The sequence below is a fragment of the Schistocerca piceifrons genome, chromosome 2 (assembly GCF_021461385.2).
Source record: "Schistocerca piceifrons isolate TAMUIC-IGC-003096 chromosome 2, iqSchPice1.1, whole genome shotgun sequence".
Lineage (NCBI taxonomy): Eukaryota > Metazoa > Arthropoda > Insecta > Orthoptera > Acrididae > Schistocerca > Schistocerca piceifrons.
In genome coordinates, this window is record NC_060139.1 from 769,644,669 (window position 1) to 769,788,847 (window position 144,179).

Here is a 144,179-nt window from a genome sequence, read left to right on the forward strand (position 1 = left end):
AGTACCCAAACTACTCACTCTTGTGTATAATTCCCTAGAGAATTGTATCCTCATATTCTTAAATTGACTTTGTGTCTTGTTCCCCATACTTCTAAACTCTTCCTTTGGTCCATAGTGCACTCTGTCCAATTTTCCTTTAATTTTCCCATCCCTCCTTTAATTTCCTTAATATTATCCTCTTTTGCTTTTAACATTTGTTCTAATAAAATTTTCAGACTGTCAATTGTGCCCCTGCTACATAGAAACTTCAATCCCCTGCTTACACTCTGGTGTTTTTATGTCGTGTCCCTAATCATTTTCTGTTTGTCATTTTTATTTTTTTCCTCCAAAAAGTCTTCAAACCTGCAGTACATTCCCTATCTGATAGATTCCTTTCTTCAGTATTTTCAGTATGTAACAACTGCTGCACTGATCCACATACACAAATCTTAATGATACCTCACTATGTCTGTTCTGCCCTATTACTGCTTCCCTTCCACTGCCCTTTGCTTTCCTACTGTCTGCCTTACCAGATACCTTATGTTCTTGACTATTCTCCATTTTCATCAATTTGGACAGTCGCTACAATTTTAAACAAATACTTCAAAATTATACATCTTGTCTGAAAATTTAATTCAGGTCAAAGACATTTAAACAGTTTTTAATTTCAGCACAACAACAGCACAGTGACATATTAAAACACCCTGTTAAGTAACCATGTAGACAGGAGACTGGTGTGCAAAAAGTGGCAAAACGTGTTTGAGATAGCTGTTTGTTCAATCTAGTGTTTCTCGTCTTTGCTGAGGCAGTGAATTACAAAATGGTTGATATGTGTCAGTGTGTTAAGCAGTTCATTGCTGAATTTACTGAAATATATAGTAGTTCCACATGTTTTTTTGGAAAGATCAGGCTAAGGATTCCAGTGAGCTAGATAAGAAGGCAGCTGCTTATAATTCTTTAATAGAAAAAACAAGAACAGTTGACCTAATGGCAAACTGGGAAACTTTAATTCCAAAATAATCTTTCCAGACAACCAAACTAATTAGTTCTTCTTTTTTTCCATTTAGAAATACATGTTCTTTTGACCTAAATAAGGGGTTGCTAGCATACTTCCTCTCAGTACTATCCTATGCCATAATCTTTTGTGACTATGTAGTAAAAAATAAAATTATTTATTGTACAGTATAGTAATGTCAGCACATCATACTAAACTAACAAAAGAACATCTTGCAGCAGTGTCTTCAGAAACATAGGGATATTTATGTTTCCATACGTTTACGCTCTAGGGAACATGTAGTCAATAAAAAGAATGAACTTTTGGTAAACTGTGCAGTTCACCACCACACTACCAAAAGAAAACTTTCCATAGAGACTATGAATCTTTATCTAGAGTTCAGAATGAAGTTTTATGTTCTGGCGCTTACTGATATGACATCAGACAGGGAACAGAAAATTCCCGTATTTTCATAAACAAAGTGAAGAATATCTCATTTTCCACTCCCATGATTTTATTATAATATGTGGAGTTCAAAACACATCTGAATTACATACCATGACTGAGATACTTACACTACTGGCCATTAAAATTGCTACAGCACGAAGATGACGTGCTACAGACGCGAAATTTAACCTACAGGAAGAAGGTGCCATGATATGCAAATGATTAGCTTTTCAGACCATTCACACAAGGTTGGCGCCAGTGGCGACACCTACAACGTACTGACATGAGGAAAGTTTCCAACCGATTTCTCATACACAAACAGCAGTTGACCGGCATTGCCTGGTGAAACGTTGTTGTGATGCCTCATGTAAGGAGGAGAAATGCGTACCAACACGTTTCCGACTTTGATAAAGGTCGGATTGTAGCCTATCACGATTGCGGTTTATCGTATCACGCCATTGCTGCTCGCATTGGTAGAGATCCAATGACTGTTAGCAGAATATGGAATCGGTGGGTTCAGGAGGGTAATACGGAACGCCGTGCTGGATCCCAATGGCCTCGTATCACTAGCAGTCGAGATGATAGGCATCTCATCCGCATGGCTGCAACAGATCGTGCAGCCACGTCTCGATGGTTGAGTCAACAGATGGGGACGTTTGCAAGACAAAACCATCTGCACGAACAGTTCGACGACGTTTGCAGAAGCATGGAGTATCAGCTCAGAGACCATGGCTGCGGTTACCCTTGACGCTGCATCACAGACAGGAGCGCCTGCGATGGTCTACTCAACGACGAACCTGGGTGCGCGAATGGCAAAACGTCAATTTTTCAGATGAATCCAGGTTCTGTTTACAGCATCATGATGGTCGCATCCGTGTTTGGCGACATCGCGGTGAACGCACATTGGAAGAGTGTATTCGTCATCGCCATACTGGCGTATCACCCGGCGTGATGGTATGGGGTGCCATCGGTTACACGTCTCGGTCACCTCTTGTTCGCATTGATGGCACTTTGAACAGCGGACGTTACATTTCAGATGTGTTACGACCGGTGGCTCTACCCTTCATTTGATCCCTGCGAAACCCTATGTTTCAGCAGGATAATGCACGACCGCTTGTTTCAGGTCCTGTATGGGCCTTTCTGGATACAGAAAATGTTCGACTGCTGCCCTGGCCAGCACATTCTCCATATCTGTCACCAATTGAAAACGGCTGGTCGATGGTGGCCTATCAACTAGCTCGTCACAATACGCCAGTCACTACTGTTGATGAACTGTGGTATCGTATTACGGTCAGAGTTGGTTGTTCTGGGTACTGATTTCGCAGGATCTGTACACTCAAATTGCGTGAAAATGTAATCACATGTCAGTTCTAGTATAATATATTTGCCCAATGGATAGCCGTTTATCATCTGCAGTTCTTCTTGGTGTAGCAATTTTAATGGCCAGTAGTGTAACTTGTCTTCAAGGAATCCCTCTTCAGAGCAATTATTTAGCCTTGAATGTCTCAGTTATTGTTTAGACACTGCTATAGAAATTTTAAATTTTTGTAACTTATTTCTGTTGTCAGAAATCGCAATTTCGCTACCAGCCGTTCATATGGTAAAATTAGTCTCATCATAAAAGCATTTTACCATGTTATATGAGGAGTTACAAGGACCAAGAGGTATTTTTTTCCTTTATTGTTAGTTTATCCCCATCACCCCATATGCATGTGGGGGCAGATGGGCTGTCAATGGTACAATATTTGGCTTTCCAGCCAAGTGAATATAAAATAATACAAAGTGAGAAACAAAATTTGTGGTCGTTTTACTTTAATTTAAAAATCAAAACCGGACTGCTAAAAAACAACTAATTTCGGGATCCAGTTGAACACAGGCGAGAACAGTAAGAGTACGAGCGTCATTTACATTGTATTCGCGATGACAAGGTGGACGGTGCATGAATCCTTTTCGAGCTCATTGAGTGCAATTTCGAATAATACTTTCGCTTGGATGTTGTGTGTTTGGGAAACGATCCACTACAATTGTGCAGCTGCACCGTAATTGTTATGACATTCACCTAAAATTAACATCATATCAACAATCTCTGTAAGAGGCTAGTGAGCCATGTTTGGCTAAGGAATAATTTACTTTCGTCAGTTGACGTTTACAGTTCACAATATGAAAGTGAAGAGACATCTGACCACACTGCACCAACCTTTATACTGACCCATAGTTCGCAGTTTGGCCACGGGGAGTAATGCAATTGTGAAGAGTTCCCCAACAAGATTTTAATACCATTCCACCTTCTGCCATCAAAAACTGTGGTGGATAGGATACATTTTGTAAAAAAAAATAGCTTAATTTGGCTTAATGAAAGAATTGGTGCACATTTTTTTCGATTTGATGCATCTTTCTCGGATAGTTCTAAATTAATCAGAGTTTTTCCCCAATTTTACTTTTTTCTCGATTTCAGCACCATCTGTCAATGGCTTAAAAAAATGTTTCAGACAAAACTTGATTACTTTTTTATAGAGAACCGGAATCTGCAATAAAAAATTGGTGTTTCCATTTAAGATTTAAAAGCTTCCCCCTACCCCACCCAAGGGGGTGGGGGCTCGAGAGCATGTGTAGTATCATTTGATGTCCATCTTTGAGCTTACGAACTTGTCTTACCTACTATTTTTAACTGATGTATAGTTTTCGAGATAATCTCATCCGAACCTTCATATGTATATACCTTTTTAAAAGCTGTATACATAGCTTTTTAAAAAACACTGCAGAAATGTGAAATTTTTATGAAAAGATAAACACTGAAGTGCTACACTCTCACTTAAAATCTGAAGGAGTTGCAGTCGGTGAGAAGTGCTGTTGGAGAAAAGACTATGTTCCACATGGTTGAGGAGTGTGGGTAGAGAGATAGGAACTGTCAGGTAGGGAAACGATGGAGATAATAGGAGGAGGAGAGGTTGATAGTGGAAACACAGACAGTAACGTATGAGGAGGGTAATAGTTACATGAGGAAAGGAATAGGTATGGATGGAGAGGGAAAAGGAGAGGGGGGCTTGATGGTTAGTGGGATAGGTGTGGAAGAGCTAAAGTTGGTAGGAGGGATAAATATTGAGGTAGATCACATTGTCAAGGACAGGGAGGTGCTTGAAGTTGCATTGAGATAGAATAAGGAGTGTGTGTAGGAGTAGGGATAGAGGGACATTTTTGTGAAGGAGTAACAGTATATGAGGGTTAGTGATCAGAGGACAGACAATGGGGTTCTTGGAATATAGTTTGGAAATAGTACAGGAGATACGGTGTTGTTCAGTGTGGGTCGGAGGGGTGGGTATTTGAAAGTGTGGCAGAGGATCCAAGTGGGGAAAGGTAAACGGATGTGAAAGTCAGATGGAGTGCATGGCGTTCAAGAATCTGGACAGACTTATAGAACTTGGGTGAGGTACAGATCCATGCAACATTCACACAGCAGAGAATGGGTTATATCAGGATATGGAGAATAGTGTAGGGGTGTAATCCTCAAGTTTGGCCTATTAGTAGTTTTAGTATATTTTGGGCTTTCTGTTGGATGGTTAGTAGATGAGGCCTCCACATCTGTTGCCAGCTGAGACTTAGTCCAAAATATTTTAGTGCATGCCAGTAGGTATTTATGTGTCTCCATGTCCACTCACAAACAATTTCACCAGTCGTCAGGTTCACCATGTAACTCTCGAAGTACAGTGATATTTGAAATCAGCTGATGCCTTAACAACCACTATCTTGACTATTTAGATAGTTCTTGCTACCTCTGTCACTTTATTAACACTTTTAAGGGTGAGGAGCACAGGCCACAGCATAATTTCCTGCACTGTCAATATAGCGTCATGAACTTAGTCTTCATGAGAGAGTAGCTGCTTGCCATTGAATGTTCTTTCCTAAGCCAACAGAAGGTGCGCCTGCAGTAGACAGTCTGTATTGAAATTGTGTCGTATAAGCACACGAGATTTGCGACTTTTTACTACATAGACAGACATTTGGGCAGATTATTGGGTGCTGAGCAGCCTTTACTTAAAACAAAGCAATTACATTAAGGCATATACATACTAGACCAAAGAAGGCCAACGAACGACAGCAAACCATTTCGTTAGCCTAGATTTGCTTAGTGTATATGTGCAGCAAATCAGAGCCAATGAGCGTTTGGCCTTGGTTGTGCTTCGGTCTACTGAAGGTAACTTTAAAGCGTGGTGGTCGGTTGGCGCTGGGACCTCTCTCCTAGTGAGAACAACACATCGAATGTCCTTTGGTTCAGTAACGATTAGTGTTGCCAACTTAGTGGATTTTCCACTAAAACTGGTGGTTTCTATTCTTCTTTTAATGGCGAAATATTCCTTCTAGTGGCTGGTGGGTTTTATTGTGGTGTAGCAGAATTCAGTTTCAGTTACAGAAAATGCAATCTCTCAACCATTGAGCTATTTATATGTTTCGAAATATGTTACTTCTACTTCATTTGGTTTCAGGAACTTTTGCTGCAAAGACAACACTGATGCATTACAATGTGACATCAAACGATCCTTCACACTCAATACACTACATGCAGGGATTCCCTATAGAATGAACAGTATTTAGTAGCACCTAGTTACAGTTCATTTCACGAGCAAACGTGGCTTGCACAGGTGCAGGGAGTGCAGCAACCAGTTTCAAACAATGTGTGCTCACGTATTTCACTGTCGCTTTGAATACCCACTGAGTACTTGTTGGCTCACGCAGGGTGCGTCGCTTCAGATGTGTATAAAAGGTAACTCGACTGTCGTCGTTCGGTGTGTGCACTATACAACTGTGACTCTCGGTGTATGGTATTATTTCACGACTATGCCGAAACCACAATATACACAGTAGTTTCGAGATTCTTGGCTTCAAGACCAGTATTTCAAAGATTGGCTTCCAGTTATTAAAAGTACTATGTGTCAGACAGTGAAGTGCAAATTTTGTGGTATAGTTTTAAGGAGTCACTATGGAAATTTGAAGTCTCATGGGATGTCAAAGAAACATATACAAAATAAAAAGCAAGCAACCCTTTTTATTAAATTGGTTAGTCATTCATTGATCGGTTTTATATCATTGACCAGTCTTTGACTAAGTAAATTGTTGCAGGTTGTAACGATGCAGCCTAAAATTGCTTTTAAGTCAGAACCCATGGGCAACAAAAAAAGGAAGAAGCAAGACTTGCATTGAAACTCCCTGGCAGATTAAAACTCTGTGTCGGACCGAGACTGGAACTCGTGACCTTTGCCTTTCGCAGGCAAGTGCTCTACCATCTGAGCTACCCAAGCACGACTCACGCCCCGTCCTCACAGATTTACTTCTGCCACTACCTCGTCTCCTACCTTCCAAACTTTACAGAAGCTCTCCTGCGAACCCTGCAGAACTAGCATTCCTGAGAGAAAGGATATTGCGGAGACATGGCTTAGCCACAGTCTGGAAAATGTTTCCAGAACGAGATTTTCACTCTCCAGCGGAGTGTGCGCTGATATGAAACTTCCTGGCAGATTAAAACTGTGTGCCGGACCGAGACTCGAACTCGGGACATATAGTCGACCGTTTTCTCCCAAATGGTCACAGTCATGAATAAGATATCGAAAAAGTTCAGCTGCACAGAACTAAGTCCACCTCAGGTATGAAAAACGTGTTAGCAACGCATTTCACTGGTGTTCTAAAAGAAGATTACAAAGATCAACCTAGCTTATTAACTGATGAATCTACTGATACTGCTGTACACAAATATTTGTGATTGGCTATAGTTTATTACAGTAAATTACACCATAAAATAGTATCTACATACCTTGACTTTGCTGAACTGCATGAGTCTAATGCTGAAGTTATTGTCTCTGCTATTAAGAAGACACTTCAATGATTCGATTTGTGACCTGAAAATTTAATCAGCATTGGTACAGATAATGCCTCTGTTATTGTTGGAGTAAATAACAGAGTATTTACGAAATTGAAAGAAGAGGTACCACACCTGATTTGAGTATGTTGCTTGTACCATTCCTTGCAACTGGCTGTTTCAGTTGCTCCAAAAACAATTATACTGAGAAATTTGGAATTTTTAACTATAGAGACAGACAATCTCTTTATAAGGAACTATACAAAACCATCAACGATGGACAGAAACCGTTGAAAATAGTTCAAGCATGCCAGGCAAGATGGTTGTCAATAGAATCCACTGTATCAAGAATATACATGCAATGTTCAGAGCTAAAAACACATTTTTCTGTAGCTTAAGCGCGCAAAAGGTGGCACATGACAGAGTTGTTGGACACTATGTTTGTGAATGGGATTAATAGGCATATGTTTCATTTTTACATCCAATATTAATTGAAATACACAGAGTCAATAAAATGTTCGAGTCGAAAGATATAGATCACACCAAACTCTTTGAGTTGACCAACCTCATAGACATGCTTATCAGCAAAGTTACGTAACCTACAAATAAAGTTAGCATTTTTACTCAAAATATTCATGATTCCTTCCATCGAAGATGTTATCTGGAATTCCACTTTGAAAAGCAGCTGCTTGAAATGAGAGAAAAAGGATTACCACTGGAAGATGAGGAAATGTGTAATTGGTGCATAATATTTACAGTAAGTCTGATTGAAGAAATAAAAAACAGGTTACCAGAAAATTTAATGTTTATGAAAAACATTCCAGAATAAGTATTGAACAAGCACTTAACCACAAAAAAGAAAATCTAATTGATATAATAGCTCCGTTCAATCAAAGTGTACAATTTATAGCAAGAGTGGATGATCAATGGCGACAAATTCTTTTGCTGAACTAGAACGAGACCAAAGATACATAAAAATTTGGAATGAAGTATTGCATTTCAAAGATGCTCAAGGGGAATCCAGATTTTAGGAATTAGCGACTTCTACGATTACTCTCATAATACTGCCTCATTCCAATGCCGATGTTGAGTGACTATGAGTAGTATGAATGTAATAAAAAACAAGCAGAGGAATAGAATGAAGTTAAATCTTTTAACTGCTGGTTTCAGGTTTGAAGGAATATGCTGCAACGAAAATGAAATTCCAATAAACGTTGTAAAACAAATCAGTACCAAAGAATAGTATCAATCTGAAAATGACAATGATGATGATGCAGACAAAAATGATTCATCTGAAGAAGATGAATTCGTTAAATAATTAGCTTTTGTTATAGAACTTTTTGTACGTTCCTAACCTTGACTTACTAATTTATTTTCTGTAAGTTCATTTAATGATTGTGGATATTTTATTATGGTATTTAATAATAAAGGAAACTAATTACTAATACACTTATTGTTTTCTTTCATAATAATTTTAAAAAATTGTTAGTGGAAATTTTATCGATTATGAAAGTAGGGGTATTTTTGTTAGTAGCTTTCTGGTGGTTTTTCCACTTGAAACTGGTGGGGAGCTCACTTTAACTGTTGGCAACAATATAGCTATTTGTTGTGTCTCTAGAATGGGCCTGTATTTAAGAGCGAAACTCTGGAATTTACAGTTTAAATTACAGCAGTTGGCTGTGAAATTAAAGAGCGAAACCAGTCAATAAAACATACTAAATGCGATTTGTGGCTCTACTCATAAAATTAATTTAAACAGTCACTGTTTCCACCTACACGCAATGCCAGCTCTCGCTTAGGGTGTGTATTTTATTGTGTTTAAAAAATACTGGAGTACAGAGTGAAATATGGAGACAGCACTAAAGCTGATAGAGTTTATTGTGAATGGAAATGTTTATGGGCTCCTATGAACTGTGATTATAAAAACAGACTGAAGAGATTAGACGCTTGGAGGAAAATAACTCAGCTATTAGAAAGTAGTGAATGCACAACGTGATAAAGAATACGGTGTCGTTATTGACATCTTTTCCCGTGAATGACAAAGAGAAACAAAACTGGAAGTGACTATTAGTTTTCTGCTGCACTTCTAAAAAACGTGCTATCGTTGGAAATTTTAGTAGTAGTAGTAGTAGTGTTAGTACTAGGCTCTACACAATTCAATAACAATTCGTAATCTGTAGGTTTCATGAAGTAAAAATTATGAAATAGCCGATATTCCAATTCAGCTTTAAGGTAGACATAAATTTAGTCACATCACGCTACTCATTAGTTTTAAGAGAGGTCGTTCACCAGCGTCTTTCCTCCTCCTTCTTTTTATGATGATCATCTTCTTGCAGCAAAACAAACGCTGCTCATGCGACGACTGCTAAAGCCTCTTCTTCCCTCACAATATCGGCCGATAAAATTAGAATTAACACACTATTTTACAACAACAAACACAGGAGCGACAATGGCTAGTTGCAAGAGTCAACTATGATTCCAAATGGTCCAGTACCTTGGCTTCACTCCTTTTGTCAGGTGTGGATGAGAGGCCGAATGTCAGTGCATTGGCGACCAACTTACGGCTGAATACAGGCTCTGTCGTTCGTTGGCCTTCGTTGCCCTAGTGTGTACGCAGCTTTACACACTCCATTATCAGTTATCTACAAGTTAAGATTTCTGTAACATAAACACTGGAGTTTTGTGGAAATTACACCTCATTTCAAATAAATCGTAGAACGAGTGAATAAAGAGATATTGTTTTACTTCGTTTTTGAATACCTAGTTTGTTATTTGTCACTGTGTAACGGAATTACATACGCAAGCATGGTATCACGAAAGAAGAAATCTGTTGTACATACAGATGGCGAATATATTGCACATTGTGCAAGTTTTCAATGCATGTGCACCTCTTTTATCGAGTGCTTTGAACGTGTTAATCAGTGAAAAATAATTAATCGTTGTTTGTTTATGTCTTTTGAGTGTGGTACACCTTGCAATTTTGTCGGGTTGTTGTAGCAGTAGTATCGTGCATGCCCTGATCCTTCCAGAATTATAATTTTGGTTTCCTTGTTTCTGTTACACAGGGATATTTAAAATCACCTTCATCAGCACTGATGTTATATTACATGTCGTGTGTAAGTATTATGTAATGTACACTTGTGTTGTGTGGTTTATTTCTCATTACAGATCAGTAAACGCCCAGTTAATGATTTTCATACAATACTTTTGTAGCGAGAAAAGTGAAACTGATCGTAACATGAGACCCCTAGAAAATGACGATGTTGAAGACCACGTAGAAAAAATGTTAAAGAAGACAGGATGCCTAGCGTTACATTACAAGGTTCAGGTATGCTGATTCTATTACCTTTTTATGATGCTTTTATTTCTACTGGTGTACATTAATACTAGTAGAACTTGCGGCCGAAGAGTAACAGAAACTCTTCTGACTATATTATTGAAGACTATTAAGAGAATTTGATACGGCTGTGGGATTTCGAAATTAGCCCAAACAGTCAACTTTATACGTTATCTGTCTCTGCTAAACTGTCTCTCTTATTTATTTTTTTATAGCATTTAATAACTACAGTATTATAACAGCTTGTCTTGACAGTATTGCATTATATTTATTCGCAACCTGCTGCTTGCTGACGAAACTCTTGTTTTGTCCATATGATTTTCAGTAAGGCATATTACTGAAGTATATCCAGTGTTACTCTCCAATAATTCACTTTTGAGTTGTGTGTTAACGTCATGCATATTTGTGTCCAGCTTCACTGGTAGCTCTTTTCACTGAAATAGCACAGTCTTTAATACTCTTTTTTTTATGAGAGCTTATGTGAACATCCCTTATCAGTATATAATACATAGCCAGGCACTCATTTGGCTGGTGGTTGTCATTTGAATTATAATCGTACTCTTAGTCACCATTTCACCTTCACTAGTCTTCGTTTGTATCTGACTGCATCTACACATATGTAACTGTCGTAAAAGATTTCTTTAGCTGTAGAAAATAATCATGTTGCATAGTAAATAATAACAATAATAATAATGAAACTAATAATACTTTTCCTATGTTCTAGGAATGTATTGCCGAAACACAAGACTGGAGAAAGTGTCAAGATGTTGTGAATGAATTTCGTAATTGTATGGAAGTGTACAGGAAGAAACAGATTAGTGCTGAAGGAAATTGAAAAAGCTAAAAGTTAATGACATGGACGTCTACACGGCCTTCTTTGCAGGGGCAGGAATAGCCTTTACTTGTCAGCTTCTTTTGAGCAGGGGCATCCTTAAAAAAAGCAGTATTTGGAAGGTTGCAATAGAAGCAGCACAGACAGGACATAATGTGAAAATGGTGTTAATTGTCAGACCTGATTTACAAATGGGCAAAGGGAAAGTGGCTTCTCAGTGTGCCCATGCAGCTTTGTCTTGTTACAAAAGGTGCCAGGCGAGAGCTCCAGATATTTTAAATTTATGGGAGTGTGTAGGCCAGCCTAAAATAATTGTCAAAGGAGATAAGGATGGAGAAGAGTGTTTATTAGAACTCAAGAGAAAAGCAGAAGAGCTAAATCTTGTTTCATGTCTCATACGAGATGCAGGAAGAACTCAATTAGAACCTGGATGTGCAACTGTTCTAGGAATAGGCCCAGGACCTAGTCCGTTAGTAGATAAAGTGACGAAACACCTTAAATTGTTGTAATCATTTTATGTAGAGCATAAAGTCACAGTTTCATGTACAAATATATGTTAAACATGAATTCAAATTCTCCATTTCTGTACTTCTAAATTGTGACAAACAAAGCTGCTAAAAGTACAGAAGACCAAATTGTCACCGAGCAAGGTGGCGTAGTGGTTAGACACTGGACTCGCATTCGGGAGGACGACGGTTCAATCCTGCGTCCGGCCATCCTGATTTAGGTTTTCCGTGATTTCCCTAAATCGCTCCAGATACATGCCGAGATGGTTCCTTTGAAAGGGCACGGCCGACTTCCTTCCCCATCCTTCCCTAATCCGATGAGACCGATGGCCTCGCTGTCTGGTCTCCTTCCCCAAGCAACCCAACCAAATTGTCTTTTCATGTTTTTGCTGACATTTGAATGGGGGAGATTGTCAGAGAAAAGTCTGTATTTACAACGATTAATATTAATATGCTTCAGTTGATAACTGAGCACATTTTATAGGTTTTTAAGAAGCAGTGTGATGCTAAATTAAACACTTAAAATAAACTATGGAAACTCCAGATTCGAATAATAACACTATAAGGAATAGGGCAGATTGCTACTCACTGAAAAGACGACCCACTAAGTTGCAGACAAGAACAACAAAAAGACTATTACACGTGCATCTATCACCCAAACCTTTCCTCAGCAAAGTAAACATACGTACAAGCAAGAACACCTCGTGCACACTCAGCCACAATCACTGGCAACTCTGACTGGAATCTGGTCAGAGCTGCTGGTGGTGGTGGCGGCCGAGTGTGCGTGAGGTGTTCTTGGTTGTGTGCTGTCAGTGATGGTGGCTAAGTCTGCATGAAGTGTTCATGGTTGTGTGAATGTGTGTGTTTATTTTCTAAGGAAGGCTTTGGCCAACAGCTGCATCTGTATCAGGTTTTTCGTTGTGGCTGTCTGCAACTTAGTGGGTCATCTTTTATGGTGAGTTGCAATCTATCTTATACCTGATATCCTATAAAAAAGTGATTTTGCTCTGTAGGTTTCACATTAGGAGTCCAAAGGTTTGGTTTTTGGTTCTTTTCTTTCATACTTAAATGTGCATTTTTGCTATTTGTGAGCCTTTTAGAAGATCCAAGACAAATTCCATCTTGCTCCGATTCTCTGTTGTATTCCCTGGGGAAGACAAGGCCTTGTTACTGCCAGTAAGACCATTGTGATTGGAGTCCTATTAAACAGGTTTTACTTTCTATTAAACAGGTTTTACTTTTTTTCTCAAGTTCCAAGGGACCACTTGTATTGTAACTACTCAGTTATGAAATAAGTCACAAACTGCAGAAGGTAATTGTGGTCTTCACCATTATTGTAGCGAACAGTTCTTATATTCTGAAATTGTTTAGGAAAGAAGACTACTGTGGGGCAGCAATGAGAACTCAATATTGCAGGTAACAGGGAGTTTATGAACATACGAAGTATGGAACTCCACAACTGCACTGCTACTGAAGACATACTGCACTTGCACATAATGGGTCGACAGAAGCGTCCGATCCAACGCGTCGGCTTTGACCCATGACGTAAGGGTGTTGTCGTGTGTGACGTCATGACGGCGCGGAGTTTGGTTTGAGTGTGGCTGTCTCCAGTTCCGTTTTATCTTATTTTATTTACTTTTCTGATCTGTTCGTTCTATCTCATGAGATTTTTTTTTAAATTTAAAAACACTTATTACTTATTTTAATTATGTTTCCTCGAATTTCTGTTTTAGTTTATTATATTTATCTTTCTGATCTGTTCGTTCTATCGCGTGAGATTTTTTTTTTAAAAAAGACAAAAAACACTAATCAGCTACTGAAGCATCTTTATCTTCTATGGGTTGCAGGGGTTACGACCCCTGGGGAGGTGGGTGGGTATTCATGCATGGCTGTCTTCACTTACACGTTGTAGCTATGCAAGGCGTCTAAATTTGTTTATATTTAGTTTGCCCCCCACCCAAAACACCCCATTTCCCGCACTTGTCCCGTTAGTGTCATTAGGCTTATTGTGGAAAGTGTGTGTGTTTGTTTTTGTTTCCGCCATATTCGTGACGTCATGGGTCAAAGCAGACGGGTGGGATCGGACGCTTCCGTATTTCCCACATAACTGCTCCAAAACCCCTCCCTTCCCTGCCCAACTGTCAATCACTTCATTATTCTGATTCAATATACATACATTTTCTACAATAATGAATTATTTACAGGCTGCTTATTAAATAATGGATGTGAGGTTAATGGCAGTTCTTACATTTAAGTAACAGTTACAACAAAAGGCTGTCAACTAGACTGAGGAACTGTTGTATGGAATAGGGAGAGTGTTCCAAAAGGGAGCCTTGCAATTTCAGCTTAAAAATTTGGATTTTCCATAGTTTTAGTGCAACCTGGTGAATATGTAACACTTGTCAATGGACTAGTTAAGACTGTGTTATCAAAGTACAAATATTTTTTCTCTCTCATATTCACTGAGTAAATGCTGTAGTTGGTTTTCAATGAGTCCATTTAATTACCTCCTAATCTTGTTGGGTGATAAAAAATAGTCAGAGTTCTGATACACATTAATAACAATTTGCATGAACTTAAGAAACTGGCACTGTAGATTTACCATGAGACACAAAAGAGGGAAGTAAACAAAGTGACAGTAGAAATTAATCTCTTGGTGAAGACAGCAGTGCTTGATTTCTGCACAAGATCCTAAACATGAGACTTTGAAGAAATCTTTTATCTATCTTTAGTCCTAATAAATTAAAACACTTGATATCACTGACCTTTCAACTAGCTGGTTTTGATAACTTGACACTTTTAGGAGAGTTCTGCCTCTGAAAGTATAAGCTTACTTGTTCCTAGAAAGATATGTTTACTTTAAGCCACCTAGTGATACCACCTACTTGTTAATAGTTTACTAAGTGTCACTTGTCACCTGCAGAAATAAGTTTGCTGTTAATTATGATGCGTTCAGTGGCAAATCAGTGAGGTAACTGAAGAAATGCAGTTGATTAAAAACAAAATCTCATAGCTCTTTGTGCTGTATCATGTTTCAATGAGAACTATGTTGGTTCATTGTTATTTTGCACATAAATAACTTCTAGATAACAAGGGTAACCATCAGTAATAATTTATCTTCCACGTTAAGAAAAAGTATTGCACATTAAAATGTTTGTCAGTTCAAAACATCTCTTGTTCATCACACAGAGAGAAATAGCATTTCTCTTTTTCGTTCCACTCCAGACCTTTTGAAAGTGATATCAAAATATGCGAACAGATGTGTGTTGCTACTCAGAAAAACAGTTTGTTGAAGAACCTTGGTAGTTAGCAAATCAAACTGACTGAGTTATACCTGTTCCATTTTTAAAATGTGCCAGTGAGAATTTTAATCGGTCTGGAAAATCAGAGCTCCCGAGAAACATATTACTCAAGAGACTGTACAGTTGTTATGTATGATGTGTTCTCCAATGTCTACTTGATGTTTTATCATACCTATACAAAACTATAGATCACTTATTAATGAAGAGTAATTTCTTCCTTTCATGTTTCCTGTAGCACCGTATCAGAAACAACTGTTCTCGAACGTCAGCTCATACTTGTAGTTATGAAACCTTTTGGATGACAAATAGACCATATGGCAAATACCCCGATGTTAATGTGAGATGAGTTAAAACAAGTGTTCCAGTAGTAGTCCATAAAGATTATATACTGGGACAGAATTAGAAGACTAGCAGACTTACTACTGAATTTGAAGAAAGCAACTCAGAACTGCTGAAATCACTGCATCGTGTCAGGAAAGATAGATGGATGAAAACTGTAGATCAAGAATCTGACACATTACAGCAGAAAAGCCTGGTGTGTCATTCATAAGCTGGATCACTCAAATACCTTCAGAAGGTATGCAACACTTTATAGAAACCACCTTGCCCCAACTTCCAGCACAACAGCAGATAAGAAATTCAGTGGAAAGTAAAAAGCGAACTGCCTCGGCAACATGAGCTACGCTCCAACCATTTACACCTTCAGAAGTGCAGTAAGGCTTAAACAACCTCCAGAAAGGCTTGAACGTCGTACATCTGGAACCACTTAAAAATACTGTAGGCCACACACTAAAAGCTGACTTGGTGCTTTTTTAAGCTGCACATTGGAATCAAGTGAGTAAGACTTCCACCACTCTTCAAGGAGACTAAGCTGGGAAGAGATAATAAGCTACAGCATTGCTCACTGTCTTAATATGCTGACTATGACAAGGCCACTGGTGGCCACATCGAGGTGTGACACCGTCGGCCTGCTGTCAGCCACAGCAGAGCCTGAGCCTTAGCTAGATGCCATGGCATGGCCTGGCAGTGAAATGTCTGTCACCAATTGTGTGGCAGTCAATGTGTTAAACAAGTTGATTGAACAATTTATTCCAAACAGAATAACAGTGTCTGTTGGAAGTGATAATACTCTTCTTAAGCACTCATTTGAGAAGAAAGTGTTGGTCTTCCTAGGTGCAGCGGCAGCAAATGAAGTTTGTGGACAGAGGACTTAATAATGAAATTTATCAAGGCAGTTGCCTGCATAAAAATCATCTCCTTACTGAATAATATGCTAAATAACTGCGTATTGCAAGTCCATTGCGACCACATGCAGAGTAAATTCCGCAAACTGAACAATGGCATGTTGCATAGTTCACTTCTGTGCCCTGTGTTCAGCATAAATGCACACAACCTGCCAGAAAAATGATGACTCATACCAAAACCCCCTTATGTATCGCTCACATAGGGATCTGAGGACAAGATTAGAATAATCACAGCATGCAAGAGGTATTCAAACAATCATTTTCCGCACACTCCATAAGGAAGTGGAAAGTGAAGAAACCCTCATGGGACAATGGGACGTACCCTTTGCCATGCACTTCACAGTGGTTTTCAGAGTATAAATGTGGAAGAGGACTTTCACAAAAATCATCATAAATGTTAATGGATTTACCCCACTGTGAGACAATGTGGTCTTTGCCTTCAAGAAAGAATGTTTGCAGTTGCCTAAGGAATCATGATTATACCTAGGCATGCCCACATGTTGCCAAGTTTGTTCTGACTACACTGCAGAAGTTTTGCTGGGAAGCCCTTACACATCCTCCATATAGTCCCAATCCCTCTCCATGTGATTATCATGTTTTTGGAGCCCTGAAGAAAGACATTCGCGGCTGTCAGTTTGCTTTGGATGAAGAGGTGCGTGCCTGGGTACAATCAGGGTTTCTTAGGCCTTGTTTTATAGTGAGATAAATGTATTAACAGTAAAGGCAATTATTTGTGAGATAATAAACGGGTCACTTACATTTTTTCATTTCATTTGACTGCCCCTTTGTATATGACAGTTCAATATTACTCCTAATCATATTTTTTTCGGGGGGGGGGGGGGGGGGGAGGGGGAGGTAGATTATCTTTGGTAAGTCACGTACCTACTGACATCAAATTCAGGAAACAGCTGCAAAAGTGAAAAGTAATCATTTATTGCAGATGTCAACTGCTACTTCGTGGGCACCGACAAAAACACTGACAGCAGCAGCATTGGACTTAGTTTACACATTAGCTGAGTATTGGGTACCCAAATGGCACAATAGTTCCCACATTTCCCTACTAGACTGCATGGAGAAACCATGCACATTGTATGTGATGCACTTCTGCCTACAACTGTTCACTGGACCCACACTGCTAAACAATGTTAGTCCACCTCATATAAGAAGACAGCAAGTTCTCTCAGTTATAGGTAAGAATGCATAACAACCAGTCTCTTGCCTTAAATAGTACAATCCAGGATAGTTCTACAATCCAGCTCAGATGTTATCAACCAGTCTGGAGAACTGCCGTTAGCCTTTGCTTTCAAACCCCCTCCCCCAACAGCTGCCTGGAAATCTGAGTGTTTGTGTCCACCTCAGACAGGTTTCTTTCTTCTCAAACTGATGGGTTTCAAAGATCCGCATTCCACCTTGCACAAACTGAATCCAATCAGACAAGGAGCAGCAAGAATTACTGTTGCTATGCACAGGAATGATTGCAAGACTCCCGAAGCTGTGATACACACAGTACAGGACTATCCGTAGTTTGCTTTCATTGGATCCTAGGAAGAATCCCATCAGACAGGCTGACTCCAAAGCAATCAAGTGGTTATAAAATCAGTCTCTGAACTTGTACATCGTAACAGCTAGCAACTGGTTCATATCTTAACAGGACTGAAAATGTTCATAATGGATGGTCTGCTGATGTGTACCTTGACTAACAGCTTAAAATTTGTTCATTATTATTGATAAAGGCCATCTCACACTTTAGAGAAATGGGTTGGATACAACCACACTCCTCATCCTCAGGGAATACCATCTGTAAGACCTTTGCAAACATTGTCCCCTTTTTTTTTAAAAAAAAAAAAAAAAAAAAAAAAAAAAAAAAAAAAAAAAAAAAAAAAAAAAGCCGTTTACAGTGGTTGAAGAGAAACCAATCATATTCTATGGACTGAAAATGTGGTAACTTGTCGGATGAACACATTTATGGCTGAATGTAAATGATGCAAACTGATACATTTATCTAAGCCATGTCTCCGCAATATCCTTTCTTCCAGAAGTACTAGTTCTGCAAGGTTCGCAGGAGAGCTTCTGTGAAGTTTGGAAGGTAGGAGACGAGGTACTGGCGGAATCAAAGCTGTGAGGATGGGACGTGAGTCGTGCTTGGGTAGCTCAGTTGGTAGAGCACTTGCCCGCGAAAGGCAAAGGTCCCGAGTTCAAGTCTCGGTCTGGCACACCATTTTAATCTGCCAGAAAGTTTCATATCAGCGCACACTCCACTGTAGAGTGAAAATTTCATTCTACATTTATCTAAGGCTTCAGGGTGCCTGCTAGGAGTACTGCGTGTAAGCTGACGTTCTGCATTTGGGATGAGCCAGAAGTTTGCTCTGTCTCATCCCAAGAACATCAGCTAAAACTGAAAATTTGTGTATCCATATAGAACAATGTGCCAGATGTCTGAGATAGCATGAATTCACTGTGGCCAACCTTTTCATGTCACTGCAAACTGCTGCTGCAGCAGGTTCCTGAAGGTACATGACTTTTTTGTCCTATAATCTTAATGCTGCCAAGAGTACACACTTATTTAAATGACTTCGACAAAGGGTAGATCGTATTGCTGATTACTGGGAAAGGAGATAATGGAAATTACAAAGCTTATTTGATGTTAATGTGATGCCATGATTATATTTCAAAAGTGGAAGAATGACTGACACATTTTGTAGACAAGATGTTTGTTGTCTTTCCAATAATGTAGATGTTAAAGGCCTGTCCGTTATGAAAACTAGAATTTGTGGCAGTGTGTTGTTCAACTGGTACGTTGGTGGGAGAAAGTGTTTCAGGGAATACACAGTTCACTGGTTGTTGCAAATAAGGTTCCACATCACACAGCCTTGCATGCACGGTGGTGTAGATCTCTTACTATTGTTGGAGTCACGGATGATGGTGGTCAAGTTTAGGCTTGTTCTGCACATCTATGTCACACATTTCTTACAACCAGGAAGCATTCAGTAGTGTTCTCAGCACTCTGCTGCGAATGTCGTAGCCAATGCAAGCTTAAACGTGGTCATAGCAAGTTATTTAGTGAATTTTTATTCTTTTTGTCATGAGTTATCAAGACTGATGGTGGCGGTAAGTGACAAATTCTACACAAGCAAACAAGACATAATTTTCAGTATAAATGCTTTCTTCAAGTGCAGAACATGTGTGTGCACTTCCTGCACCTGTGGTTTGGACCAGGCAACAAGGCAATTCCTGTCCGTATCTTGAGCTGTGCAAACTGCCATCGTTCATGGATCAGACTACAGAATCCATTAAAACCCCAATGGGCCCAGGAACATGGTGATTTACTGTTTCCTTTATTGAAAAGTCAAACATTTCAGTAGAAAAATCATATACTGGATGGTGTGGGGGAGGGGATGGTACTTGTGGTTTTTACAGAAAGCACACAATAAAATGGACTTCAGTTACCTTAGTGGTCCATGTCTTCTCCTCCAGACCTTTTTTTTATCATGACAAATATCCATGTGTAAAAAACAGCAATGTACTATCATGGTTTGATGAGTACAAGCAAGGACAATTCACAGACCAGCATCTCAGTTGGAGCAGTGGTCGTCAAACTGCGGCCCGGAGTCCGAATGTGGCCTGTGGTTCTCAGCCATATGTTACAATGACATTGATTCAGGCTGCATTCAGCCGAAGGCCTCTAGATCACTGATCTGGAGGAATACCATGATGATGTGCATTATCTGATACCAGCAGCCTTCAACAAAATGCTTGGCAGAGCATGTGACAGCAAAAACTACATCTATGTTGTAAGCTGAAAGTGCAACAACACTTATTTGGGTGGTCATAACGTTCAGCTATTGTAATTTAAAAAATGCTGCATTTTAACCATATTACAAGTGTTCCAGCATTTTCGTGTATAGTGGTTGGGGAGAGAGATAATGTGAACTGTCCAGAGCTCAAGTAATTATCGTTTAGCCGCACCAAAAATTATCTACCCAGAAAGACAGGTATAGATAGGTGTGTGTGTGTGTGTGTGTGTGTGTGTGTGTGTGTGTGTGTGTGTGTGTGAAGAACGTTGTGGCAGTTCTGATGCATTTATTCAGTGTTAATTCCTTTTAGTCTTTGTATACGGCGTGGTACTTACCTTTCTCCCCAATGATATAGAACAATGCTTGCGTGGCTGCGGCGGCTATCCTCTCTTCACGTTGACTTCGTCTACAAAAAGGTTCATTTGAAAATGCAAGTCCCTGTCACATTGGGAGAAAGATGTAGCTCGGTAACAGAATGAAAACTGAACACAATTACATACATTCTTATTATACCAGCTCAAAAGACTCATAGACACCAAGATCGGTGAGAAAAGAAAACAAATGAGACATATATTTAAAAAAAATAAGTTATTTTTTTCACTTTTCTGTCAGCGTAGATATAACCATACCCCCTACAATATCTTTGCTACATGGGGATGGCACAAATATTTATCTATATATGTAGATCATGTAAAGAACCTACACAAGGACCCCCCCCCCCCCCCACACACACACACACACACACACACACACACACACACACTGGCGTGATCCATATCACTCAACGTCAGTATACAGTGGTGGTGCATCACACTATATGTCCCTTTTCTGAACTTTAAACTCTTGGCCTGTCAGGCTGGGTACTGAGACCTTTATTTGTAGCCAAGCTTACATTGTTTACTCCCGGAACATGTCATTACGTATTATGTATATCTAATTTTGTTTAATGTACACTTTACAAATTATTACTACTATTTAAAAAAAAAAAAAAAAAATAAAGATTGTGTCGACAGGCACATTTGAATTCAGAGTCTGTAATTTGATTATTGTAATCCAACCACTGCTATTGTAACATTGTCCAGCATGTGCACCTCACGTGACATATGCTGTGCACAAACTTGAGTTTGTTAACGCTGTAGTCAAGCAGAGCTGTCTATGAACCTGCTACAATTTCACTTGTTTACCCTAAGCCTATAAAAGTGTTCATCTCATTGCTGCAACGTGGTGTGCTGAGGCTTGTGCATAGTGGAACTGTCAATGCTGTGGCGAAGAGGTTCATCGTTTACGGCCCAGGCATTTGTTCCTGTCGTAATCCACATGCAGTGGTTGAACCAGGCTCATTCTATTAGCATCCTAAATATAGCTGAATGGGTTCAAGGTAGGTCTCCAATGCCTTTATTCTTTTCCATACACTCTCTGTGGTAAAATGCCAGGCAAGTTTTTTTATGGGAACACACATGGAATTATGGGTTTCAAACCTTCACCAAATGTTTGTAGCAAATTCACAGTTATTAGTTCACATAAGCAGTCCTGGAAAACATATTCAACTTCACATTGCGTCATGTTTTTTTTACATTTTATCATTGTTACGATAACATAAGCATATACATTTTGAAATATATTGACACACGAGTGTGCATATTTCTTACTCCATACAGATACATTTCAACATGACATTTACATTCTTTACATCAATATCGTTCAAAAATTTACATAAACACACACGACAGTTAATATTACATACATTTATTGTGATTTTATGTCACATAACATCCTTCACTTTTTATATCACTTTTGCTCTCAGGCATTCCCTTTTTGAATGTTCATTTGTCAACATTCTGTATTAGTAGTCTCATCTTACTTTAACATGCACAAGTTGTCATTTTTTCAGTCTCATTTCCCACCATTGACAAAATATTTGTGTACAACATTATCACATAATATGTCTAAGTTCTGTGTTCATACAGTGCAAATAACACAAGTATCCATCATTACAGATGCCAAGGAAAGAAAACCTCATAACATGAATTCGCGATAAGCCTACATAACTACGCTTAGCTACACATGTGACAAGTTTACTTAGTGTGTCCTGCTCTCCAGGAAACGTTATGGACATGAACAAGAATTCTTTTTACTCTACCACTGCAGTCCATTGAGTACATCATTTCATAGTTATCTGCTTGTCTTAATCCACTTACTTTGTGTTTACTGTGTACTGACACATTCTGGCAGTACAGTATTGTTTTATACAACTGTCATAACTGACAATTTTTACTGTCATGGTTGCCAGATGTAGTGCTTGGGGAGAGAGATAATGTGAATTGTCCGAAGTTGAAGTAATTATTGTTTAGCCACAGAAAAGCACGCAGGTACAGATGCATGCGTGTAAAGAAAGTTGTGACAGTTCTGGAATATTTATTCAACGTTAATTCTATTTAGTTTTGGTGTGTGGCTTGGTATTTACCTTTTCTCCCCAATACGTACAACAATGCCAGTGTGACTGCAGTGGTTATTATCCCTTCGTGTTGACTTCAACTCTGAAAAAGTCCATTTAAAAAATGCAAGTCCTTGTCGCATCACGAGAAGGAAATTAGGACGTAACTCAGTAGTAGAATGAAAACTTGCGACTTCCGCATATTGTAACTTAACACAATAGTGAGAGAGCGCAATTATATATGTCTTTATCACACCAGCTCCAAAGACTGACAGACACCGAGATTGGTGAAAAAAGACAAATGCGGTAAAAAAAATGATAGTTTTATTTTTTAATTTTCTGTCAGCATAGATATAATCATACCTCCCAATAATATCTGTTGCACAGGGATCACGCAAATGTTTGTTTATATGCGTAGGTCATGTAAGGACCCTACACACATGCAACACGAAAACACGATTCGCATGAGCTGAGAAAGAGAGAGAGAAAATATACTCACAAGCAACTGGTAGCTGCTAACTTGGAGGGAACTTTTCTGTCACAAAGTGCAGCTTGTCATATGACTATGAGCTCATCAGAGGTAGTACTGGCTGCTATTATGACAGTCTTATGCAGGATGGGTATGATGGATGACAACAGTGCATTTGTTCACAGCCAATGTTCAGTACCTTGTGCACAAGGCACTCCATCTTCATTGTCATTCAGATACTGGGCTTTTCACATGCTGTCTCATGAGTGTGCTGCAAGTGCTTTAATTTAAATATAACAGCCACTGCCAGTCATGCCACTGTGGGAAACAACGGTGACATAGGTCTAGTCAACAGTTTCACATTAAAATTGAACAGACTACAGCCACAAGACAACAGTTCACTCATTAAACCTTTTGCTGCTGTAGGTGTGTATACACATTCTGCTATGCCATTCCCCAGGTGCTGTAGACAGGTATAAGTGCACTGCTTGATTTTCCTGCAGTGCTAAGACTGCATCCAGGGCCGCCGACATCTCACTGCTATGGACAAGTTACATCCTTACCTCAGTGAATAAAAAAGTTTCGAGTATTGACGTACAACATACATGCCCCATTGCATGCTATCATTTGCAAAACATCTCGTTTTGTTATCTTGCATCATTTATGAGATACAAAGATTTTTGAGACCACATGGTTCACGATGTGCAAAGAATGAATGGGCGTGTCACAAGAGACTGCCCTTCAGATATGAAACACAATAACTCGAGAATGAAGTGAGATATTGTTCTGCTCTCAATTTCAAATAAAATTTGATGGCTACATTTGAGTCACTGCAATGTCTCAGCTAAAATCAACCATACGCAAAGTTTACACCATGTGTTTTTACGTCCGCACTCTTTAAAATTTCCTGCAGTGTTTCACTTAATTTGATGCAGTGCATTAAGTATAATGGATAATGAAAAGAAATTCAGTTCTTTATCAAGTTAAGTTACCAGACTGTACCGTGTGCAAAAATAAAAATTGGATGACAAGTATTTCTTACAGGCCAGAACACTGTCTCTCAGCACATGCACCAGCATTTTGTGAGCCATACAGCAATAACTAAAGCCATATCAGTATGTAATGCAAAGAACATGTCTGTAGCAGCAAAAGTATTAATTCAACGCTACACCCCACCCAAAGGTGAACAGACATACCATCCGCAACATCTCGTCACTGTGGGGTACAGAAGCTATCATCACACACACACATGTACCTCTGCTCGCTGAACAGACATGAGACACAACCACTGCGTAATGAAACCATAGAAGCTCACCTCAACTGTTGAGTCAGTACACACTAATACATGCCAGTGGCAGGGTACAAGCATAAAACATTCTTAGACTTCTTACCACATCAGTTCAGGATAAAACCTCAAGCTTTCAAAGATTACCTTCATCAGAAAGACAATGAATCCATCTCTGCCCTTAATAAAGGATTTAATTTCATGGCTACACCAGGCACTTTACGTATCATGGAGTTCATTCGCGAAGTGGAACAAGCGTGCAGTATCTCTCATACTTAACCACCAGTTGCATTTTAGCCTCGACCAAGCTGCCCAAATCTAACATCAGCACATCAAAGAGAGAGGAACTCCGTGCATTGCGGAAAATGAAGATCTTGTTGTACTTCTGGCTGACAAGGGAAATTCCATGGTTGTTCTTATTACCACTGAATATCACAGCAAAACGGCATCCTTGTTGGAAGGTAGCTCGTATACATGCCTAAAACAGAACCCAACTGTCATGCAGCAGAAAAGTGGTGGAGCTCCTGAAGAATTCTGGACTATCAGAGGATGTCATCAAAAATCTTGGAGCACAAGCTCTTAGACCTCACAGGCTGTATGGATTACCTCAAGTCCACAAGGAAGGTATTCCATTGAGGCCAACTGTTAATGCTGTTGGTTTTCTTACCTACAGGTTGGCCAAATATTTAACTAAGTTGATGATTCCAATAGCTGGCTGCTGTGAACATCACATCAAGGACACTCTGAAGTTCATTGGGAAAATTAAACAGATCAGAGTCGGCCCAAACAATATTTTAGTCAGCCTGGATGTGGTCTCACTATTCACCAAAGTTCCTGTGGAGGACACACTGAAACTGTTTGCAGAACAGTTGCTCTGATAAGTTACGACAACCACCTATTTCTTGTATGGCTGTAAATTTTATGAAATGACAGACAGAATGGCCATGGCCATCTTTTTAGTGAAGTATTTTGAAAAACATGCATCAAACTTAGCTCCCCTTCATCCATCTTTATTTTATCATTATGTTGATGGCATGTTTATGGTTTGGCCACACGGCATAGCGGCTCTTGAGCACTTGCATGAACATATGAGCAACATGCACCCAAACATACAGTTCACGATTGAGACAGAGAAAGAGAGAAGGCTGCCATTTTTAGATGTTTTTGTAAAATGAAAGTTGGATGGATGCCACTCAGTGTGCTGCAAGCCAACACACACAGTTTTCTCCATCCAGTCCGGAAGAGAGCAGCATTAAATATACTGGTACACAGAGGAAAACTGTTTCAGATGAGGACCACTTAGATTCTGAAATTGATCATCTTAAGTATGTGCCCAAAAGAAGAGCTATGGGTCATATGACATGAAATCAGCTTTCTCCAAGAAAAGGAAACGTTAAAATGTTGAACATTCATGTGACGAATCATTGACTGCATTCCTTCCTTTCTGTGGCACTACAGCCCACAAAATAGAGGCCTGGGGAGATGACGTATAAGATCTATTTTCTGACCTAAGAAGATAAAGGAGATGGTATGCCCTGTTTAGAAGGGTCTCAGTCTCCCTGGTATTTATAACATCCCCTGTGTGTGTGTGTGTGTGTGTGTGTGTGTGTGTGTGTGAGACACAATTACATCAGGCAAATCCATCTGCACAGTTTTCGGCTGCTGTGCAGGTCAAGAACTGGAGAAATCTGCAGTTGCAGCCTCACAAACAAACACAAAATACTGATGAAACAAAAGTTTTGTCCTAGGCTCCTACATATTGGCATTCTGTAATTAAAAAGGCTGTAGAAATAAGAATGCATATTCAACCATGACAGCAGAGATAATCGTAGCATTACATGAAAGCAAGCTCTCATTGCAGAGAAGAGCCACAGATATTTAACACAGTGTTTGTGCTACAGTGGGAGTAGTGACGCCACCAGTGCAGCCGTTGACACCATCTGCGACAGCTTTACATAATTACTGACCAATCAAAAGCCTCTATGGGCTATATAAGACTACCACAGCAGTAGTTCTAACAGCCAGTTGCTCCTAACAAAGACAATGGACGTAGCTTGAGGTTTTAGCCTAACTGACATGGCAAGAAGACTAATAATGTTTTATACAACAGTGCCATCATGAAAGACTTCACTCTCAGTGTATAAGTAAATTGAAAAAGGCACTATGTCTCATTTGCCAAAGGGAAATTGTTCAGCCAAGTGACAATGATATTCTGATGTGGGAGACATCTACACAGGATGAAACAGTCCTCAGTATGTCTGCCATCACCACACATTGGTGAATTTCACAGGAAACTTGTCCAGTTGCATTTGTCCTGCAGGTGGCTTGTGCCGTCTGAAGAACATTCACGGACGTAAGGCATTTTTTTGGTACCATAATGAGCAATTCTAAAACATCAAACAAGATGTTCATACCTTTGATCCACATCTGACTAACTTTAATAAGTAATTTTTTTATCGGTCACAATGGCTCTACTTATAATAAGTTCATTGCCTTGCGAAGTCCGTGTCACACCATGGTTTTGCACGAGGGCTCTTGGTATCTCTTAATTCGATTTACTCATAAGAATACTGGGTGCTGCCAAATGAATATCGCAGTTTTAAGGCTTTCCAGCATTTATTATATTCAGCTTACAATTAGTTATAATACATCAAATGGAAGAGAACTTCAGTTTTGTTTGTATACTTATGCACATGCACTACTGACTACAGTTTACGCGCCAACTTTACAAACAATATGTTGCTGCATGGCAATGAAGATTTTCTGGATCGTGTCATCTTCACTGATAAATCGACATTTCACCTAAGTGGAAATCTGAACACACACAATGCTCCCATCCCACGGCCAGAAAATCCACATGAAATGGTATAGTTACAACCAGAATTCCCTACATAGAATGTCTTTCGAGCCATAGCCCAGTAGAAAGTTTATGGGCCTATATTATTTGGTGAAGTAACTGTAACTGGTGTTTCTTATCTTGATGCACTAGAACCGTGACTCTTTCCTCAATTGGAAGAAGCTGAATCACGGAACTTTATTTGCAGCAAGATAGTGCATGAACTCACTGGCATAACTCAATTCATGACTGAACAAAATCAAACAATGGAAACTCCAGGTAGGAATGTCAGTACGTGATTGGTTAAATGATTGGCCGCAAGGTGTGTGTGTGTGTGTGTGTGTGTGTGTGTGTGTGTGTGTGTGTGTGTGTGTGTGTGTGTGTGTGTGTGGTTTGAGGTTTTCGGGCGCTAAACAGCGTGGTCATCAGCGCCCAAACGCATAGAAACAGGAACACATGCGGAGAAGGGACGAAGACGGACAGCGAACAAGGAGAACGGTTAAAAGGTACTGGCCTGACGCAGTTACAAATCCTCACATACAGAGGCAAGACAAGAGGAGAAGAAACGCACTAAAAAAGGAAAGGAAACACAAGGAAAAGAGAACAGAAATCGAAGTGAAACAAGTAGGTAATCGTGACTGGCGGACCTCTTACCTAAAGCCTGGGTGAACCAGTCACCCAGCAGCACATTAAAATCCTCTCCCTAAAATCCGAGGCAACAAATTGGACAGGACACAAAACCGTAAGACCTTAACCACAGTCGTTGCGTCGTCTTGCAAAATAGAGGGCAAATCCGGTGGCAAGGAAACCACCGCCCTCTGGTCAGAGAATAAAGGACAGTCAAGTAAAATGTGGCGGACAGTTATCTGGACGCCACAAGCACTACAGATTGGGGGGTCCTCCCGCCGGAGTAAAAAACCGTGCGTTAAGGGACTGTGCCCGATGCGGAGGCGGGTGAGGAGAACCTCATCCCGCCTGCATGACTGGTAGGATGTACGCCATGGCCGCGTGGTGGCCTTGACCAGACGCAGCTTATTTTCACCGACTGCCAGCCACTCCTCTTCCCACTGACGCATAACACGAAAACGCAAAAGGGAGGTAACAGCATGGAGGGGGACGGCACATTCAACAACGTGAGGGAGGGAACATGCATCTTTGGCAGCCACATCCGCCAGTTCGTTTCCCCTAATACCCACGTGCCCCGGCACCCAGCAGAAAGAAACCTCCTTCCCCTGCCGTTGCAGGTGGAGTAGGGCATCATGGATGTTCTGGACGACCGTATCCGCTGGGTACAAGTGTTGCATGGTCTGAAGGGCACTCAGGGAGTCAGAACAGATGAGAAACTTAAGACTGGGAACACATCTCATCTGCTCCAATGCCCGCAAGATCGCAAACAATTCAGCATCAAAGATGGTAAAAGCCTCAGGAAGCCGTAATTTGATGACTCGATCAGGGAAAACCACAGCACAACCTACAGAGTCCCCCTGTTTAGAGCCATCCGTACATACTGGTACATGGTCAGGACGCTGGTTTAAAATATCGTAAAATAAGGAGGTAAAAACAAACGCAGGCATGCACCTCCTCCGGTACTCTGACAAGTCTAAAAGGACGCTGGGCCTCTGGAGCAACCAGGGAGGCAGGCGGGTAAAACCCTGGAGTTGGGGTGCCACACGCTCCACACCAAGGGACTCAAGCAAATGCTTGGCACGAATCCCAAATGGTCTCGTAGCCCTTGGACGACTGGAAAAGAGACGTTCCATAGGCGGTCGGGCAACAGTAGGGTATGCAGGGGAGGTAGGACAGGCAAGGAATTGACACACTCGTCGCACCATGAGGAGTTTCCGCCGGGATGGCGAGCGGCGGTTCCCCTGCCTCAGTACACAGGCTGGGGATGGGACTGGTACGGAAGGCACCAGTAGCCAGCCTGATACCCTCATGGTGTACTGCGTCAAGAATCTTCAGATACGAAGGCCTCGCTGACCCATACACAGTGCATCCATAGTCAAGACGCGACCGGACGAAAGCCCTATAAAACTGCAGCAGACGCGCCCGATCTGCTCCCCAGGACCGATGGCTCAGACACTTCAAAATATTCAGCGCCTTCAGGGCCCGCACCTTGAGGTCTTTAAGGTGCGGCAACCACGACAACTTGGAATCAAAAGTGAGGCCCAGGAACCTCACAGTGTCTCTAAAAGGAAGAATGGTGCCCCTCAGACGCAATTCAGGGGAGGTAAAAGCACGTCGAGAACGATTAAAATGAACATACACACATTTGTCTGCAGAAAAGGTAAAACCCGTCTTCGCAGTCCATGCCTCTAATCGCTTTATCGTAAACTGCAGCTGCCGACTAGCAGTGACAAGACTGGAGGAAGAACAGAAAACAGCAAAATCGTCCACAAACAAGGAGCACTGGGCAGGACTCCGGATAGTGGACGTGATACTGTTAATGGCGACGGCAAAGAGGGTGACACTTAAAACGCTTCCCTGAGGAACACCATTCTCCTGCACGTACAAATCAGATAGCACATTACCAACCCGATATCGAAAGACGCGGCGGGAAAGAAAGGACCGAATGAAGATGGGGAGATGGCCACGAAAGCCCCACTGATGGAGTTGATTGAGGATAAGGCGGCGCCAAGTAGTGTCATACGCCTTATTAATGTCAAAGAATACACCTAGACAATGCTGGTTACGTAAGAAGGCCTGCTGGATGACCGCCTCAAGCAGGGTCAAGTTGTCTATAGTTGAACGACATCTCCGAAAGCCACACTGAGAGTGGCTAAGGAGCTGCCTGGTCTCGAGCAGCCAAACCAGGCGACGGTTGACCATGCGTTCCAATGTCTTCCCGACACAGCTCGTCAAAGCAATACTCCGATAACTACTGGGATGCATTCGGTCCTTTCCCGGTTTGAGGAGGGGAACCAAAATCGCCTCCCTCCACGAGTCAGGGAACGTGCCGGATGACCATATCATATTAAAACAATTCAGGAGTACTTCCTTGGATGGCAGCAACAAGTGCTGCAGCATGCTGTACAGGATTTGATCATCACCTGGCGCAGTATCATGAGCCACAGACAGCGCCGAATCCAGTTCCCACATTGTGAAGGGGCAGTTGTAGGGTTCAGAATTCGGAGACCGGAAGTCCAAGTGATCCCTCTCGATGGCAGTGCGGTAGTGGCAGAAATCTGGATCACAGTTAATAGTGGCAGTAGATTCGGCAAAATACATGGCCAGTGTCTGGGCAATGTCTCTCGGCGCCGTGAGTAGACTACCCTGATGCAGCAATGCCGTGACAGGTAGTTGGCTGCGTTTCCCGGAGATCCTCCTGATGGCTTCCCACACTTTTGTAGAACTAGTGGAGCGGGAGATGGAGTTCAAGAACGATTGCCATGACCGTCGTTTGCTCTCTTTAATCACTCGCCGCGCCTTGGCCCTTGCCACCCGAAAGGCCGCAAGATTGTCAGGTGAGGGACGGCACTTGAAGCGGCGCAGAGCTGCACGGCGGGCTCGGATGGCTGAGCGGCACTCAATGGTCCACCAAGGGACAAGGCGCCTCTTGGGATGACTTGAGGACCGTGGGATCGACAATTTAGCAGCATGGGAGATCATGGCTGTAACATGGTCGACCCATTCGTGGACGCTGGCACGGTGTTCCAAAACAGCTAAATCGCTGAAAAGTGTCCAGTCAGCTCTGCAGAGGTTCCACCTGGGCGGCACTGGTAATGCCACAGTCTCATCCAGGAGGCGAATCCAAAGGGGGAAGTGGTCACTAGAATGGAGGTCAGCGGCAACCTCCCACAGAGCAGAATCCGCGAGTGCTGGAGAGCAAAAGGAAAGGTCAATAGCTGACGACGACCCAGAAGCAGTACAGAAATGAGTGGGAGCACCAGAGTTGAGGATGCACAGTTCTTCGGATGCCATGAGGCTTTCCAGAATGCGACCCCTGGGGCAAGTAGTCGTAGAGCCCCATAAGACATTATGAGCATTGAAGTCCCCCAGAAGGAGAAATGGGCGGGGGAGTTGGGTAATAAGGTCTGTGAGAGCCTCAGAGTCTATGGCGTCCTGAGGCGGTAAGTAAACGGAACAGATTGTGAGCCTCTGCCCCACAAGAAGGTCAACTGCAACCGCTTGCAAGTCCGTAACGAGAGGGAGCTCAGATGAGTGGTGCATGTCATGGACAAAAACCGCAACACCACCCTTTGCCCTTTCCCCCATCAGATCATCTTTTCAATACACGGTATAGCCCCGTAAAGAAGGAGCATCAGTGGCCCGGAAATGTGTCTCTTGGAGACATAAGCACAAGGGGCGCTCTCGTACAAGGAGTTGTAATTCGGCCACATGCGTCCTGAACCCATTCAGGTTCCACTGCAATATGGGAGCCAGTGATCAGGGTGGCTGAATTTTCACCCTGCCCCTGTGCTTTGGAGGAGAGCCCGTACTGGCCGGAGATTTATTCCTGGGGCGAGAAGATCGCCCCCGGTCGACATCAATGTCCATCAGCTCCGATGGCGACCCAAGGGAGATGTCAGATAGTACGATGGCATCATCATCGGACTGACCGTGACTATGGGGGTGCAGGAAGTACCCCAATGTCAGCAACCACGGCCTTGTCCGATGTTGTGGGGAGAGCTGCAGGTTGCAAAACAACCGCAGCAGCACAAGTGCACTGGCAAATGCAGGTATTAGTGCTGACACTAGCAACCTCCGTTTGTGTAGCAACAGTGGCCAACTGTACCGGTTTCTGCAGAGTGGAAGCGAAAGATGTTGTAAACACAGGAGGCTGCATGGCCTTAAAGAGCTTCTTGGCCTCACCATAGGGGATGCGCTTAGATGTTTTGATCTCCTGTATCTTCCGTTCCTCGAGATAGATGGGGCAGACCCGGCTCCAGACAGGGTGACTCCCAGAGCAATTTACGCACTTCACAGGCGATGAACAATCGGCTCCTTCATGGGCAGGCTGACCACATTTACCACAAGTGGCTATCCCATTGCACCCCAACGTAATATGCCCAAAGCGCTGACATTTAAAACAGCGCATTGGATTGGGGAAATATGGCCGTACTGGCAAACGTAAGAAACCCGCTTTAACATGCTCTGGGAGTCTCGGGCGATTGAACGTGAGAATAAACGAGTCAGATTTGACTAGGTCCCCATCGACTCGTTTCATAATATGCTGCACGTCGACAATACCTTCGTCAGCCCACTCAGATTTCAACTCGTCCTTGGGGATATCCACCAAGTCCCTACATGTCACAACACCCTTACTATAGTTCAAAGTGGAGTGGAGCTCGGTCTCGATAGCGTACTCTCCGAGACAGGTTGCTTTCCTAAGAGAAGTGACTTGACGGGAACTAGAAGTTTCAACTAACAGAGTCCCATTGCGCAGACGCTTCACAGATTTCAGTGTTCCTGCAATTCCCTCAAGACCCTTGTGGATGTAAAAGGGAGAAACTCTCTCAAAGCTACCTTCCTTCCGTTTGACAATCAAAAACACATTCTGGATATCAGAATGTGCTCTGTTACGACAGTCTGATAAATCTCTAGTAACACCAGGCGCTGGAGGACTCGCAGCACGAAGTCGCTTTTTCGATTGGGTGTGTTTTCCTACCAGTGGCCCACCCAATTCACTGGTAGGGGGAAACGTAGAGGTCGAAGGGTCCATTGTGGTCCCACGAGCAGCTAGGGAACTAAAGGTCCGCTCAGACAGAGCCCCGCGTGCCTGAGTAAGCCTTATACAACTGGGGTGCGGCAGGTGCCCCAGAGGTTGCCCGCTTGCGACTGTTCCACCCCAACAGCCATGCATCTTATAGGCGTGCAGCACACCATAAGATTGAGGGGTTTTTATAGAGGTTTACCTTCCTCGCAATCCAGGCGGTCAAGCCAAGATTACCATTCCCCGCAACATACAACATTCCACCGCTGCGCCATGCGGTGGTCGCTGAAGCATGTCCGGGGTTTACGGTGACAGGAGACTGGCGGCGCTGACCAGTCCCCAGCTCAGGACCCCGGGGTCGCCAAGCCCGTACTCAGCAAATGAATGCTGAGCCCCTGGGGGATTGGCCGCAAGGGACTAGATGACAAGAGCTCATTTTGCATAGCCTCCACATTCATGCATCTGACGCCATGTGATTTTTTACTTTTGGGGTTCATAAAGGATCACACGTAAGTGCCTCCGCTACCAGCTGATATACCCAACTTAAGAAACAGAACTGAAGCAGTTGTTGTAACAGTTACTTCAGACACACTGTTCAAGGTTTGGGAGGAATTCGCCTATCGATTCAATGTGTGCTGTGTGACAAACACTTGTAAGAAAAACTGAGTTGCTCTTTCATTTGATGTACAATTTATAATTGTAAGCTGACAGTAATAATTGTTACATAGCCTTAAAAACCTGACACTCGTTTTGAAACACGCCTTATATGATCGGTCAACTGCAATAGAAGCTAATTTTGCTGTTCTTGTCTTTGCAACAACCTTCCTTTGAGACTACAGTTTATAATGAAATACTAGATTACAATTGCAGTGATGCTTCAGTTGGACTACAAAATAGTATTAAGAGAAAGATTGATCTGACAACAGGATTTGCCTCCTCTCTGTAACAGACCAAAGTATCTTTTTTTATGGACTTCTTTTTGTGATCATACTAAATTTATCCTTTCTTTACATTGATCTGAATTCAGTTTAGCCATTGAGAACTTTCTTTTTATTTTTAACATGTTCTAATCAAAATTACAAACTGTTTTACTGATATAGGTATGTGCCTAAAAATTAATACTATTGCCATTCTAATCTTGTGTATTGATTGTTTACATCAATTTTTATCTTCACTTCCTGTTTCGCTTATGAAGTGAATAGTGTGTGGTAGGCCCTACTACTATTTTTAATGATAATGATCATAACAATAACAATAATCTTCATTTGTGAGCCTACTGCCAATTCTTCCTTCCTAGCACTCCTTCCATAATGTCATCTTTTAAGCCACCCAGATAGCATTGGATATGCAACAATTTTTTAATCCTTCTATTACATAGGGTGGTCAGAAACAGTCTGGAAAGCTTGTATGGGTGTTGCAGGGTAGGTTGTGCTGAGAAACACTTGTTAAGAAAAAAATCTGATACACTGCACCATTTCCATGTTAAGTAGCATTGAAGTTAGCCCATCAGGCAGTTACATGTGCAACTTCAAGCGGTCTGCCACAGATGGCACTGCGAAACGTAACATATTCTTTGTTCGATTTTAGAAAACTGGACAAGAGAGCGATACAAAAATTTGACATAGGATGGTAGCAAGTACCAAACCCAAGCCAAAGGCTGAGCAGTCTCATGAACTATCATCTACGCTATGAGAACAACTGACACTAATTGTATCTGGTGGGACACTTGAATCTGCGCATCAAATAGCCTGATTGGCTACCTTCAATGCTAATTAACTCAGAAACAGCACAACATATCAGTTTTTTTTCCTTTGTAATTATTTCTCAGCACAACCTACCCTGCAAAACCTTTACAAGCTTTTCAGGCTGTTTGACAACCCTGTATAATCAGGTGAGATTCTGCTCCAGACAGTAAGAATCCACTGGCCTAGAATAGATACTGAGGGTTTCCACATGTCCCTTTAAAGTATCCAGTACCAACCTTTTCCTTCTGTTAAAGAGCTTGGCATGCTCTGAATGACCATTAATTAATCTAGCATTGGGTCACCTGTCATACATCCATTTTCTTGGCTCCTAAAATCACGCACTGCAGACATTTCTGTTCTGTTGATGTGGCTTTCCTCCATATGGGAGGAACTTAATTCCAACTTCTAGTGCACCCTGAATTGCTGTTATTTTCGACTTTTCATTGACAGAACTTCTTATAGGAATGCTTTTAACATCATTCACATCGATAGTAATATCTGACAGTACATCAAAAGAAACAGGCATCTAAAGTGTTATCTACATGGCCCAGCAAATTGTTGTGGACTTTTCTTAGCTTAATTGTATCACACTGACACGTAAGTAGTTTTTTGTCAAATGCTGCTGAATTGGCATTGTTCTTCATAATGTAAGTCCTGCTTTTATCATCCTCACCCACCAGCCAGTAGTTGCTCTGTATTCAGAAAATTCCTCTTTATGTCCTGTACCTTCATTCCGAAAATTGCTTGAGTAATCAGGAACTCTTCATTGTGTTTTTCTCACACACTCTGAACAACTAGCTGTACCATTTCATGAAACCTTCCCCGCTTCAGTCTCCTAAAGAAGCCTGGCATATAGCTCTGGCAGTATGCCAAAGTTCCACCAGTAAATGTAAGATGACCCCTATATTAAACTATTAAACAAAGTAAAGATGTTCATTTTGGGAACAATAATTTAATTTGCAAATATAAGATGACGCTGTATTTTTTCTAATGACGAACTTGGGGGAAAACCTCGTCTTACAATCGAGTAAATATGGTATTTCTAAAAGGAAGGCTGTAGTCAGTGTATTTGTTTCAATATTTTAATTAGGTTTTTTTTCCAAAATGTAGTCCATCCTGCTGAATTTAGAGGATCAGTCAAGACATAAGGAATGAGGTGATTCTCAGAATATGTATTATTATGTTCACTACTGTAGTATAGTCTGTAGATACTGTCACATAAGCACACTTCAGAATCCCTTGAAGGTGACTGACAGGCAAGATGACCAGTTTTCACATGGATAAAAACCGTCAGTTGCTGTTCTAAATGCAAGCACCAGCAAGGTCATTATTTCCGGAATGAATCTTTCACTCTGCAGCAGAATGTCCATTATATGGAACTTCCTGGCATATTAAAACTGTGTGCTGAACTGGGATTCAAACCCAGGATCTCTGGCTTTCGCAAGAAAGTGCTCCACCAACTGAGCTAGCCAAGAAAGATTCACAACCCATCCTCACAGTTTTACTTCCACCAGTATCTCATCACCTACCTACAGATGTTCTCCTGTTAACTTAGGACCAGCACTCGTGGAAGAACAGGAGTACTAGTCCTGAATGTTATGCAGGAGAACTTCTGTGAAATTTGGAAGATGGCAGATGAGGTACTGGTGGAAGTAAAACTGTGAGGACAGGCCGTGTGTGGTGCTCAGTAGCTCAGTTGGTAGAACATCTGCCTGTGAAAGGCAAAGGTTCTGGGTTTGAATCCCACTCCAGCAAACAGTTTTTTTCAAGGTCCGCGTTGTCCAAATACTAATATTTGAAGCCGAACAGAGAAAAGGAACTCATAGCAAACTAAAACTAATAAAAAAGTTCAGTCCTCAGAAAAAAAAACAAATATGTTTAGGAACAAAAATGGGCGCAAAAAACTGAACATTTTCCAAGTTATCTGTTGAACTATTCCTATGACTAAATTAATGTTTATTCTCTTTGGGTAATAACTGGATATTAAACAAAAATTAGAAGGCTCTCGACACTTTAAATATCATTGCTGCTCAAAATACAGGATAAGTCCAAACAAGGTACTGTACTCATTATAAAACTAAGTGTTCTCTTCCAAAATAAAGCAAGGAAATAATTGTACAACATAGGTTTGAAGAGCAGGGGTTCATCAAATCAGTTGCAGTTCATCAGCACATTATATGAATTGATACCATGAGAGACTTAAGGGACTCTGATCAATCTGCCGTGACTAATGGTTTCACCCAACACATTCCAAAAGCATAAAAATAAAAATCAATTCACTGTCATACAGATGGTGCTCATCACCAACAGATCTGTGCTAATATTGTCTTTAAAAATAAATCTGAATATCCCAATGTACACCATAAAACAGATAGTTAAGAAATAAGTCAACCTGGGTGTGGCTCTCCCTATATTTTCCACTCCTGTTTCAACAAATGCCAGACTGGTTTCTTACCTTCAACTAGACTGTGTGGGGTACACCAGGTAAAAAGTATGGCAATACAAGTCAAGAATACCCCCCCCCCCCCCCCCCCAACACACACACACACACACACACACACACACACACATTCAGATCTTTAGCAACTGACATCAATTTTGTAATATTAAACATACTTATGAGGTGCTCAGTAAACCAACATATCAGTTTGTCGGCCAAAAGAATTTTATTCAAAAATATTTGCATTTACACGAAACCTTAAAAACTAAATTGTAACAGAAGCTGTAGATACTATTTTAGGCTATTTCTTTAAATTTATATGAATGAGTTTATGATTATTCTCAAGAAACAACATGGAATATTATATTACAATAAACTCTGTAGTATGGATCAACTTATTTCACACATATCAATTTACATTACTAACATTCTTTACACAGTCCCTTAAGTATAAAATTATAAGACATTTAAAGTTGTACTGACAAATGTATCAGGGGCTCTGTATCTTCCCTAACAATTAATTTTCTTAAAATACTAGTGATATGTACAAACATTTAAAATTTATTGGTATGCCCACAATACACAATGAGAATGATAAAAGAGGGTACAAACATTATTTACAAAACAAATATCTCTGCCTTCGAAGTTACTGGCAGCCATTTCCTTAACCTATTTGTTTACAAATATTTCAATTATGCTCACTGTTGTAATGACTACAAACAGATGTGCAGGATCGTTAATTGTTACTGAACTGTACACTAATCCTGGAATTGGAGTATAATATGCATCAAATAGGGATAAACTCTAGTATGTTGTGTTAGGCACATATACTCTTAATTGTTACATAAAATTCAAGCCTAAGATTTTTAATACTTCAAGGCCAACACACTCACTTAAATGTCACTAGCTTCTCTGAAAGCTACCTACAGCAACTCTGGGATCTACAATTAAGTTTTTAACAAAGAACTTTAGTCAGGTGAATCAAAATAAAGTTCTTATACCACATCTTTCGGAACGCAAGCTAGAGAAGTCAATATAAGAAGTTAATTTTGCAAGTCTATATCCACTTTTAGAGAAAGCTGCAAGTTACTGGCCACATATGAGAGGTGGTTCTTTTTGTATCACATCTCAGGAGAGGGAGAAGAAACCCCTCCCGCCACATTTACTGCAGATCATCAATGAAGTTTAAAACAATCGGTAATGATCGATGCCTGTAGTTACGCACAATCAAAAATGGGTAGATTTAAGAATGACATATAAGATGTTTCGTGTTATTTGCACAGCTACCAATAATGGATTAGAGAGCTGAGTGACAAGGCAATATTAACTGAATACTACAAAACTCACATGTAAATGAGATATTAGAGATGTTCTAATGCACAACTACATTTCACTTCACTTTTCAATTTCTTAAATTAACGTCATACTTTATTCCCTATTCCTAGCACTATTAATACTTGTTTTATACTGAACAAACAGAACCTAGTGGTAATAATTACCACCTACTAAAACCACTAATCACTGAGGCTATTAATAAATAGTTGTCATGAACCACAAATATTTACCACAAATATTTTCCATCACACACATACAAAGTGCTTCTTGTTGAGGGTACTTAGTATTACTCAACAATGCTAGTTAATCTGTAGATAAAGATATGCACGCTCGCATGCGAGCTTCCCCCCCACACCCAGAATAAACATCTACCTGAATACTAAAATATTCTCATTCATTAGATTTAAAGTATATCATAAAGAGACTATTTCAGCATTATAACTCAATTTAGATATGATTAGTCTTAAGTGGAAAATTACTTCAGTTTAAGTACAGATTTTTATACTTTCTAATTAATTTGAATCAGCATTTATAATATTAAAACCACTAGTTAATTTTATGCTGTACACACACACACACACACACACACACACACACACAATCACTATATAATAGTTGTTACAGTTCTCATTAATACAAAATACTGAAACAATATTTTTTTCATAAAAGACCAACAATTAAATGCACAAACTACAAAACATTCTGTATTTACATCAGTAATGCAAAATCACAACACAGTTGATCACATAAATGCTATTTTATTAGTCTGGCATATCCTGCTTTTTAGCTCTAACACCAGAACTATTGCGGTACCAATAAACCTGTGTCAATATACCAATGTCAATGAGAATCTGTAAAACTCCACAAATCCAGAACTGTGGAGGAGCTTGCCTTACCAAAAAATATATTGTTTTGAAGATATCTCCTGTTGTCCACATTAGAACCATTTGCACGCTGAAAACGAAACAAAAAAAATAATAAATAAATAAATATTAGGAACTTAATCGTATTTTATACACTTACATAAGCCAGACCCAAACAAATGCGAACATTTTTACAATACCAACGCACAGCAGGAGAGGCTATGTCCTAGATGAAAGGACACTGCTGTGAAATGATCACTAAAGATGATTGTCTAGTTTACCTTATCTATTTTACCAACAATAATAATAATAAAATAATAATAATAATGTTCTGCTTCAGAGGTTGCTGAAAGTTTCAAACGTATTCACTTTTGCTTGCATGTTGGGTTAGGTAATGTGTGGTATTCTATACAATTTTAAGAGATGTGCTTCAAACCTTTTCACTTTCATTTCCAGTTGAAACAGCTCTCACCAAATGACAGGCATACAAACTGCACTTGCATTTGTACTTCGGGGTACACACCACCACTTACAAGAGCTTTATATCATGAAAAGAGCATGCACCATTCAAAAATGCAACTTAACCCTTAACTACTATGGTAGTTCACAGGAACACAATTGTTATGGAGGGATCTCTCAGGCTGCATTTTTTTATTTTATACATCAAAACAGAATTTTGCTGAATATATTTAGTTTCTTGATTTCCTGTCATTCATTACACTTCTTAGACGTGGACTTTGTAGAAATTTGATTTTTAAAACAATGCAGTATTTTAAACACTTTGACAATTACAAGAAGGCAAAATTTGGAGTATATTTTTATTTTATGAGTTACGAAAATAAGAGTAAATAGTTAGCTCTCCACTCACACACTGATCATCATCAGAGGGATTATATTACAAATTGGTAATATAACTAGGTGGAAAAATCCAACTTGACTTACGATAAATTGTGTGCGAAGTCAGCTGTCAGTTTACGACTCATCTTTGCAATGTAGAGCGAATATTTCAGTCCATAAGTCTCCAAATGGAGAAACTTTGCCAAATTTTGCTTCTAAAATTACAAGTAAAACTAAATGTGTGTTCTCATGTGCCACTGAATCATACTTTAGTCAATTTCCACCTGCAAATACTTCACACAGACCTTCCTGGAACACTCCAAACAAATCGGAACACCACACTGGTGACAAGCGTATCTTGTTTTCCTCTTCAGACGACCAGGGCAAAAGGCACATGTTTTTCGATTTTCGAAGTCTTCTTTCATTATCTGAGACTCATCTTGTAAGTGAAATATTCTTCTGATGGTGTCACTCAACTCTTGTGGCAAGTGCCCAATAGAAATTCTACGATTCATATGAGGTTCAACTAGGTCTCTTGCTAGAGTCTTCATGAAGCTCAATCTCGTCATTACTTCTGCCTTTGGATAAGCTTGATGTACCACATTACCATTTACACCGCAAGCAACATCCACTAATGTGAAGAAAATGGCCAAAGGCCATCTTCCTGCCTGGTGACTTGACAAATACGCTGCACACCTTTGGTCAAGACAGCCCACACCACCTTTTATTGTATTATAAAATAGGATGATCTCAGGTTTTCCTTATTCAGGATCATTGTTTGAAGGAAACCAGAGTCATGTCTTCTGTAAAACCGGGCACACCACATTTTTTATTAGGTAAGAAGTTCTGTGGTATCTCCTTTTTGTTCTTTTTCAGCGGGAACACAGTGATCTTTCTCATGGCTGGGAAGGGTGTGACCCTCGCTGCCTTTTCCAGAATAAATGTACGCATTGTACAAGTAATTTGTAAGAGCGTCAGTCAAACACTGAACTTTCAGGCCATACTTTGCTGGTTTGTTTGGCATGACATTCTAAACCCCACCTTCCACGACAAGGAACAAGCATTTCATCAACACACACACCCTACAGAGTAGCAAAGTTGACTGTTTTCGATGAAATGCAGAAAGATTTGCGAAATTGCTGCTGATTTGTCTATTTTCTTTCTTTCCACCCGATCATCTGGATTGTCAAATCGTATTGCAGACAATGAAAACATCTCTGCCTGTTCCATCGGTTGCAAACGTGCTGAGAACAGACTCATTCTCCAACTTGAAAATGGGTGAATACACTAATAGACCCATTAGAGCCTTCAATTCAATGACATCAACATCTTGTAGATAGGGTAAGCAATTGTTAGCGTACTGTGCTCTAAGCTTAGACACTTTCAGATTTGTCCATTGAATGATTTCATCTAGAATGTCTGGTGTAAAGAACAGTTTCCATACCTCCAAAACAGCAGGATTTTCTCCAAGACTTTTCACCATCTGTCCAGTCCAGGAAGCTGCAAGACAATTTTGTGTTGCTTTGTTCTTACATTAGCTGGTGGCTGCTTTTTTTTCCATCGAAAACATCTATTCTTACCGAAGAAGTAAGCTCCATCGTCATCAGCTGTCACATCCACATCTGTTTCAAATTATAGGCATTGCACAGAAGGTCCAGCTTTCCCCACCACGGAGAAACAGTAGCATGCATCAAAAACGCAGCGTGCAATCACTATGGTACATCTGTGCGACCTCTCAAGGCTAATAATTACGAAACAAAGAGCAGCAACAATGCAAGAATGCTGGCACGTGTAGCTTGTCAGCCAATAGGAAAGTACACGGAAGAGTCCATTTAGCTTTGCATGGATGTGAGAAATATCTTGACACAAAAATTCGTAGACAGTTGATAGTAGTTAAGGGTTAACGAAATTAATTTCCATATTAAACACAAATTTACATTCTTACAGTAAGATGTAATCAATTCACATTCCTAAGTATTTACAGCACAAATAGCAACAACCATTAAATCTTTTAAAATATTCATGACGACGGGACTTCAGCACCAAGACTACAGCACAGCCCCAAGGAAAATGTCACTATTCTGGCAAAAAGAGAAGTTTCATATCATTTTGTGGGATCTATGTCACGGTACTTGCGATATATTTTGAGTGACTGATTTAACATTCCCTCTCGCATACACAACACCTGGTATCCTGTAAACCACTACCATAAATCTACACAGAGATACAAGTAGATATCAGACAGAACTTATCAACACACCTTATTTCTTAAAATTCACTCACAATGAAAGTGCTACCGTTATTTATTTATTATGACTCTTGGCACAATGGCCATCGAGCTAGACCTTCGGGCACTGTGCCGGAACCAATACACCAGCAGGCAGGTTTCATGATGCTCCAGCCCTCTGTTGGACATATCGGTTAAAAGTGTGTATCATGCCCTGTTTAATGTGTGATGATGAGTCTATGTGCCTTGTTTAATGTGTGATGATGAGTCTACTGTTTTTCCTTTATTGTTGTGTATAGTTTCTGATCATTAAGGTATTACCTGTTTCTTATGTTGAATGCTCATGAACTGAGCTGCAAGAAGAATGTCAGCTTGCCTTCATAAAGAATTTGTCACTGTATATGTTCTGAATGACTGGATGGTTGGTTGGTTGTTTGGGGAAGGAGACCAGACAGAGTGGTCATCGGTCTCATCGGATTAGGGAAGGATGGGGAAGGAAGTCGGCCGTGCCCATTCAGAGGAACCATCCCGGCATTTGCCTGGAGTGATTTAGGGAAATCACAGAAAACCTAAATCAGGATGGCCGGACACGGGATTGAACCGTCGTCCTCCCGAATGCGAGTCCAGTGTCGAACCACTGCGCCACCTCACTCGGTGATGACTGGATGATACATAGACTAGTAAATTAATTTCATGTGACTGAATCCATATTCTGCGAAAGAAAAATGTCTAGCAAATAAAGTGCTCCAACCAAGAATAAACTACATGAGTTAGGGTGAGCCTTGGCAAGAAGTCCAACATTCAGCGCTTCAGACCTGTGTGACCACACATCTACCCACAAAGCTGTGCACAAACTCCAACCGAGACCTTTGAAAATAATGTCAGTGCATCGACTGATCAATTCAGATGATATTTAATGTCAGCATTGCAAATGGTTATTGCAATTATGTGCATGACCCTAAAATGCTCTGTTTTTCAAAAGAAAAAAGGCTGCATTTTTCAAGGTATGTGAACTTACAGAACAATCAACAATGGCGTTCTGAAAATCATCAGTTATGAGTTTCTGTTTGATGTCTAAACAGGAGTGTGGTGCACAACTCATTATTATAAGGATTATTGGATAAATATTTTTCCATCTAACTGTTGCTTCCTATGGGAATATGAACAATATACTGCAACCTGTGAGCGGCGAAGTAACACCAAATGAAGAGTACCTGTAGTTATTTCATGCGGGATAAAGCAAAAACACACTCCTCGAATGTGTCCGTGACACTATCACGAGGTGTTTTGATGATACGATAGCTGACTGGTCTCCTCTCCTCAGATCTAAATCAAAGTGATATTCATCTTTGGAAGTGTTAAAAGCCAACATGCACGCAAACATGGGAGACAATATTCAACACATGATTACAAGAGTTTCAGCAGTGGAAATTTGGTGAGCCGTTGACAATGTGGTCATAATAAAGTGTCAGGCTGCTCTTGCCATAGCAGGATATCATTTTCATCACTTGCAGTACATAAACGTAAGCTTACATCATCATTTTGCATTTCAAGATTATGCTCAACTAGAGAAAATGCATCTAGTGATACATTTAGTTTACTCACCTCATGCCCAGTGTAGACTTGTTCTGGTAATTTTTTTTTAATTGTGGGACACCAAGCATTGCTTCAAAAAGTACTGCTAGGAATCCAACCAATTCCACAAATAATGGCACGTCGATAAAAAGGTACATAACTATGCCACAGGCTATGTGAAAAACTATGAGAAAATCTATATACGAAATGAAGTCTGTCCAAGCCCAGAAGTATTGTAAATCAAAGTCTGAAAAAGAAGCATGGATAATCTTGTAATTTCATCAAGCCGCAATACCTAAACAGAACAGAAATCATATTACACTTGTAGGCAAAATGAACCGAATAACTTGCAGAAAATAGTGACAGATATAAGATGGGAGAGGGGGGGGGGGGGGGGGGCGTAAGCCATATTATGCAAATCAACTCTGATACAAGATAATGCCAATTTTTGTATGAATGTTAGTACATAAAGAAAATGCACATGCTCTTGCATTTAATCGTACTGAGCTCTGAAGCAGCAAAAGTTTTTCAATGACACAGATGGAGAGTATAATGTCTAGTCCAAACTTAACATATTTGTTTTACTTGAAAAAAATAAATTGTGACAAGCTATATTTAACTCCCAACAAATATATCTACTGCTGTTTATCTTGAAAATATTACTTGCTGTTTCTAAAAGATAAAAATCATTGATCTAAAAGCTGAGAAGGAATGGCTGTAAATATTAGCAACAGAAATATACACTGATGACACAAAAAATTAAGAACACCTGCTTAATAGGTTGTTTGTCCATCTTTGGAATGAAATACATCACTGAATCTACATATCAGGTATTGAACAGTTTCTTGGCAGGTTTGTGGAAGTATGTGGCATTAGATGTCTATGCACAGGTCATGTAATTCATGCAAGTAAGTGGCCACCGATTTGTGCATGTGGTGATGGCACCCAATAGTGACCCATATGGGTTCCATGGGCTCTACATTAGGTGTTTTTGATCGCCGCGACGTCAATGCGAGTTCACTTTAATGTTCCTCAAACCACTGTGGCACAGTTCTGCCTCCACGACAAGGACTATTATACTGCTGAAAGGTGACATTACCATCGGGGAAGACATCACACATGAAGAGAGGCAGGTGATTTGCAGATGTCAACTTGTTTTCAATTACTACCACAGGTCCTCAAGCACAGGAGAATGTCTCCATAGCAAAATACCGCTCCCACCAGCCCGCAACTGTGGCGTGCTGCACGTTTCATGCCAGCATTCACCTTGACAGCGTTTGTGGAAATTACCATTAACCTAATGTAGCAAAAGTGTGATTCACCCGAAGAGCCGGCACTTTTCTAATGATCTAAGTTCAGCAATGTACTATGAATGCTGAGCTCCGAAACACTTGGGCATGCACCATCATTGTGCTTTTTCAGCAGAGATGCCACAGATCACCATCTGTCCTACTTTACAGAGCAAACAAGCCTCCGAAGTTATGGACATCCAATCATTTAGCATCTAGCGGTAGTTTCATTGTCCTTCACCTCTTTCTGTAGATGCTCAAGACAGTAACACATGACCAACCGACCAGCTTCGCCATTTGTGAGATAGTCATTCACAGGCTATGTGTAATAATAATCTGCCCTTAGTCAAAGTTGAGATAAGCAACGGATTTCCCCATCTGTAGCCCATATCATTGCCAGGGTGATCCGCTGTTGATGTCAGGTTCACTCACATACTTTTCTCACTGCATCACTTGCCTGCAACACCACCAGGTGGCATCCAATGATGCGGTGGGCAATGGTTTTAACGTTTTGGCTTGATCAGTGTACCTGCTGCTGTTGTTAAATTAAGTACAGAATGATATGGTCAATAGCACCAATTTTCAAATGAAAAGTTTAAAAACTGTCAAAAGAACGAATAATATGCTAAAACTAAACTGACTTCTAAAGATGGTAAGTACACTAAACAAAGGCACAGTAGAACCCTCAAGCAATTTCAATAACCTGGAAAAATAAATAAATAAAAAACATCCCTTAATTCTGTAAGAGAGGGTCCATTTCATCAAAATGAGAGTCTTGACATTGGTGGGGTTGGGCAATTGTACAGTGCAGCCATCGCTTATTAAAGGTTTATTCAATTTCAATATTAAAAAACAAAAGTTGAAATTCTTAATGCCTGCTTTTTCCCCCTAAACATTTTTCAAGCTGGGAGGAGCTATAACTCATAAAATATACAAGCAATGACGTTACATCTTTTTGCAACTAGTGAGTTGGCCTTGTTTTACTGCAGTTCATAGAATTTTGTGATATATTTTAATTTCGACTTTTGGTGCATGTTTATTACATGACTTTTCTGTCAAAAACATTGACTTATTTCAGAGTGCTGCCATTTTGTTAAAAATCATTTTTTAAACACTCCTGTGTACTATGTTGGACAATATCATCAGTTTCAAAGGTTAGAGATCAATTTTGTAATTTGTTATTTTGTTTAAAAAATCATGAATATCTGTGCCAAAATCCAGTGTGACCTTGGTCCACCCCCTCAAGGATATTCCTTTCCATCTGAAAGACTGGAGCCAACACAATGTGCTAACCTCCTACCATTTACTATTTAGTATCCTCAACAATCTATTCCTGAATACACATTTTGCCTTTTGCCTTTCTCATCCACGATATGGTAATAAATGAATTGCACTCATTCCTTACAGCCTTGTCAGCTTGTGTATTTCTCTGGGTTTCCAATGCTCCTGGTGTTCCTTCTATGAGCACTGTAGTGAGTGAAGTGAATGTCCTGCACATTTCTGTTCAACAGCATGAATGGCACTTAGGAAATCACAACAGATAAAAAAAATCTTCTGCTGCTTCAGAAGTTTTTGCATCACAGAACTTTGCATGATGTCCATGTTTCATATCAAAACAGCTGACTGATAACAGTAAAGACTGCATTAGAGAAATATATCTGGCTTCAAATTAGGAAAATAGGCACACAGAGTCTTAAAAGATACTGTATGCCTACTGGCCAGTTTGCCCCTAAGAATACTAATGTGATGTAGTCTATATTATTATTCAATCGTTCAGGTTTATCATATAACACGATCTTAAAGGGCAGTTCATACAGTCTTCTGAAAGGCAAATTCTATACACATAAAGAGAGTAATTTCATTAACATTCAACAATGTCCTTTCCTTGAGACCTATCAGAGTAAAGTATAAAGCTTTGGTGCTCATATACAAACAATTACATAAAAACTATCTGAAAATAAAATCTGCATGTATTATTTCTTGTATTTCATTAAATTCACAATAGCTGGAGTGTTATTTTACGTAAACCTATGTTAATACTTTCTAGTCTACCAGGTCAGGTTAGGTTAGGTTAGGATGTTGCTACTTCACTTTTGTCCTGAGTGGCTTTTCATTCTTTAGTGATGTAGAAAGATTTGTTGTCCTGTTGGCAGAGTAATGGCACTTGAACACAGATTGCATCTGATGCATACGCTGCACCACAAAGAATTTCCACCAGGTTTGGAACTGGTATGGTGCTTCAGGCCAGTGTAACCTAAAATTTCAAGGCAATTATTTTCAAATTTTCAATGCTACAGAGTCCTATCTTGTTGTTGGAACTCCACTGCTCTGTTTATCCATTTCAATGCTTACACTGATAAGGAACACTTCTGATCATTTCACCTATGGGTGTTTGTTGAGACTTCAACTGTGTCTCCACATACACAAGCACACAGCTTTTTTTTTCTAAGAAGGTTAAGTTTCTTCAAGTGAGTGTCAAAACTGTTCACATGCTACTGCATACAAAACTGGTGACAGGGTTGCCACAGACTATAATTGGTGAAAATGAATGAGAATGAGGCAGAGGCAATTTTATCTGCTACAATTTGCCTTCTGCCAGTCAGTAGTGAATGTGACACAACATCCACATACAATTGTCTGTTGAACATGTTCAGGATTTTGAGAAAGTTAACACATTTTGTGCTATTTCCAAAAAGACAGTCTAGGACCTTTCTTCTTCGTTGAGAAAATTATTAATGGTATTGTCTATCTTGACACACTGCAACTATGGCTCATGCCAGAACTTGAAACTGACAGAAAGGATTTCATCTTGCAATTCCACATTTCCACATTTCCACAAATGTGTACGATACTACCTGAATGAGACATGGCCACACTGCTGGACAGGTCATGTTGCAGCCACTGACTTGGCGCTACTCAAGTGACCATCACAGTTGCCAACTTGATGCCTTGCAATCTTTTCTTGTGGGATTACATGAAAAATGGTGTCTATGTTCCATCTCTAACACAAAAACTCAAAAGACTTACATTGGAGCAGCTGTTCTTACTGTCACTCCTGATATGCTGGGTTGAGCATGGGCAGAGTAGTAGTACTGATTAGATGTGTCATGTAATGAAGGACGGACACACAGAATATTTATAAATACTGTAAACAAAAGTGAGAGTATCTCTTTCACATACTGTGTCATTTTTTATGTTGTCCTCTGCCATTTATCTGTACCAATTTTTTTTAAAGTGTTTCCAGAACTTTATAAACACTCTGTAAAATGAACAAATTCTACAGTGTCTAGGGAATCAGCAGAGCACTGTGATTTGACATTAATCTTTAAGATTTACAATATATTTGCTGTATAAATAATTTTTCAAAGTTGTAATATCTGCACTGATTGTGACATGACTATAATAAAATTAGTAACTCCCCAATAGGAAATAAATACAAACATCACTCATAACATAAAAATGTACATAATAATGTTTCCTGATATGGACTTTGCAATACATATGACTATTCTATGGCACAAATTGCTACTGAAGTGAAGTTCTAATTTCAGTTAGTGCAGCAGTAATAATGATGTAAGAAACAGAAATTAGTACAACCACAGAATAAATACTTGTAAAATGCATATAACTAACATGCAAGTGCTATGTCATTTACAACTTATACACCCCAAATTAAAGTGATAAACTGCTATACTAAGGAATGACAATGCAAAAAAGATGTGTGCCATCACTCACCTATTAATTTCTTTAATGGGAATCAGTTTAACCAAAATAAATACAAATATTTTTATTGATACAAAAAGAAAGGCAACTATTATTATCTGCCACTGAGAAACAATAGTCAAATCTTATTTAGTTGATTTGTCAAAAATATGACACACACAAACAAAAGTAGTTAATACTTTAAAAATGCATTGCATTAAGAACAACCAGAACAACAAGAGATATTACCCAACAAATGATATCCAGCTACTTTTTAATGTAACACTGTAGCACTTTCTATCCAGTTTTTCTATCTTATTGAAGAGTGCTCATAAAATGAAAACTGAGAAAAGAATTAGTTAATAACAGGGATGAATAATGTGCTAGGTCTACGTAAGATAAATTACTTGCTCTGGAGCTGAACTATTGCTTTAAAGAACACAGTAAATTCCTTAATACCAAAAGGAAAAAATGACAGGCATAAAAAACATTGAAAGTAAAGCAAAATGCATCCTAAGCAATGTTAAAAAAGGAGGGTAAGATTACAGGGACACTGATGCAAGCATTGAAAGCGCCCACTCCCTACTCCCCAACCATGACTAGCAACATTAATAATAATACCCACACCCCCATGTACCAGTGAGAAAATTTTGATGGGTTACAGCTTCTGAGAAAGATATAAAAGTTAATATTTGTAAAGCACTTTTTATTCTGACAACAAATCTTTCTGAACATGAGGAATGAAATACATACTAAATTCTTGCACTAACACAATAATATCAGCAATACAATTTTGATTGCAATTGTAAGCGTACTATTATAATGGTCACAGAGCCAAAAAACTTGTTCCCTTTCAGAATATAAGAATAATTCACAGTAAAATAGGTATTTAACAGGTAGAACAAAGGGAATGGAGGCATTTTATGAATAAGAAATTCTTAAGATCTCGAGCTAACTTCTCATTCTGATTTATATTTGTCACTTTTATATTTATTCAAGTATTATATCCACAAACATACCTTGGCAGTGAAATGTACAGTTGAACCACAATTTGGCTGAGTACTTATATACTGTAAACTATGCGCAACCACTCACGTGTCGAAGTAGGTGTGGAAACAAGAGTAACCAAAGAGGGTGGAATTAGTTTAATAATCATATTTTTCTACTGGCTGCCACGTTCATAAAACTGTAGAAGAGTCAGTAAAGACAGTCTAAATGCAGAAAACTGCCTAAAACAACTTGTCTTACAGCCCATATGCGAAACATGTATATTAAAACCTCTTAAGGCCCCGTAACAGCGGTCACGTGTGTGTGAAAGTTGTTGTGTGACAGTTCTACTTCTGAAGGACTGTCCCAAACAAGAAAATGTTTCTAGTGCTCTTTTCCATTGCACCCAACTGCAACTCAGTGGCTCCTCTAAGTGGTAAGTAGCAACCTACCCTTTCCACATTGCTGTCATTCCATCCTGGACTTCCCACTGATTTTAACCCTGGTCTTTTTGCCAGCGTCATCAAAATATTGGCCACAATGCTGTTATAGTCAATATAATCCCAAAGGGTTTTGTATCCAATAGTGATTCAGGTCCCCTGTTCATTGCAGATGTGGACTATCAGAGGTACTAAGGCTGTGAGCTGCAACCTTAATGGGAGCCATGGCCGAGACATGCATGTCACATGGTAGACCCCTTGGCAACTGTTTACCACTGGGCTTGTGGCATAGATTCAGTGCTTTCTGTACTTTGTAGCTGTATTGTGCATTGCACAAATGACTTGACTGTTTTTCGGTCTCAAGTGGTTACTGATTTGGAACTGTTGTATTTCTGCACTAACTTTGCTATGGCCACGACCTGTTAGGGCTTCATTCGCTTTGTGAACTCAATCTATTCCAGACTTAGAAATGTGTATTGTTTCCATGTGATTTGATGTACCTAACGAAGCAAGTGACGAACAGTCTACCTATGACACCAGGATATAAAAAAGGCAATAAGTTTACTGCAACTGCTAGCAGAGTATTTGTATTTAGTGGATCTGTTATACAGTCGCTAATGTCACACTCAATGTACAAAATTAGATTTTGTTTCAAATTAAACAAAAGGAAAAAGAGTTGTCACCAAAGTTCAAATAAATCAAATCAAAAACTAGATGCATTCTGCATAGAAGTAAGGTAAAAAAAAACAGCTAGGTTATATGCAGCAGTCACAGAATGATGTGAAACAGTGTTACAATCTGTTTAGAAAAGAGAATGAAGGGAGATTGTTTGGGCCTACGTAAAGTCAATGAACACTGTTATATGCAGCACTCACAGAATATTGTGGAAACAGTGTTTGTTACATTCTGTTTAGAGAAGAGAATGAAAGGACACTGCCTCTCACATCCAGTCTCCCAAAACTCTGTCAGCCACCATAACTGAAGACAACAAACTGAAAACAAATTGTTACATTCTATATTTAAAAATGCCCAAGAATCCTACTGCTTTATCAAAGTTTCAATGTCAGCACAGACATACAAATGGCTGATAATTAAAATTAGCAAACAGTACTGAAACACTACTGCTCTTGCACAGTGAACATTCCCTCAGGACAAGGAACAGGTGATTTTCAATGATAAAAAAGGGTATGAGAATGCAAGGAATTATAAACTAATATCTTCAAAGTAAACAAATGAATCAGGTAACAGACTGGAGTGGAAGATGGGAAATGGGGTTACTGGAACATGTAGCCAAGCAAACTGATGGTAGATGGATCAAATAATTTTTCTGCTGGATTATAAGTGGTAATCAATGGCAATGATGATGACCTAATGGACAGTGGACAGATGAAATTAGAAAACATGCTAGTACATCATGGATATAAATAGCCGAAGTTCGTAACGCATGTCTGGAGGAATAGTTTATCCTGCAGTGCATGTCGAATGGATGGCAATTTTATAAAATTGAAGACAAAAGTGTGAAAGTGAGTCCGTGATCATATTTTGGCACTTTATTTTACAGGTCCGTCTTGATCACACAAACTTTTACACTTCCTTATTACCAGTTTCGGCTACAGCCATCTTCATATCATAAAATATTCTGATGTAGTGTCAACGTCAAACTAAACATGGAGGTACATGGTAAGTGCTGGTGATGATCAGAACGCGACTGACTTTTATACCAAAAATTTTTTTGCATAAATACCAAATGCATTCTGATCATCACCAGCATGTACTATGTACCTACCTGTTTAGTTTGACACTGATACTACATCAGAATATTTTATGATCTAACGATGACAGTAGCCGAAACCGATAACAGTGATGTATAAAAGTTTGTGTGATCAAGACAGACCTGTAAAATAAAATTTTATAAAAAGTGAACTTGTTGCATAACAAAACCTATTTACACCACTACCACAATTGTAACTAGATTTGTACACTTTTTAAGTTGCAGAGTCAATTTAGAACCATCACATGTTATAGTACAACAATGCTTAAATTTATTTATCTAATCATGAACAGTTTTGTGCACTCACATTGCATCTGGGCTCCAATTAAGTTTTCATTAATAAAAAGGTTTTTTTTACCCTCTTCCTGACCCATGTCTTTACTCATTTTGACTAAACATGTGAAACCAATCAATTAAGACATGACACTACAATTATCTGTTTCAGTGTTACCATTCAACTGTGAAAGCAACAATAGATCCGTAACTATGATACTAGCCCTACTGCTAAACAAAATTTCCTGCTAAAATTTCAGACTTTTAAATCCATCCATGTAATTCTCTGTCTACTCGTTTGAGATCAAGGCAGATGAGATGTGAAACTACACTATCACTGAACTTCAAACTACTCATACAAGGCTGATAAATCAATGTTCATTAACACGCAGAGTCAACCTACTTACCCAGAACTAGTAGGAAGGCAGAGTTTGAAGAAAAGAATGACCATCTAATTCTACTGGCAATTGTCCACAAATAAAGAACATCATGGTAGTAATGAGCAACAGCTAATAAGCTGGGGAAAAATCTCAGAATTTTTTCAGTGTTATGTACAGATAACAGACTGAAATACAAGGAATGCATTTTGGAGTTTATTAAACTAAGTTCAGCAATGTTTCTGTATTCTTATTGAAAGTCTCCAGATGCATGAAAAAGTATGTATGCTTTATCCAACAGTGAATATCTAATCCATGATAGTCTTAACATCCATTTGTTGCAGCATCCTACAGCCTATTCTAAAGGAAAATGCTGTAACTTGCTTGCTTAGTCCCTGTCATTCCCTCTGGAACATAGGGCTATGATGAAATTCCTCCACCTGGTACGATCTCCAACAAGTCTCTTCACTTCACTCCAGGTTTTCCCATCCTCTGCAGCTTTTCTCTCGATCGTCCTTTCCCACATCTGTTTGGGACGACCACGTTTTCTAACTCATTAGGGGTTCCACTCCAATGCCATCCTTTCAATAGCTCCATCTGGTTTCCTCAATATATGCCCAATACAGTTCTATTCTCTTTCTTTGATTTGTATATTGATTGGCTTCTGATTTGTCTCCCTCCAAAGATCTTCATTTGTCATTATATCTGGCCATCTCACATTTCAAATACATAGGAGACAGTGGTTGATGAAAACTTGGAACTAGTATTTGATGTGGTTAGTCACCTTCCAAGTTTCGCAACCATACAACAGAACAGCCTTCACACCTTTAACTTCCTTCTCAAAAATTTTCCTCTGCGAATCAGATGAAGTTCAACAAAACCACTTTTGTGCAACATGTTGCTTTTTTTCACAAACAATATCTTGCAAACAGCATGTTCAAGTGAACAGGTGGATTTTATCATCTTTTTTTTTCCAAAAAGCACCTGACAACTACCATACTTACAACTGATAACGAAGATAAAATCATATTGACCATCTTTGCAAGTATGCAACTGGCTTGAAGACTTTATGACAGAACAATCCAGTGTGTTATGCTGAACTGCCATACTATTCAACACAATGTTGCTGTTTGTAGGAAAGTATGTTGCTTGATGATCATAACGAAATGTAGAAAAGCTTGGACAATGTTTTCACTTAGAGCACTGCAAGGCAGATTTTATTATCGGTGAGAGAATCTCATAGCATCTCATTTATAACTGGTAAACATATGGAGGCTGTTTTATTGTTTACATACCTCAGGGTAACAGTATGAAGGGAAATGAACTGTAACAAAAACAATGAGGTTTACATGACCACTTACGGACATTTTCTGTTGATTTTTGCTCAGGATATGAAATGGAGAGAACACACGGAATTACTAGTAGGATAGGAGAATGGGAAATTCAAATATGTAGTGAGGGTTCTGGAAAAGTGCAACCCATCAGTTGCAATGGTGCTACAACCTACTGTAGGTTATTTGTCCACTGCTTGGGATCCTTGCCAAGCAAACATGACAGCATACATCAAAGCAATCTAAAAACACAGTGGAAGGATCGTAAGTTTGTATAGTTCATACAAATATCTGACAGAGAAACTCTTTGAAAGAAATGTAGTAATATTCTAAGGAAACTCAGTTGGGTAAAATAAGAATGCCATTATTCACAAAGGAGTGCCAATAATTCTGCTCCTTCCATTGCTTACCCTGCACAGGGAGCATGGGAGTAAGATGAGAGGGCTTCAGATCACGTACAGGTAAACTTTCCCTTGCTCCAATGTGCAGAAAGTGTAGACAAAGTGGCTAATACTGCTCCAAACAATTATACACCAAGCACTGTGGCACTATTTGCTAAGTATATACTAGGGGCATTTGAAAAGTCCGTGCAAAAATAAAAACTACTTACGTGTTTGAGATAAACCTTTTTTATTTTTCGACAGTCTCCTTTCAGACTTATACACTTTATCCAACACTGTTCTGATTTGTTGATCCTTTCCAAATAATAGGAATTGTCCAAGTCTGCAAAATAGCTATTAGTTGCTGCAATCACCTCCTCGTGTGAATAAAATCTTTGTCCTGCCAGCCATTTGTTCAAATTGGGGAACAAATAGTAGTCTGAGGGAGCCAAGTCTGGAGAACAGGGGGCATGTGAAACGAGTTGGAATCCTATTTCCATTAATTTTGCGACCACAACTGCTGAGGTGTGTGCTGGTGCATTGTCGTGAAGGAAAAGGACTTTTTTGCGGTCCAATTGCCGTCGTTTTTTAGCAGCTCGGTTTTCAAAAGATCCAATAACGATGCATAATATGCACCTGTAATAGTTTTACCCTTTTCCAGATAGTCGATGAGGATTATCCCTTGCAAATCCCCAAAGACAGTCGCCATGACCTTTCCGGCTGAAGGAATGGTCTTCGCCTTTTTTGGTGCAGATTCTCCCTTGGTAACCCATTGTTTAGATTGTTGTTTGGTCTCAGGAGTATAGTAATGTATCCACGTTTCACCCACAGTGACAAAATTACACTTAAAAGTCATGCGGATTCTTCCTGAACAGCTGCAAACAATCCTTCCTACACTTCACACGATTCCATTTTTGGTCAAGCGTGAGCAATCGCAGAACCCATCTTGCAGATAGCTTTCTCATGTTCAAATGTTTATGCAAAATATTATGTACCCATTCGAGATACCCACAGCACTAGCAATCTCACGCACCTTAACTGTTCTGTCATCCATCACCATATCATGGATTTTATCAATGATTTCTGAAGTCGTAACCTCCACACAGGCGTCCAAAATGTTCAGCATCACTTGTGCCCATATGACCACGCCGAAAATTTTGAAACCACTTATACACTGTTCTAATCAAAGTTGCAGAATCACCGTAATGTTTATGAAGCCTCTCTTTAGTGTCCTGAGGCGTTTTGCCTTTCATAAAGTAATATTTAATCACAACACAAAGAAATCGACCAATATGGCTGAAACTTAGTGTGCGTTCTTTCCAAAGATGACCTCGATACGTGCCGTTGGTGCCATCTCTCCGACTTTGCACGGACTTTTCAAACGCCCCTCGTATGTGAATACAGATGTTTTAGCAGCCTGACAGAACTACCTCACACAGTGCATAACGATTTCCCTTTCCGTCAGCATTTTGTCACCATAACTAAAAATCATAAATAACATATATTAGCTATGGGACTGAAAAATGTCTTCTTGCAAGAGAAAGAGATAAGAAAATACATTTCTGTAAAAGAATCTTAATGCTGCTTCATTACTTCAAAACTTAAATCTTTCATAAAGATTTCTTACCATGACATCTTTACAAACTTTCATGGATAAAGCACATAAATGAAACTGGTGCTGTCTTATATGACCTTTGAGTGATCTATGTAAAAAATTACAAAATTTTATTGGTATATCTCAAAAGCCCCTTACATGTCTTCTATATGATTGCAATTTCATTCACTGTTATATTTTTAAAGTGTGCCAGAAAGAATGTAACATTCACTAACGATGCAAGAATTCTGGTAATAACCAGACAGGGACAACATTTGATTCATATGAAACAAGGGGACCCACTGGATGATATTTCAAACCTCAAAACCTTCAAAACTCAAACCTCCAAAACTCAAGAAATATTAATGGACATATGCTGTTCGAAACAACTACAATGCAGTTTCATGTACAGCCCAGTTTGCTAATGTGGATAACAAAAGCAATCATACTTTGCAAATACTTGCTAGATAACTCAGCAGGTAATACAGTAGAACTTAGAACATTTGTTCTGCAAAATTCAGCAGTAATAATGTCCGCAGGAACTACAGAATTCTGAACTATGTCGTATCATATCAGAAGAGCTGCCCCTTACAAGGGCAAAAACTAGGAAAAAAGTCATGAGTACTTCATTTCCATAAGCTGTGAGCTGCTGATAAGCAGTCATGAAGATCAAACAATAAAGCACAATGAAGAACTGTTATAACAGCAGTGCCCCCCCTTTTTTTTTACTGAAGAGGTTTGCATAATTTAACACCCCCCCCCCCCCCCAATTCTCTCTCTCTCTCTCTCTCTCTCTCTCTCTCTCTCTCTCTCTCTCTGTGTGTGTGTGTGTGTGTGTGTGTGTGTGTGTGTGTGTGTGTGTGTGTTTGGGAGAGAGCACTTTTCTTTTTGCAGCAAGGAGTTGCGAGAGAACCTAAAGAGAACATAAAGGACTTTCAAGGAAAAAGACGGGGTACGAATGACGAAATGATCGTATGGCATTGTTGGCCGGGAGGCCCCATGCGGGGATGTTCACCCGCCGTATTGCAAAGTAAAGTATAGTAACACTAATAAACAGCAATCCATGAACACAAAAATACGTAAATAAACATAAGAAGTGGAGACCTTGGTGTTCTAGGGCCTGTGTATCACAAATGGAACATTAATGGAAAAAATAAAAATAAATCACTCACAGATTGGTTTTCACTGCCACGTAATGCTTTTGAACATGATGTAGGTTGTTGCCCACTAGATTCTGTGATTGTTGGCGACCATTCAGAAAGCTCACTAAACTGAGGTAGCAATGGAAATTTTGCATGTGTCAGACCCATCCAGGCGACTTCTTTTAGTGCCTAATTACCATGGGTGAGCGCTGGGTTTATCACTGTGACCCCGAGACACAGGAGCAAAGTAAACAGTGGAAAAAATGTCCATTGATCTCCACCAAAATGGTGAAGAGCCTACCATGATCGAATAAGGTGATGCTAAGGGACTGCTGTGGTGTGGTGTAAACAGATTATGCTCATAAGGAGAGAATCTTTACAGGAGAATACAAGCAAAATCTCAACGTGTTTGTGGGAGGCTGCCAAGGCAAAGCACTGTGGGATGCTAGCTGCCCAGCAGGATGTTTTTGTCCCACAACACGGCCCCAGCTCATACAGTACAGGACCAGCCAACAAGCTGCTTCTTTGGGCTACCAAATTTTGCTTTACTTCCCGTATTCCCCTGACATGGCACCTAGTGACTTCCTTCTCTTGCCTCAGATGAGTAAACAACTCCATGACAGGTATTTCCAGAATGGCAACAAGATGTTTTTTGTGGTGGAATGTATCCTGAACAGACAAAATGCAGGTTTCTACTATCAGTTTCCTCCAAGTAATTCATCATTGAAAAAAGTATGTAACATTGAATGGTGAATATATAAAAGAAGGACAAACACTTTCACCAACTTTCATGGTCACAGCTTGATATATTTTTCCCCAAAGTCACAATCAAAACTTTATAAACCTTACCCCTCATATGAGCACACTAAGCATCAGATCACATTTGTAACTGAATTCAGGACTTCCTTACAGATAGAACTCAACACTCCATTATCAACAGAACACTTTCGGTAGATGTAATGATAAATGCAGGAGTATCAAAAATAGTGTTATAGGGCTGTTAATGTTTACAGTTTGAAACAGAGCAAGCTGGAATCTCCCATCTGCTCTTGTTGTATTCCTGTTAGTAATAATTATTTTTTCATTTATGAAATTTTCAGTTTATATACATTTCCTAGATAATATACTTGCAGGTGCACAAAAATTTCGAAACCTTAACCTCTTCACGCCATATATTCATTACTCAAACATTATTTTCAATGTGTCAATTTCAATAGTGCATCTAGACTTACAGAAAACATTATTAATCAAAAGATATGAATTACTGAACTTTTTACTACAGTATGATTGCAATTTTCATGTGAGCTAATGTGTATTTATGGACATAGTAACACCATCATTATAGAGATTGGCAATCAGACTTTTCCGTAGCTTTCTCAATTTCTTTGAAACTCATTAATTTACAAGTTCATTAATATTAAAGTTTGTGAGGAGCTACATTTTCCAATGCAGATTTTGCCTCTGTGTTTGTTATATTCTGACCTTTGACCTGGATATTATGCACAAGGTGACATACTTCACTAACTGATTAATCCATTAATTAAAATTTTTGCATAATTTACAGTAATTACCAAATGCATAAAATGGTTTCATAAACTTGTTTTTAATTTCCTAAACCACCACCCCAAATTCTCAGTGGAGGTCCAGTTACCACTTGTGCAACAGTTATGCGAGATCCAGAGAAACTGAGGCTAGTACGGGTTGTGTTAAGTAGACTCTCAAGTTCATGCCTAAACAACAGACAGTAGTTCACGGTTATGATTTGTTTACTGTGTTAATGTCTTCATGTACTAAATACATTTCCAAGCTTTATTATCCGTTATCATGCAACTTAATGTGTCCACAACTGAGTAATTCATTACCAACATAAGAATGTCCACCTGTATAAACCTTAGTGAACGTGCACTGCAATTGTATTTGCCATTGTGATGCTGTGTCATAGGGGAATGTGAGTGTTTAACTGTGAACAGCTACTTGATGAGAAACCGAATCCTGTCATCCTAGTGTTTTCAGTGATGATCGATGAAGAAAAATGTAGTGTAATCTGGAAATCTGTGTAGTGCACATCTTTTGCACAATTCCTGGGTGTCGGTTTACACCTATTGTTCAAGACTTTGATCATAGAGACACCAAGGTCTTTATCGACACTGCAGGTACACACCGTAGCAAGTTATATTAATGATGTAGTGAAAATGTTGGAGGTTCTGTGATGATGTTCACAAATGATACTGTTGTCGGAAGGAAGGTTGAAATGGCAGTACTAGATGACTGTAGGAAAATGCACAAATATCTACAAAGGATTGATAAGCAGAGCATGGACTGGGAGAAATAAATGTAATGTAATAAGCACAAATAGGGAATAGATCAACTACTTTTTGATTGCGCCACTGGCAACAAATCACTGGAAACAAAAATTATCATCAAATTCTGCGTGTTATCATATGGAATGATCTGAAGTATAACGAACACGTAATGCAAATGATAGGAATTCACTGAAGCACTCATGTTTGCCCAAAAATTATAATTGTTCAGGTTTAATTTTAGAATTCAGACTTAAACAAATGCAGTGTGGTCTTTCTTTAATTTTTATGTCTTAAAACTACTCAACTGTTTGTCATTTATTTTGTTGCCTTTAAAAGATTATTAAACATACATACACACTTAATATTTTTAAAGCTGTCTTCTCCTTGTCCTGGAAATTGATGAAGTCAACCCAAACAAATACTGCTCATCAAGTGTTTCATGAACACACCATAAAGCTTTATTTATCACATCGAAAAAAGTTAATTACATAACTTTTTGTTCCAGAATTCCAGTCCAAGCTGCCAGAGATGGCAGACACATGGGCACAAGGTGTGCTTGCTTGTGTGTATGAATGATGCATGTGTTTCTCTTTTGCTAAGGAAGACTGTGGGCGAAACCTTTATGGAAGTGTCTTAATTGTGCCTGTCTTTGTGGTATGTAGCAATACATATTTTCATATACTGTTGAGCTTTCTACCAGGAGTTTCCATTGTTTAATGTCTATCCATCAGAGATTTGCAAATGCAGTAAAATGCACTATACTCTTAATGAATTCAGGGCATATATGTTACTATTTCCCACCAGAGACATTGTTGCGGTCTCCAGTCCAGAGACCGGTTTGATGCAGCTCTCCATGCTACTCTATCCTGTGCAAGCTTCTTCATCTCTACTGCTACCTGCATCCTACTGAATCTACTTAGTGTCTTCATCTCTTGGTCTCCCCGTATGACTTTTACCCTCCACGCTTCACTCCGATACTAAATTGGTGATCCCTTGATGCCTCAAAATGTGTCCTACCAACTGATCCCTTCTTATAGTCAGGCTGTGCCACAAATTCCTCTTCTCCCCGATTCTACTCAGTACCTTCTCATTAGTTATGGGACATACCCATCTAATGTTCAGCATTTTTTTGTAGCACCACATTTCAAAAGCTTCTATTCTCTTCTTGTCTAAACTATTTATTGTCCATGTTTCACTCCTATACATGGCTACACTCCATACAAATACTTTCACAAAAGACTTTCTCACACTTAAATCTATACTCGATGTTAACAAATTTCTCTTCCTCAGAAACACTTTTCCTGCCATTGCCAGTCTGCATTTTATATGCTCCCTACTTTGACCATCATCAGTTATTTTGCTCCACAAATAGTAAAACTCATCTACTACTTTAAGTGTCTCATTTCCTAATCTAATTCCCTCAGCATCACCTGAATTAATTCAACTACATTCCATTACCCTCATTTTGCTTTTGTTGATGATCATCTTATATGCTCCTTTCAATACACTGTCCATTCTGTTCAACTGCTCTTCCAAGTCCTTCGCTGTCTCTGGTAGAATAACAATGTCGTAGGCAAAACTCTAATTTTTTATTTCTTCTACACGGGTTTAAATTTCTACTCCAAATTTTTCTTTGTTTCCTTTACTGCTTGCTCAATACACAAACTGAATAACATCGAGGATAGGCTATAACTCTGTCTCATTCCCTTTTCAAGCACTGCTTCCCTTTTGTGTCCCTCAACTCTCATAACTGCAATCTGGTTTCTGTACATTTCTATGGAATCCAAACTGATCTTCCCCGAGGTCAGCTTCTACTAGTTTTTCTATTCATCTGCAAAGAATTCGTGTTAGTATTTTGCAGTCATGACTTATTAAACTGATAGTTCGGTAATTTTCACACCTGTTGACACCTGCTTTCTTTGGGATTGGAATTATTATACTCTTCTTGAAGTTTGAGGGTATTTCACCTGTCTCATACATCTTGCTCACCAGATGGTGGAGTTCTGTCATGGCTGGCTCTGCCAAGGTTATTAGTAGTTCTAATGAAATGTTGTCTGCTCCCGGACCCTTGTTTCGAGTTAGGTCTTTCAATGCTCTGTCAAATTCTTCATTTGGTATCATATCTCCCATGTCACCTTCATCTAAGTCCTCTTCCATTTCCATAATACTGTCGTCAAGTACATCCTCCCTTTTACTCCTTCCACCTTTCTCCTTTTCCTTCTTTGTTTATATGCTGGTTTTCCATCTGAGCTCTTGATATTCACACCACTGCTTCTCTTTTCTTCAAATGTCTGTTTAAATTTTCCTGTAGGTGAATGTATCTTTCCCCTAATGATATATGCTTCTAAATCCTTAGATCTGTCATCTGGCCATTCCTACTAAGTCATTTTTCATTTCCTGTAAGTCTCATTTTTAGATGTTTGTATTCACTTTCGACTGCATCATTTACTGCATTTTTTATATTTTCTCCTTTCAACAATTAAATTTTAAATGTCTCGTGTTACCCAATGGTTTCTACTAGCCTTCGTCTTTTTTACCTTCACTATTTCATCTCTCCAAGCTACCCATTCTTCTTCAACTGTATTCCTTTCCCCTGTTGTTGCCAATCGTTCCCCAATGCTCCTCTGAAACTCTCTACAACCTCTGGTTCTTTCAGTTTATCCAGGTCCCATCTCCTTAAATTCCTACCTTTTCGCAGTTTCTTCAGTTTTAATCTACAGTTCATAACCAATAGATTGTGGTCGGAGTCCACATCTGCCACTGGAAATTTCTTACAATTTAAAACTTGGTTCCTAATCCTATGTCTTACCATTAAATATCTGAAACCTTCCAGTGTCTCCAGGCCTCTTCCACATATGCAACCCTTCTTTCATGATTCTTAAACCAAGTGTTAGCTATGATTAGGTTTTGCTCTGTGCAAAATTCTGCCAGGCAGCTTCCTCTTTCAAATCTTACCCATATTCCATATTCACCTACAACTTTTCCTTCTCTTCCTTTCCCTACAACCTAATTCCCCCATGACTATTAAATTTTCGTCTCCCTTCACTATCTGAGTAATTTTTTTTATCGATCGTATGTTTTTTCCAATCTCTTCATCATCTGTCACATTAAGCAGTTAATTATCATGACTGGTGTTGACTGGGCTGAAGATTCCACTGAATGTGCAGAACTATTTGCAACACTACATGTTAAGTGTACTGCTTAGTCAGGTAACGTGCATTTCCTGCAGATAATGGCAACTTTTTATATGACTTTTTATCTCATACTTCCACCATTCCTGAAACTCTTAAGTTGCAAATGTCAACTTACTTGGTACAAAAGTGTGGCAACTGTTCGAGTAGGTCAGATTCCCTCATTACATAACCAAGTAATGCTAAGTGAAAACCATTTTTATGCTATAATGAAACCACCAGTGTCACTTTCTGGTATCAATAGCTACTACTACCACTTATTTCTTTATCACTAATTTCACTAATATTAGGCGTTAAAATGACCTAAACAGGTATGCTTTCCTCAAATGATATCCACTGTTCCTCATTGTCCTTACATAAATAATTACCTACACTGTAACGAAGTTGCAGTAATGGTTTTACATCAGTATCTGTGTATTGCCTAATCTATGTACACTATACTGTATCTGAAAGGATGTGGCAAATTTCAGCTATAGAAAAGCTCTAATCATCTCTCAAACAATTTGAGAAAATAATACATACATGTGCACACGAATTTATGCTCTCTGATAAAACAAAACCACCACAGGTTACACAGAGAATCTTTCAGCTTCTCTTCATGCAATTTCATTATAGGAAGCACTCACTGAACAAAATAATTCGTGAACAATGAGTAAAGATGTTTTTAAACAGGGTAGGAAGTCTGAAAACTACACAAACTCTGCTGTAGAGTGAAATATCACTCCAGAACTCTTATTTGCCTCATTGTCGCTATCAGCACTGTGCATCTCAGCTAGCTGTGGCAGAATGCAGGACAAAGATGACAGGGCAAGAGCAGCATGGAAAGTCTCTAACAAATCTTTAAAGCTGTGTATCTCACAAAGTGAGGCACCTCGCAGTGGGACCAACTTTTTGAAACCAGCTTTAAGGTTATGTAGGTTAAATCCCAGGTATTGCTCACTGCAGCCATTCACCCTGGTGGACCCTAGTTTACGACTAACTGATGAAAAAAAAAATTTGGAATTTTGTGTGATAATAGTGTTAATAATGTTTTTAAACATAGTCTGATTGTATGGTGTAATGGAGGATACTAGATTCACATGTAGGTTGTGGGTTCAAATCTCGTTAGTCACAGGTGAGGGTTCCCCCCCCCCCCCCCCCCCCCCCCCCCCCCCAAACCAGAATTACTCTGATCATCATTTTTATTCAATTAATTAATTTAAACGTATTTTTTTTATTTCCATTTCCTTGTCACATAATTTTAATCATACTATCAACTTCATTTGCTTATTCGTATCAGTCTTTTTCCAATTCATGTCTTTGTACAGTGTTTTTATTTAAGATATGTATTTATTTTGATTTAATTTCTTTTGTCATCCCATTTCTTCATCCACATTGTTGTGTTCATAATATTATTCCTCATTTTGCTTGTATTTAATTTTACTCATAAACCCTTCTTTCATTTAAATCTTTCTATTTGCGTTATTCTGTCCACAGTCCACAGATATTTTGTCCAAAGTGCAGTAGGTATTTAGGTTATGTTTAAAACGTCTGATGATTACCGTGCAGAAAAAAATTGCCCATCAGGTAACAAAAACTACATTTTTCACATCACTCCAGTCAACGTAAATAGATTATTTCATCTTTTGTTTTTTAACTGATAGATTGGAATTTTCAAACAATTGAAAATAATAATAGATAAATGTAATCAAATTCATATTCATAAAAATTCCCATTGGAAAAGAATTATGTAAAGAAAAAATGAAACAAACTAAAAAGTTCATACGGTGATTAAAATGATGTGACAAAGAAATGGAAACAAAAAATTACATTTAAACCAATTAATTGAATAAAAATAATGATGAACAGCATTTCAATAAATATTTAAAAATAAAAATACGTACTGCACCTGACGGGAATCAAACCCCCAACCACCCCTGCATACGAAATAATTATCCTCTTCACTACACCACATAATCAATCTAATAACACCACTTTTTTAATGCTACTGTGATATCATGCAAAATTTTCTCGTCAATTACACACAAGCAATGGCCCAGCAGGGTGAACAGATGCATGGCGTCATACCTGGGACCTCAACATACATCACCATATACTTCATTTCAAAAAGTCGATCCCGTTGCTGGGGAACTCTTCTTGTCAGTTATGACACATCACACGAAAGTGGCCATATTATGCCACAGAAATTCTCTATAGATCTATAATCACCTGGCATGACACCCGAATATTACCAACATAACACACACTGGAAACAGCAGATCAAATAGACCTCTTGTAAGCGCAATCAGTTTTTAAATGACCTCTCATAAAGCATCTTATATTGATAAGATGAGTTGCATTCATTATATGATGTCCATATTTGACATTTTAGTCTAGGCAATTAAGAATATGAGTACAGACTGAGCATTATACATGAAATAAAGGCTACCCCATCATCAGATCAGCTATTACCTCCACCATGTTTATAAAAATGTCCGAAAACAATGTATCTCAGACTCAGCTTTTATATCCATCATAAGGAATTCCCTGTAAAGACATCCAAGAAAATATCTTACTTCTATACTGCACCAACTTTAAGCTATAACACACATACCACAACATAAAAGCAAGCACAAATATTTAAAAAAAGAAATAAAAACAAATTCTTCCGTTACTAAACAAATACGGACATCACATCCTGTTACACGAGCCCAACAAAAATGATAAGGGGAACATTTTATTACAGGTATTACAATGGCAAAGAAAGACCAAGCATTTCAGAACAAGAACAGAATACGTGTAGCATCTTTTAACATCGAACTTCTTAAAACAAAAAAAAACGATAGTACAACTTACCTTTTGGTATTAAAAAGGTTAACTACAAAAACATAAAAATAAAATTTACTGCCATTTAAACATAAAACCAAATAATATATATCTGATCTGTACCTGAGCAAACATGCCATTTCATTATTATGTTACATATAAGTCATCTATTTTCTTCCTGGTGTGTAAAACATCTTCTCCCTGATATTTCAAACACTTGAAAACAGACAGGTATCCTCCCCCTGAAAAATGTGTAAGGTGGAGGGTAGAGTACCACACAGTGCACCTCTTTATACAAGGGCAAAGCATTCTTACTCACCAAAAAAACTTCAGGAATAATTAATAACAAACTCAGCCATTTTATGCTTAGCAGAAGTAATGTGCACTACTATTATACAATAAAAGTATCACTTTCCTTACAGTTTTCATTGCTAACTAATTGTAACATGAAATACAATGAGGTATAAATAAATTATGCAATTGTTCTCAGAGGTACAACCCACAAAACTTCCGAAATCGTTTTTATTCTACAATCATTGTAGCATAACCCATTTAACATGCACAATGTTGTCTATAGGTGTCAGAATTTATGTTTTGTAGCAAGTGCATGTAGACAAGATACTCTTAGTTATGTGTCAGTGATCTGAAGATAGTGCACATCAAAATGCATTATAAGGTGGTAATAACACACTCCTGGAAATGGAAAAAAGAACACATTGACACCGGTGTGTCAGACCCACCATACTTGCTCCGGGACACTGCGAGAGGGCTGTACAAGCAATGATCACACACACGGCACAGCGGACACACCAGGAACCGCGGTGTTGGCCATCGAATGGTGCTAGCTGCGCAGCATTTGTGCACCGCCGCCAGTTTGCCGTGGCATACGGAGCTCCATCGCAGTCTTTAACACTGGTAGCATACCGCGACAGCGTGGACGTGAACCGAATGTGCAGTTGACGGACTTTGAGCGAGGGTGTATAGCGGGCATGCGGGAGGCCGGGTGGACGTACCGCCGAACTGCTCAACACGTGGTGCGGGAGGTCTCCACAGTACATCGATGTTGTCGCCAGTGGTCGGCGGAAGGTGCACGTGCCCGTCAACCTGGGACCGGACCGCAGCGACGCACGGATGCACGCCAAGACCGTAGGATCCTACGCAGTGCCGTAGGGGGACCGCACCGCCACTTCCCAGCAAATTAGGGACACTGTTGCTCCTGGCGTATCGGCGAGGACCATTCGCAACCGTCTCCATGAAGCTGGGCTACGGTCCCGCACACCGTTAGGCCGTCTTCCGCTCACGCCCCAACATCGTGCAGCCCGCCTCCAGTGGTGTTGCGACAGGCGTGAATGGAGGGACGAATGGAGACGTGTCGTCTTCAGCGATGAGAGTCGCTTCTGCCTTGGTGCCAATGATGGTCGTATGCGTGTTCGGCGCCGTGCAGGTGAGCGCCACAATCAGGACTGCATACGACCGAGGCACACAGGGCCAACACCCGGCATCATGGTGTGGGGAGCGATCTCCTACACTGGCCGTACACCACTGGTGATCGTCGAGGGGACACTGAATATGCACGGTACATCCAAACCGTCATCGAACCCATCGTTCTACCATTCCTAGACCGGCAAGGGAACTTGCTGTTCCAACAGGACAATGCACGTCCGCATGTATCCCGTGCCACCCAACGTGCTCTAGAAGGTGTAAGTCAACTACCCTGGCCAGCAAGATCTCCGGATCTGTCCCCCATTGAGCATGTTTGGGACTGGATGAAGCGTCATCTCACGCGGTCTGCACGTCCAGCACGAACGCTGCCAACTGAGGCGCCAGGTGGAAATGGCATGGCAAGCCGTTCCACAGGACTACATCCAGCATCTCTACGATCGTCTCCATGGGGAAGAATAGCAGCCTGCATTGCTGCGAAAGGTGGATATACACTGTACTAGTGCCGACATTGTGCATGCTCTGTTGCCTGTGTCTATGTGCCTGTGGTTCTGTCAGTGTGATCATGTGATGTATCTGACCCCAGGAATGTGTCAATAAAGTTTCCCCTTCCTGGGTCAATGAATTCACGGTGTTCTTATTTCAATTTCCAGGAGTGTATATATACAATACAAATACAAGATTACTTTGGGTGATTAAAATAGTCACAAATCTCCCAAAGGTCTTCATGTCACAGCTACTCAAGTATATTTAATTCTTGATAACACAACTGATAAAAAAACATAAATGAGACATGGTGACTTTTTTTGGCTTACTGGATACATTTGTGAAACAAACGTGTGACAAAATAGTAAAAATGTATGAAGGTAGCATACACAGACTATGAGATCACCACTATCCAGCAGCACTTTCAAATTGGAATTCTAATCAATACAGATGACCCACCGTTAAAATAAATTTTTCACATATGATGCCAATAATGGAGAATGTGCAGTAATGGTAACATACAGCAGGACAGTAATATGTGAAAATCTATACTTTCACTTGTTGGCTACTTGTGAAAGTTCTCGTTCTACACCCAAATCAGAATAATGAAGCGACTGATGTCTAACTGTTCACAGTGCTGCTACTATAGCAACGCCCGAATCACAGAATGTAATTGCCACTACTCCTGTTCTGTTCACCATTGTAAAATTTCTCTGCTATTGCAGGTAGTGACTACTGCAGACAATGCTCACAACCAGTAAAGAAAACAGCTGTGGTCCGTCTTGTTGTGGGCTTTGCTTTGCTTGTGCAGCCAGTTTATTTTGCACAACAGAATGTTTCGGAAAGTTCAACAATTTGCTCATGTTTTACGTTGTCAGACATGTGAGCTTATGTACTCCATGAGGGAGTATTTCGAAAGGGGAGAGAGAGAGAGAGGGGGGGGGGGGGGGAGAGAGAGAGAGAGAGAGAGAGAGAGAGAGAGGAGAGAGAGAGAGAGAGAGAGAGAGAGAGAGAGAGAGAATCGTGTAACACTATTGCCCCTAACAAAGTTTATAAGGATAAATAGCTAGTTCCACCTACCCACTACACAGACTTAGCAACAATTTCCTAGAAAGGACACCACTTTAACACATGATGTGAAACTAACTTCAGATCTACAGCACTAATATCTATAAAAAAATATTTTACAAAATGTGAACATCAACTATAACGTAAAGCAACTATGTAGATAATTATCATTATTTAATCATCACTCCCAACTCACTATGGACAAATTAGATTAAACTGAAAAAAGAGTACATCCTAGCAATACTAGCAATATCAGTTTCAAAACTCCAAATGATGGTTTCTTAAGGTAAATATTAAAGTGATCGAAGACACGCCATTGATTTTGTTCAGCAAGTTGACATAATTTATGACAATGAAACAGATGTAAAAACAAAAGAACATTCTGATCATATAGGTGGGCACACCACCCAGCAGAAAGATGAAAAAAAGGCACAAGGACCAAAAATTCATAAATAACAGTGGTGACTAACACTGACATATGGGAAAGTGATGTGTGTCCCTTAAAAGAAGGATTTAAATAAAATCCAAAGACCAGAAAGGAGACGCCTGGAAAAGTCAAATGATCAGTACCCTGAGATACAAACAGAATTATACTTATTGAAACTGTTACAAAAATATGATAACATAGGAAGAAATTGAAAGAACCAAAACTGATATGAGAATAAAACCTAACTACTACAGGAATACAGACCTAGAGAATAAAGAGATGTTGGAAAACCTCTGAAAGGTGGAAACAGCACTCAGAGTGAAACCAGAGCAGGAATTTTGCCTATGCTGTGAACTGAAGAAGAAACTATAACACAATTGAAGAAAAATCAATCATTTTCTACTCGGTGAATGAACTATAACACAAACGGAAAAAAAGGTCAGTCATTTCCTTCTCAGTGACTGCACAAACCTTATTCTATTATCCTGAAATGAAGTTTTAAGACACACAAAAATTAACAAATGCAAGGAAAGAAAATACATTTGGAGAACTACACAAACTTATTTAATAAGGTTGCTATCTTACATGGATTATTTTTCACTGGCATAATTTCAACACTTCAGTTTTACATCTTTCCGTAATGTCTGTAAATACAAGATGGATTGAAAATTTGTACATTCAACATTTAGGTGCATTTTGGGGAAATTTCTGGCACTGTTTCTCGTTTAAGGCTATTGCATGCGTACTAAGGTAGTTTCAATACCAGCAAAATTATAGCTAAGGAGTTGATCTTAACGTTATGAAACTTGATCACAGAAGTGGGACAGCTCCAACCAGTCTCCAGCAGCTCCTGAGATATTTAGCATGAAATCTGTAAATTCTTCCAGTAGCACAAAACAATTGTTGAGACTGAACAGAGTTAAAATATCAGGACTTAAGAAATTTCTTTTAAATTTAGAATTTTACACTTTCGGTGTGCATCTCACACACAAAAAAATGTAAACATTATCAGAATTCACAGCAGCTCTATTACACATGGGTATAGGATGGTAATAGCAAGTGAAGGAGGTGGAGGGTGGTTGTTGTGGCAGTGTAATACCTGCCTAGTTCGTGAAATATTATCAGAATTTGTGTGGCATAAATATGAAGAAAAACAACAGAAGAAGATAATGGTGGCAGGAAAATGTATGAAGACAGCAGCAAAAGTGCACAGAAAGCAGTGAAAGTGCACAGAGAGAAGACAGCAACAAAATGGTGTAGAACTTGCTGGTACAAACTTACTGTTTTCTGCAAGAAATGGTCCCTGATGATACACACAAGCTTCTTCAGGTGAACACAATTGCCAAAATAGATCTTTTCTTAAATATTATTGTATGTTTTAAAGTCAAGTTAGAATTTTGTGTTTCTCTTCCATTACTCAATCTTTCATGATACATCAGGAAGTCCACTGCTCTGTGAGAGTTTGTCATAGAAAAACTAAACTAAACTACAAGATCAGGCCTGAATGCCATGCAACCTTGACTTGCCACCATGTCAACCTCCACCAAGTGGCACTGTAGATGCAGTATGTAGGGGCATGGGATTAGCACACCACTCTCCCGGCCATTATCGGCTTTTCAGATCTTGGAGCCATTACTTCTCATCCAAGTAACTCTTCAATTTGCATCATGAAGTTGAATTCACCCTGTTCCAGTACTCCCACCAAGGAAGGAAAGTCCATGACAGCAAAGGAATTGAATCTGGGTCCTCGACATGCAACTCAGATGTGCTACCTCTTGGATATGGAGGCAGACTAAGTTTTTATACTACAGGTATACTTTCATGAAACAACTAATAAAATCCCAACCTAACTGCAGTTTTCAGTAGTACAGTATAACCCCACTTTCACGTTCCCAGTATTACAGTTTTCCTGCTGTTCATGACTTCTTTATCGCTCCTGTCCGATTTCCTATGCCCATAATGTTATTTCCAGTTATTACCCACATTGTTATATCTATTATTTTACAGGTATCGTGTGTCCGCCTGCTTAGCTGAGTGGTAATGTGTTTGCCTACAGCGCAATCGGCAGGTTGGAGATTTTTTCAACTTATGGACCAAGTGTTATCGTCATCACCATCATTTCATGATCTCAGACACGCAAGTCCCCCAATGTGGCATCACCTGAACAAGTATCATTTTATGAGTACATAGCATATAAACCGCCAGTGACTGCAACAATTTTCTTCGTATCATCTATACTTTCTAATACAGGAACTGCTTTCAAATAGCCAAAACGTTCTAGAATAAATACAATGTCCATAAATAAAATGCTGCACTGTACAATGTACTTGTGGTGACAAGTCACAATTCCTTATGTCCACGCCCGTGGCCTCTGGCCTTCCGAGGAACTCCACAGTCCTGGGTTCATGGATAAACCACAAAAATCTGGTGCATTACACCACACACAAATAGACCCAGCTTGCAGGCAGATTGGTGAGACTGGATCCAACCGGCAGACCTGCACGTTAGTGGGAAACAAAAGGGCTTCAGATCGGCAGGCCCGATCCATTAGAGATACATGCAGAAATGGCCCGCAGCTTTGGTCTATCGTTGAAGTCCACTCGTGTGGCCAGTTATTCATGTGTCACAGACACCATGTTGATGAAATGAGACTGCAGTGATCAATCCATGCAACAAGTAACTTGCACCACGAATACTCTGAATCAATACTAATGAATGTAGGTACCAATTCACCATAAATATGATCACTGAGCTGCAGACAGGCAACATAGGAAAGACATTCACACTCTCACAACTAAATTTTTGGCCATAGTCTTTGTCAGAAAACGAGAGCACACACATATTCACACAATCACTCAGACACAACTCATGCACACACGAAGGCTGTCTCCGGCCGCTGCGTCAACAGTCTCTGAGAATCAGATCCAAACAAACCACTCTTCATGCCTCCCTGCCTCTCATTGCCTGATGTTAGGCTAGTGGCAAGAAGTGATGGCAGCACTGACTGCTAGCTGAGGGGAATGATAGGAAATGGAGAAGCAGTAAGAATGAAGGAGTTGGGAAGCAGTGCACGTACTCAGCTGCGCCCAGATAGCAACGATGCACGACATCTCCGTAAATAAATCATTTCATCTACTGAGACATAAATGAGATTTTTCCAGCATTTTTTTTTAAATTTCCCTGATTCCCCTGACAAGTCTGAAATTCCCCGATTTCCACACCTTATGGCAACCCTGGTTATGCAAATGTTTGTAGTTTAAATGCAGTGCCAGTTACATTTTTTTTTTCCTCCTGAGCAAAAGTGTTTCAAGATTTTATTTCATTGTCAAGTGCAGTATTTACGGATATATTTTTTTATGATGTTACACAAACTAACAATTTGTTAGCTTGTTTGTGTAATTTTCTACATAACTGAGAACACACAGTACCTGGTAATCTCAAAACAACGACTACAGTGCAAGAAACGCATACCAACACACATGCAAATACCATACAAAATACTTATGTATGTATTTGCCCTTGTCAACACTGAAAACTTAACTAAACAAGTTGTGATAAAATCCTTCTATCCACATATTTAGTGACCCAAAAGCAGGTCACAAAGTGAGTAATTTATCTGAGGAGACAAGAACTTACAAAAATACATTTAGCATTCAAACGTGGAAAAAAACAAATCATTCTGTCATTCATACTGTTTCTGGTTATTCCATCCTATGTAAAGCTTGATGCTTTTGTAATGCTTTGTTTTTAATTTTCAGTTTGTGTTTAATCTCACAGCTTTTCTTTCCACTTCAGACTATTTCCCATTCTATCTTGCAGTATATTTGTAAACAACTTTAAGTAACACCTCAAACTTTGCTGCTAATGAATGTTATTTCATACTGATGTACTGCATTTATCACTAATTTCTGCAATTTTCAAATATGCAAGTAATGAAATATGTTCCACATTGATGTGTGATATGTTAAATAAGGGTTTTTTTGGTAAAATGGAAGTACAAAATTTAATATTAGTAATACTTAGGATACAAGAGGAGACTTTGAATACCAGACTAGACATAAAACAATTCCAACAGGGATGGCTCGACACAAAACACAACTGAATCCACTGCTGAATTTCTAGCCATCAGAAGTTTAAGGCAGGAGGTAAGAGAAGTCTAGAAATATTTAAAAAATGCTTACTTTTGATGTCTCTATTAATTCAAACTCTCTGTACCTTAAGTTTTGGTTCTGCAGAATTTTTTTTTTTTTTTTTTTTGCTAGCTTTGTCAACATTGCATTTTGAAATATATCTGGTACCTTTCCTATTCTATTAGTGAGTGAACACATTTAAAAATTCCAAAAGTTGGAACAAACTCCTATTTTCTTCTATTATGTCATTTTGTTCAGTAATTCCTGTTTCAAAAAGTGATAATTAGATATTTTACATTGTCTGTCTTGTCAGAATGTTCCCAAATTGCCTTTCAGAGATAATTTAGTGTATATATTATATGGTTGATAGTAATAAAAAGGTGATCATTGTTAATGTGCTCAGAAACATGAAAAAATTACAATAGACAGATCTGCCCACCTTGCTTTTCACATGCAGCTAGGAGTATATAATCCCTTTTCTGGGATATGGCGAGTTGAGCAAAAAAACTATTTATTTCCTGCTACTTTCAGCATTCTAAAACCTGAGATGTACTAAATTACTGTAACTGATATTCAAGTTAGAAATACACATTATACTTACGTTGACTTAAGACGTTAGCAATTTTACAAGGCACATGGCAAAGGGGACAGGCAAGCAATTGCAGATAAGAAACTGGAAACAAGCCAGGTCATTCACCAGTCCAAGCTAATCACAAAGAGAAGGAAAATAAGGTGCAGACTGAGAAACCCAGAAACACAATTTCACCAATCTATAAGCATAGAGCACAAGAAGAAAAGGTGGCTGAGGCTTATCCACCACATACCACGGAAGGTGTGCACTGGAAACCGCTGCTTATTACTCTTGTGAGACCTTCCACTTGTGTCATCCTTGCTGCTCACTTCTGTCATGAAACAGAGCATAGCATTAGTTCTCTCAGTAATTTTACAGAATGTAAGCTTGAGACTGTTCACACAGAAGTTCCAGTGGACAGCAGGATCAAAGGAACCTAGAAACTGTGACAGTTTAGTGTATCATTTAGCTGAAGATAATACCAGAAGACTGGAGACAGAAATAAAAATATTCTGTGCATTCCGTAACACTGACATGTGTAAAAATTTTCTTTACAACTGCACATAACAATTTGCTTTGCACACAAACATTCATGCATGACCACAAGAAAAGTATCATATGTAAATTGTAATCTCAAAGAAATAAGAGCGAAGTATAGGAGGTCAGAGGAAATAATTTAAGCACAGAACAGCTAGCTGGCTTGCTAGCTAGCACTCTCTCTCTCTCTCTCTCTCTCTCTCTCTCTCTCTCTCTCTCTCTCTCTCTCTCTCTCTCTCACACACACACACACACACACACACACACACACACACGCAACCAGACAAAAGGGGAGAAAAACATACATCACTAACACATTGTATCAGTAAGAAGTAGCAAAAACAGTCGTGCAATGTGATAATACTGCATGGTAAAAAACAATTGTTGACATGAAGGTTCTGATCTGTAATCATTTGGAAGTATAAATTTCTTCAATACTTAACAGGATAAAACAAGAAAGAAGTGAAAAAATCATAGTAAAGAATTACTGTGCCATCTACATCATGCTGCCACTAACTCAGTTTATAATTCTTTGGGTCTTTTGTTTAACTTTAATAGAAAGCATTATAATTCCTACTGCAAATACCAGACTTTATGTTCCCTGTAATTCTACACACACACACACACACACACACACACACACACACACACACACACACTCTCTGCAGCCAGAACATTATGACCACCTACCTCACTCACAGCCAATACGCCCACCTTTGGCACAGATAACTCTGGTGAGACATAATGGCCCGGAAGCAATGAGCCTTGGTAGATCACTGGAGGGAGCTGGCACTGCATCTGCACTCACAAGTCACCTAACTCCCATAAATTCTGGGGAGGGGGCTGATGAGCTCTGACACCACATCCAATAACGTCCCACATGTGTTCGATCAGATTCAGATCTGGTCAGCTGGGGGATCAGCAGTTGAATTGAACTTGCCACTTAGTTATTCGAACCCATCCATTACGCTCCTGGCATTGGAACATGGTGCATTATCTTGTTAAAAAATGCCACTCCCATCAGAAAACAATCATCAAGAGGGGATGCATGTAGTCTGCAACCAGTGTACAATACCCCTTGGCCATCATGATTCCTTGCATGAGCTCCACTGGACCCATGGATGCCCACGTGAATGTTCCCCAGTGCATAATGGAGCCACCGTCAGCTTGTCTCTGTTCCACAGTACAGGTGTCAAGGAGCTGTTCCCCTAGAAGACAATGGTTTCGCGCCCTACCAGCATGATGAAGATGGTAACAGAATTCATCAGACCCTGCAAGATTCTGCCACTGTGCCAATGTCCAATGCTGATGGTCACATACCCATTTCCGTTGTAGTTGCCGATGTTGTGGTGTTAACATTGGCACTTCCAGGGTTCGTCGGCAGTGGACGGCCATCGTTTGGAGTGTTCGGTGCAATGTGTGTTCACGCACACTTTTTCTCAGTCCGGCATAAAAGTCTGATGTTAGTTCTGCCACAGTTCGCTGCCTGTCCTGTTTTACCACCTAATCCCATTATGTCTGGACATGGTTTCACCTTGGTTTCACTACGTTTTTAAGATGCTCACCACAGCACTCCTCTAACACCTGACAAATCGTGCAGTTTCCGAAATGCTCATGGCAAGCCTACGGGCCCTCACAATCGGCTCTCAGCCAAATACGCCTTCCCCATTCCACACATGGATAGCACACTCACTCATACTAGATGCACCATGCGTGTGTCTGACTAGCAGTCATTCCTTGCCAGGTGACACTGCTGTCGCCTGGATGGGTCTATATAGATCGGTGGACATAATGTTCTGCTGACAAGTTCAAAACTCACCATATAGCAGAGATGCTGAATCGCAGATGGGCACAACAAGTTAAAAGCTTTCGGCCATTAAGGCCTTCATCAACAACACACACACACACACACACACACACACACACACACACACACACACACGCGCGCGCGCGCGATTGCAGTCTCAGGCAACTGAAACCACACTGCCTACATTCCATCCTAGATTTTCCAATGTTTAGCAGAGATGCTGAATCGCAGATGGGCACAACAAGTTAAAAGCTTTCGGCCATTAAGGCCTTCATCAACAACACACACACACACACACACACACACACACACACACACACGCGAGATTGCAGTCTCAGGCAACTGAAACCACACTGCCTACATTCCATCCTAGATTTTCCAATGTTTGATAAGTTCAAAACTATCATCCAATAAATGCACATTTCCCATAAACCCAAAACTACTATCTGATTACTCCACATTTGCTATTCTATAATGGTCCAATAAATCCTGACAAATTGCTTCCTGTCCTTAAATCCATTTCTATACATATGGTTGAGGGACCTTGGTTGTTCAATACAAAGTGTCAAATCAAAACACCTTCAGCTGTCTAAATTTCCAGTTATTTTATTTGTGCAACCAGTTTCAGTGCTACATTATGCCATCTTCAGGCCCCCTGACCGGCGTGTAGGAAGGAATCCACCTCTGGACCAGTCATGATAGGGAACAGTGTTCAAAGACTGGTGTCCGCAAGTTTGTTCCTCAGAAAGTGATTCCTTTAATCATCACTTGCTGACGATCGAAGGGATCACGGTGTTAAGAAGAAATCTGCGGAAACCAGTCAATGAATGCTGGACCGTATTTTAACTGGACCAGTGGTGTGATCCTTCCTACATGTTGGTCATGCGGTCTGAAGATGGCGTACTGTAGTGCTGAAACCAGTTGCACAAATAAAATACTGGAAATTTAGACAGCTGAAGGTGTTTTGATTCGACCATTTATATTGCTTCCACATGCTGCAGCCTTAACAGAGGTAGATACATTCCGGGAATGTCACACACTCACACAAAGTATTTTAGTCATGTTTGCAAGTGCAGTTTCCCAGTATCTTCACACGTGCCTTTTACAGCACTGCCAGCAATGCATTTTAAGTTACTGTGGTCCATCCTGTACTCCCTATGAGGGAGGGATGGCTAAGCATTTGATGAATACTACAGATTCACAAATCAAGGATAACTACATGTTCATACACTTTCAGAGATAGAATAGCTTCCCTGCATCGCACACACAGTCACACTAAATACAAACTGAGATGTCTTCTAATATCAGTAAACTTTTATGCCTTAATAAGAAATAAATGAACAATAAAGGGTAAGTCTAAGAATTCACAAGTGGCTGAATAATGTATATACTTGACTGTTTCTTTTCAGCCTTACCCATTAACTTTTGTCCTAAACTACAAAACTTTGCAGTGTATTTAGAAATGCGCACATCAATAAGAGCAATGTGAAAAGTGACTTGCTTAGCAATGGAAAGGTTACACTCACACTGATCGTATTAAAAATACTTCAAATGAATGCAAACAGGAACAGTTCAATCACTAACTTGTCATTGTTGGAGACAGTTTAGGTTATAAACAACACCTGTACTTGGTGGTCTCCTCCATAATGTTCCTATACCATGGATTTCAATCTTAGAACTGCTTAACAACAAAAAAACTAAAAATATCCTTTTTTCCATACCATATCCTACAGAAAGAAACTGATTTTAATATGTAATAATAACCACACATCGATCACTATCACTGCAATAATTCAAGGGGAACTACATTGTCCTTGAAGATTATAAGCCTTTGTTCTATTTTTGAGATCACATCCAACTGGTGACAACACTTCATAACAGCCATCCAGATGGTAGACAGCACCATATTGCAAAAATATATTGGACCACCACTGCATACGATCTCCTTCACAATCCAATGTAACTTCAATATGCTTTCCCTCACCACTGTAATACCTCCAAAGGGAATGTTGTCGTGATGCATTAAACTTCCTTTTCCAACCCACCAACAGACACCCACACATCTTAACTTAATTTAGTCATAGTACAGCCCAACTGGCACAGCAGTGAGATGAAAATTTTACAAAAAATGGAAAATATATGGAAGGCAGGAGGGGAGACTGTATACATAGCTGATACGCTCTGCTTTTAAGACAGAAAGCATATTTTGTAACAAAACTTTTCTCTCTGTTTGAACAACCATAAACCACAAGCTCAATTTAGGTACATGGATTAAATTTCATCTTTTCCTCCAATACATTTCCACGCTGCAACTGTTATATGATTTGTTATTAACAAGACAATCACATTCATCATGATACAGGTCTCCTAAATAATCACAAAACGTGAACTTGAAGGTAGTTCCTCCAAAAAACAATGAACAATTCCTTACCCCTTCATCAAATTGAGAAAGTTCTGTCGCAAAGACACTCTCTCTCACTAGAACCCCCTTGCCACCCTCTCTCCCCCCTCTTTCTGGTTTTTAATGTTTCAGTGCACCACATTTATGCGAGTATGAGACGACCCTCATTGTACGATGACCCCCACTTTTTTCATGAGGCTCCTTTAGAAAAAATTTTTTTTAACATATTCAGACTAAAAAAATTGCAAACTGTTTTACTCACAAAGTATCCACCTAAAAGTTAGCATTATAACTATACTAAATTTATGCCATTTATTGGTTGTCTTCATTTTGATAAATGGTTTACATTAATTAACAGACTTTTTCTTTTTTACATTTTTGCTTACTGACCCTCTTGTCTATCTTGTCACTATTTTTAATTCTTCTCCTGTTTGTCATCATCATCATCATCATCATCATCATCCTAATGGTACAGCTGGGAAATTCTTATCTACATCGGAACAAATATTTGGCTGTTTCTCACAAATATGTTGTGATTTCTGAGATTGTGGTTACCATGGGACCGCAGAACACAGCTGTTTTTATCTGAATACATATCGGTTTTCGCTTCAATACTGATGTGAGAATGTTACAATGTCATCACTTGCTTCGAAAACATATCTTCTGCCCGACGCTCTCTCATTGGCAGCGCAGAATTAGCAGCTAACGCACCAGCTTTCTTTCCCATCATAGTTACGGTGAACGTCAAACCGCTGCAGCACGAAACATGTCACTGAGTCCTACCTAGATTTTTACCGTCCCATGCAGAAATGAATAGTGTTGTTGTTGTGGTCTTCAGTCTGGAGACTGGTTTAATGCAGCCCCTCATGCTACTCTATCCTGTGCAAGATGCTTCATCTCCAAGTAATTACTGCAACCCACATCCTTCTGAATCTGCTTAGCGTATTCATCTCTTGGTCTTCCTCTACGATTTTCACCCTCCACACTGCCCTCCAATACTAAATTGGTGATCCCTTGATGCCTCGGAATGTGTCCTACCAACTGATCCCTTCTTCTAGTCAAGTTGTGCCACAGATTCCTCTTCTCCCCAAATCTATTCAGTACCTCCTTAATAGTTACGTGATTTACCGATCTTAACTTCAGTATTCTTCTGTGGCACCACATTTTGAAAGCTTCTACTCTCTTCTAGTCTCTTCTAGTTTTAACTATTTATCAGCCATGTTTCACTTTCATACATGGCTACAATCCATGCAATTACCTTCACAAAAGACTTTCTGACACTTAAATCCATACTCAACGTAAACAAATTTCTCTTCTTCAGAAATGCTTTCTTTGACTGAGCCAGTCTATATTTTCTATCCTCTCTACTTCGACCATCATCAGTTATTTTGCTCCTCAAATAGCAAAACTCACCTACTACTTGAAGTGTCTCACTTTCTAATCTAATTCCCTCAGCACCTGATTTAATTCAACTACATTCCATTGTCCTCATTTTACTTTGGTTGATGTTCATCTTATATCCTCCTTTCAATACTCTGTCCATTCTGTTCAACTGCTCTTCCAGGTCCTTCGCTGTCTCTGACATTACACTGTCATCGGCAAACCTCAAACTTTTTATTTCTTCTCCATGGATTTTAATTCATACTCCGAATTTTTCTTTTGTTTCCTTCACTGCTTGCTCAATATACAGATTGAATAACATCAGTGAGAAGCTACAACCCTGTCTCATTCCCTTTCATATCCAGGGACTGGGGGGTTTGTGTTCTTGTCGTCGTCGTCGTCATCATCATCTGTGACAGTGGCTTACCGGGACTTCGTAAAAACTGGGACTTCGTAAAAACCGGGACTTCGTAAAAACCGGGACTTCGTAAAAACCGGGACTTCGTAAAAACCGGGACTTCGTAAAAACCGGGACTTCGTAAAAACCGGGACTTCGTAAAAACCGGGACTTCGTAAAAACCGGGACTTCGTAAAAACCGGGACTTCGTACGGGCGCTGATAACCAGGCAGTTGAACGCCCTACAAAACCACAACCACCACCACCACCACCACCACCACCACTCTTTTATGACCCTCAATTCATATAACTGCCATCTGGTTTCTGTACAAATTATAAGTCATGACTTAGTAAACTGATAGTTCGGTAATTTTCACACCTGCTGACACCTGTTTTCTATGGGATAGGAATTATTACACTCTTCTTGAATTTTGAGGGTATTTCACATTTCACCTGTCTCATACATCTTGCTGTCATGGCTGGCTCTGCCAAGGCTATTGGTAGTTCTAACGAAATGTCTACTCCTAGACCCTTGTTTCAAGTTAGGTCTTTCACTGCTCTGTCAAATTCTTCATGCAGTATCATCACTCTCATGTCACCTTCATCTAAGTTCCATTCCATTTCCATAATATTGCTGTTTAGCACATCTTCCTTTTACTCCTTCCACCTTTCTGCTTTTCTATCTTCATTTATGACTGGTTTTCCATCTGAGCTCTTGATATTCACACTACTGCTTCTCTTTTCTCGAAAGGTCTGTTTAACTTTCCTGTAGGTGGCATCTATCTTTCCCCTAATGATATATGCTTCTAAATCCTTACATCTGTCCTCTGGCCATTCCTGCTTAGTCATTTTTCATTTCCTGTCAGTCTCAATTTTAGACGTTTGTATTCACTTTCAACTGCTTCATTTACCGCATTTTTTATATTTTCTCCTTTCATCAAATAAACTTTAGATTTCTTGTGTTACCCAACGGTTTCTACTAGCCTTTGTCTTTTTACCTACTTGATCCTCTGCTACCTTCAATCTATCCATTCTTTATCTACTGTATTCCTTTCCCCTGTTCTTGCCAATCGTTCCCTAATGCTCCCTCTGAAACTCTCTACAACCTCTAGTTCTTTCGGTTTATCCATCTCCTTAAATTCCCGCCTTTTTGCGGTTTCTTCAGTTTTAATCGACAGTTCATAACCAATAGATTGTGGTCAGAGACCACATCTGCCACTGGACATGTCTTACAATTTAAAACCCGGTTCCTAAATCTCTGTCTTACCATTATCTGAAACATTCCAGTGTCTCCAGGCCTCTTTCACGTATACAACCTTCTCTCATGATTCTTAAACCAAGTGTTAGCTATGATTAAGTTATGCTCTGTGCAAAATTCTACCAGGCAGCTTCCTCTTTCATACCTTACTCCCCCCCCCCCCCCCCCCCCTTCCATATTCACCTACAACTTTTCCTTCTTTTCCTTTTCATACTATTGAATCCCAGTCCCCCATGACTATTAAATTTTCGTTTCCCTTCACTATATGAATAATTTCTTTCATCTCATCATACATTTCTTCAATCTCGTCATTGTCTGCAGTGCTAGTTGGCATATAAATTTGTATTACTGTGGTAGAAATGGGTTTCGTGTCTATCTTGGCTACAATAATGCATTCGCTATGCTGTTCGCAGTAGCTTACCCATGCCCCTAGTTTTTTATTCATTACTAAACCTATTCCTGCATTACCCCTATTTGATTTTGTATTTATAACCCTGTATTCACCTGATCAAAAGTCTTGTTCCTCCTGCCACCCAATTTCACTAATTCCCACTCTATCTAACATTAACCTATCCATTTCCCTTTTTAAATTTTGTAACCTACCTACCTACCTACCTACCTACCTACCTACCTACCTACCTACCTGATTACGGGATCTGACATTCCACACTTCGATCCATGGAACACCAGTTTTATTTCTCCTGATAACAATGCCCTCCTGAGGAGTCCCTGCCCGAATGGGGGACTATTTTACCTCCAGAATGTTTTACCCAAGATGGCGCCATCATCATTTAATCACACAGTAAAGCTGCATGCTCTGGGAAAAAATTACGGCTGTAGTTTCCCCTTGCTTTCAACCTTTCACAGTACCAGCACAGCAAGACCATTTTGGTTAATGTTACAAGGCCAGGTCGGTCAGTCATCCAGACTGTTGCCCTGCAACTACTGAAGAGGTTGCTGCCCCTCTTCAGGGGCCACATGTTTGTCTGGCCTCTCAACAGATATCCCTCCATTGTGGTTGCACCTACAGTATGGCTATCTGTATCACTGAGGCACACAAGCCTCCCCACCAGGTCCATGGTTCATAGGGGGAAATGAATACTGTTTTTGTCCAGTTTTAAAGTCAATTCAATTCTGACTACAAACTGCAGTTTAAATGTGGTCCTATAGTTGGCAACATGACGTACTTTGCTGCCTGCTCACTACACCCCTCCCCGCACTTATCTAGTTCTCTGTGAAGTTGGTATCACTGTTCCCCTCCAACCCTTCCATAGTGCTGTGTTTGAACAACTGCGAAACTGACTGCAATACCTTCTAGGGTGGAAGTCATATGTGACGACGACAACTGTTGGTACTATCTCCACAACTGGATATTGCTGCTTTAACTTATCCTCAAAACAATTACAGTCAGTTTAATTTGAGTGGTTTCATTTGTTGGCATTTCATTGTTGATAAATTTTTCTTCCTGTTTTATTTGAATGTCACCATCATGTTTAAAAGCTGATTAAAAGCTGGTAATGTTTTTACCCGGTATTCTAATATCCGAACATCAACCGAATTTCTCATTTGCAAACCACTTAGTAAATCATTACAGTCTCTCATAATCAAGTAGGATATTACTCTGGGTTCAGAATCAAGTAATGTTTTTGAAGGACGACATTTCCAATTTTTAATGTTACCTTTACCTAAAAAGCAACATTAATGTTTGTACACAGTATCCACACATGTACGAGAACTTTTATTGTAAACCTGATCAAATACAAGATCAATTCCTAAGATGATAGAATTTAATACTTTTTGCTCCTGTGTTTCACAAAATTGTCAAATTTTAAGCAGAGCAATAGACTGTTGTAGTGGCCAATTCATAGTTTCTCACGTATCCCTTGCACCAGCATGAAACGAGTCAAATGTCACATGATCGTTCAAGAAATGTCAACACTGTATCATGCGCTTCAGCATATAGGGAAATTTTAAACCTCTTCGAATGTGATTATAGTTTGCCCAGGGCTGCCTTTCTGAATTCTTCAAAATAAATCTGCATGTGACCTCAATATTCAAAGTTTCATCTTTACATGATGGACAATCCCTGTACACTCTAACACTCTATTAAACAACATAAAAATATTAATCTCGGCAGCAACAGTTTAACCTGCGAATACAAGACAAGCCTGTATTTTCCGAATGACAAATTTGGGAAAAACATTGTCCTCTGATATGTTAAATGCAGTAAAGGTATGTATAGACCACAGCCCCGAACAAAAAGCTATTTAGTGCAGATCCCAACCATATCCATCATTAATCGAAGGATCTACTGAATAATCATTTTTAATCAACAACCATTCCCTCTTACTTGATTTAGAGCCTTAACATTTTTTGATGTCCACTTTCAAAATTATTAACTTCAGCCATCTAAGAAAATTAGAAACAAATTTTAATGGCTTACCCACTATCAACGAATATCTTTAATCTTTACTTGTTACAAATCATGACAATAATCAATAAGTTACTCAAGTATCTACGTGTTCTACGATTCAACATACGCAAGAAAGTAATTATTTTGGGCCATAAGAGTTGGAATAGTATTTTGGAAGACAGCGTCATTAGATCTTAAGAAACAAAGTATCATAAGAACCCAAGTGTCTTGTTATTCTGTGGAATCTTGGTCTTAATTTCTTACTCATAAAACCATTTGTGCATGCTGATACTTCAACTGCTTGAAACAATGTCAAGTTAAGATGAAAAATATTCTGCTAATGGTGAACCATTATTCAGTAACAATGATATGTATGTTATTTCTTAGGCCATAAAGTTTTACTTATGCTACCACTAGGTTCCAAGGCAGGTTGTCTTCAGATTTTTGTGGGTTAAACTTCCCTTAAAAGCGCAGTATGTTGTTTAATATTTCATATGGGTCAGCAGTGCTTCTTGGCAGCACTTTTTAAGACTGGATTTGGGCAGGCAATGAGAAGTATGAAACAGAAGAATTTTTTCTGACTAAGTTACGAGCTACGGAGTTTCAGTTCTGCAGTAGTTGTGAAAGACTTCCGACTCAAATTTTTCTCAAACAAAGCACACCCCAAGATTGTGCTGCAACGTAAAAGCCTAGTCCTCATTAGAAATATGTCTGTCTGCTTATCTCCACTCAGAACCAGTTGTCATGTAGTCAGTTTAATGCCAACGGTATTTCACCTTGACTGCTGCCAAACTACTGTGCAAAATATAAACACAACAATATGGATCTTATACAGGGCGTTTCAAAAAGAAAGAGCAGATTTCAAACATTTATTTCTCAAAAACTACAAATGATAGAAACACAATTCCAACGGTCCTTCACTCAATATGAGTACCAAATGTTACACAACAAATATCAAAACTGTACCTCAATATGAGCACCATTTGTTACACGACAAATATCAAACCGGTATCTCATTTCTTGCCACACACGACGCAACTGGTCTTTAGTTACCGAATTCACGGCCGCAACAATTCGATGTCGTACCTCTTGAAGAGTAGCGGGCATAGGCGGGACATAAACACAGTCCTTTATGTACCCCCACAAATAAAAATCGCAGGGAGTAAGGTCTGGTGACCTGGGAGGCCACAGACGATGACATTGATCTTGTGCTCCTGCTCTTCCAATCCACCGTCCTGGAATGGTGTTATTTAGGTACCGTCGTACAGGTTCAGAGAAGTGTGGTGGGGCGCCATCTTGCATGAAGATGAAGTGATTTGAATCTTCCTGAAGTTGAGGAAATAGCCAGTTTTCTAACATGTCCAGGTAAATGGTTCCTGTGATAGTTTTCTCCATGAAAAAGAAAGGTCCATAAACTTTGTTTACCGAAATTGCACAAAAGACGTTAACCTTTGGTGAGTCTCTTTCATGTTGAATAACGTCCCTCGGAGTTTCACTCGCCCAAATTCGTACGTTATGCCGATTAACTTTACCAGAAATGTGAAACGTTGATTCATCTGAAAAAATTAATCGTTCGGCAAAATTGTCCTCTTCCATGTCCTGTAGAATTGCAGTTGAAAATTCGAACCTTTTGTTGTGGTCGTCAGGACGCAATGCTTGCAATAACTGCAGTTTGTACGGCTTCATGTGCAGACGGTTACTCAGAACGCGCCATACCGTTGTTTTAGACATGTTTAGTTCGTGACTTGCCCGTGCCGTGGATTTTCTAGGGCTCCTTTCGTAAGCTGCACGGACACGCTCGACATTTTCATCCGATGTGCGTGGACGACCCGTGCTTTTTCGCTTGCAGATGCAACCATCTTCTACGAATCTGTGATGCCACTCATAAATTTGCTTATGACGAGGCGGCTGTTTGTTGAATTGACGGCGGAATGCACGTTGCACACCAACAATGGACTCTAACTTTGCAAATTGCAGCACACAAAATGATCGTTCCTGTGGTGTCGTCGCCATTTTCCTACAAACAAACGCCAGCGCCACTGCGGATTTGCATGGAACTTCTGCGCGGACCATTGAAAAACTTTGAACCTTTCTCTGACAAGAAACGTTTGAATTGTGTTTCTATCATTTGTAGTTTTTGAGAAATAAATGTTTGAAATCTGCTCTTTCTTTTTGAAACGCCCTGTATATTAACTTTGCTGCTGAAATGTATTTAAGGTAAAATGAATAAGGAAAGTCACTAATCAAAAAGTTAAAAAGATCCCACTGTGTAAAACTCACTTTTTTCCAGGTATCCTTGCTGAAATATTCGATGTAGAAATTGTAAGATCAAGTTGCTTTCTACCACGGACACCAAAACCTTTGTCTGCTCTCATTAGTCATTGTAGATGTCAACTCTTTGTTCTAACTAATGAACTTTACCCAACAATGACAGTGCAAAATCATCCAAAGATCTTTCATGAAAGAATAACTAAAACGAAATGTGTTATAAAGCCATCTACTGTACTTTCTGACAATAACATAATTCCTCCACTGTTCAACAACTGAGAAACTGTCTTTAGAGTACAAAAATAAGGCAGTCTTGGTGGAGACAACAACTGATACTCTTAACTTACAACTTCAGTTGGGTAGTTGCACAAGTGGACTCAACAACATATTCTGCACTTAGGACTGAAATTATATTACACAGGGAAATTCATGGTAATGTCATACTTTAAGATTTCATGAACTATAAACAGTGTGCAAATGATGTAGCTCACATTCAAATACCTTGACATAAAGTCTCAAACCTTCCTGATACTCGTGATATGTAGATGATACATTTGTAGGGTGGCCCCATTGAACAGAAACATTACCTGTGTTTCTCCAGCATCTGAACTCATTCCATTTGAATATACAGTTCACAACATAAGTGGGAAAAGATAGCATTTTACGATACCTGGATGTCATGATCAGAAAATAAGCCAATGGTACACTGGGAAATAGTGTCTATTGCAAACCAACTCACACAGAGCTTTGGTTGCAGACCACAAGTTGTCATCACCCTGCAAAATGCAGTAGTATCTTACGTTCTTTGATGCATTGTGTTATGTCCTAGCCAGTAATTCCACTCGAGCCCGCTGCCAAAAGGTTGGCAGCATCAAAGTTCGGACGCCGTCCGCATAAGCAGCGCCAGCGAGAGAGGACATCGCCGCAAGTCTGCGCGCGCCACCGCTGGCTTCTGGCTTCTTAAGCGCTGGAGTCGCGAGCGCTAGGACAGTTCTGTATTCGCCGCTCAGTTGTATACTCGCCTCCGAATTGTGTACTTGGTAGTCAGTTGTGTGTTCATCGCAGCAGAGTTGTTGTTTGTCGTCAGCCGACGCTGACCTAGCCGCTCCGACTCGAACTAGACAGATTTCTGTAGACACCGAGTTCACTACTGTGTTACTGTATCTTCATTAATAAAAGATAAGTACCGACTTTTATTTAATATGAGTGTTTGGGCTTTCATCTTTCTGTTCACTGTTCCAGCGGACCGGTCGGCCCGCTATTAAAAGTGTGGCGGTGACTTCGTAAGCCATTTCTACAGCCAAGTGTTTGTCGCTACGAACACCGCCACAAAACATTGAGCACACATGGTCTCAGATGTCAATAGTCTACCTGGTGAGCTACAACACTTAAGAATGGCATTCCAACAGAACAGCTATTCCGATAGATATGCCACACATTCTGCTCCAAGCAATTTCAAAGCAGGGATGTAAAGTCAGATGCACAGGCACCCACTGCAATGCTGTTCTTATCCTACTTTGGTGGCATGTCTTCAAGAATAGAAAGAATCCTCAAAAGGCATGACATCAAGTGTGTTTTTTGGCCACCAACAAAACTGAGGAATTTATTGTGCTCAGTCGAAGACAATTTTGGCCTTAGGAAATGTGGCATGTATAAGATCCCATACTGATATGGAAAATCTTATATTGGGCAGACACTCTAAACTGTACAAGAACATTGCATCGAACATCAGCGGAGCATTGCCTGGACCTGTGGATTCACGCATTTTACGAAAATACTGAAATTTTATCCCCAGCAACATCTTTCTGGGATTTTGTTACTAAGGGAGCCATTCATATCTATATGGTGGACAATCTTATCAACAGGGATGCAGGTTTTCAATTAAGTGCTCCCTGGAATCCAGCACTGGCAGCCATTAAATCAAAACAAAGAAAACAAGAACTTCCAATTCATGAGTCAATGCAATGCACTGCTGAGATTTAGTTCAGCTTTTAACCACAGAAGCATCTAGCGGCACAGTCAGTATCCACAGCAAAAATATAGAAGACCTTCCTGCAGCTCCCAGCAGGGCGCACTAAATTTCGATGCCACTGCGCGATATTATCAGTCACGTCTTGGAGTAGTGACAGCAGCAACTACCACCACCTAAAGATGACTAGCAGTTGCACCGATGAAATATTGTGGTATTTACACAATATGATCCAGCAGCAAACCCAAGAAGAATAACTGCAAGCCTGTTTCCCACATATGACCTGTTTAATGTTGACAGACAGGTTTATCAGGAACTGTCAAATATCTCTGTGCCAAATGGCTGGATACACATCCTGTTGACAAATGAAATATCGCAAATCATCATCATCATTTCAAGAAAGGAGCATAATCTGTAGCATCGCAAAATACATTTTGTAGCTATCACTTTCTCGCAAAAAAGATTCAGGGAACTGTTGGTGATATAACAGAAAACACATTCACTTCTGGGGAGTGTCTTTCATAATACAGAATTTTGCACTCCCCTAATACATTCATTGCATCTATTTCTGTGGAACATCACCCATTCACTAAAAGTGGCAAAAAGTTACCTTCTTCCACATTTAGATGCATGTCATTCATGAATCTCAATGAACAATGGTACTTTGGAACTTCATTAGCACTCTAGTGGTCACATCTGAAAGCTTCAAGATATCCAGTTTAAAGTCAATTTACACCTTAAAGTATAGTCACACGACTGTGTCCACCTTTTAAAACCAACCTATGTTTTATCGATGAAATTCTGTACAAGTATTATATTCAATATGAAGAGAAGTCTACTGCAGGGGGAAAAACTGATCACAGAACATTTTTCCTCAGTAACAGTAGTGTGTTCCAGGAAAAAATATTACCGACTGAAATTCCAAAGAACCTGCAATACCTTTCACATACATCAATATTATTAGTCTTTAAAAAAATGCATATTGCACAGGCAGAAAGAACTGTGTCAAGAGTAAAATTGTATGGCCATACCTGAAAACACCTTGTCCTTACTGCGGATTATCTGATTCTTGTTCCTGATATTGACACAAAGATGAACCATTGCGATCATGGTTATGTTCATTATTATACTTTGAATAAGTAGTGGTAGTTCATATTGCTTTCCAAACCTGAAAGAGCAGTTGTCCAATCAGATTTTTCTCTACATTCTCACTCACTTTTTGTAATAGGCAATTTACATAAAACCCATGATATCTACAAAGTATAAAATACATTAATTACCTAGCACATAAAGTAACATACACTAGTATTTTAAAAAATGTAAACAATTACAGTGTAATACTGGATATATACAAAAACAAATTGCCTATACATTCTCAAAGGACTCCTTATAACATATGCTGTAATCATTCCAGATAATCACAGTATTCACTGTCCTAATAACTATTTACGGAGAAACAGTAATCACTGTCTATACAGTTCTTCCCATGTCACCACTGAATGAAACTAACGTTTGTCACACAGCATCTGTCAGCAGTTCAAAATGGTTTGGTGCATTGAGACACATTAAAGAATGACATATCAGAAACAAATAAAATGCAGTAAGCAAGTAGTGTTTGGAGAATATCTAGATCTACAGCCATAATTGAGAATATCTACATCTACAGCCATAATTTGCACACCAGACAGCTGCATGTATCTACATCTATACTCTGCAAACCATCATGAGGTGCACGGCAGAGGGTAAGTCCCACTGTATCAAATATTAGGGTTTCTCCTTGTTCTATTCACAGGAAGCATGATTGAATGCCTCTGTGTATTCAGTACTTATTCTAATCTTATCCTCATGATCTCTATACGAGTGATATGTAGGGGGCTGTAGTATACCCCTAGAGTAATCATTTAAAGCCAGTTCTTGAAACTTGTTAGTTGACCTTCTTGGGATAGTTTACATCTGTCTTCAAACGTCTGCCAGTTCAGTTCCTTCAGTACCTCTGTGAAGCTCTTCCATGGATTAAATAAACCTGTTATCATTCATGCTGTCCTCCTCTGAATATGTTCAATATGCCCTGTTTGTCATATCTGGTACAGGTGGTTGTAAGGTTTTATGGGACCAAACTGCTGAGGTCATCAGTCCCTAAGCCTACACACTACTTAATCAAACTTAAACTAACTTCTGCTATGGATAACACACACACCCATGCCCGAGGGAGGACTTGAACTTGATGGGGGAAGCCGTACGGACCGTGACAAAGCACCTCAGACCGTGCGGCTCTCTGGTACAGGTACCACACACTTTAGCAATGTTCTAGAAACGATCACACTAATTTGTAAGCAATCTTTATTTTAGACTGATTGCACTTCCTCGCTATTCTAACAATAAAGTAGTCTACCACCTCCTTTATCCATGACTGAACCTATGTGATCATTCCATTTCATATCCCTACATTGTGTTACACCTAGGTATTTGTATGAATTAGCCAATTCCAACAGTTAGTCGCTGATAATATAGCAATATTTTACTACGTTTTCTAATTTTGTGAAGTGAAAAATTTTACATTTCTGAACATTTACAGCAAGTTTCCAATCTCTGCATCACGTTGAAATCTAATCAGATCAGACTGAATATGCAGCTTTTCTCAGACAGTACTTCATTATAGAAAACCGTATCATCTGCAAAAAGCCTGACTTCACTATTAATATTGTCTGCAACATCATTAATACGCAACATGAACAAAAACTGTCCCAACACACTTCCCTGGGGCACACCCAAAGTTACTTCTACATCTGACGATGATTCTCCATCCAAGATAACATGCTACATCCTCCCTAACAAAAAGCCCTCAATCCAGTCACAAATTTCACTTGATACTCATATTATTGTACTTTTGTCAACAAGCATAGGAGCAGTACTGAGTCAAATGCTCTTCCAGGGTGTATATACGGACAAGGAAAAAAATTCCCGGGTTTTTCACGGATTTCCCAGTTAAAAATATATTTTCTCCTAGATGAAAACACTTTTTCTGTGTTATTAAGTGACAGTATATTTTCCATCAGAACTGCAAAACTTATCAATCCTCTGAATGGTTATGTTTTCATACACGGGTGTAGAATTTCCCGGCACTTTAGAAAACTAAACTCAGGGAAGAAAACTCCTTTTGAAAAAATTTTTGATGTGTAGCAACATACACGCTGTATATTTTCATATTACGAAAGTATAAACTCGAATTCCACCAAATACCGCATGTTACTTTCTGAACCATTGTAACCGAGATTGCGATGCGCTTTTGTACGTCAGTCATAGCTCATGTCACGCGTTCCTACACGCCGATGACAGTGGATATTCAGACGACATGACACGTGATGTAATCAGCTAATAGCAACATCACTGTTAAGTAGCGCAGATACACAAACAGGAAAAGTAAATGTTTTAAATTAATATACATAGTGTTGCTACAAGAAATGCAAAGCTTTCACATATAATACTGGTCTCTAAGGTTAATAAGCTGCAAGAGAAGCTAAGCTTTCACACACAATGTTGATATTTTTTGCGCGTGTTACACTGGATATATCACACAAATGTGCCAGTAAAATTTTTAGCAGAGTCCAGTGACTTGTCCTCAAAGTTTTCCACAAATAAATTAGCTACCGCAGAGGAGAGAGAAAGAGAGCTTCCCGAAGCACTACATCCATTTGCTCATAATAACGACATGAATGTCTGATGATCAGCGCTCGAAATACTTCTAAATGGCTCATCATCAAACGCTCTGATTTACGAAATTCATTGCACATTTTCGCACATAGTTCAACTTGCATAAAAGGAAATTCACTTTGAAATTAACACTTTTCAAACCATCATTTGCAACATTTTCCCGTGACCTGTTAGAAACAGGTTTGTTTCAGTAGTCGTCAGAGAGTGCCAGATGACAGGCGCCACCGCCCTTTGGCAGCTGCTATGACACAGGAAGCCCGTATGTTCGTACGTGTAAAACATTAAAATATCTTACATTACGTCATAAAAGAAAAAAAGGCATCAGAGGATACTCCAAGAACATCGGAATTTCGTGAACCATACTAAAATAGCACATTAAAAGTTCATACTTAATGAGCACATTCGTACGTCCAGATTCCCAATGAAGTAGGCCTTGACCTGATATTAAGCTTTAAGTGTGGGTTTCGGGATGTAAATTTTCTTGGAGTAACAGTACTGTATTAACTCATTTTTTATTCTTTATTATGGCATAATGCCATACATGGTAGATGATGGAAATGTGCACTTATGCAGCGAGCAGTTGAAATTAACCAATAGTGTGGAACTAAACACTTTGTTTCAAACACATTGACTGCCTCAGCGTAAAAGATTAATAAAAATCAAATTTCTTTAATAAACCGACAAAAATAACTTGATTGTTCTACAAGGCGATTAATGCATCGTTGTCATAAAAATGGAAATAAACTAAAAACTGAAACTAATAGCGTATATTAGCCTTCCGTAATTATGTGAATGTATTTTAATTCATTTGATAGCTCCCAGACCCGTAAATCCATTTTGTTTTCATTTAATGTGAGAGCAGTAAACGAAGAGGAAACAGCAAAATCACTAAATGTAAATACAGGTCACGTGGAGACTACACACTTCCCCACTACAACTCAGACTGCTCTGCGCATCAGCCTCAATACTAAGATAGTGCCCCCCCCCCCCCCCAGCCCCTCCTTCGAGCATTTGAGATACAACGTCAAAAATTTATAAACGTCAAATTTTCAATATGTTCATTTTGTAGTGCACAGCTTTCTGAAGACTCTGCTACATAAAACATATACGTTCGAGGAAATGTAAGAAATATTATTTGGTCTCTAGTGTGCCAGAGTGCAGTGCCACCCCTCTTCACACAGCATCCTTCTATGCAATCAAACTATATTCAGGACAGTGGAAATTAAAATGTCCTGCGGTGCCTCTCCTGCTTGCTCTCAGTCGTCCGGTTTGACATCCTGACCCTCTTTTTTTTTAAAAAAAAAAAAACCACCTCGCAATTAATACTGGATGGGATTATTTGTAATCGGGAGAACAAGAATTCTTCAGAAAATTTGCACTCTTTATTGCCTGTTAGCTAATAACTTTGTTTTGGGTGACATAAATTTAAATATAGGATACATAAAACCAGTAAAGACAAGAGACAAGCAATACAGTACACATTTCTTCAATCCTTAGCTCCTAGCATTCTCTCTAATCTTGCTACAGCTTTACATGGCGTACTTTCCTTTTTGCGAAAAATCTATTACCTCGTCGAGCGTTTTGCTACATGAAAAATCAAAATATTGTTGTCTAATACTTCGTAAGCTGTTAATACAAATAGCACCCAAGTACGGTGTAGTTTCTCGATCTGATTACGTCTATTTGTCACTATCTTCTAGATAAAACAAATAGGTCTTTCTAACACTGCAGAAATTGCAACACACACCAAATAAACGAGACTGTTTTGGCAGAAATGGTCATTTTTATAACACGACAGAATATAATTCACAAAGACCAACATAAAATGCCTATTAGGCCTACTACAAGCAAAAAGGTTTGTGTTAGAAAATAGTTTCATATTTCATTTATACGCTCCAGTTTCGCAAGCATGAGATCGAAAAGTAGTAGTACGAGATTTTTATACAAATTTGGAATTGTCATATTCTTCCCTAATTTGTTTGATGTCCCCATTTCTTCTCCTTCCTCGTTCTAACAAATTCTGGAACTATTCCTGCCTTTGTCAAAACTTATCCGTTGGTCAACTTCACTACCCTGCCAGAATCACCGATTTAGTTATCCCTTATTATTATCTGGTTAGGCGTTGTTATGTTCTTACAAACAATATTCCGCGCTACTTTCAGAATAAAACTTAAGCGGCTGCTAGACGTGGACTGTACAACTGGCCCCTGCTAGTGTAGCGATCTGGCCAAAAAATTGACAAAACAGGTAATCTTTCTTACCTGTTATTCCTGTTAGTCATTTATTTCCACTCTGGTAGTCTGAATCTATGGATTTCCCTAGTAATTATAACAACGCTGATCATTCGCAAACCCAAACAATAACGTAATCAGAGAGTGATTGGCATTTACTCGTTCAGCTTTACTCCGTTCAGCTTGTATAGCCCTGTCCCCTTTCACCTGCAGGAAAGTTTATTTCTAGATGGAACAAGGATTCCCCCGACACAGACATCACGTACACTATGCACGCATTCAAAAATCAACTTATGAATCTTTTTTACCGTGGGACCAAACTGCTGATGTCATCGGTCCCTAGGCTTACACACTACTTAATCTAACATAAACTAACATACACTAAGGACAACACATACACCCATGCCCAAGGGAGGATTCGAACATCCGACGGGGGGAGCTGTGGGAACCGTGACAAGTCGACTCAGACAGCACGACTATCCCGCACGGCTTATGATTCATTCAGAAATCAACTTGCGGAGTGTGTTCAGAAACCAACAGGGATGCGCATCAAAATCATATGAGTAATCGCTAGACCAACGTGTGCTGGATGCTAGGTGCTTTGTGAAACAAAGTTTTTTTTTCTCCTCAAGAATATGAATTTGGCTGGTTGGCACTGAGAAGGTCATTCTGTTCAAGATACCTCATATGTTAGAACTCAGAATATGTTCTACAACAAATTGATGTCAAGGATGTTGGACGGTAGTTTTGTGGATTGCTTCCACTAACCTTCTTATAAACAGATGTGACCCTTGCCTTTTTCCAAGAACTGGGCACCATTTTTTTTGTTTAGATTACAATTAGAAGAGGGGCTAACTCTGCTACAAATTTAGTATAGAATCTGACAGGGATTTCATCAGGGCCTTGAGCTTGGTTCAATTTTAACGATATCTAAGGTTACTATTAATATTGCCTGCAGATCATTAATATACAAGAACATGAATGGTACCTACAACATACATGAAGTTCTATGACTCTCCATACAACATAATATGTTGAATCCTCCCTTTGAAATCTCAATCTGACCATAAATTTCATTTGATACCCCCATACAAAAGTACAATGGATAACAAGTGTGGGTGCGTTATTGAATCAAAAGCTTTTAAGAAGTCAAGAAATACTGCGTCTACCTGACTGCCTCGATGCCCTGTTTACAGGAAATTTGAGCAATGTACGAGTAGGGTTTCACACAATTGATGTCTTTGAAATATCTGTTAGTTTGCATGGAGATGATCATCTTTTGAGATACATATTTATATCGGAACTCAAAATATTTTCTAAGATTATGCAACAGATACTGAACAATAGTTCAGGGTCACTTCTGCTATCCTCCTTGTAACCTGTTGCTTTCTTCCAACTGCTGTGCACATTGTTTTCTACAGTACATTACGATTAAAAGAGGGGCTAAATCAGCTGCAAAATTTTATATAGAACCTGATAGGGTTCCATCAGGCTTTGAAACTTTTATCAATAAAAGTTATTTCTCAATGCCACCGATACTAATCACTCATCTTTGAGATGGTGTGAGAATTAAACTGAAGTTATACTCCAGCATCTTGCTTTGCAAAGGAATAATTGGAAAGTTAAGTTCATTTCTGGTTTTGATTTCCTACCCTCAAATTTGGATGCTTTGGCAGCCGTGACTGTCTGTGCACTATCTTTAGTGTCACTGACAATGCACACATATAACCAGGATTTCAGTACGTTTCCTGAGAGCTCTTTAAATCGAATTTTGCTAAACACTGCAATAAAAATAAGAAACAGAAGTTTTTGTATCTCTCTATAATAATCCAACAACAATTTCTATCAGTTACAAATCACTTTATTTTCTCCAGAATTTCATTCTATTTGAAGTTCTCTAATGCACTGAGTCATAACCTAGACCTAATTTTCCTCCCATAGGGAGATGCAATACCCAACATTCCAATGAAGTTTACAGGTACAGAAAAGTTATTCATGCAATGTCTCTTGCTTATCTACCTGAAGCTACTTTTATGAAACAATACAACAACGAATTGGGAACAAAATGGATTACAAATCATTCACAGGTATGTATCTTATGTACAGTAATAAATGGCAGGTTGTCTTAAAAAAGTTCATTACTTACCAGAAAAATATCCTCAGTGTATTAGCAATTAGCAATGTGAGACATACAAATAATGAAAACCCTTCTGTATCTTCTGTTCGTTTTATTTCCTTGTACTGTGGAATATATGGCACTATGCCACCAAACACTATTGCTCCAATAGCAATCCATTTAACTACATTTGACAGAGAGAGAGAGAATTCATCAACAACCGTATCCATGGCTTTTTTTTCTTTTTTTGCTCCTCCTCTTTTTTTAAAAAATCTCAAGGCATATTGGAAATATGATTCTAGAAAAGAAAAAAATTAAATTGTTAGTTACAAAAATTATAATAAAAAACACTGCAGTGATTGGAACATCAACAAAATTACATGTTTCTCACATTGATAGCTCTATGGTAATGTGAATAAAAAATAGTAATGTCACATAACGCTCAAGAAGAGATGTGCTAGACAATATTCTTCAGTTATCAGTTATATGTATTATAAAAATACAATCCTAAACAAAAGAAGTCCATAATAAAAAAGAGATTAAAGGACCGCACAGTCATCAAACAGCGTAAAGTAAACACGCAAAGAAAAACGAGAGATAGTGACTAATTTTTTCTGTCAAAAGAGGCTTGAGCACAATGGTCAGATTATGCAGACATCACTCAGAATCAAGCACCACAGTTCCCACCCTGAAAACCAAGATAAGTCCTATGTTCCAACACCGTGGCTTCCCTGTCATCCAATTCTGATCAATCTTCCTTGAGAAGGGGCTGTGGATGATTTGCATGTCTAATACCTGAAGAGTCCCATTTTCTCTAAAAAAAAAAGTCCCTTCTCTTTTGCCATGGAAGGATGTAAAGGAGCCTAATGCCAGTGAATCTGCTTCCAAAAGCATCTATTCTCTTCTAGTACTTTGTTTGCTCATTAAAGATAAAATGGAATATTCTGCCAGTAATGCATTAGACAGCTAAGCCTATTTTCAGCAGTGCCTATTGGCATCATTTAAATTAAATACACTTTAACACATTCTGTGCTAGGACTGGGCAACCCTTTCTATAGATTTTGGTAACAAAAGGCTGATGCAATCTTTGAACAGGGGAAATATCTCAAAGCTTTATCATAATAACCATTCCAAAACTAGCAATGCAAACTTACACCTAACAATTCAAAAGCTGTCATCACTTTGTTCGGAACATATGTTTAATACTCAAACGAAAAGTATCTGTATCATAAACCACCTTACGATGTGTGTGGCACAGAGGATTCTGTGTACCACTGTCACCAACCTCCTTTCCTGTTTACACTGCAAATGGTCAGTGGGCTATTAACTGACTCTTCTAGGAATCTCAGACTCTTTCAAGTTTTCTACATAAGCCTATGACATAATGTACTGGTCTTCTTTCGATCTTCACTATTTCACTGATCAGCCCCTTGTGGTACGAATTCCAGACTGCAAAGTTATGTTCAAGTATTGGTCCGTAAGGGTACTGTAATGTACCTCCTTTGTGGGTGGACTAAATTTTGTGAGGATTCTTCCAATGACTCACAGCCTTACTTGCAAGTAGTTTTGTATATTTGTTACACATTAATGCATATTCCCAGAAATTCAATTATTGTGACTGCTTCCAGTGATTGTTCTGCAATCATGTAATCACATAGTAATAAGTCTTTCCGCCTATTTACGCACAACACATTACAACTGCCTGCCATGAGTGTCAACTGTCAATCAAAGCACGTAGTGTCAACCCTCTGCAGGTCATCTTGTATTTCACTAAAAATTCTAGCACTGTGACTGCTCTGTATGTACAAGTATCATCAACGAAAAGCCTCATGGAACTTCTGATGTTATCTATCAGTTCAAAGTGAAGGCCCTGTAACACTCCCTTGGGGTACATACGAAGTTACTTTTACACCTGAATATCTCCATTTATTGACAATGACAGGCTGTGCTCTGTTTGTCAGGAACTTTTCAGTCCAATTGCAAAGCTGGTCTGATATCTGTACCCTCATATTTTGTTCATCAAGCAATGAAGTGGAACTGTATCACTGCTTACTGGAAGTCAAGAAACATGACATCAATCTGGAAACCGGTGTTTACTGCCATCTGAGGGGAGGGAGGGAGGGGGAGAGGGGGGGGGGGGGAGAGAGAGAGAGAGAGAGAGAGAGAGAGAGAGAGAGAGAGAGAGCATTCGCCGGTGAAGAGAACCCGATACCATTACCTGTGTTCCAGTCCAGGTGTAGTATTGGAGGGGGGGGGGGGAGGGGGAGATTCGTACCGTTGCTCATAATGAATGCATCAACTCCAAATTGCTTGTATAGAGATTGTTGTGTAGTGTGTGCATTAACACACGCCTCCGGACAGGAACACACCATTCTGTGACTGCTGTATCTCCTTGGGATACTGGCTGGGATTAAATTACAGGATAACATGACATTAACCCCAACCTTTCCATTTTTAAATTACAGGGTATCCACAAACCATCCAAGCCAACAAGGTTCTTTCAGCTGCCAATGGGTGACTACATCCAATGTAGAATTGCAATCTCTCAACCTCATTCTCCACTAGTATATATCAATTTTCGCTGTATGATTTTATTCATAGCTGTAGTTCAACAGTTACAGGAAATTTCACCAATGATAGGAAGTCAGTTGTCAGCTGCATAAGAAGTACTGTATTTGGTTCATTGAACTGGTTTTGAGAGTTTAAAATGTCATCTTCAATAGTGAAACAGGCTCACATCACTGGTGATCCAGTGTAAAAAACAAGAATTGGACCATCATTCCCATATAGGATTGGCAGAAAAACACATAGCCTACATAAAGTTTGTTAAAACCTAATGCACAGAGATTGAAACACACACGCGCGACACACACACACACACACACACACACACACACACACACACACACACACACACACACACACACATATATATGGCTCTCGGCTATCTCAAGAGTCGAAGTTGTCTACCCTATCCTCAAGAATCAAATGTCACACAGATTTTCATAAATCTTTACTACAATTATCTCTAACCAACAATTCCGTATTGTAGTAATTCCAACGTAAAATAACAAATTGTGCTTTAAACAATGTGTTCTCCCCTTCACCATTGTCATCAAAGTAATCTAATAATTCCAACTACATCCTAATCGGATTTCACATGCAAGTTATCAGTAGTGACTCACCTACGACTGATTGGGAGAGGTGAGGAGGATCCTTCACCCACTACCAGTTCACCAATACATTCAATAGTTACCCCCCCCCCCCCAAGTCGATCTAACCACTCCTCGATTCTTTTTCTTTTGTTTTTCGCCAGCTTCCTGTATGCTCAACTTTTATAGTCCTGTCTTCCTCAGTTGCGTGTAATATTACGATACATTGATAATTTTTACTTATGGACCGTCTGACAGCAACTGAATAAAACACAATTTTAGTGCCCTATGCGTTTGCAGTTTTTTCCACATTCCACAGCACTATGCACTGGACGCTTGTTTTAATGCAATGTTTTGGTTTCTGTTGCCGACTGTCAGATGTTTTTGCCAAAGATCGAATGTTATTGCCAAACTTTCGAGTGTAACTATTGAAGTATCTGTGTGTGTGTCTCCAGATGGTGTGGGGAAGAGTTTTTATGTTATCATTTCCTTTACTAAGTGTAGTAGGGAGCCTGTGCTGATGTGTGTTTGTTCATTTATCACATGTTTGTTTTCTGCTATGGCTTTCTGGATGTGGAAGTTTTCTTGCATTTGTATACAATGTTTATCATGGTTGCTTATTCTCATTATTTTCATTTCTTGTTCCATGTTTGTAGGATGATGGTTGTAGTGTTTTAAATGCTCTGCAAATGTGGAATGGTTTGTTTCATACTTCCAACATCTGATATGATCTTTGTATCTTGTTTGAAAATTCCTGCATGTCATGCCTATGTATACTGCATCACAACTTTGACATTCAAGTTTATATATTCCTGATTCTTGGAATTTGTCCCTCTTGGTAGCTGGCTGGCTTAGGTGTGATTGAAGGGTTTGCCCAGGCTTATATGCTATTTTGAAGCCCTGTCTCTCTAGGATGTTTGCAACTCTGTGTGTTAGTTTATGTGTGTAGTCACGGTGTACCATCTGGTTCTTTTCTCTGTGGTGTTGTCATTGTGTGTGTTTGTAAGTTTTCAGCTTGTGAGTTCTTTTGTACTGTGGAACTGTTGTGTTTGTTTTTTATTTGTGTTTTTATTTTTTGATTGGACTTGTGTACCACATGTGTCTCATACCTGTTGTTCCTAGCTATTTGTATGATTGTACTCATTTCTTGTTCACAGTTTCTCTTGCTGAGTGGGATTCTGTTTAATCTATGTAACATGTGTCTTAGTGCTGCAAGTTTCTGGCTGTGGGGGTGGTTGGATGTAGAATGTATTATTGTGTCTGTGGCTGTTGGTTTTCTAAAGATGTTAAATGTATGTTTACCATTTTCTTTTTTAATTGTAATGTCAAGAAAATTTATTTGATTTTCTTTTTCTTTTTCAAGTGTCAATTTTATGTTCTGATGAGCTTTGTTTATTTCTGAATGGAGTTCATCTATTTTTTCACTTGGCTCATTATTTGTATGGTAGATTACTACTTAATAGGAAATACCAACCACCAGAACTGTTTATAACCTATAGGCACAATGACAAAAATGTAAATAAAATAGCTAACATATGTACATATTCCAGGCACTGATGATGCCTTGCTGAAAATAAAGGCGAAACGCGTATGACACTAAAATTGTGTTTTATTCAGTTGCTGTCAGAAGGTCCATAAGTAAAAAAAAAATTATCAATATTCCTGTATGCAGTTTGTATATTTCGAAAAGTTTCTGCATCCATCAGCTGAACATATTTATACACCCTAGACCGTTGCAACCTGTTCAACATTACCTAATCGCTTTTCTTATTAATCACACATTGCGTTCTTCATGGTTATCACTATTAACTATTATAAGAGGATCACATGAGATACCTTGCTCAATTCGTGGTGTATTTTAAAAACACCACAGTACAATCACGAAGGGGCAATGATTTTTTCAGCTCCAATGAAATCTCACAAATCATTCGCTAACATACTTACGTAAGTTACAAGTAGGTTATAAACACCGCCAAAGTTGAAAAGATGGGCAATAATTGTATTTCTTGTGGCTATTCTGATACAACCACGATTTAAAAATTCAAATCCACCATAACGTCATACGATTTAAAATTAAATTTTACAAAAAGTGATGGGAACTTTTGAGGTACGTGCAAGTAAATATGTGGTAAAATAATAAATTCTATATGTAGTATTACAGCCTAGGAATGGATTGAAGCAGAGCATTTATAAAATGTATTCCTGCTTCCGCGCATCTCGGCAAGTCAAACCTACCTGAAAATACCGCTACGTGTCTCACATCCTTACTACTTGTTTACACAACTGATAATAAAACATCTCACTTGCACTTTGTTATCTAAATCCATTTCCGCTAAAAGTCATTTCTCCGTACATCACGATTGCTCTTGCCAAACACTCTCGTTTGCAAGAAGCTCCACTTGGAAAGTTGAAATCATCTTCCTGTTTTCCGAGGAGGCTAGAACCTCCATGGTGGACTGAGGCATCCTTGGTGCATTAAAGCGTTTTGTCTTTTTCTTTTTCAGGAATTCACGTGTTCTCTTGTTGGTCCTGAATTATCCCATCTCACTTCGTTACGTAACGCTTTAGCAAAAGTATCGTAGTAGAAAATACTCGTAATTAAAATGCAGTTTACGGCCACAATACATCTGTTTGGTTAGTGTATCATGTTGGACTTTTTATTTAGTAGATTCAGAAGAGAATATTATTCTCTTTTTTTCCTTCTTTTTCTTAGTTGACCGTTGCCTTGAATTCTCCTATACAAAACGTTATCTCTTGACTGATTCATTGTTGTTGGAAGGAAATGTAATATAACTAGAAATTTTCTGTGACAATTCAAGCCAATTCATACTGACAGGCCCGTCAAGTCAGGTCAGGTCACGGCACAGTCAAAGTTTCTCTGGTGGAAAGTTTTGACGGCTGACGACATCCGTCCGTTGCTGATCACGTGACTCACTAGCTCATTTCCTCGCAATACATGGCCATCGAAGATCTCTATATTTCGTTCCATCACGGTGTTAGTAGTTGATATCAGTTATTTGTCGCTCATTATCAGCTATAAATTGTTTAGTTTCGTTATTTCTTTCGTTAAAATTTATAATAAATGACGAAAGATTAACTGAAGCTGTGAGACAGCAGTCTGAATTGTACAACATAAGTGTACTAAATTATTTGTCCCTTACTGCAAATATGGAGTAATTTTTATAGATATTGGAATAGTATTTAACATTTTACAATGAAATGGATTGCAACATGGGTGCAACTTGAAGTGAAAAAATATTGTGGTTAGAATCAGACTGATTAGTAGGTGGAATTTATTTGCATGTTGTCAAGCATTTTTGGTGTTACATAAAGAAACGCACTGAAACCTTTACACTCTGCAAGTTTTTGTGTGTATTTGTGGCAGGCGCATTTATGATTAAGTAGCTCTCTGAATTGTGTGTGAAACAGGTCTGCAAGCATCTGTGGTCAATACTTATGTGGTTTCATTAGCTATCCCCAATACAAACTATCAAAACCAAATAAAACATTTAAAGGAAATCTATCTTGAAGGGAAAGGTATTAAAACAAATCACATTTTCACAGTATGTAATGGTAGCCACTAACACTGAGTTTCTTACAGTAATTCTGGGCGCATAACAAATAAAAAAAACGTTGCTTTGTCTTTCCAAAATATAAAATGCAGATTTCTCTTCCTCAAGCGCCTTGTATAGTGTGTGACATTCTCCTTCTGTACCATGTAATGACATTTTTGCAGGCCCACACACTTTTACTGTTTTGCACTTCTGTCTTCCTTCTGTAATATAAAAGCTATCACTGCAAGCTGCAAAGAATTTGAGTTCAAGAAACATCATTTTCATACAAATGTATACTCCAACCTAAGCTACCACAGTGCATATGTGCAGTTCGTGTGTAAAAACAGTTGAAAAATATCTTGTGAAGATCCAATTCCATAAAGAAGAACAATTGAGGATAGCAATGATAACTGAGATCACATGATTCGAATTGACTTGATATGCCGTGACACAACTGACAGTGTGAATACACCTTGATGTGACATGACGTGATGGTGCCGTGACAGACAGTGTGAATTAGCCTTTACGTGGACACTTTTCTTATATATTCTCCATATGATGATGATAAAATCCCATACTCCTTGACAGAGCATAGCGGAACGATGCAGGAGACCTGTACCGCCATACTAGGCAAGGTCCTAGTGGAGGTGGTTTACCATTGTCTTCCTCCGATCATAATGGGGATGAATGATGATGATGAAGACTACACAACAACGCCCAGTCATCTCGAGGTAGGTGAAAATCCTTGACCCTGCCGGGAACTGAAAGCAAGACCCCGTACTTCGGAAGCGAGAACGCTACCGCAAGACCACGAGCTGCGGACATTCTCCATATATAATCCATAAATAGGTACAGTATCATTCAGATAACATTAACTTCAATCATAGTATCACCCAAATCATGATATTATCTAAAGGTCAATTCACACTACCTGTCACTTCAAGTCCCATCACACCAAGACATTCTGCAATTCATTTCACATGGCGGCATCCAAACTGGCCATCCCATCCCATAACATCATGTCACAGCACCGTCAAGGTTTCTTGGGAAGATGGTTTTGATGGCTGATGTCATCCATCCATTGTTGATCATGTGACACCCAAGCTCATTTCCTCCCAATACACAGCCATACATATTTCGATTCACATGCTTTTTGTGGTAGACATCAATTGTTCATTATTTTTTATTTCTTTTGTTAGAATTTATAATTTTATAATAATGATTAAACATTAATTGAAGCAGTGAGGCAGCAGTCTGAATTATATGACATATGTGCACTAAATTATTGGTCATCTACTACATTTACAAAGTAGATTTTTATTCATAATAATGAAAGGGAATGCTACGTGGCTGCTACTTGTAGTGTAAAAAGTACTGTGGCTAGAATCTGATTGATTAGATCATAGAATTTATTTGTATGTTGTCAGACACTTTTATACAAGATGACACAAATTTCAGTCATATTTATCATGTGTTTGTTGGTGGCAATTTGAAGTTCGATGGTTTTAAAGAAATGTATTGTAAATGTTGGAATGATGAGTTTGGACTTTGTATGATAGACATGACAAGAAAAGCGAATGAAGGAAAATATAGAGCCAATGTAAAAGATTTCTTTACAACATAAGGGTAACGAATCGTTCCTCTTGAACAATGAACATAAACACTTAACACATTCAAGATAAACGTAAAGCATTCAACATAAACATAAAACAGTCAACATAAACATACAACATCTAACACAAACATAAAACGTTCAACACAAACGTTAAAAAATTTTAATTAATGTTTTTTTCATCTTTAATAAATGTTTGAAAAATGTGATCCACAAGTTGTTAAAAAAAGCTAGGCGAAAGAGAAGAGTAAAAGAACAACACAAAGAAGAATTTAAAAAATGGAAGGAACAATCAGAAACAGAATATGAAAAACTTAAAAAAGAATATCAACCCAGTATCAATGTAATTGGAAAAGTTAGACAAGGTATCAAAGGATTAGGTGTTAATGTTTTGAAAGCTTTTTAAGAAAATAGAGAAGTTGAAAAGCAAATGAATCCTTATTCCCATTATCAGTTACAAGAATTTAATGATATACCACCAATTAAGTAATATGAAAGTCCATGGTGTGACCACACTTTAACTGGATCAGAAATACAAGATTTATTAACGAAATATGAAGAATAGAGAAAAAAGGATAAAAATGTTAAAAAATAAATGTAAGTGAAGAAATGTTAGAACATATTAATTTCAGTGAAGATACTACTGTTGGATTAAGACATGTTGGTTCATTTAAATTCTTTGGTAAATTACCAGTAAATTTTGATAGAGATAAATTAACTATTCGCGATAGGACATACGAAGGTGCAGATGGATTAATAAATCTTTGAACTAAAAAACTGATAACTATGGAAGAAATGAATAAACTATTTACAGGTACTGACTTATCAAGTTATGCATATATATTATACCATTCAGGAGCATTATATTTTGATAATAATCCAAATAAAATAAAATCGAGTAAAGGAAATAAGTAGACACACAAATATTTGATAAAGAAAATTGTTGATGACTTTTTACAGCATTGAGACAAATAACTTAGGCGATTCGTTGCAAAGTGATGGAGAAAACGTTGGTGAAGGCTTAGTAAAATAGTATTCAGAAAAACCAATCGAATATGTCTGAATGAATGATGTTCATCAATTAATTGTTAGATTAGCTGTAATACATGTGGAAGAATTAGCTGGAAATAAAAATTATCACAATAAAAAAGTGAGAATAATGCAAATGTTGACAAATAAATTTAGCGATTTCGTCGTCAAAAATCAAAAAGGAATTCAATATTTGATTAGATTTTTGAATAATCTTCATCACACATTTTGAGAAAGTGAAAAACATGGTAAAGGATTAGTCAATCGGGATTTCAATGTTGTACCAATGCCAGAAATGCACCTACCAGGATATTCGTACTGCAGGCCTTTTACTAAACTAGAAGAAAGAGTAGCACATGGTGAATAAATAAATTAGATGAAGCTTTGCAATCAACATGACATTGTCAATCATGATAATAAAGATTAAGAAAAACAACATGAAGCTGATAAAAAAAATTAGCCATAAAAGAAAGAATGAAAAGAAGCAATGCTTCATTAGGAGAAAAATTAGCAGCAACTGCAGTTTGAGGAGTGGGATTAGGCATGGATGACAATGGTTGGAGAGTGTAAAAAATATTAATACCTATATAAATGAATAACTTATCAATCGATTATACTTTGCTACCAAGTGGCAAGACTAAACTAAAATCAGTTACATTTAAACTAAATAATGATCCATTAAATAGTGTTGAACAGTTTTTATCTGATGCTCAGAAAAGAAAGAAAGAGAAAAAACTGGTGGTAATTTACTCATTGCTCTAGGTATTCCTGTTGTGAGAAAAATTATTGAATATTTAACAAAAATGATACAAGGAAAAGGACTGACAAAACATTAAGGTGGATATCTTCCATTACTACTAGCTGCATTAACATATCTAGCAACTATTGTTTCACTTGCTGGTGGATCTGCAGCCATTACAAATGCAGTAATAAACAAGAAAAAAGCTGATGCACAATTGGAAGCAAACAGTAGACATAATCAATGGAAAAGAAAGGTGCAGGATCTAGAAAAAATTTCAAAAAGCAATCGATTTCTATTCTACTGCATTATGTCATTTCGCTTTTGAAAATTGAGTTAAACAATAAAAATTAAATATTTTCTTGACGTTTTTATGATTGATGAATTACCAAGTCCTCCTAGAGAATACGAATCTGGTATAGTTAATTTAGATACATCCGGTCTTCTTGGTTCTCACTGGATTTGTTTTTATAAGAATAAAGATATAAAATTTGTTTTTGATTCATTTGGTGGTAATATACCAATTAAACTAGTTAACTATCAGGAAAAAATGATTTATACTACAATGCTGTGACAATACACAATTTTAATGAACTAATTTGTGGTCACATGTCTATTTGCGTTAAAATGATACTTTGACTTTAATAAATGGACATTTTTTGAAACAAACTCGTTAAGGATTTTCAGTCATCAGAGCCTTAAATTGATAGTTAATTAATTTTCAAATTTTACTCAAAAATGAAAGATACACAAACGAATAATGTAATTAAACAATTTTAGGAAGAGTTTAATGTTATTTTTAAAGTAACTAGAGGTTATATTGGGTTTAAAGGTAGACGAATTGCGAATGTAAATGACTCAGGTGATGCAAAAGATGTAGTGAACGAACATTATTCACAGAAAGACTTAACAAATGTTGTTGCAAAACCTGAATATACAAGCATTCTAACACAGTTGAATAATTATATCACTAAAACTAATCCAACTAACTACTTTACAAAAAAAGGTAATAGATGAAGCATTACAGATTATTTGTCAAAAACACATTTAACTCCATACTTAAGTAAATTAATTAATCTTAAAGGATATGATAAATAAATTATTTAATTTACATTTATGACCAGAGGGGAACGAAAAATGCACACTTTCTAATACAATTTTGGACTTAAAAGAGTGATTGTTGTTGGTAAGAATATAAACAAAGATTTGAAATTTGATTATTTTGATATCACAGTAAGGGTATTTGATAATCTTTATAAAATAACTACTATTAATCACTCAATAATTCTACACAAATCAAATTTTCTGACTGCAAGATTGAAAGATTCTGTTAAAAGTCTTCTAGTTGATGTAAAGTTAATTATATTTAGTGAGATAATTTAAATCATATTAAATTGTTATTGTGTATAAATGGATACTCACAATCACATTACTGTTTGAAGTGTAAAAGTTTACTGAAACACACAATCCTCACAAATTAACTACTAAAAATGGAAGACAAAGAACTGAAGATCTTTGTACAGTATGTAAAAGCAAAAAGAGTAAATTCGTTAAAAAATTTTGTTTTTGGTGGTATAAATATTTGTGAACAAATTATTAATGAATTACATAAACAAATGTAAAAATATTTTAAAAGAAGAAATGTTATATCTCTTGATATAGATTATCTAGTTGAAATGGGCTTAGGTAATTTTAAAGGAATTTCAAAAATAAATAAAGGATATAAATATTTATTAACTGTTATAGATGCCTTCTCAAAATTTGCTTGGGCTATTCCAGTTAAAGATAAAACAAGTAAGAATGTAACAGGGGCTTTTGAAAGAAATATTTAGAGAGATAACTCCAGAAAATTTGCAGACAGATAATGGTAAAGAATTTTACAATAAAGAGTTTCATGTGCTGATTAAAAAATCTAACATTAATCATTATTCAACTCTTACTGAATTAAAAGCATCTGTTGAAGAACGATTTAACAGGACACTTAAAGAAAAAATGTCGAAGGAATTTGCTCTTCAAGAAAATTACAAGTGGGTTGACTTAGTCTCTAGATTGGTTGATGAATACAATAAAACGAGACATACAACTATAAAAATGGCTCCAAAAGACGCTGAAAAGACCTTATTGAAAACAGTTTATGTATCAAATTTGCTAGATGCTGAGCCCAAATTTAAAAATTAGCCACAAAGAGAGATAAGAAAACTGAAAAGACTTTTTGGAAATCATATACCGCCAATTGGTCAACAGAAATTTTCGAAATTGTAGATGTTATTCTCTCCAATCCAATCACATATAAATTTAAAGATATTGACGGAAATTGTTATGTACGAGAACTAAAAAACAAAAAATCATGATGTTTATCTGGTTGAAAAACTTTTCAGGATGAAAGGAGATAAAGTAAGGTAAGTACTACATCAGTCTATGTTCTTATTTATACATACTCCATTCTTATTCTCCGCCCAGCTCTTGTAACATATAAATCACTTTTAGCTTTCAGATATCTCTCTCTCTTGTGGAATAACAATCAATGTCTCCATGTAATCATGAAATAATTGCAGTGTGTCATCGAACTAAAGTAAAATGATACATACTACGAAGACGCAGAAATACGAAATATTCGTTCACATAGCGAAAACAAACATCAGGTGTTAGCAGAGTATGACACCACTCTCTCACCAACATCACATCTGTCATCCTGAGAAACCTTGACTGTGACATCATGTTTCATTTATCCTTGTTCCATTCTGTTGGTGGCCGTAAGAATGCTACCATTTGAAACGTACTGTGTAATGTTTTAAGATTCTGTCCCATCACATTCCATTCCATCAACTGTGAATCAGATTTTAGCTTTTATAATACCTGCACAGGAAAAGCCTACACTGTCTCTAGATAATAACATGAATCGATGTGACAGATTTCATTTAAAAAAATTAACAATGAAACAGTTAGCTACAATGAAGAAAAAATTACAATAGTTTTGGTCATTATGTGGTACTTAGAATGAAAAATATGTAATGGATAATGTAAAAGAGCTATTATATCTATTGAATTATAAGTTTCTTTGTATGTATATATTTTCTTGAGCGAATAAATGTCGTTCTTAGGAAATATTTGTATGATGCTTTCCCGTTTCTTTCACTTCGCAGGAGTTTCCCATACAAACTAAGTCAACAACATACAGTGTGAATTTTGGCATCTTGGGTTGTCGGGTGTTCTGCCGGATATCAGCGTCGTACTTGCACGATATTTCGGTCACGTAGCTCGAGACCTTCATCAGGTGCGACCTGAGACTGCTCCTTGAGTGGACCTGGTCCAGTATTTATGCTTATGGCCTTCCCCCTCCACCACCGGCTGCAGGCGCTTTCTCTGTGGTCCGCGCCCATTCCCTGTGACCTGCTGGAGCGTTGCTGCTCCGTTTTCCGTCCGCTGCGGTTCTAGGAGCGGGTTTGGTGGGCGCGGACCACAGAGGGAACACCTAGAACCGCAGCGGACGGAAAACGGAGCAGCAACGCTCCAGCAGGTCACAGGAAATGGGCGCGGACCACAGAGGAAGCGCCTGCAGCCGGTGGTGGAGGGGGAAGGCCATAGGCATAAATACTGGACCAGGTCCACTCGAGGAGCAGTCTCAGGTCGCACCTGATGAAGGTCTCGAGTTACGTGACCGAAATATCGTGCAAGTACGACGCTGATATCCGGCAGAACACCCGACAACCCAAAATGTCATTAGATCGCCGGGAAAGCCTGAAGAGTGTGAATTTTGTTTCTGCAATTAATAAATTTCATCATAGCTAGTTCCTTAATTCAGACACTACATTCTTACTTTTTGCATCCCAAATGGTCTCCCTTTAGCTTTTCCATATTGTGCTAAGTGGAACTACAGTTTGTTATGTTCCATCTAGTGTGAGTACACCACCATCCGAAAGTGAGATTGCCTTCTGTCTTGGTCTGTTTCATTCATTTCCAGTGTGAATCGGCGTCAAATGGTCTTCACATGGAGTATCTGAAGAATATGATTCTGTCTTTGTAATTTAGCTAGAATTTTAGTTGTGAACAGTACTTCATATCCTATTACTATTTTCCACAGCTATTCCAATTTGTTGTTAATGAAAGTATTAATGACTGCAATAAAATTTCCTAACAATAAACGTAGGTTTGCAAATTCTGCAAGCACATTTCTGTTCTTATTAGTTTAAAACATATGTGTAAACCACAGTGAAATTCATGGCAGAGAGTTAAGAGTTCATATTCCAGTCACTTACGAAGTGCAAGAAGGATGATTGATTAAATACCTCTGTTTGTGCTGTAATTAGTCTAACCTTGTCTTTACAGTTCTTATGGAGCAATACATAGTTTGTAAACCTATTACATCAGTAGCAACTGTAAATTAAAAACCAGGTGAATGAGACCTCATCTGTGAAGCAAATGAAGTGCTCTTTAAGGGCTGGTTGTACAATCTCTGGATAAATCCATGGGTAGATAATGGAGGAACAGGCTAACCATCGGTTAACTTGTAGTGTGCATTGTACAATGCCATTTTATTTCCTGTTTAGTTATTCCCAGAATAGTGTTGTCATTCGGTTAAGTTGACAACAGCTGCAGAGCACTCTGGGAATTTTCACTTATCTCATTTCATACTACCACAGTTGCTGTCTGCAGACATATTTGTCAAACGTGAGTGATCAGCATTCCAGACCGGAAAACTATTGGCTGTGGGATATTTTGAGGTTGGTAGATATTGTAAACAAGTTCAAGAGTGTAGCAAAAAACACAAAAACTGTTGCAGTCTCATTCAGTGAAAATATTAGTGCAAAACATTTAATTAAATTGGTAGAGTACTTACATGTATAACAATATAACGATCTATCTTTAAATTAGTTGAAGTATCAGATATTTGTTGCTTGAGCAGTAAGACATCTTTCTTGATTTTCGAATAAAGTGTGGCAAATAATATGCAACAGTTTCTATTCATAAACAACTTTACACAGATGGGCAGAGCAGCTGTAACAGATGTACGATTTTTTAAAAGAAATAAACACGTAAATATTATGCCCAGAATAGGCAGAAGGGGCTACGAATTGGTGGCACCCCATATGTGGAATCTATGTTCCAAATTCTGTACAACGAAATACACAATTTGATAAAGTCGTCAATTGAAGAACGCCACAGTCAATTCAGTTCAGCTGCAACATTTCTACACATGATAGTATTCCATTAAATGTAGCTGTGTGGTAGATGGTAAACTGTAGGCAGTCACATAAATATAGAAGCAACTATGAAATGCGGTCTGCTTTTTGAAACAATTAGTCTTTTCAGTCTCTCCAACAAACTGTGATGACACAGACATCATGGATACTGATTTGACTGGAAATTCTGAGAGGGTTTAATGGTTAACATGCTGTTTTATTTATGTCTTAGAATGATTAATTCATTACAGCAGCAATGGGCTTTCTACAGAAAATACCCTTGCTGAATTACTGAACACTATTTGTGCATCCACTTTAGCAGCTCTTGGGTGTATATAAATCCTGTTCCTATGATGTGGTGATTATTAATTATATTGAGGGTATGTAAGATGAATAAGATGCCAACATTTACAGTAAGAAACCACTATTTTTTTATGGTCATAGGGTAGAAATGTTCCTATGGCACATATCAAACTGGAGGCTGTTATTGCTCTCACCCTAAATGTTTGGGGAACAGTAACATTTCATACATAATTTAGGCTTGTGCAATCATCTCTAGCAGCTGTGTGTAATCTGAGAGGGAAGGAGAAGTAACATGAGGATTGACACCTTCACTGTGTTCTTCATTTTTTTCTACAGTCATCTCAGCTTAGAACTGTCAGTTTTCTTTTCAGAATAAAAATACATGTTCTCAAATGTGAAAAGTTAACAGAGTTCCAAATGGTGCTGCTTCAAAAGAAGCTTGACAAGAAGCACAGAAAGGAGGAAGAGATATTTTGGTTAAAAAACAGCATAAAGCTCAAAATTATGACCAGAAAATAACAATTAAAACAAAATGATTTCAGAATAAAAACATATTGATACATATATCTTTGTTTGTTTTATTTACATTTAATTACTTCAGAGAACTGAAATAACTCAAAAACTGTCTCCTGTGCATGTTGTCCAGTGTCATACACATCCTTTTAATAATCCTGCTGGTTGTCCCATTCCCAGTGCCAGTGGACAGAAGGCATCACCAGGAGCAAAAATCTGAGTGTCCATAGTAGCTGGTTCATTGGTGGAACAGAGTCATTTCGGAAAAAAAGGAAAGACTGACATGAGACAGTTCAAGAGAAATTAAAAACGTAACTTGTCAGCCACTCCTTCCACTGTTATGATTATATAGACTCAATAATTAAAAATTCCCAGCCACTCCTTCCACTGTTATGATTATGTATATTGAATTACTAAAGATTTCTGAGAGCTGAATGACAAGTATCTATGTTCTAATAACACACAGATAACAACTACTTTATGGTAATTATGCATGTGGTTATGTGGATAATACTAATAACTGAGAATTACAACAGCGATCTGCTACAGTATTCTCCAAAATGCTGATTTTTCTGCTAATTTTACAAAGTCAAGCTTAGTTCCAGTAAGCACAAATGACTGATATGTTTATGGAAATAATGTTAGTTTGTGAACAACTCTGTTGCTCTGAAGCATTCACGAAAATATTTGAAGTTGTTATCTCAATGAGAGATAAGCGTCAACAATATGTTTTTGCTATAGATGTGGCTGAGTGAACTCAGGATATTAGTGTACAATCAAACTTTTTGTTACATTAAAGAATCATAATAAGTTATCAGTTCACATAAAAATTGTACTTCATACAAGCACAACATAACACATTTCAGTTTATGTTATCTTCAACTAGCTACAATTTGACATAAAGGAAGACACTGAAAATAACTTGTTATTCAAGGAAAGTTAACAATATAGCATTCCAGGCGCTATTTCCACATGCCACAATTATGCAGATTCAGTAATTACATTCTTGTTCTGCTCTTATAATGTACACATATAGCTACCATTTTATTATAATTATGGATAGGCTTATGTGGATAATACTGACACTCGACTAACGCAACAGCTATGTTCTACAGCTGGGGAAGCATCAGCTTTCTTAAAAAAGAAAAAGGAAAAAATGCTAACTTTTTCTTGATCTTACTGTGTTAAACTCAGCCTGAGTAGGCACAAAAAGTTCATACACGTAAGTGAATAATGGTAAGTGGGAGACAATGTTGTTGCTCTGAAGCATTAATGGGCCTATGATCCTAATATCTTCACTAAAAGGCGGAATGTTGTTCTGACACTGCTGTGGTGTTTGCAAAAAGGGGCATTCTCAATAGAAAACAGAGTGGAACAATGCTCTCTGCTACTGCTGTAGTGTGGTTAAGTGAAACTGGGACACTACTGGTATATCAAAACATTCTGCAACACGAAAAATCGACGTTTCGTCTAAAACGGGAGAAAGCTGTTAATACAAATAGTGCACAAAACTTGTGTGGTTTTTCGATTTGGTTATGTCTGTTATGGCATTGACTGCCAAATAAAACGAAATGGTCGTTTTCACTATTGTAGCAACATTAACACACTCCAGCCTATTTGGCCACAAATCGCAATTTGAAGGTGCCTGAGTTACAGAATTAACACAATGGAATTCATGAGGTACTAAAATCAAATGCATTTTACTATAAATAAAAAGTTTTATTTAAGAAAACAGAAAAATAGTCTCACTTGTCTGTCATACACTCTAGTTTCTCATGTACAAGTACGGTTTCCTTTGATAAGCGAAATCTGGAATTAAATTTGGAATCATTTCGTCTCACTTTCTTCTCCATCCTCATACTCATGAACAATTCAGCCAAAATCTCGTCATCACTGTCTGCATCCGTCACTATTCCCGCCATCTTGAAAAATTATTCCCCTGGTTAAACTAACTGGCCAGAAACGTCTGGTTAAGTTATCAGCTGACTACAGATTCATAATGGAATCTGGAAATTTGTTAATGCCCCATCCAAACACAATTCCTTTTCAGCTGCCTCTTCCAGCTGTGCTGCTACGAGACTGGCGGCTTTGTATGATTTGTGACCTCCTTCGATGAAGCTATCATCACTTTTCTTCTTCGTTTCTTCCACGTAAATTCTAAAAATTCTTTTTGCCTGTAATTATTTGCTGTAAAACATTTCCTTTGAGCTGGGACCTGTTGGCGCTTTGAAGTGATCATGTAACTGTGATAAAATTATTTTCATTGTTTTCATTTCGATAGTATACCACATTTTTTTCTTTCCCTAATTTTACCTATGTTACAACATGCTTGCACAAAAATGTTTGGTCTTCTATGGATAGATATAGTCAAATTTGGTTTTAACAGTCTGGAAGAATGCTTGAAATTCATCAGTTGCCGCAATTTACTGTAATCCAGGCTATCATTCTGCTGCAGATTGCATTGTTTGAAAATCAATTAATGTTACCTTGTTTATGACGCTCTTGTGAATAAGTAGAATGCCTGGAAACAGCTTTGTGGTTATTAAGTCTTTTCGTATATTGTTCCATAAATAATCAGCTGCAGCTGCTACAAACCTTGTGGCGCAAACTGATTGGGGAGAAATGGTTCGAATTCCTGACTGGTTTTCTTGTATTGCTTTGTTTTAAGTATTTTCTATTGCTTTTTGTCATTTTCTTTATTCGTTCATTGATACATCATGTTCCATAAATCTCATTCTGCTCAACAGGTCAAGATACACATTAACCATCAGAAGGATGTTGACTTTCCCAGTGGTGTTACTCATGGTGAAAAAATTCTCTTCACTGATGACAGCAATATTATAGTCGCTGAGGAAACAAGAGAACTGCTTGCCAAGAAAACAAATGAAACTCTCAAGGATGTTCATGATTGGCCAATTGGAAATAAAGTGACATTGAAGATAAAGAAAACTTGAAAGGAGAGACAGCATTGGTCGTATATTTTTGTTTATTATCGCAAAATCGATTTTCGATCACTTAGTGACCATCTTCAGTGCTGTAATATATAACTTAAATTAGTAAGCACTGGTGTCAATAAACTTACGGCAATCACATAGACTGCAGCTGCAGCGATTGAGTCTATGTGATCGCCGTAAGCTTATTGACACCAGTGCTTACTAATTTAAGTTATATATTACAGCACTGAAGATGGTCATTAAGTGACCGAAAATCGATTTTGCGAAAATAAACAAAAAAATACGACCAATGCTGTCTCTCCTTTCAAGTATACCCATTATCTGGTCGTAGTGCACAGGACACTATGGAGTCGCCAATCAACAAAGAAAACTAATGCCATGAATTTCAGTTTGAAGAGGAAAAATGACAATCTTAAATTAAATTTAGATGGCACCTCTATAGACTGTGTAACAAATGCAAAATTTTTAGGAATGAATATTGATTCTCAGTTAAAGTGATGTGAACCCACAAAGGTACTTGCATACAGAATGTCATCAACATTAGAATCCTATCATCAGTGTGTAACATGGCATGTCTTTTAGTTACATATTATTCATATGTACACTTAATTCTTAGCTATGGCATTCTTTTTTGGGGATCAAATGCACAAAATACGAACACAATTTTCAAACTCCAGAAAAGAGTCACAAGAATAATAACCAAAAATACTAGTCGAGCTCATTGTACAGATCTGTTCAAAAAACTGGGCATTTTAACTGCTCTATGTGAATACATTTATCAGTCAGTTGTGCACATCAAAAATAACATTGGTAATTACTGTACAAACAGATCTGCCAATGACCATGCAACAAGAGATAGACTCAACTTACATTTACCAAGAAAAAATAAACATAAAATTCCAAAGAGCATTTTCTACCAAGGAATAAAACTGTACAATACATTACCAAAAGAGATTAAAGACATTTCAAAAATGCACTTATTTAGAAAGGCAGCTAAAAAGTACCTGTTATGCAATACATTTTATACATTGAAGGATTGCTTAGCTAAAACATAGTAGGGGTTTGATAAGATTATGTTACACAAATAAATAATAATATTGATTATAAAATATCCAACATTCCACACAACAGCTTCACTTTATGTTTTTTCCTTCTTTTTTCCTTTCAATAAATACTTACGCCCAAGCTATGCATAGCACAATACTTTCCGAGCTCAACGTCTCACTCATTATGGAGGGATGCTGACTTAGTTGTTCAGGATAGCAAATGGGAAATTGTGGTACAAAAATGGCCCAGAGATCACCAGTGTGTGTGTGTGTGTGTGTGTGTGTGTGTGTGTGTGTGTGTGTGTGTGTGTGTGGTGAGTGAAGTGTTATGAAACAATGAGTGTATAGTGTGTGTGGTGACTGATAGTGAGATATGAGTGAACAGTGTGGCATTATGTTATTTAATAAGTTATTTGTAAAAAAGTATTGTATATCAGGAATAAATCTAATGATTGTCTCTAACTGGAAGTCTGTAAATATATGTGTATATTTATTATATTATTTTAAATTGATCTAAATTTGTAAATACTTTGATATGTCCTGTGTCCTTGTAATAAGAGATCTACAGATGAATAAAATACTATTACTACTACTATATTCATAAGAAGTATACAAATAATAAATCATGGCAGGAGAGAAGTAGTTGGTTTGAAACAAAATCACCACATTACTTTTGTAATATCCATCTGCTGTTTTTATTTACTATTTCATGCTAAATATTTACGTAACCTTATTTATTTTACAGATTATCAACATCTGTCTACATTTTGGAATAAAAAACTAGTTAAGAATATGCAATAGTGTGCACTGGAAGTTACGTACCTGAGTCCGAAGATTCTCATAAAATATGTGAGTGGCTAGTAATAATACCCTTTCAGTTATTTTGAATGTCTTGGGATTTCTGATTTTCTGGCTGTTATCTTCCAGGGACTTGTTAGATTTTTTAGTGGAAGCAACTTCTGTTTCCTCTTCTGTTACCTCTGGAATATTTTAAAGGGAAAATGTATTCATAACACTGTAAGAATGTTTTTTGGAGAGATATTTAATTCTCACCTTTATGACCTGAGTAAACTTCCTCTTATTATTCATGTAGAAAATTCTAACTGAATGATCAGCATTTATGATTCTGAGTAACTGTACTTTCTCTTCTTTAACTGAACATGACAGATGAAGATGTTTTATTGCTAAACTATGACCATCATTGGCAGCTGAACCATTTACTATGGAGTTCAGATCTGTTTCATGAAAGACAACTAGAATTAGAGCTCAATGATTGATAAATTATTCTATGTCCTCTTTTAGTTGGGACTATTACTATGCAAAAGAATTCTAAGTTGAACAACAATGCTCTCAACCAGTATTTTGGTATTATTCAAGATGAAATTAATATCGAATCAGGCACTTGCTAGTTATTTCTACTATATATTATTAGTTTTCTAATTACCTTATGAAGCTTTAAAAAAGTTCTGTTGTGGGCCTTTAGACCAATAGAACTGAACTAACTTTACTGGTGTACTCATTTATGACTATGATCTGGAATTTTATTCCAGTTTTTATGTATATAGCCAATTATTTTCTTATATTATATTATGTCTACAGTAATTTGACACTGACTATGATCCTATTAAGTGCATCTGTTCAGTTTCTACAACATACAAATGATTTTTGTTGTTGGATATAATACAGCTGTAAAATTACTTTTCGATTTTTCTGTTACTTTTTAGTTATATAAGAATCTCATCTTCCTTATTTATCATGCCTATTATGTTTTCATGAAAAAGACTAAATTTATTTCGATAAAGTGTTCTGCAAAGTTAAGAGTGGGTATAATTTTACTTCTGTGAAGTTTGACTTTTAGTTTGTGCACAACTTTCTTCAGCAGATACGAAGAAATGGCTTTGTTTCTACAGTGAGACAAAAAACTGTAAGTACCTTGTATTGTATTGCTGCATGTGTTATGTATCTGTTTGACTTTTTGTAATGGTTTAATGATTCATATTAGCATGCAACTTTTTTGTACTGAGTAGTAAAGTTACATCTCTCTTGATTTTTGTGTTTCGAGGATATTTTATTTCAAAGATCTGCAGGATAATTTTGGTAATTTATACAAATAGAGCTATTTCTTAAAGAATTCTCAACTTAAATAATCTTTGACACTTTTTTAATGAGTACAATGTTTCACAGGTTAAGCAATGAAGGAAGTAAAATTACAAGTTAAGTTGCCTCACGATTAAATTAATAGCACACACTGCCAGAATTTTCAGTTAAGGATAAAACTTAACATAAAATTTCCATGTTTAAGGTTCCTACAGACATGGAAAATCAGGGAAGTAAAAGATCTTTGTCACGTTTCTTGATTTAATGAACATTGTCTCCGGAGATGCTTCATTCCATCGAATGATATGGGTTTCATGTGCAGTCAGCACATTTTGAAAAATATATGGAAACGAAAATCTGCTGAAGTACCCCACAAAATAAATACTAATGTTCTGTAGGAGCCCTGTTGCTTGATTGCAAAATGGAAACGTCTCTGTGTTGATGCATATGAGTGATTTTTAACTGCAAGAAAAGGTAAATCTCCAGGGCGAGAGAGAAAGAATGAAATTTAAAGTACAATTTGTCTTCAGTCCTATAAATGCACATTTACAGTATATTGATAAAACAATTTAGATGCTAACAAATTCTGAGGCAGTTTTATTCCATTATTTTATGGAATAGTACAAAATTTCCTTAGTTTAATTAGAAGGCTATGTAGGAAAAGAAAGCACAGAAAAACTCATTCCATTCTGATAGAGATTCGGTCATCTGTGTGTGACGTTACCAGGGTGCATGCAGGTCTGTAGTCCACATAGTGTTGATCAGATCAGTGGAAACCCATCTCAGGTAGAAGTTACTACGTCAACGGATGGTTTCTCCCAAGGAGAGTGCCAGAAATTGCATAAAGCCTATGAGCAGCTGCAAGGACAGATGCTGCAAGTAGCAGAGATGGTGCAGCATTCACTACATCAGCCGAAGAGAGTTTTGATGATATAAGGGAACTGAACAGGACAATGAAGGCAGTCAAGGAGTTGGCTGAGTATAAAAAGTAAGAGGTGAGGTAGCATACCACACAGTAGAGGACTTCTAGAGAAGAGTGCTAAACAACACATGTATGCACCAGAACCGAGAGGATGGACTACCAAAAGGCATCAGAGAACAACATGAACTGGGACATGGGTATCATGCAAGCTCGAGCAGGAGTTCTAGACACAAGAGTCACCTTGAAAGGTTTGCAAGCCTTTGCTTGGTTTAATCATAAATATATATCTGAGCGATGCCAAAATTTATTATTTTTCCTTAAAGAAAAATATTGTCTTCTCAATAACCTTCAAATCGTGAGCTACACCCTTAATTTTACTCACATCACTTTTGTTGCCTTTGCTTGTGGTCACTTTTAGAATTCAATTTAATAATCAAGTTAATTAATTTAATAAGACTGAACCTTAAATTCCTGGTGTACCCATGTACCACCACAATAAAATAAAAACAGCGAGTAGTTGAGGGAGTATTAATGACAATAGTGGTGTACTTAAGTTTACATAATAATGACAAGTTTTTTTAATCCTTCTGTAACTGCAATTAGCTGATAACTCTTACACAAAAATGACAAACACAAACGAGAAGAGGACTGGTGTTTGATTCACAAAGCATATGTTGTGGTGGAAGCTATACAAATTCTCCACTGAATTAATCCCTTTTACAATGCACTCTGATTTTGTTTACATGAATCCACTGTGAGGTCCAACTCTATTCAAATGGAATCAACTACAGCCAGGTATACCACAAACTACGTTTCACCTGAGAACACGGAGCTGTGAATGTCATTTAACAACCCTACACCAGTGCAGCAGTATTTTACCATTTCACTTTGATTCAGGCAGCAGCAGAAAACAGCGCACTGTGAGCGAGGAGCAGTGCGCTGAAACAGCTGTAATGTACTGACACATCCACGAAAATTTGCAAATATGCGGTCTGGCGTTCTGGTTATCAGAATGTAGGAAACTTCTCTATCAGTGCACTGAAATGCCGACAGATTTCAGCGTGCAGTTCACCCGTTTGCTGCTCTGGTCAAACCAATTTGACTCACAGGTATGACGGTGCATGCTGGAATTATCAGATGTCAAATGGCCGATTCAGAACGTAAAAGTTCGTCATTGTGACACATGATATGTCCGAGATGAAATGCAGTTCCACTGTCAGTACAGCTGGTAACTGCCACTGGCTCTTAGTCCACCACAACATACACACCACAAAGGAAACACATAAAGTTCTCCATCAGGGGAGGACCAGAAGATGAAGAAGCAAAGAATCACAACCACTTTCTACCAAGCCTCAGTACAGGAGCCGAATTAGGAAAAACGAAACCGCCCACACATTGCACAAACCAATCGAACTATCCTGTACTCATTGAATCTCCCCTTCTGACTGTTCTGTTGACCTGGTAGCCAGTCCAGGCACAGCATTGGAGTTCCCACGCTGGGGGAGCAGGTCTCCACTTTGCATAATGTGAGAAGAGCCAGTCAGTGACTCCAAATTTCTCTTATATGAAAAAAGAAGATTTTAGACTAGGGAGACGTCGGCCTCACGGGAAGCATGGCCATGTTTTGGCAAAAAAAAATCTACCTAGATGGGAGAGGGAAAGGAGGGGGGAGGGTTACAGTCTTGCCTCCACTAAACATGTATGCCAGCCGCTCTGCCTGTGCCGTCCCAGCTTCTAACATGAAAATGCATGGAGTTTTAAGACTTCGCACCATTTGCACAAAAGCTCATTTTATAGTAGTCTCTCTTCGATGACTTCCTCCACCCATTTTCGCCACCTGCCTGTCTTCGCGACAGATTGCCGCCTAACTGAGGTAAAATGTTTTGCAAACGCATCCTGCTGTCTGACCCTAAGGGGAAGGAGGAGCGGGCTTTGGCCAGAAGTCCCTATGAAGTACAATCCACTAACTGCTGCTTCTCAGAATCACTCACACAGCCAGGTCACTGCACTCAGCATATGGCCCCCAATTCGTCTCTGTCCCTGTTCTTTGTCACCTCCACTATGGTCCCATGTGTACACATTCTCAACAGGTTACACATGCAATTATAAGAACATTCTGCCCGCAATTTCCCCATGTAAAAAGTCACATACCACACATACCAAATGTGGTACTGGGGAACACCGAGATCATGATCTAAAATATTAACGTTAATCTAACTGACAGTGTTTTTAAAGTGGCGTCCCACCTCTCAGCAACCACTAGTGGACAGTATCTGAAATGCAAGAGTGGAGATGAGGAGGCTATTCATCACCTGTTACATATGAAGTTGACTCCTTTCTTGTTGTCACCAGAAAAGTATGTGTCAAGATTGAGAAAAGTGCAGAGAGTAAGTCATACCTAGGATTGATAATGGGGCATAGTGGGCAAAACTGCCTTTTTATTATCATGTTGCATCAGTGGAAGTGAGGATGGACCAGGCACAATTGTATGTGCACGTCAGAATCCTAGTATCAGGCAGATATGCTCATTTTAAGTGCTACATCAAACCACACTATCTAATGAAATTGGGAGCCATAGCGAAATTTGTGCAGGTGAGAACAGGTGGTGTGTTACTGATATCTGAAGAGGGAGACAGTTGTGCAGTGTTGACAGTGGAAGAGATGCAACAATGTCAGAGGGAGGAATTTACAGTCTGTCCACTCCATGTGATTCAGACAAGTGTGAATGAATGTGATTGCAGTTATTTATGGACAGAGCAGGGTGTCAGCATTGTCAAAGGGAGATAGTGCAACACAGTGTCTTTCCAATAAACGGATCTACACTGGATTTATTGCATATATGACAGGGTGGTAGTAGTAGCGAGATGCTGCAAGCAAATAAGGCTCACGGGGGGAAGATGGTTGGAACTGGAAGTTAGTGTGTTGTTAATTAATGGGACAGCATTCATTATAACATGACCAACTTTCTTCCATTTACGAGCCATGATGACTGAAGTTATTCACTTGAACATAACACGCCCACAGCTGTATTGGCTGCACTAACCACTAGAGATACTCTCTAAGCCAAACCTAAGCCTCTAAACCAAAATTTCTGTGGAGCAGTTAATACAGCATGTTAAACAATATTGGGATAGGCAGCGATAAGTAACTGTGACCTTCAGTGTCATGACACCTAGCACCTTAGTGACTCTAACTGCTTCACATAGCCTTCATCTATTAGAGGTGGACGGGCACCCAGCAGACCAGTCCACCGATAATACTGATCCTGGTAGATTGGATTCTTAGAGCCGGAAAGGAAATATGCTCTTGTGAAAAAAATTGTATCTGATAGAATTTAAGAGGATATAAGGCTGTGAACTTAGCAGTGAATGTCTGCAAATTGTCAAGGGTATATGTTTTGACAAAATGTGAGAAGTGCAGAAGCACAAAGTGATGTATGCTCTCGAGGAACTAATAGACTGTTAAATGGCGTAGATGTAAGCAGATAGCATAAGGAGTCATTTAGCATGTAGTTGTTGTGGACAGATATGGACTCTGAACTTTGAAAATGTTTTGTAAGGCGAACTTGTATTGTGTATGTGACACATGGTGGGAAACCGGTCCAAAGGAACACCTGAGAGGCTGAGTCTCCTCCATGGACAGGGTATCAGCTTAAAAGTAAAATTTGTGAGATGCGGTGGAACATCACATTAGCTACTGGTGGTCAATGAGAGTGGCATGTTGACGTTTGGGTTAAGACGAAAAGTCAGTGAAATTATTACCATATGGCGTAGCCTCAGTCGATGTGACTTGTTTAAAGGCACATTTGCAGTATGGGCATCGATGCATTGCAAAAACGTAGATATAAGTTGAGAATATAAATAAAGAATTACAATATTAATTAGTATAAGCAGATGTATCGACTGTGGTGAGCAACCGCTGAAACATTAGAGTAATTACGCAGTTCACTTGTCTAGCCGAGAAGGCGGCACCTTTTTTTTCTTGTAGTGGTCCAGATCGGATGCAAATCTGCCATCACTGCAGATAATTATTTGGCACACTGCAATTGTTCTATTTTATTGAGAAGAAACCTCACTAGCCCTACTCATAGTTGCACACAGCAACAGAATTAATGTAAGTGTATGTAATTTAATTCAGTACAATATTTTGTGAATACAGTGATATTATTTAATCTTGTATTTCATTTATGTTGTAAGCTATAGTTACAATTGAATGGTGTCTTGTTATGGCTAAAGGTTACGTGCTACAAATCTTGTGGACGATGCAGCACGAGCCAAAACTTTGGAAATATTAAGCACCATTTGAAATTTATACTCTGATCACATAATATCATCATTATCTATTATTATTATTGTTTGTCTGTTGTCTGATATACAGACCGAATCCAACTTGGACATTGAACAAAACACTGACAATGACTTCAGAGTTGACTCCAATAATAACGATCAGTCAGCAGTTAACATGCCCTACTGACGTAAATTTCGTAAATCGGCCTACCACTAGTCAAAGAGCTAAATCCAGCTCAGAGCCTATTCATGTCCGTGACATATTGCCAAACGACATGACGGGGGCAGAACAGTTTAAGTTGACACTTATTGCCAGTATGTTTGACGCAATTATCAAGCAAATGACTGAAAACAAAAATCACATGACATCAACACATATTCAGATGACTGAAAACAAGAAGGACACATTGACAAACACATGACAGTTTTAAAAACGCGACATGACGAGTCTAAGGCTGAATTAAGAGCACTAAAAACTTTGTGTGAAAGAGTAGACAAGATTAACAGGAGACTGAGCGGCCAAGTGCCCAAATTTGACTCAAAATTTTCCGAATTGAACTTACAGCAGGAAAAACCACAAAAGTCGTAAAAGATATTAAAATTGAAGTCAAACATTTAAATGCTACATGCGAGGCTGTTACCACTCAAGTCAAATCTTATCTGTCAGTTCATGACTCAATAAAAACATGCCTTACTGTAATTGAAGACAAAGTTAACACAGTGGATAAACAACTTTCAGACAAACTGCAATTACACACTGACAACCATTTTGCAAATAGAAATAAAGAATTTCATGACTGGGTTGATCAGAAAAATAAATATTTTGACCAATGTGTAGAGGAAAAATTACCAATGGCTGTGCATAACACCGTAACCGAATGTGTCAAAGATAATAAACATGTCATAGCTGAGGCAGCTCAATCCAACGCTGCACAACAAAAATAACTAAATGTTAACATACGACCGGAGTGCAGTAGTGCTAATTATTAAAATGCTCACTTTGGTAACGAGAACAGATACGTGTATGACACCTAATTACAATCGTGATATTTATGGGCAGTGCATTCCTTTCCATTCACCAGCCGATCACCACTATAATTACAGTGAAAGCAATCGACATTTCAGTGGCTCTGCCTCGTGATGACTGGGTGTTGTGTGCTGTCCTTAGGTTAGTTAGGTTTAAGTAGTTCTAAGTTCTAGTGGACTGATGACCATAGCTGTTAAGTCCCATAGTGCTCAGAGCCATTTGAACCATTTTTTTTCAGTGGCAAAGAAGAAGAAAGTCTGACTAAACATCGGCAATTTCAACCTTTCATCCAAGATAAACAGACTGTAGAATCTGTTATTTTTCAGAAAGCGTTTAGAAATGCGTCCCCAAGGGCATAGAGTGACCGAAAGAGAATTTCTTACATCCAGGGCGACGGAGCTGTCTGGTCATGTAATGAAGGCGACAGATGCGTGACATATGAGCAGGAAACAGATTGTGGAACCAAGGCCTTTCAGTACTAAACATGGCAATTTGCGACGGTGTTTTGAGAAATACTTGAATATGGGACACTTTCTTGATGAACCTATAGCTAAGCGCTACATATTCCGGGCACTGAAAGCCAGATTGCCTTTTAACATAAAAGAGAAGTTACAGCACATACCAGCCAATGATGCGGAATATTTTCCGACTGTGCTTGATTCTGTTAATATGTGAGATCAACGTTCCGCTCGGCAAAACAACTGCCACAATGTTTACGTCAGTGGCATGCAAAACGCGCAGGCTAGCCAACTTAAACCTGGCGCGCCGGCCTCTGTCGGTTACGTAGCGCAGCAGAATCAACAGCTTCCTTCCGCAAACCAATACACGTACAAAAATCAGCAGACACACCCCAATACAAACAAGAACCATATCACAGACAACAAGAGACAACCCACAAAGAGCCACTGCAACAACAATAATGGAAACAAACAGAAATGGAGACAACAAAAACAGAAACCATTATCAGCCTGTACAAAATCAACAGCAAAACTGGAATAATAACTACGGTAATGCGTACCAAAATGCTGGTCCCCCATCTCAGTACAACATCAACACAGGACCGTGGTAAATGCTGCCACAGCCTGTACAAAATCAAAATTGTACTTTACCCACCAATCAGCAGGTAAGTCGAAGTGCTCAACCACAGAAGCCACAACAGATTGGAGAGTGGAATACACAATACCCCAATGTAAACATGATAGAAGTGTCAAGTGAAACTCCACTTCTGCCTGTATCATCACTTGCACCAATTACGACAACATCAAATTGAAGACAGTCACTACTGTGCTCCAGGTCGTGGCTGAAGAAGTTTTGGGGGCCGACTTCAATATCAAATCACTGCTTGACACAGCCACTGATCAACAACACAATGATTATGTAGCAAATAGTTTTAAGCAGCAACCATTTTTATTTATACGCTACAATAATGATGAGAGCTTATCTTTGAACCATCGCAGGAAAATGCACAATGTCGTTCATCTAACAAAAAATAGTTTTAGCTACAACTACTCGTATAGTAGGGGGTATTCAAACCAGTATTGTTTTGGACACAGGAGCTGCTGTGAATGTTCGGTCGTATAATATCTATTAGCAAATGACTGAATTTGAACCTGTACCAGAGTGTCCTGTTCAAAAGTATAAGATTTTAATTGCCATAGGTAATAAGTCTAGTAGAGTTACGAAACAGGTTTTTGAGACCATTAAGACAGGAAATGGAACAGTACAATGGCCATTCCTCGTGGTTCCGAATCTAGTTACTAATTGTATTATAGGTTTAGATATGTTATGTGAGAAGGACAGTATTATTGACTTCTCAAAACATAAATGTTTCTTTACACATAAGGGCAGTGAAATCACGATTGACTTGGATACCATGACTCTCAAACATGGCAAGTATTGTGCTGGGTACAAAATTCAATTTTTGCAAGAGAGCGACGAAAAAAACTTAGAGACACTCGCACCTGATGCATAATAACATGATTTGAAAACACTGATTAGCCATAAGTGAAGTGAAACCGATGCTATTACTGGGGATGAACACAATAAGTTTTATCTAGTACTATCTAAGTATATGCAGGTCTTTACTAAACGACCAGGTGTCATTAAGGCATACACTTATAAAATTGAAGTCAAACCTCACCAAATATTCTATCACAAAACCTACAATGTACCTCTATCTCAACGATCTGTGCTGTGGCAAGAACTTAAACAGATGTTACAGTGGAAGATCATCGAATCTTCCACATCTCCCTACTGTAGTCCATTACCCGTTGTCAAGAAACCTAATGGAAATATTAGAGTGGTGTTGGACACACGTGCTATAAATGAAATTATACCACCTATGCACACTAAACCAGAAAATTTAGAGGAACAATTTCAGAAATTTTTGAATTCTAATTACTTTTCCACGATCGACTTGACACATTCGTTTTGGCAAGTGGCAATCACTCCAGATTCCAGAAAATATACTACTTTCATATTCCATGGGCGAAAATATCAGCTCTGTGTTCTTCCTTTCGGATTTAGCGTCAGTTCCGGCATATTTATTAGTGCTTTGGATACTGTACATGGTGATGAGTTAGTTGAGACTGTTACACATTATGTCAATGATCTTTTGATAGCCACTAAGATTTGGAATGAACATCTTGACACCCTTGAAAAGATTCTGGATAAATTTGCACACGCTTGTGTAACAGCTAACCTAAAGAAGTCAAAATTTGCTTGTAGTGAGATTAGGTATCTTGGACACATAATTAATGCACAAGGTGTATGTCCTGATCCAGGTAAGTTGGACGCTACTAGGAATTTTCGTAGTCATCGCACTAAAAAGCAACTGAAGTCATTTTTAGGACTCTGTTCTTTCTTTCGTCGTTTCCTGTCACAACTATTGAATGGTAAGCAGCCCCTGGATTTACTTAAGAACAATCAGGTATGGATCAGGTCTGAGAAGTGCCAACAAGATTTTGCTAGCATTAAGCACACATTTGTTAATGCAAACATTTTAGACCATCCAGACTTAAAGCTTAGATTTTTGTATGACGTGTGACACGATACGCAGTGGCTCAGGTTGTTGCCTATTTCAAGTGGTTAAGAACAGAGACGAGGAACAGGTAAAAATCATTGGATTTGCAAGCCGTACTTTAAGCGAATGTGAATGTACTTATTCAGCCACAGAAATTGAAACTCTTTCTACTATCTGGGCTTCCAAAAAGTTTAACTATTATTTGTATGGTAACCACACAAAAATTTATACAGATCAAAAGCTCTGACATTTTTGTTAACATGTAAGTTAGTTCATCCTAGATTATCATGCTGGGCTTTATCTCTGCAGAATTACTCATTTGAGATTGTAACCATTAAAGGTAAAGACAACATCATTGCTGATTCTTTGTCTCGTCTTCCACAAGGTATGAATGATTGTAACAATGATCTTGATGATGTGAACGACTACAGAATACTCCTAATGCAGGGTAAGCAATATTACCAATATTAAATTGATTTGTGTAGAAATATGTCAGCTTTACAAAAATCTGATCTGCACTGGAACAAGGTAAGAACTTTAGTCATAGATCAACCTGACCATCCACTGTCTAGGCGTTATCTGATATATAATGATGTGTTATTCTATGATCGTCGTCCTGACCGCTCTAACTGGTGTGTATGTATTCCCAGGGACTCTGAACATAACTTAATCTGGCACACACACTTAGTTTGGGGTCATCATGGAACGAAGAAGTGCCTTGTAAAACTTAGCATGTATTGTTATTTCCCTAATACGAGACAAAAGATTCACAATGAACTTAAAATATGCATATCTTGTCAGAAATCTAAAACTCAGAACCTATCCTCAAAGACAGATCTACATTCCATACTACCCAGCAAACCCCTGGAGACTGTAAGTACAGACGTAAGTGGTTCACATTCGACAAGTAGTGGTGGTGTGAAGTATATTTTAGCATTTTATGACACATTTTCTAAACATGTTAAGCTGTCTGCCACAAGATCTGCAACTACTAACGCAATCATCATACGATTCTCGTGTGATTACATTCATCGCGTGGGAAAACCCAAGGCAATTTTATATGACAACGCCACATACTACACAGGGTACAAATGTCGTAAATTCTTAAAGGACAGTGGCATTAAGAGCATCTTTATCTCGAAGTTTAGCTCACAATCTAATCCTACTGAACGAATTGTCAGAGAACTGAACAAATTTATAGGGACAGATATATCTACACTGCGTTCTAATTGGGTAAGTTATTTGTCACTATTTGAAGATGTTCACAACAACCTGAATATATACGACACAACCTATACACCTAACGAGTTTATGTTCGACCGCAAAGAATGAAATGAGTAGAGCGATGTGTTGTCAAAGGTTTTATCTTAGCAGTTGTCACATGAAGAAAAAGAGAAGTACTAACCACGCTGACGCAGCATGCTAATAGAAGAAACAGATGATACTCTAGTACTATTAAGGGAAAGCAGGAATTCAAGTTAGGCATGCAACTACTATTGTGTACTCGTCACAAATATTCTTCATGAAATATTTTCATAAGATTCACTAATGGTCAAACTTAGAATGAACAGACCTTAGGCAAATAGCCATTGTCAAGCGCCCAAAGTTTGTGTTAAGCAACATTTGAAATGTATACTCTGATCACGTACTATTATCATTATCTATTATCATTCTTCTGCTGTCTCACATACTCAAACCAGACCGGAAATTCCGATAAATTAAACTTCCCAACACAGCGGTAATGCAAGGCACAGGCAAAGCGATGGCTCAATCATAAGGGTTTTCGTTGTATTGCCGAGTATGTGACGATAAGCAGTGCATTAGCACAACAAGTGCACTGCTATCTAGTGTAAAATGGTTCAAATGGCTCTGAGCACTGTGCGACTTAACTTCTGAGGTCATCAGTCGTCTAGAACTTAGAACTAATTAAACCTAACTAAGCTAAGGACATCACACACATCCATGCCCGAGGCAGGATTCGAACCTGCGACCGTAGCGGTCACGTGGTTCCAGACTGAAGCGCCTAGAACCGCACGGCCACACCGGCCGGCCTATCTAGTGTAAATAACTATTGATTTTGTAGCAAATTCTTTCACAGTCCAGCAATAACAGAGAGAAACAGGAGCTATATCATATGAGGAGATGTCATGGAACCACTAACCACAGCCATAGGTATGAGGTTTCCCCGGGGTACCTGCTTCCTGCACTAATTCTACCCATTGGACTTGGTGCTGCAGTGCAGTGGGCCTGCCCGTCCACTTCAGCAGCAGCCAGACTGCCAGGAGGAAGCTAGTCGGTCGCACCCTGGGCATAGCAGCCACCTTCCACAACGCAGTCGACATGCCCCTTGCAGATCACATTGGCTGCCTCAGTGCAGTCATTCCTCTAAGAGAGGCTACCTTTGTAAGAGTCCGGTACATGCCACTGACGTCGGTACCATGACTCACATGGGCCTGAAGTCAAGCAAAGCAGGGCACCCCGGGGTGTTACAACCAGTTGGACAGACGCTAGCCACTGGCTGACCAAGGACTGTCTGAAAAGTTCTTGGCCCCACACAGAGATTACAGCACTACTCGCCTGATTTTCTCTCGTTATGTTGCCACACATGTTAGTAGACGCTGCATAAAATTACAAGGCGTTCCAAGCAGCAGCTGTGGTGTGCAGGGTGTTGAAAATGGAAAAAATAGTGTATCGCGAAGGTTTAACATCGACCGAAATTCATTTGTGGCTTGTAAATATGTATGGCGGCTCTTCACTGTCAATTTTCCATGATGAAGAAATGGGCAGCCGAGTTTAAACGTGGCGTGAATGTGTACGAAATTATCCACGCCAAGGACGCCCAAAAAGTGCGAGCACGCCACAAATCATCGACAAAGCACATTGATACAATTAGGTAACACCGCTGTATAAAGGTGTATGAAATTGATAATGCTCTAGGGATATGAAAGGCATGTACTGGTCACGTCTTGCACCATGAATTGAAAGTAAGAAAGCTTTGTGAAAGATGGGTGCTACATGTGCTCAATGCGGATCACAAACACATTCGCATGACACTTTTTGAGAACTGTTTGGTGCGTTTAAAGAAAAACAGATATGACTTTTTGTGTCAATACGTGACACGGGATGAAGATCACCACTACACACAAAGCAGCAATCTATGCCATGGACAAAGGCCAGTTCTTCAGCTCTAGAGAAGGCAAGCAGGTAAGATAATAGCGTCGTTGTTTTGAGATGCAAAAGGTATTTTGTTGATTGACAATCTTGAAAATGGTAAAACCGTACCTGAAGAATACTACTCTCGACTTCTAATGAAACTGGACGCAAGCATTCTTTCATCTTACATCAGCACAATGCACCAGCCCATAAAAGTGTATTGGCAGTGGGAAAATGAGGGATTTGCACTATAAAGTGCAATAACATCCACCCCATTCCCCAAATTTGGCTCCTTCCATCTACTCTCAAAACTGAAGAAATTCCTCGCTGGTCAGCGCTTTTTGTCCAATCAAGCAGCTATTGCGGCTGTAGTTGGGTATTTCGCAGCACTTCTGGAGGAACGCTATAGAGAGGGGTAATGGCATTGGAACTCCTCTGGATGAAATATATTGATATTAGAGCAGATTATGCTGAAAAACAAAATATCTTTGAAAGGCTTAATTGTCGTTTTCACTATCAGGACAACGACTTCCCTGACTGCCTTCGCAGTGTTAATTTTGACTGCCACTTCTACATGGGCCTCATTGGTCTGCCATCCTGTATCACCCCTCGGCCACCCACCCCCCTGACAATGTAGCTGTCCCACGCCAAGCAGCTATGATACTAATGAAATATGCCTAGGTGTCAACCACAAAAATACTGAATGATTATGTATCGGTCATTTCCTATCTAATTTAGTTATTTGGGTGTTAGACGTTCTCAAATTCACTTGATCTGTGGTATGAAACAAAGAAATTTTAGAATCTTGTCCCCTACTTCATTAAATCTCTGCAGACACCCAATGGGTTCCAGTCAGCATGAGCGACGGCCTCTATAGTGTTTCTCTGTGCATGATGGACTCCAAGGAACCCTGTATGGCATTAAAGATACAGGAAGTTTTTCGATTTGTGCAGTCGATCAAGGGTCGTGTAGGAATATGCAATATGATTTAATGCTGTTTTTGAAACCTTATAGGACGTTCTGGGCTCTGCTGAAGGTTCTCGCTTGTGTAAAATTGCATTTGCTTTCAAATATATTTCTGCTACCTTCGAGACCCATTACAGCACTATATCAGCCTGGAGAATAGCTTCTAATGCACTTGCTATTGTTTACTCTTTCTTCTTTGTGGATAGATTCCTTCCTTACATGCTGAATTATTGTGACCCTAATTATCATATCTGTGTATGGAATTTCAGAATAGAATTTTCGCATTTAAACTGACATCGCATAAGTCTGTGATCTGCTGTTTATACGACACATGTGGCCATTTCAGAATCGAATTTTCGTATTTGAACTGATACCGCATAAGTCTGCGATTCACTGTTTATATGACACATGTTGCCATTTAGTGGGCCAAAATAAAGAGAAATGGAGTGATACACAAAGAAGTTTTCCAAAAACTGCTGAGACAGATGCTTCTAAACTATAGAAGACAGATTTTTTTGGAATAATGTGAAACATGGCGCACCGCTGACGCTCGTTATTTGTTTTGGGATCTTGAAAATGTTGGTACGAGTGTGGCACATAAAGAGTCTCAACCATACTTGGTGGTACAGAATTATGAAAGAGTAGGCAGATTTGATGACACTGATGGCGGTGTGTGTCTCTGGTGGTGAGTGTGGAGTCCGTTATTACAGCTGAATCGATGTTGTCTCACTGTGCGGTATCACATGTCAATTCTTCGTAGGGTAAGGTATCCCATTTTAGAATGGTGCCCAAATTTCGTATAAATGGTGTAAGATGGCTATCTTTTGATGATGTTATTGGATGTGTTAATATTCGTAAAGAAAATGATATATTTGGAGAATTGTGGTCAAAGAACAGTTGTTAGGCAACAGTGTCTGTGTCTGCAATGGCAGCACTGTGGAATTGTCGAATCTTTGACAGCCAGTAGTGGATAGCTTCAGGGTGATTTTATTCTTTGAGTGTACAGTGTAATGCATGGACACATTTTTGGAACTATGTGAGTTGCAGATTTATTATGAGGAGGAATGATGACTCAGAACAATGGCTGGATAGCATACGGACATAAAAAAGGTTCTGAAACGAAGAACAAGGAATTATTTGATGAGATAAAAAGTTTATTTTTATTTTTTAGACTTGTATTGTTGGTCCACTTAACCCTTGTCACAGTCGAGTTTTTGATAATTACTCTATTGATTGATCTTCTTAGTTAATTTGCAGTACCATGAAACTTATTAGATTAAATGAATTTTCAGTTAGAGTATATAATTGTTTTTTTTGATAAGTTCCTTCATAAATGAAATTTCAAAACTTAAAGATTGAGTCATGTGTTTAATTGACATTCTGTGTCTAGATTATGAACCAAATTTCCCTGAACCAACTATAGTTAGTTTTTAGCAGTATTTTTTGGCTGTTGTGAAGTCTTGCTGTATTTCTGTCTCTGCCAGTACATCATTTTGCAGGTGAGATTCATAACACGTGATTGTTTCGTTTCCTTTGCGCAAGGTAGGTTCTGTCAGTTTCTTTATTTTACTAGGGCCATATGCCAGTGCACAAAATATCGTGTGTTTCAGGTTGCGTTCTTACACAGGCCGACATAACAGGTTTTTTAAATGCAATTACATTTTTTCAAACAGTTCGCACTGATGAAGTCTACTGAGCATGAAATTGTTGGTTTGCTGATTTATTTGCTTATGAGTGAGATCGTTTTTCACATACATAGGACTCTTTTCAGTTTCATGAAAGTGATATGGCATTGACATCAGTAGCACATTTAGGTCCTCAGTTCATATTCCCAGGTTTGTATTTAAGATAACACACACTCAAGTAAGGACTTCTCACAATGGATATTTGCTCAAGGGACATTAGTGCTGATGTGGAAACTACGTGAACTCCTTTTGCTTCCGCCACTTCAGTGTCCTGCTTAGTCCCAAGAGTGTCATTTGCATTCTGTAGTTGAATTTTTCTTAACATCTTTCATCTGATTTTTCAATGTAATATTTTGTATGCACAAAAAAGCATCACAGCTGCGTGGTAAGTAATTTGATATCAGTTATTAATGATACTTCATATTTAATGAAACTTATGAGCATGTTTCGGTATAACATAATCCAGGTTGTGGCTAAACCATGTCTCCACAATATTCTTTCATCCAGGAGTGCTAGTCCACAAGTTATGCAGGAGAACTTCTGTGAAATTTGGAGGGTAAGAAATGTGGTACTGGTGGAAGTACATCTGTGAGGATGGGTTGTGAGTCGCTCTTGGGTAGCTCATTCACCAAAGCACTTACCTGTTTAAGGCATAGGTCCTCAGGTCGAGTCTCGGCGCAGCACACAGTTTTAGTCTGAACGGAAGTTTCATATTCCCAAAGGTACGCAATCTTGAATTTTCCTTACGAAATTACCCTATCCAAAATTAGGGCCTACACTATCCGAAACTGTGCATCTTTTTAGAACAATTCTCCAAAACGCACAAGTTTCCTTAACACAAATTATTAAATATAATCTGTTGTCTTTCGCTGTAAAAGGTAATATGTAACCAAAATTAATTATATGTTACCTACATCAATCATTTTCAGAGAGCTTTCAGCTCATTTTTAACCAACCAGGTCCCTAGATTTACTTAGCTACCCGAAAATGGGGAACATAACCCAATTATTACTGGCGGTAGGTACAACAACTATAATTTTGTTTCACAATTTGTCCACTCGACTTGCAGTTTAAACCGCTGCTAGGCACAAGGTATAAAATAAATAAAATAAAATAAAATAAAATATTAATTATGTATTATTGTATGATAGTGATTGGTTGTACTTAATATTTGCGTGACGTTTAATTATTCGGTATCAGACGCTTGACAATGGCTTTTTCGTAAATGTAATGTTATTCGTAGTTGACCGTGAAATAAGACTCAAATAATCGGACTTCGTATTTACATCGTTTCCAAAGACTGCTGCGGTAGGTGCGGACTTATAATCTAAATCTCAATATTACAATAATTTGCCAGCCATGCCAAAACGTCGTACAGAGGTGATTGTCTACTAAACAAAAAATTACACAGTTAGTTAAATCAGATATATTCAATGAATAAGCCTACAGTTCATAATCCTACTTACTTTTATAAATATAAATTCTTTTCAGAATCGAGTGCCTAGTATGGTTGCAACTCGCAGTAATTTTCAATAACATGAAATATGGCGGTGTGCCAGACAATAAACTAAAATACGTGCTTCTCGCACCACTTCAACCAGAGCTCTCTTTTCTTAATCAAACATACGAGTAACGTAATTGTGCTTTTGTTTTATCAGCGACACAGCGCTGCAGTTCTGTGCCATAGGCTTTATTTATTTCTCACAGATTAATTATTTAATTAAGATTTCGCGTTTCCGAGGAAACTCACGCACGGCATGCAAATGTGCCTTTATATTGCCCCCTGAATTGCGAGGCGAAAGGACACACCTGCAGGCGAGCAATTCACCTAAAGGCACAAGAAAATCTAAGTTATCTACAACTAATTACATGACTTACATTATACTGTATATTATATACAAAATTTGAATGACGCGCGTGCGCCGAAAAAGTTCTTATGTTGGCAAAACAGAGTGCGCGCATGCGCAGAAGCGTCTGTGTAACTGCGGCACTGCCGTTATTTCGTAAATTTAGATCACGCGGCACAGTATTGCAGTTCATATTGTTCGTGTGCGCGCGCATTTCTTAGTCGTTGCACAAAGAAAATATTCCACCAAGATTACATATGAAGACTACATTCTATGACAGGTAACTTAGTTTTAAAATTACAATATTTGTTATAATACAATACAACTTTAGATTGTTGAATGTTCTTAGTTACATAGCATTGCAATGAAATGCTTCAACGAAAACTGTTCTGTTGTTTCAGGTGCGTTGACCTATACACATCGTGTCGTTATTACAGGTTAGTGTCGTCGTGGTAAAGTTTTTTGATCACAGTAACATCGCTGTATAACAACGTGATTGATACATAAGCATGTCCATTTCCTATTTCCATTATAGTCGTTGTGATGCAGTTCGTTGTGACAAAAAGCATTGTTTATTACAGATCAGACGTGACCCGTCGAGTAATTAGTCCATATGCAGTTCGTTTTCGATATTCCGTGGAAGCTTGGTTGCAGAACCTCGGACGGCACATAGCTGGCGTCGATCCTTGGACAGTCCAGGTAAGAGTGTCCGTCACATTTCGAGAACATTTCATTCCCTGAAGTTCCAACCAGAATTCTTCCACCCGTCGTGTTGTTTTCTGGACAGGCACTTTGTGTCCATTTAATCCAGTTAACATCTTGAAGTTGGGTACTGTAGTAATGTCACTAGACGATGCACGAATTATGCACTTCACATATTCAGTTTTTTTTTTTTTTAATATAGCTCACCTAAATGTTCGTAGTTACTCATCGAAGAAATCGTTCATCGCGTTTACAAAGGTACGATGCATCATGAATGTCATTAACAGTTTCTTTCACATAGGTTTCTGCGTAGTTGCAGACTTAGTAATGTACGTTAATGTCCGTGAACAGTGGTTCACTACGCATTTTTTTTTTTTAAAAAGTTTTTCACATTTTGGCACTCGTTATCATTCAAATTTTCACACAGTAACAGTTACATTATACATCAGTTAAAAAAAAAACATAAGTAATCATACATATACACGTCACATATTTTCTTAGCATAAACATAATACAGTTACACATAAACATGTTTTCATCATTATTACATAGCTATAAATTATTACATTGTGTCACATTTGATTACATGGATTGCAGATATTTACGTCCTCTTTAACGGTTTTGCTGGGATTTTATCGATGTTTTTTGTGATGTCATCTGAAATTAAGATAGGTTAGACACAACATTCATTACATCAGTAGGCAAGACCAGGCGTTTTCACTACTCAATAAATATTCAAAATAAGAGACGGAAAGCTGTTAGATTCCTCACGTTTTGTGCGTGTGCGTATAGTGTCTGTGTGGCCTTGGCTACTGGTAGACGCTTTTCTTGCTGAGAGATGTGCGTCTAATCTATTTCTCGAAGTAAAAGATCGCTTCACAGATGACGTCTGTCAGTTCGTCAGGTGTCATACCAAGTCAGTGGTACCTACAGTCACAAATGTTCCGTGAAAAATTTATATATCATTCACTGCTACGTAATCATAAATTTTACTTTAATATTCAGTCTTCTCGGTGGTGCCGCGGCGTTGAAAGAAAAGTTCTTCTGTCTTCAACTGCGTCACTGGAACCGCTGAAATGAAAATTTCTATACTGCTTATTATCTGTGTTGTAGCAAACAGAGTTTTGCGAGTTGCTTAGCAATGTTTTCATGGGTATGACTTTGACATTATTTGGCATGAAATGCTCTAAGATCTCGGTGTGCGTATAGCCCAATAATTTTGTTAGTTCTAGGATGTTGTAACAGATACGCACCAGGATGCGGTATGTTAACAATTATATAAGGTCCTTCATATAGCAGACGCCACTTAGCATTGCGTCGTTTGAGTGCTACAGATTTATGATGAGTACGAAGTAGTACAAGCATTCCTACCTCGAATTTTTGTTTTCTTTTTATTATGTTTGTGTGATGTTTGTTTCGTATCTGTGCGTGATGTGTCAATGTAGCCAATACTTCTTTTATTTTCTGTTCAGGTGTGATTTCCTTGTCTGACAACTTAGGTAATGGTTCTATCCACTGATCGTTCTGTTTGCAATTGAACATGATCTCGTTAGGTGTGTAATTCGTATCGTAAATATTTAAGTTATTGTGTACGTCTTCGAAAAGACTTAGGTAGGACACCCAATTAGTATGTTTTGATGAAATATAGGTCCTCATGAATCGATTTAGTTCTCGGAAAAGTCTCTCAGTCGCGTTACATTGTGGACTAAACTTTGAAATAAATATACTTTTAATGTTATTGTCCTTCAAGAAATTTCTCCATTTGTACCCAGAGTAGTATGCTGCATTATCTGACAGAATTGCTTTAGGTTTTCCCACGTGCATCAGGTAATCACTTGAGAATCTTCGTATTATAGCATTTGCAGAGGCGGATTTTAAAGCATAAAGTTTTACATGTTTAGAAAATATATCGTAAAAAGCTAAGATATATTTGACGCCTCCAGAGCTTGCTGGATGCGGTCCACTGATGTCAGTACACAGAATTTCCAGGGGTTTACTAGGTAAAATAGAATGTAAATCTGTTTTTGTGGATAAATTCTGAGGTTTTGATTTTTGACATATGACACATGTTTTTAGTTCCCTATAAATTTTTCTTCTCATATTGCTAAAATAACAGTATGTACTGAGCTTTGCCAAACACTTTTTCGTCCCATAATGACCCCAAACTAAGTGTGTGTGCCAAATTAGATTACGTTCAGACTCTTTGGGAATGCATACACACCAGTTAGTAGCATTTGGATGTCGGCGGTAAAATAACACATCATTGTGTACCTTGTAATACTTAGTCAAAGGATGGTTGTGTTTTTCTACCAGTAATGTTATTATCTTATACCAGTGAGGATCAGATTTTTGTAATTCAGCCATGTTTCTGCACATATCAATATAATATTGGTGATACTGCTTGTCTTGCATTAAGAGAATCCTGTAGTCATTTATATTTTCTAAGTCACTGTTGGTATCATTCATACCTTGTGGAAGTCTACACAAAGTGTCTGCAATGGTGTTGTCCTTACCTCTTATGTACTTAATTTCAAAACAGTAGTTCTGAAGTGTAACTGCCCATCGTGATAGTCTAGGATGTACAAGTTTACAAGTTAACAAAAATGTCAGGGCCTGGTGATCGGTGTAAATTACCGTATGTTTTCCAAATAAATAATAATTGAATTTCTTGAATGCCCATACTATGGAAAGTGTTTCTAACTCAGTAGTGGAGTATGTACGCTCACATTCAGTTAGAGTGCGACTCGCAAACCCAATAATTCTTATCTGTTCCTCCTCTTTATTCTTTACAACTTGAAATAAGCAACAGCCCAAGCCAGTACGTGAAGCGTCACAAGTCATACAAAAATCTAAATTGAAATCTGGATGGCTCAATATGTTAGCATTCACTAAAGCATGTTTAATTGTATTAAAGTCATTCTGGCACTGTTCCGACCAGATCCAAACTTGATTCTTTCTGAGTAGATTTAGCAGATGTTTACTGTTCAAAAGTGGTTGTGGCAAAAAACGTCTGAAAAATGAACATAGCCCAAGGAATGATTTTAACTGCTTTTTAGTTCGAGGGCTAGGAAAGTTTCTGATAGCATCTAATTTACTGGGATCCGGACGTATGCCCTGTGAATTAATGATATGTCCTAAATACTTTATCTCACTGCAACCAAATTTTGATTTTCTTAGGTTGGCTGTGACTCCAGCTTGTGCAAATTTTTTTTAAAATTCTTTGAAGAGTGTCAACGTGTTCATTCCAAGATTGTGTAGCTATCAGTTTATCATCTACATAGTGTGTGACTGTCTCAACTAAATCGTCGCCAAGCACGGTATCCAGGGCTGTAATGAATACCCCAGAGCTGACATTCAGTCCGAAGGGTAGAACACAAAACTGATAGGTTCGCCCCCCGAACATAAATGCAGTATATTTCCGAGAATCAGGAGTGATACCCACCTGCCAAAACGAATTAGCGAGATCTATTGTGGAAAAATATTTTGCATTTAGAAATTTCTGTAATTGCTCTTCTAAATTTTCAGGTTTTGTGTGAACCGGTAAAATTATTTCATTAATAGCTCGTGCGTCTAACACTAACCTAATGCTTCCATTTGATTTTTTGACAACAAGTAGAGGACTACAATAAGGTGAGGTGGATGGTTCAATGACCTTCCAGTCTAACATTTGTTTTAATTCTTGCCACACAGCAGGTCGTTGAGATAACGGTACGTTATATGTCTTATGGTAGAAGATCTTGTGAGGCTTAACTTCAATCTTGTACACATACGTGTTGATAACACCTAATCGTTTGGTAAAAACTTGTAAATATTTGGATAACACTTCCTGTTGTTTTATACGTTCATGTACACTGAGAGCTGTAGCTTCATTTATCTTATGATCAAGCAATGTTTTCAAGTCCATTAGCTCTGTGTCAGATGAGTGTGTGTGCGTGTCTTGAATGTCATTGTCAAGTACTAACTGAACCTTGTACCCTGTACAGTGTTTGTCATGCTTTAGAGTTCTCCTGTCCAAATCAATAATAATTACACTGCCTTTATCATTTAAAATACATTTACCTTTGGAGAAGTCTATAATGCAGTCCTTCTCGCTCATAATATCTATTCCTAATATGCAATTTGTCACAAGGTTTTGTACAACCAGGAATGGCCATTGTACGGTTCCATTACCTATTTTAACGTTTACAAAAACTTGCTTTGTAACCCTACATGACTTATTACCTAGAGCGGTAGTTATTTTACAGTTTTGGGCAGGAAACTCAGGCACAGGCTCCAATTCACACATCTTTTTATAGAAATTGAAAGACAAAACGCTCACAGCTGCACCTGTATCTAGGATAATAGTAGTTGGAATCCCACCTACTACACCAGTAGTAGATGCTAAAACAATTTCATTTGTGTTTAAACGACATTGTGTACTGTCTTGTAAAAGTTCATCTGATATATTGTCATTGTGGTTGTATCTTATAAATAAAACAGGTAGCTTTTGTTTAGAATTACTCGGCATATCATTATTCTGTTGTTCAAGTGTGGTGTCAAATAACTGATTAACATTGAAGTCGCCCCCCAAGAATTCTTCCGCCACGACCTGGGGCAAAGTAGTGACTGTTTCTAGTTTGTTGGATTATCATTTGTACTAGGTACTGACACAGATTAGGGTTGTGCATCAGGTGTCATTTCTATTATATTCACATTCGGATATTGCCTATTATGATCTCCAAACTTTTGCGGTTGTTGTTGCTGTTGCGCATTATAACTTACCTGTCGGTCGTAAGGTATGCTCCAATTTTGTCCTGGTGGCTGCTGTGGTAAAGCAGTATTTGAATGATAGTATTGATCGCTACGAGTCCAGCCTTGATGCTGTCTTGGCTCGTAGTTATTATTATTTCTATTTCTGTTTGTGTTTTTGTTGTTACATTTGTATCCGTTGTTACCGTTGTTGTTATTACCGCGGTGCCTTTTGTATGGATTGCCGCATGAAGTGTTATTACTGTTGTAATTGTTGTTTGTATTGGAATACGCGTGTTGATTTTGATTTCCGTATTGAGACGGCATGTGAGTTTGCTGTTTTTGCTGTACCGCGTATCCAACTGTGGGCGCGCCAGAATTGTGTTGGCAAGCCTGCATGTTTTGCATACCACTAGTGTAAACATTGTGGCTGCTGTTTTGCCGCGTGAAGCGCTGATCTTCAAGTAACATGTCAACCGAATCTAAAGCTGTTAAAAAATAATCTGAATCGTCATCCGGGACATGTAGAAGTTTTTCCTTAATGTTGAAAGGCAATTTGGCCTTCAACGCTCGGAGTATATCACGCGTTGCGACTGGTTCGTCTAAAAAATGTCCCATGTTCAAGTATTTTTCAAAATATCTGCGTAAGTTACCATTTTTACTGTTAAAAGTTTCAGGTTCTAAAATTTGTCTTCTGAGTCGCTCCTGGACGGATTGCGACCAGAATTTGTTCAGAAAAGCACGCTCAAACTCACTGTACGTGGTACATACGTCAGCTTGATTGTATGCCCAGACAGCTGCATCGCCTTGGATGTAACCGACAATATATGAAATCTTTTTCCGGTCACTCCAAGTGCGCGGAAATGCGTTACTAAAAGATTTAAGAAAAATCACCGGATGAATGGTTCGTTTTTCTGGGATAAAAGCCTGAAATTGCCTGTGTTTTATTAAGCTTTCTTCTTCCTTTGCATTATGATATGGATTTGTTCCACTGTAATTACTGCAACGCTCAGCTGGCGAGTAATTACGATAATGTTGCTGTAGTTTACCATGATAATAGCTTGTGTTTGTGTTTGCACGTTGTGGTATGTGTTGTTGTCGTGGTGTGTTTTGTTCTTGTGTGTATGTTGTGTGCGGTATGTGTGCGTCACACTCGTATGTATATTGGTTTCTGAACTGTACATTTTGACTGATATTTTCGTTACATTCAGACTGTGGTTGATCGGTGAATTGTCTCATGGGTGCAGTGACGGATTGTACTGCATCACTAATCAGCTGTTTGTTATTAGTGATGTATTCCGCTACGGAGTCGTGCACAATTGTTGGTAAATTTTCACGTATGCATCTATCAAAATGTTTGTCTTTGTTCTCTACCCAATCATGAAATTCTTTATTAATATTTTGAAAATGAGCTGTGGCATCAGATTGTAAGATGTCAGTCAGGTGTTGTTCAACATCGTCAAATTTATTCTGCACGTCAGTAATTCGTTTTTCAAGGTTGTCGTGTACTGAAGGATATGTTTGAATTTGTTCAGTAAGAGCTTCACACGTGACATTAAGGTTTTTTAATTGTGTCTGTAAAAGTGCTACGTCATTTGTAGTCTTTTCTTGTCTCGTATTAAGCTTGGAAAATTTCGTACTGAGTTCAGTCATCTGTTTGGTCAGTGTGGCGTCTATAAGTTCCACACGTTTACACAAAGTGTCATTACATGCCTTGATTGCTATGAGGTCAGATTTAATTTCGTCATTTTGTGTCTTTAAGGTTGCCATGTTTTCCGCGTTCTGTTTCATTAGCACTTGTAACATGTTGGCAATGTTTACTGTTTGCAAGGTCTCTGCCCCCGCCGCGTCATTAGACGTGACGTCATGTATTAACATGGGCTCTGACTTAGACTTTGAAATTTTTGTGGTGGACGGCCTATTGTCAAAACTTCCGTTAACACTTGCGTCAATATTTGATGAATCGTCACTACCGGTTGCTGTCGTAAAGTCATTTTCTAACATTTGTCTCTCGTCCGAGTCGGATTGCGTCTGAATAGTACGTCTTTGCTGTTCCATTTTTGCGTATTGTTTTCTAGTTATTACCATGTCACACGTGATATATATTTCAAGAAATTAATGTTTGACACTGGTTTTAAAATAAAATGCAGTTGAGCATGAATCGCTCGTAGCAACAATGGCTGTTTGTTAATTTAAAAATGTAAACTGAATATGGGATTATTGTTAATGGCTGCTGTCCATGTTACAACGTATCGTACAGAAGTCGGCCATATTGTACACTCGTGTATTGGTATTGTTGCAGAAGTTATTGTTTAAGGAAAAATACTGAGAATGAAATTTATCACTGAAAACTGCTACGCGCGAAAGAAATACTACAGAATCTACTGAAGAGCTAATACACTGAATTATGCGTCTGGTCAAGCCTGCCAATGCAAAGATGCTGCGTCTTACCTTATTTTGCTGAAAGCTTCATTGCGTCTTCCCGCAAAATTTTATAATTGGCAAATATCTTCAGATCTTTGTTATTTCTCATACATTCACGTCCAGGTTTTCATATGAAACAAAGAGAACAGTGTAACAAATGACAAAATAACAAGTCCGACACGCAGTCGCCAATATAAAATAAATAAAATAAAATAAAATAAAATATTAATTATGTATTATTGTATGATAGTGATTGGTTGTACTTAATATTTGCGTGACGTTTAATTATTCGGTATCAGACGCTTGACAATGGCTTTTTCGTAAATGTAATGTTATTCGTAGTTGACCGTGAAATAAGACTCAAATAATCGGACTTCGTATTTACATCGTTTCCAAAGACTGCTGCGGTAGGTGCGGACTCATAATCTAAATCTCAATATTACAATAATTTGCCAGCCATGCCAAAACGTCGTACAGAGGTGATTGTCTACTAAACAAAAAATTACACAGTTAGTTAAATCAGATATATTCAATGAATAAGCCTACAGTTCATAATCCTACTTACTTTTATAAATATAAATTCTTTTCAGAATCGAGTGCCTAGTATGGTTGCAACTCGCAGTAATTTTCAATAACATTAAATATGGCGGTGTGCCAGACAATAAACTAAAATACGTGCTTCTCGCACCACTTCAACCAGAGCTCTCTTTTCTTAATCAAACATACGAGTAACGTAATTGTGCTTTTGTTTTATCAGCGACACAGCGCTGCAGTTCTGTGCCATAGGCTTTATTTATTTCTCACAGATTAATTATTTAATTAAGATTTCGCGTTTCCGAGGAAACTCACGCACGGCATGCAAATGTGCCTTTATAAAGGGTCGATAACGGTGTGGTGTGTTTTGGCTAGGAGTCCAGCAGCTGGGTGATACCCTAGCCCAGAGACAGATATTCTTGGCTGTGACACAATGGTTACGAAACCTATGTGAGGTGTACTGGCGACCAGTAGGGTACTATCAGTTTGAGTCTTGTGTAACGCAAGAACAGCGGAAACATGTGCAC

At 38.7% G+C, this 144,179-nt stretch overlaps 2 protein-coding genes across 4 annotated transcripts; one reads left to right on the top strand and one right to left on the bottom strand.

The window, feature by feature from the left end:
- Positions 1–11,460: 11,460 nt before the first annotated feature.
- On the top strand, positions 11,461–11,946 carry LOC124775840 (peptidyl-tRNA hydrolase 2, mitochondrial-like). The gene has a single exon (XM_047250675.1). It carries the CDS (start codon positions 11,461–11,463, stop codon positions 11,944–11,946), a length of 486 nt encoding a protein of 161 aa, XP_047106631.1.
- Positions 11,947–37,379: 25,433 nt separating this feature from the next.
- LOC124775057 (solute carrier family 66 member 2) lies at positions 37,380–101,778 on the bottom strand. 3 transcript variants are annotated; one of them, XM_047249849.1, is made up of 6 exons: positions 101,565–101,778; positions 96,208–96,475; positions 89,151–89,287; positions 73,943–74,017; positions 44,013–44,229; positions 37,380–39,434 (listed from the first exon to the last, which is right to left on the bottom strand). In XM_047249849.1, exons 2-6 carry the CDS (start codon positions 96,405–96,407, stop codon positions 39,242–39,244), a joined length of 822 nt encoding a protein of 273 aa, XP_047105805.1. In that variant the 5' UTR covers positions 96,408–96,475; positions 101,565–101,778; the 3' UTR covers positions 37,380–39,241. The 3 variants fall into 3 exon arrangements, with proteins under 3 accessions (XP_047105805.1, XP_047105804.1, XP_047105806.1); XM_047249848.1 differs by having other exon boundaries at positions 73,943–74,020; positions 101,565–101,776; XM_047249850.1 differs by lacking the exon at positions 73,943–74,017 and having other exon boundaries at positions 101,565–101,774.
- Positions 101,779–144,179: the final 42,401 nt, after the last annotated feature.

Bases quoted from the DNA above. Each gene is read 5' to 3' on its own strand.
- LOC124775840 (XM_047250675.1), top strand. From the start codon at position 11,461: ATGGACGTCTACACGGCCTTCTTTGCAGGGGCAGGAATAGCCTTTACT.
- LOC124775057 (XM_047249848.1), bottom strand. From the start codon at position 96,407: ATGGATACGGTTGTTGATGAATTCTCTCTCTCTCTGTCAAATGTAGTT. The intron at 89,288-96,207 runs GTAAGTAATGAA...CTGCTCTTTCAG, and splicing joins ACACTGAGGATATTTTTCTG to GTTTGGAAAGCAATATGAAC. The intron at 74,021-89,150 runs GTATGGCCATAC...GTTTCATGACAG, and splicing joins TAAGGACAAGGTGTTTTCAG to AAGTGAGCAGCAAGGATGAC.